We start from the raw sequence: 143,166 nt of genomic DNA on the forward strand, positions 1-143,166 counted from the left end.
TAAGAAGCCTAATGAACCTAAAAAAAGGATCAAGGCCCAGCAGAAATTGCTTATTTTTCAAGACCCCGTTATAAGTTCTATCCATATATCGTTTGATCGCCAAGTCATACTTTACTCGATTGCATTTTATTGGAATTGAGATAATACCCTAGAGAAATTTGACTTTACTTTTTTGTTTCCGAAGTAACTCTCATCAACTAGCACTAGTTTGATGTCAACCTTCAGGCGTAATTCATCAAATTGGTTAAATCTATATTTGTATGTCTCTGGAGTGGAGTGATTCACATGTATCTTGGGTACCAGATACATGGGAGAGTGATGAGTGAGATTTGTTATGTGTCCGAGATACATGCGAATTCACTTGGATACAATATATCTAGAACAAATTACACCTAAATTTGACCTCATGTATTCCAGATACATGTATCGGGATGTATCTGGACGCACCAAAATCTTGTAAGACATGTAATATTGCAAACTCGAGTGTATCTAAGTAATTAGCTCCTAAACTAGTGAGATTTATGTAAGTTCAACACTCTATATAATTGCTGATAAATATTTTAACGACTTTGGATGTAATGACATTAACTCAATTGCCGTTAATTTTTTTGTGTTACTGTCACTAAATTTTTCTTTTGTTATAGTGTTACATTCTATTATTACATTGTATATGGCCAAATTCATCGGTAGCCCCCTATTGGCACAAAATTTCACTTAGACACCTCAACTAGCTAATGTTCATTTTAGACACCTCAGGTAGGATTTCACTGTGTCATTTTGATACTTTTCGTTGGCATGGCATGGTAAGTGTAATGCACCCAAAATCAGCGTGTGAAGGGGCTCTTTTTCAGGTAAAAAAAATAATATTTAAAAGGTCAAAACTATTCTTCTTCCTCGTTCTTAACTCCACCACACACCATCCATTCACCACCGCTGCCACCATCGCTATTAATACAATCAAATTAATTTTTTCATTTTTTCAGTTCCGAAAATCACCACAACCATCGACATCTTCTCATTCTTATTCTTTAGATCTAACGATTACAACTTTTATTGCAATCTTTCTAGTTCAGTGCTACACACCATTGTACATCTATCACACCCATCAAGTTCATATATGCAGATATTCATTCTAAACGGGAGGGACTATCACGTACAAATAATACATAGCATTCGTATTTGTGCTCCTTGTATAATTTTATTCCTTTTGGAGGTATTGTAATATTAGATACACAATTAAAAAGCATGAAATTGATAACATACAAATTAAATCTACAACAAAAAAAAATGAAAATCTGAATTTAATAAAAACCCCAAAAAGAAAAAAAGTAAAAGAAGAAATTAGGGGTAAAGAGAAGGCGCTAGAAAAGTTTGGAAGAATGAGGAAGAAGGGGTGGGATAGTTTGGTGGGGTTTTAGAAACTAAATGCTTTTATTTATTATTTTTGGCTGAAAATTAATTTTTCCTTATAATGTATTTTTAAAGTATTATTTTGTACTTAAATATCACGTGTCTTATCTTAATTAGCCATTATATTACATTATTCGTGAGTGTGTTACACGCACAATGTAATTTTAGCGGATTGTCAAAAAAGTGTCAAAATGACACAACGGGATCCTACATGAGGTGTCTACAATGAACATCGTTCAGTTGAGATGTCTAAGTGAAATTTCGTGCCAACTTTAGGGGGCCACCAATGAATTTGACCATTGTACATTTATGTTGAAAAACAAAATATTCAAATACAAAAAATTATCTTATTTCTTATTTCAAAGATAATAGTAAGGTGTAAAAGTTTTTCTTCGGAATGCATCTATCGAAAATATGTGATTTTCGATAAAAATTTCGATGAGTCAAAGAATCGTGTTGAAGACATTCTCAAGTAATTTAAAGCATGTTTTATCGAACATTTTAAATTTTTAGATAAGATCGTCACAAAACACAATTTTAAAATAATAATAAAAAATTAAACTAAAAATAAAAAATAAAAAAATATGGTCAACAGTATTACTGATACTCATCATGTGGTAGTTGTTATAGCTTTTATTGTAAATGACACATACACACATGACACAACATATTAATTTATTACTAGTCTTTTACACTCCCTAGCTTGCCCTATAAATAGAAAAGATTATTTTATCTCCTATCCCGCAACTTCTCTTTTATTTTTTGTGCCAATTGCCAATATAATGCTTCTCTCAAAAAACACGTTTCCCCTATATACAAGGGAATCGCCACCTAAATTATTTTCTAAAAATATTTTTTCTTCTAGGTTTGATAAATATAAAATTGTTCCCTCCTTTAAAAATGAAAAAAGAAGTATGAAAAATATAACATGTTTGTCTTCATTTTTTTCTTCTCCAAATGATCAACATTTTTCACTTAAAGCATTTACTAATGCTCCATCCATAATTATGGATGATGAAAAAGAAATTATATCTCAAAAGGCCAATAATGGTATAGGTATTGTTGAGTTTTTTGAAGGGAAGAACATTCTTGTCACTGGTGGTACAGGGTTTCTTGCAAAAGGTACAATAATTTAATAAACAGTAAACTTGTTTTGTATGATCTACAAGTCACAAGTTCGAACTGTAGAATATTTAAGCATTGACACTTACATATACAATATGCAAGTAGAAAATATTACTTGTATAGGATATATAATACGTTCATAAGGACAATATCATACCAAACGTCCTGCTTTAACTTTCTTAACTAGCCTTTTCACAATATTTTTAAATTTTGAGTTTTTTTTTTATATATATATATATACACTAATACTGTAAGAAATATTTTTGGTATCATCAATGCAATTTTCTCTTGATGTAATATGTATCACTTTTATTTGTAATTATTTTTTAAGTGAATTGATAATATAAAATATTTTTGCAGCTCTTATTGAAAAGATGTTGAGAACAACACCAAAAATAAACAAGATCTACATCCTCATCAGAGCAAAGGATAAAGGAGCTGCATTTAACAGATTAAAAAGTGAAGTATGTATAAATTATATATGTTGTAATATAAAATAACAAAATCTGTCGTTAATCCTATTTAAACGGATAGTAAAGGACAACTTATGCCACAAAATTTTTAAAAAAATCCTATTTAACTATGGATTAGCGATATACTATGGCCTAACAACATAGTATACAATAATTATCTACTAGGCTACAAGTTATTTAGTGATAGATTAATGATGAGTTTCGTAGTTAATTTTTGTTTATATAGTGTTAAATATAAATATGAAACAATTATTAATATATAGTTTCTCTTATTATCATCAGATTATAGAGTCAAAATTATTCAAATGTCTAGAAGAAATGCATGGTGAATATTACAAGCCATTCATATTGAACAAATTGATTCCTATAGTTGGAAATATATATGAGCCAAATCTTGGTATGGATATTATTACTGCTCAACAAATTACTCAACAAATTGATTTGATTATTGACTCAGCAGCAAACACCACATTTGATGAGAGGTTCTTTTTTTTTTCCTAAAAATTATTATTCAACTAAGGTTATACAATTTAAATTAGATTTGATTATGTGAGTTTATTAATTTTATGTTATTAATTTATAATTACCATTTGATTATTTTTTTAAGGTATGATTTTGCTCTTGATGCTAATGTGAATGGTCCATATCAACTCGTGATGTTTGCCAAAAAATGCAAGAATCTTAAACTTCTTATGCATTATTCCACAGGTATGTATTTGAATATTCTTCAATAAAAAAACATATGTTTTTATATGAATATAAGTTATATACACTAATAATGTAACAAGATGTTACGCTATTACCATAACTTAATCGATTCTAGTAGGTTATGATTTTCTTTTCTAGGATCAGTCTTGATATGGAGATCTATAACTCTGAGTTATTGTAGGTCAACTTAATCTAATGTGTAAAAAATCTTTATATTACTCGGCAAATAATATACTCTTTCTAGAGAAAGTTAAGTTCCAAAAATCAACATGGGTTGTGGTGCACTGGTGGGAGTGCTTCATCCTTAACCAGAGGTCTCGAGTTCGAGCCCCTGGGTATGGAGAAAATCATGTTAGGAGTGTCACCCCCAAATGTACACTATTAGTGCATATAATATAAATCTTTGTAGATATGATATTTATTTAATTACAATATTGAAATATGATTTTTATTTTCTTGAAGCATATGTTAATGGAGAAAGAGAAGGATTAATATTGGAGAAGCCTTTTACTATGGGAGAAAGCATAACAAAGGAAAAAATCACTACAATTTCTTCTTTTACTAATTTTCCATCATTGCATGTTGACAATGAAATGGACTTAGTTTCAAAATTGAAGAACAATATTACAAATAATATTGGTTTGGAGCAAATAATGAAGAATTTAGGAGTTGAGAGGTATTTTCTCTTTTTATATAATTATATTGATTGATATAAGAAAATAATTCATTTTTTTTAAAAAAAAAATTATACTTAATTGTTTGTTGATTAAATAGGGCAAAGTTATATGGATGGCCAGATACATATACATTCACAAAGGCAATTGGTGAAATGATGATAAATAGTATGAGACATGAAATTCCAATACTTATTCTTCGACCCTCCATTATAACAAGTAGCTATAAAGAGCCTTTTCCAGGATGGATACAAGGATACAGGTGACAATATTGTATTAAAATTTCTCTTGTTTAGTTCATATAATACTTATGATCAGTCTCGGAGTAACAGAAAAGTTATATCCCTATGATATATTATATGTCACAGATTTGAGATGTGAAAGCAGTCACTAATGTTTTTATTATGGTAGATTGTCTGTATCACACCTAGTGGCGGAGCTACATATACTTGAGGGGTGTCAACCGATACCCCTTTGTCGGAAAATTACACTATATAGCTAGAGAAATTCAGACTCTGTCACTAATCAAATTAATATTGTTTCTTACTTTCTATGTTGTCTTTTTCTCTCTGTCTCTCTCTTAGGGTAATTGACCCTTCAATTTTTCTATATGGAAAAGGGGAACTTCCTGCAGTATATTGTGATCAAGATACTCTTATGGATGTGGTAAGTATAAGTTTCCATTACATTTTATTTGTTAATTTGTGGCGATTTGGACTCGTTGCCTCACGTTCTGTCTTGATTCTTTTTCATGTGTCAAGTACGTAAAAAAAAAATTAAATAATAATTATTGGCGAAACTCAAAACGCTTGATTTCTGTCGATTGTGATACAATGATATAAAATGTTTGACTATTTCACTTAAAATCTTAAGCAATAAAACAAGATACACTCTTATTCAATTAGTTATATATCTTCGATGAAATTCCCTCTCATTTCCCGAACTGTGAATTTTTTTTAAACTAATGATCGGCAGTGAGACTAAAACTCAAGACTTTTACCCAATTCATCAGCCGCTAGCATAGCACATAAGCCAACAGTAGTATGAATAAGGCATAAACTAGTACATAACATACTTTTATTTACTTAATATTTCCAAAAATAATAATAATAATAATTATTATTATTATTATTATTATTATTATTATTTTGTATAATCTGACCAATTTTTTACTTGATTTAGATTCCAGTTGATCTAGTTGTAAATGCAACAATGGCTGCTATTGCAAAGCATGGATATTTGCAAAGTCCACAATTAAATGTGTATCATTTAGCAACAACATTTGTGAATCCTCTTGCAATACATCAAATTTTTGACTATTGCTATGAATATTTCACTTTATTTCCTTTAGTTAACTCAAAAGGGGATAAAATTGAGGTTAAGGAAATGAAATATTTTGATAAAATATCAGATTTCTCAAATTATATTTGGGAGGTACTATCCAAGCAGCATAAGGTACAAGATTTAAGTGAAAAAGAGTTATTGAAGATTCATATGAGATTTAAAAGGAAAGTGGAATTTCTCAACAACTTTAGCATGCTCTATGAACCATATGGTTTCTATAGAGGAAGGTATGAACCTTTTTTTATTCATTATTAATTTATACGTCTTGACTGTGTAAATAATTTCTTACTATTAGATCACTCAAACAATATTTATAAGAAAAATTCTGTGAAATTTGAGTTTGTAATCTTGAAAATAAGGCGAATTTTCTACTACACAACATATAAATAGAGAAAGAGTATAATTATTATTTTGTCTGTTTTATTTTATATGACACGTTTTCTTATAGTTTATTTGAAAGAGTGGTAACATTTGTGTAGATGAAAATAATTAAACTATATGACAAGCTTTTATAATCATATAAATATCATAACACGTTACGAAATTACAAGCTCTTATTTTGTAGACAGTCAAATATCATCACATAAATAAGAGTAAATTTTGTTTGTGTTCATCAATTTTTCTTCTTTTATTTTTTGCAAGGTTTCACACAGGCAATATGAGGAATTTAATGGAAGAAATGTCTGAAGAAGAGAGAAAAAACTTTGAGATTGATGCATCAAACATAAATTGGAAAGATTATTTAACAGGAATTCATATTTCTGGTGTGAGAAAACATGTATTTGAAGGCAAAAAATTATGTATTTGAAGGCAAGAAATAGAATTATGTGAAATGATATCAATTGTGAAATGGTTGTATTGTGTGTTTTTTATTCTATAAAATGATTTGATATGATTGTGAAATGGTTAATAGTTGAGGTTAAATTTGTCTCTGAACTATGTGAAATGGTATTAATTTTTCATCTGTTAGTAATTGAGATTAGATATATCATTGCCGTTACTAAAATGAGCTAAATTCACCTTTATTTTAAATCATAGAATCAACTTAACATGATATCACATATCTCACAATTAAGTCATAACGAAAAAATATGAACTTTTTCCGTAGATTTCCGGCATATTTGACCGTTCTCCCTAAGATGTTTAAACAAAATTCGACGTCTTATTAAAAGTTGAAAAAGAAAAAACTTTTATTGTACTCAAAAACACTTATTTCTTCACCAAAAGTTTAATAAAAAAATTAATTTTAATGTTTGTGGACCTACTCCTACTTCCTTAAAAGCCTTAATGGGCAGCAAAAAAACAGATACAACAACCTTGAATTAATTAGATTTTGATAGCCCTACGTGGCTTTGACAAAAAAGCTCGAAATAGAAACTGTCACTTCATCAAAATATTTATGTGGTATTGGTATTGAATGTCCATCTACTTTGATAGAGGGATAAATTCATAATTTAAATTTTAGTGATTTCGTATACTTTAGCATTACAATAATAACAACAACAATGCTATATACCTAATATTACTCTACAAAATGAAGTCTGAGAGGGTAGTGTATACAAATTTTACATTTATCTCAGAGTAGAAAATTTGTTTCTGAATAAACTCTCGGCTCAAGAGAAAAAATAACAAGTTAGGTCATACCTTATAATTTAATTCTTACAGAACTTATGTCAAGCGATATAAAAATGTAATTTCAGAACCCACAAATTATATAATAAAAAACAAAACTTAATTTCTACAAACTTATGTCAAGTGAGGCAAACGTTATCTAAGCTTACGCTGTTCACACATTTTTATTAAATGAGTAGTAGGTGCAAATTAAAAAATCCTTATATTTAAGGGCAAGGATTATAGATCATGACAAAATAAAGATAATTTTCTTCTTCAATTCCTAGATATATGATTACAAAAATAAAACTAATATTTTTAAGGAGTTTTGGGAAATTCATAAGGAAATTATTTTTTTAAAAAAAAACATGATTAATTAGTGGCACGTAGGCCGTTAGCCAACACCATATAATTAGTACATTTAATCTAATAATTAATAAACTAACTTTAAGCAATTTTATATACTTTTTTTTGAAAGAATAGTCTAAATTAAGAATGAAGAGTTGGTCGTGTCAACTTCTTGCCCTTTTCCTTTAGTATAATTGTATGATGCTAATAATTGCTCTTAATAATTTTTAACCCATACTTTGTCTTAAACTAAATTATATTATTTTATTTTGATTGCCTTTTCAATATATGCTATTTTCAAATGGATTTCATTTAGTTCCGATGGTTTAACATATTTCATAAGAATTCCTAAGTTGGCCAAGTCATATTTATGCTTCTTATTTTTCAGTTTGGACACTCTGACCAGTTAAGTTTTAAATGAATACTCGTTATTTTCTCATCGCATTTAATATTAGACAAAATTAAGTACTTTCTAATAACAAAAAAATGAATATAATGTGACTTTCTTTAGTATAACATCTCTCATACAATGTATGTAGAACGAGTATTATCACATCTCAAAGTATCTGTATTTTATTCTAACAAATAAACATTTTTATGATTTTATTTTCGTGTAATATTGAAAGTCTCGTGTTATCATTTGTCAAAGTATTCATACCTTATTCTCAAAAGTAAACATTTTCATGGTTTTATTCGTTTAATACTAACCATTTATGTCCAATCAAACATGTTCATAAATAATTTTGCTTTCTTTTATGTGGTTACTATTAAACCAAAGTTAAATGTGAAAAGGTCCATCCCTCATAAAAGTGCAAGAACAATACATTGTTTCTTGTACATCTTTTCTTTATTTAGTCTTTGAGTAATTAATTTAGAGAGTTACAATATTGATCCAAAACTATCAATACACCTAAGCAAACATGTAAAGTAAGAACACACAAAAAAGATTATTAAAATCAAATTCATTCAAATAACTTAATCAACTTAACCTACCACCTAACCAACAAGGCAACACTCAACCAATTACCAACTTGTCACCTCTACTCTCACACCACACATCCTTATCCATGTGCCCCCCCCCCCCCCCCCTTCAAACCCCACTATAAGAAGTTAAGAACCTTCCAAATTAGCCCCCATCAAATTTTACAAATAATATTATTCCATTACAATATTATTTAAATATATGGTCATTTTCACGCATAAAAAAATAAATAAACTTATAAATAAAATATAAGAATTTTGTTTAACTGTGATGTTTATTACTATCTTTCAACAATGAAAACATCGGATAATTTCATCTTTTAAGACAAATATATGAGCGGAAAATTCAAAGTATGAGACCTCATAATTTTTTTATTAAGTCTTTACCTCAAAATTTTCCTACTCCCTAGCTCTATTAATTTTTATTTGTTCATTATTTTAAATATATATTTTTTATTTGTATTTGTCACTTTTAACAAGAAAAATAATTTTTTATTTTTTATTTATTATCCTCAACATTAATTACTTATTTTCCAAACTCAAAAAATGTGCAAAATCCAAAATGGACAAGTAAAAATGAAAGGAAGAAATAATAACAAACAAGTATTATTGATGGTGTGGAAATGACTCTTTCATCCTTAATTTGATTTTTCATGTTAGAATTCAGAGCAATATAAAATATCTTTGTTAGAAAGCGTTTTACTTTCAACGCAATAGGATTTAAAAAAAAAAAAAAAACTCCTAATAATTTCTTCCACACCTCTTTGTTGACCCTTCCAGCCTGTCCATTCTAATATTTATTTATTTTATTACTATATATTATATTATCATCAATCCTTCTCATCATTAAAATTCCCCCTTTTGTTTTTCTCTCTTTTCTAATTCATCCTTCTCCCTATTTTCAAGATTCTTCATTCACCTTTTTTTCCCATTTTTCTCTCCATTTTTTCTTCCATTTTCCAACACCCTTTTGCTTTAATTACAAAACCCATAATTTATTTTCATAAAAAAATCAATCGAAAAAAATATATTTCTATGGCGGAAGAACATGAATTTCAATCCCCAGAAGGTGGTTGTCACCAATTATGTGCTAATAATTGCGGTTTTTTCGGCAACTCTACCACCGAAAATTATTGCTCCAAATGTTATCGAGATATCGAAGAGCGAAAATCCGATGCAAAATCAATTGACTCTCTATTTTCTCCGACAAAAAGGGTGTCGGAGAAAATAATAGTCAAGCCGATTGTTTTGACGCCGGATTTAGTGGAGGCTGCGGCGCCACAAGTTGTGACACCGCAGCCGAATAGGTGTTTGGTTTGTAAGAAGAAAATGGGGTTAATGGGATTTAAATGTAGGTGTGGGACCATCTTTTGTGGGACCCATAGGTATCCAGAGGTTCATGCATGCACGTTTGATTTTAAGTCAATGGGGAGAGAAGCTATAGCTAAGGCAAATCCATTGATCAAAGCTGAGAAATTGAAGAAGATTTAATCTTAAGCCGTTGGATTAGATGACTTTTTCTTTGGTGCCAAAAATGAATGAGATCGTCGTGATGATGATGGTGATGGTGGTGGTTCTCGGTTAGGACCAAATTGGAAATAAAAGGAAAATATTGGGGTTGTTTGGTTCCACAAAAAAGTTATGTGAATGTAAAATGTATATTTATATTTCGATTTTCTTTTTTAGTATTAATCCTTTTAATCTGGGAAATAATTTATGTTACATGGCTTGCTTTGTTAAAAAGAAACTTGAATTTCTCTTTATATTATTATTATTATTATTTACTTTCATGGGTTATTGGTTGAAATAATTCATGAAAAGTAGTAGGGGAAGAAAAAGTTTAAATTGATCAACAAATTAATAATATTTGGTGTGAGACTTTTTAAATTTCACGTTAGCCTTTGATGAATTTTGGACCAAGAAGTTTGTCGTTGTTTTCTGCATGCCAATTTGATTAACAAAAGTTGTCATATAACCAATTATTTTGTCAAATTTAATTAGTTGATCTTATTTTACATTAATTTACATGTCGTTTACTATGTCTCATCTGTAGAGATATTAGTAATTATGTCTATCAAAATTTGAATATAATGAAAGATTTTATTAGAATTTGTACTAAAAATCTTATGTTTATTTTTTAATTCACTTCATTGACTATTGTAAAATTTAGAGGTGTAGTTTTTGTAGTTGTGTTTTTTTTTTTAAAAAAAATGTCCGGCGCAGTTTTTATGGTATAATTTTTACTAATTTGAACTATTTTTGGTATTTGGTAAAGTTTGTATTGGGGTTTTTAAAATTGGACCTTTTTAGTGTTCTTTTCATTAAAGATAATCATATAGTCCAATTGATTATTATTGTTATGTATGAGAAGATTCAAAATTGAAAATCTATAAATTTTAAATTTTAAATTTATCTCCATACATATCGCAAAAATATTATTTTAACTTGATTTCTTCATGCTGTGTGATACTCTAAACCTTAGGCAAAGAAATGACAATGACTCTTTGTTAGTTTGTTTTGTCATACCTTCATTGATAGTTGTTTCATTTATGGTCTTTCTTACACTTTCAAAGGAGGAAGTCCAAGTTTATTTAAACTTGGACGATTCTGAAAAAATAAAATGAAAATTTAGTAGAATCGTTACGTCCAAGTTTAAATAACACTATGAAAGTGAAATGAGATAGTTATGGACTTTTGTCTCTACCACTTCACCATTCAATTAGTAGTAGTTCTTTAAATTCATTGCCAACTAAATTTTTTTTTTTGGACCACAAAAAGATAGTCCTCTTTCTTTAAACTCATTTGACAATGAAACTTTAATGACACGTGTCAAAAGGACAAAATTTTAAAAATTATGATATTAGATCACATCAATGTTTGAGTTTGCATATATCCAAATTGTATTTGTTGTTCTTAACCATCAACTATGTGGGAGAAATATTGAACTTTAATAAATCTGTTTTTTGTAATTTCTTAATAATATGTTGGCTGAAAAAGAAAAGAGTAAAAGAAAGAATACACAAAATTTTAGTGAATCGTTTAACATATTTAAAGTTTGAGTTAAAGTTACAGAATTTAGACAAAAACAAGGGTTTAATCATAACTATTGAATTCTATCCAATTACATGTAATTATAAATCTTATCTTCGCCCCTGGATTAATTCAAATATAAACGGTTAACTTATGTTCTCCATCCACCTGTATATATATACCAATGTTTTATATTATAAAATATGGTTCTATTATTATGGTATACAAACATCAAATTGAGCTACCAAAAAAGGTAATTGAAAATTTCAAACAATTTTGATTCATTGCCCTTGCTAGAGTTCATCCTTTATATGAGTCTTCATTTCTTGAAATTTCTCATGAGGCAAACATGATTTAGAAGAACCAAAACTTTTAAGCCATAATTCATCAGCCATGAATGTGTTATTAGCTTCATTGTTCCTATGCCATGACCAATGTGCATGTGTCTCATTGTATACCTTCAATCTACCATGTCCAAAACTTGCCTCTCTAAACATTGAGATTGATGGGCTAGGGTTTTCAAAGCTTCAAAATGTCAAAAAAAAAAAAACATGTTAGCTAGTCGAAGAAGAAATTAAGTAAATAAAAATGTGAACTGTATTGAAAAATAGCCAGGCGTTTCAATATGGTATTTGAACAGGCAGAGGGTTTTGATTTAGAGTCTCATCGACGACATCCATAACAACAAAAAAAACATCATCAACACGCATGCCCCTCCAGGTATGATTCTATTTGGCAATCATGAGGAAGTGGTGGTGTTGAAGACAAAACTAATAAACGTATGTGTAAAGATATGGCACCTCGGCCTAACTTAACCCCAAAAGCTAGCTCATGGGGAGAGGTTTGTCCAAATCCATATAAGGAGACCAAATTTCTATCCCTCTAACAATGTGAGACTTCTTAACACTTTCCCGCACGCCCAGACCTCAATTGGAGCGTGAACACTTCTAAATGGGGGCCCACATCGATGAACAACAACTTGGGATGGGTCATGGCTTTGATACCATGTACAGATATGACACCTGGTCTCCATATAATTAAGGAGACCAAATTTTCATCCCTCTAACGATATGAGACTTCTTAACAGTATGTTCGCTCTAAATGTTAAACTTTTAAATGAGATTGATGGACACAAACTTCGAAATATATACCTTGCTTGAATTTTTTTGGTGAAACTATATTTTGGTAAAGTAAGCAATTATGAAAATAATAAATATTGTAAGAATCAAAGAACTTACATCATAGCAAGCCCTTCCCTGTTTCCTCCATCTCCAATTGTCATATAAATAGGACCACATGGATCTGCCTTGTTATCATAAACCCTAGTCTACAATATATACCAAAACAAAAAAATGATATACCAAATAAATAGAGTGAAATTGTTTAAATCTAACTGCATTTTGAGAAGAAGAGGCTTACATTAAATTTCTATAGATTGGCAATAAGCTTACATTATATATCTAAGTCATCTAAAAGATAATTAGTTGCAATTATTCATAAAAAAAATGGGATTAGTGACCCTTAAATTAGTATACTTTTTGGGTTGAAATTTTAAAAATAAGGTATTTGAAAGTGAAATTAAGAAAAGATATTTGCAAATGACACTTATGTTTAGACATCATTTCATCTGGGAAAAAAGATTGACCAAGTTATATAAGTGGGAAAACAAAATCAATTTATTTTATGTTCGAACACCTCCATAAGGCAGATAACCAACTACAACAAGTTTTTAAAAATTTGATAGTATAAAGATTTTTTACGCTATCTGTGTATATAAATATATATACACAAAGAAGGTAGCTTAGTATACTTACAAAACGTTCATAAGCATGAACATGCCCCGCAAAGACAACATCTACTTGAGCATTGTACAACAATTCTTCCATTGATTTCCTCATACTTTCACCTTCCACTTTATGAGCTAAATTAGAGTTGTACCACGGCACGTGGACGAGCACAAAAATCCACGGTGTCACCACCCTATCGACTTTTGCCAAGTCAGCTTGTAGCCACATGTATTGATCCGATTGGGCATCAAAGTCCACGTACGATCCCAACATGATGACGTGGCACCCTGCCACGTCAAAGGAGTAGTATAGGTTCGATGTGGATCCACTTTCTTGATATGGCATTAACCATCTCGAGTTATAAGCTTTGAAACCATGACGATATATTATTGGGAACGTTTCGATTTCGTGATTGCCATGTGTCACCATCCAAGGCCTTTTACTTGCATAAGGCTCAACCAATCTACCAAATGAGTCCCAAAGTGGTTGTTGTGTGTCAGCATAGGATAAATCCCCAGGCAACAAAAGTACATCATAGTCTTTTGCACCTATATGTTCTAAAGTTGAGGCTGTCCATTCTGTTTGACCCAAGTCCCCTGTTTATCAGTTACGAAGTTAGAAACTTCGTTAATAACGATCAAGATTTAATAATACGTACATTCACACTATAACAATTACAGGATTTTATGTCAATAATATAATTGTCTCTATATTATATTTAACGACAATAATAAATATGAATATTTATAATCATCACTCTATATGAATGTCACTAAAGTCTTTAGCGTCTCTAGACACAGTGACATTAACTCAATTATCGTTAAATGTTATTATTGCCACTAGATGTGTTTTTGTTTTAGTGCCATATTGTCACTTTTTTCCCTGATAATTAAAGATTAATCACTATCTTTGAGTTTCAACTTCTACGATGGAAACTCAGAAAATAATCAATGGAATTTTATGATTTATGTTTGTTTTTGTGGTAAATTATTTACTTTTGGAGTCAACTTTCATCTAATAAATCTGCTAATTACAACCTAGAAGCATGTAGTACATGATTTTTCTAAGCAAAAGATTAGTTTAATTATTTTAATGTAACTAATTAATTAAGCTAACTACATTTTTAATTTCGTGTCAGCGGAAATTCAGATCTTCCTTGTCAATTAATTGCAAGTTAAGCCTCAGTTTATATATATATATATATATATATATTCTCACTTGATATCTGATACGTCCAAATTACTCGTACTATGTAAAACACATTAAAAAAGAAAACGCTTCCTAATATGATTTTTGCCACAATTTTTTTATTGGTTATCTTAAGCCTTTGTTTATATAGGAAGGAATAAGGAAAGAAAACGTTGAAGTGAATCAAACAATTAACAAGACAGAAAATGGATCAAAATATTTGGTTGAAAAGAGATGCATGATAGTGACAATATTTAGGTAACAGGTTCAATCGAACTCAATATTATTAATACTATATATATAAGTAGAAAAAATTAACAAATATTATATTATAAAGTTTGAATCTTGAATTTTTTTAAAACATACACTAGTTGACTCAATGCTATAATAACTTAGTTTTTGAACCTTCATATTATTTATTTTCCTAGCTAAAAGTTCTAAATCTTTTTTATTTTGATTTCCCACCAAATATTTAATACCCATTCATCTAACCATTCTTGTTGAAATCATTACTCTTAATTAATTCTCCATACTCTAGTAATTTCACTTTCTATTCCATTATCGTGTTAAAGTAGGACAAACGGGACTTTATTTCTAGAAAAGTCACAATTTAAGGTAAAACACTCTCTATAATAAGATTTTTTTCATCAGAACTCGAAACTGAAATCACTAATTGAAAACGAATTTGTGTTTTATTGATATCTTCCTAAAGTTAACGAACTTTATTTTCTTTTCTTTTTTCCTTTAACAAACAAAAACTAAATTGCTAAAAGTGCATGAACTCAAAAGATCAAAACGTACAAGCAAAATATAAAGATTAGTACAACATATTATTTAACTCACCAACGATAGCAAACTCAATGGGAAAAGTTGAAGGTGGCGTTTTAAAACTGAACTCCGGCCCATTTCCACCACATCGATAATAATATGTCGTGTTTGGGCCTAACGGCCCAAATGTGATGTGGTGAATCTCGCCGGAGTTGTAGAAAAAGTAACGATAAGACATACGTTCTCCGGTCATCGATGATTTATCGTAGTTTCCCGGAGATGTGCCATACTCTACGATGGATTTTTCATGTTTATGAGATGTTATCCATGTTACTCTCATGTGATCTTTTCCTACTAAAGAAATATGTACCTACAAAAAAAATAAAAAATTCAATGTGGTATAATTTTCAAGAATCAATAAAGGTGTAGTGGGATGGATAGAATCTCGTCTCTTTTAATGAGAGATTTTCAATTCGAGCTCCTGAAATGCAAGACTTTAAATTTTTGGTAGGGGTGTTTTTCCTTCTTAACGGGCCGGGCCTATTAGTGGGGTGGCTTGGTACGAATCTAAATTAGTCAGATAAGAGTTTTGAAATTCCAAAAGGTAAACTTAAAAAAAAGTTATAACTATATGGATGTCGAAACTCTATAATAGTGGTTATTTTCCAAAGTGAGTTTCATTTGGAGATGTTGAAACTCAATAATAGGAGTACTATTTTTTAAAATTTAGTACTGAAAAGTAATTAGTAAGCGTTATTTCTAAAGAGAACTTTTTGGTAAGGAGCTCTTTACCCATTGTGGGCCTCTTAGTAGATCAACTCTACACTAATCTGAATTAATTAGACTAATGAATTTCACATATTCAAAAGAGGTAAAACAAAAAAATAATGCTACATGACTAAATTGTTGAGTACTATACCTGTTCGGGCTCGGATTCGGACCGTGTAGGACCGATGAAGATGGCGGGACGGGGAGGAGGACGGGAATATTCCGGCAATGCATCGGAATTTGGGAGAGAATTAAGGAGGAGGAAGAAGAGGAGAAGAGAGGAGTTTTTTTTTGCCATTTTGATATGTAAGTAATATAACTCAAGCTTTTAGAAAGAGAGAAAATGTGTATATTATGAAAAAATATGAAACAATAATTTAATTATTTATAAAGAGTTTGTAAATAAAAAAATAATTTATAAAATATAAATAAAATATGTATATTGAGATGGCATTGGCGTGAAGTAAGTCCTTCACATTTATTTTTGTTGGATATGCTTACGGCAATGACTACATTAACTAAATAAATGAATTTTATTTCATTATAATAGAGCATTTATCTTATTTTTTAAGTAACTAATTTTATTTAGTTATTATTACATGGAGTTATCTTTTAAATAATTTGATAATATAGCAGTTTGTTTACGCCATTAAAGGATTGTGGTAAGTTGTATATGGTTATTTTATTCTTAATCAGATATCTCGGATTCGAGCTTTACGTATGGAAAATATTCTTGTAGGGAGTGTTTTTCCCTTTTAAATGAGTCTTTTCTAGGGCGAATCTAGAGACTCGTCTTTCTGTTCATGTGAATTCAGTAACTTTTGCTCAATCTCTGTATTTACTTAAGAAATCTCTATTAAATATGTATAAATACTTGACTATAAATTTAGTTATTGTCCGTACTGCTTGTTTTGAAACATATTCAAATGGCAAACAAACCAAAGTGGGAGGCTTGAAAGGTCCTTCAAGGCTCGTCAATGACTTGGTTTCAGGTCGTGAATGGAAGCGCGGATTAGCGGGTGTCCGCTTGACTCTGTCCTATCATCTGTATAATGGAGTTTGTCATTTATTGACGAATTTTTCGGGATTTTTCTTTCTTAGAATTGAAACTCTTAACCATCATTTCTTAACTATAAAGGGCGTGAATGAGTAGATCAAGGAAGAAGGGTGGGATAGCGATGACAGTTCTGGCAAATTTCAAGGAAGCATGTCTTGCTTGTTAGGCTTTATGTATTTTCTTTTCTATGACGTACCCATTTTGAATAGTCGTGCCACCAAAGTCAAATTTCCATACCCTCTTCTCCTTACCGTCAATTGGTTTTCAGCTCCTCTTCTGTGACAGCTATTTTCCTCGTTTTGGGAATCAATTCTTTAACTCATGTTCCTCCTTGATAGGGTGCAAGGTGTTCTGCTATCACCCTTCTTTTTTGTTACATATGTGATCAGGGGGCGGAGCCACCTTAGTATAAGGGGGTTCATCGAATCCCCTTCGGCGAAAAATTATATTATTTATGCATGGTTAAAATAAATTTTTATGTATATATAGTAGATGTTGAACCCCCTTCAGCTGCTTTGTGTGTCTATTTCTACAGATTTTGAACGCCCTTACTGAAAATTCTGACTCCGCCTCTGTATGTAATGTCGAATTATATAAAAATTCATAAAGTTTAAATTCTAAATTTATTTTTACGTTTCAATACATATATTTTTTAGTAATATTAACGACTAATTTGAAATGGCTGGAGTATTTATTTACTGTTCTTGGAAGAAAATTGAGGAAATAAAGCAAAGATTAATAATTGATGTGGATGTCTCATCTAGACGAGTGTTCCTTGAAAACTTATTAACATATGTTATTTGACTTAATCTAATGTTTCAGTTTTAAGTCTTGAATATAGTAAAAGTCTTAATAGTTGAGAGTGTTTTTTTTTTCATAAATAAGTCTTATATTATATAAATTCTGATTAATCAAACTTTAATATGAACGTAACTCCCAAAAAAAAAATATTTGACTTTGTTTCTCTGTTTCATTTTCATCAAAACATGTTTCTCTGACACTGGTTTTTTTTTTTTTTTTTAATCATATGCATAATGCATCAATTCCCACCAGCCACTAATACCCCACCCACCCCTCACAACAACAACAAAAAAAGTCATACGAACATATTTATCGAGAAAAATTATTTAATATTTATTGAAATATTAACAAATACCTCTTCCATCCCATATTAGACCGTTTCTATTTTATACGATTACTAAGAAATTATTAATAGAGTGATCAATTTTACTATTTTATCCTTTATTTATATTCCCTTCGTCTCTTTTTATATGTCATCAATTTCTATAAATAGTTGATTCATAATACTTGTCATTTCATAAAATTAATGCATAAATTATCATATTGTTCCTTTTTTACCCTTGTGAGTTATTAGCCTTGAAAATATATATTTGACCAGCTTAGAAAAGCTAAGTAAATTATTTATGTTCATTGGTTAAATTAATTAATCAAAATAAATTAATTCATATTTATTGATTGAAAACTTGACTTCCAAAAAAATTATATAAGGGTAGAAGGGTAAAGTTACATCATTTCTTAATGCAAGTGCAAAGTAAAAAGGTGACATATAAAAAGGGACGGAGGGAGTATTAATTAGACGGAATTTTTTTTTTTGGATCTTCAAAATTTATTTTAACTTTCAAAGTCATTTTAATTGTAGGTGTAAAATGGGAAAAATAATTAATGTTATCTTAATTTAGTAAGTGATCAAAGAATATGAGATTAATATGTTTAATAAAATGTCTATCTAATATAGAATCAAAATAATATTTGTTAAAATTTTGTTATTAATACCCCACCTAAAATATATTTGACTTGGGTTCTCTGTTTCATTTTCATCAAAACATGTTTCTCTCACACTTTGGATTTTGGTTTTTTTTTCTTTTTCTAATCATATGCATCAATTCCCACCAGCCACTAATACCCCACCACCCCTCACAATAAAAAAAAAAGTCATACGAACATATTTATCGAGAAAAATTATTTAATATTTATTGAAATATTAACAAATACCCCTTCCATCCATATTGGACGGTTTCTATTTTATACTATTATTAAGAAATTATTAATATAGTGGTCAATTTTACTATTTTGTCCGTTATTCATATTAATTAGCCGAAAAAAGAATTTTTGGATCTTTAAAATTTATTTTAACTTTCAAAGTCATATTAATTATAGGTGTAAAATGAAAATAAATAAATTAATCTTATCCTGATTTAGTAAGTGATCAAAGAATATGAGATTAATATTTTTAATAAGATGTCTCTCTAATATAGAACCAAATAATATTTATTAAAATTTTATTATTATATCTAGAGAAAAGAATCTGATATACCCATCGATTTTGTTCAACTTTACCCTGGTCAACACTATATTTATATTGGTCTTCGAAGATGTAGCATGGTCAGTAAATTATGTCATGTTATACTATTCCATCCGCTTTAAATTAGGTGAAATCTAGACTTTTGAATTTTTTAATTTAAAATAAATTAAAAATATTTATATCAATAGAAATAAATGAATAATAATAAAATTAAATGATCAAAGTTCTGTTATTTCTAAATAAGAAAGTACAATATTTTAGGATTATACTGAAAAGAAAAGTATTATTATATCGAATAAATTGAAAGAATTAAAATCTTTTGATCATGATTTTTTTTTAAAAAAAGGTTATATTGTAAAACAAAATGAAATCTCTTATAAAAATAATATTTAAAAATAATTTAAAAAGTTAACATATAGAATAAAAAATTATATTTCACTTAAGATTTTTCTTCTACTTTTCTTTTCGAGCAAACAGCCAAAATTTAAAGGCCAAAGTATTTTTTTTTTTAAAAAAAGAAGCCAAGTTTATAGATAAGGCCGTGATAAGACTTTTTTCATATTCAAGTGTGTCCTACAAATGGTAAATGATCTGTATTTATAATGTTGAGATATCATCCCAAAGGTCATCTTGTTAAATGTCCAAACAAGTAGGTATACAATTATCCACAAAGGTTCATATTACCTTGGAGATATACATACATGAATAGTAATTCATGAATAAACTCAATGGACAATCCACTTAATTCAATGAATTATAACACATTTTCATAGTATGTACTTAACAAATTTGATTGGTGAAGTTGAACGGTTCAATAAAATAATCAAAATAAATATTTTATTATTTCTTTAAAAAATTGATTTTGAAATAAAATTTAATGAAAAAATATTTAAATTGATGGGCTAACTTTTTAAGTGAAAAATTAATGATTGAATGATTTTTTTGGTTATAATACAAAGTTGAGTGACTTTTTAAATGAATTACTCTAAATTTAATACTTTTAAATTATAAAACAAAGTTTGAGTAATCTTCTAAAATATTAACTCGATGATTAATGTAGATTTCTAATTTACTAAAGTGATGGAAATACAATTTCTAAGGAAATTTATCATAAATTAGGATCACTTTTTCTTGTTGACTTATATTATTTGAATAAAAGTTATTAAATTCTTATTTATTCTAAAATAATTCATCGAATTTATTTCAATGTTTGATGTGTCACTTTTTTAAGACTGCCAAACAAGTATGGATGACGACCATCCTAACTAATTAGACAGCTTGACATAACATTTTTTGAAACACAAGAACACCCCATGGGAACTCAATTTATTTTCATCCCCAAAAGTTGATTCATCATAAATATAGATTTTTAATGAACAGAATTATTTGATATTTATTTATTAAAGATATATAATTTAAGTGAAAATGATAGAAAATAATTAAAGTTATTTGATAGTTATACTATTGATATATATATATATAATAATAATAATAATAAATACTCAATAGAATAATTGAGTAATATATAAAATCATGATGATAAAAAAATATCTTTTAGTCTAAAATTGTCAAGAGTGAATGAAGGTGGTAAAAAAACAAACTAATATTCGATAACAGTAAATTTGACTAGTTCAAATTCGTAACGTTTATAGTTCATTAAAAAGAAAAAAAATTGTGTTTTTTAATAATATAATTTTATTTCAAGATTCAAACCCAAATTAAGAACATAATAGCTAGCTAGAATTCTGAATACGAATTTGACATAGCCAAATAGCATTAACTAGAACTTTATGTATATATTTCAAAATTAATTAATATATGAAAATAATTTATTCAAAATTTAATAAATTACCATAAAAAAAATTAAAAAATAAACTTGAAAATCTAGAAAATCACATACACCACCCCCATCCCCCAAAACCTATTGTCCTTTTCATATATTCACACTATATATTTTTCTATATATAGCTCTTCTTCTATTTCCCCTTTTTTCCTATCATCACCATGGCTTATATTAAGGTTCATGTTTTGCTATTTTTATTACCAATAATTTTAGCCATTGAATCTTCACTTTCCTATGAAAGGCCACCACCAAGAAAATCAACATTTTTATCTTTATCTCAAGATCTTGATTCCTCTTCTCCTCAACAGGTAACAATTTAATTTATACTGTTGGTGTATATAAGTTAAACTTTTATTTTGATTCATCTTTTTTTATTCCTTTATAAGAATGTTTGGATATAAATGATCTTTTTTTCGATCCTTTAAGGTTTTGATATACTCATTAGGTGAACCATTTGATAGCATTAAGACACATAACACACACCTGTCTCGATTCATTGTGTTTCGATAAATCGTGTAAGAGTGATGTATCTGATAATAGGAGAGTAGAGATTTTTCTAATTTTTTTAAATGATTGAAATTTTTTAGAGAAAATAATAAAATAACTTATGTATTTAGATAATTTAATTGTAAACAAAGGCGAAGTTAATTACAACAAGAGCGTTCATCTTAGCCTTTTAGTATATAAGATCTAATATATATTTTTTGTATATATAGAAGCGTTATATTTTCTTAATTTCTTTATATGTTTACTTTTTTATGATAATAAATAATTTATTCAGAAGTCAATTGATTACTTTTTCTAAATTCATCCTGGTCGTGAATAAAACAAGAAAATGGCCAAATTGTTGCAATAGTTGTCAGCCTTATACAACATAGAAATAATCGAAAATTACAAGAATTATTTGTCTCTTACATTTAATAAGTTATTGAGATCACACAAAACTATGGTCTTGAGGAAGTTGAGCTAATTAATTAATATCATATGCACCCACGTCTAGCCTAACATGTTGTAGAGGAATTTTTATGATTAAAAAATTATGAAGGGATTTCTTGGAGTAATTTTGATAAAATTGTTTTTTGTGTTATCTGTATGATATGGGTTTGAACAATAGATGTTTGTATTAGGATAGATTATTTGCATCACATCCCTTGAGTTGAGGTCTTTCTTCGAACCTGATGTGAACGTTGTATTCTTTGTGCATTAGATCGTCTTTTTTTACTTCTCTATTTTTTTTTATACATTTGAAAAAATAATAAATTACCGAAAAGCATTTGTAAGACTCAATATTAATAAATAAGAAACCTATTTATTTTTTTAGAAAACATTTTCTTTCGTAACGAACACATCCATAAGCCACAATTATTAACATGATTTTAACTAGAAGTTCTAGGTTCAAGTTTCATCGCCGTTTACTAACAAAAAAAAATCATTCATGTCTATAAACTTGTGAGGGAAAATCAATATATCCATACCCTAACGTACTATCATCTCCTCTCTCTAACAATTTAAGCTTTTATATCTGACGTCTCTTTCAGGTGCACATTTCGATGGTGGGTGAAGACAAGATGAGGATTTCGTGGATAACGGAAGATTCTGGTTCACCGGCGACGGTGAAGTACGGTACATCTCCGGGAAGTTACCCATTTTCAGCAAATGGGGAGACTACAAAATATAGATATATTTTGTACAAATCAGGTGAAATACATAATGTTGTTATTGGGCCATTAAAGCCCAATACAGTTTACTACTACATTTGTGGACCATTTACAAGCCCAGAATTCAATTTCAAAACCCCTCCAGCTGGATTTCCTATCAAATTTGCAGTTGTAGGTAAGATCCCTATCTAGATTAATAATTATTTGTTCAAATATTGTATTTGTTGAATTCTAAGTTATATACATCAACAGTGTAAATGTTAGTATAGTTTGATTAGTTGAAGGTGAGTGTTGGAACAACGGTAAAGTTATTTTGTTACAGGTGATCTAGGGCAAACAGATTGGACAACGTCAACCCTCGATCATATTTCAAAATCAAATTACGATGTCATGTTGTTACCCGGGGACTTGTCGTATGCAGACACTATGCAGTCACTATGGGACTCGTTTGGACGATTGGTGGAGCCGCTATCGAGCCACCGCCCTTGGATGGTGACTCAAGGCAACCATGAGGTTGAGAAAATACCAATTCTACATAGCCAATCTTTTACATCATATAATGCAAGATGGCTCATGCCATTTGAACAAAGTGGTTCAACTTCAAATTTGTACTATTCATTTGAAGTTAGTGGGCTTCATATCATTATGTTGGGCTCATACACTGATTTTGGGCCTGGATCAGCCCAATACAATTGGCTCAAAAATGATTTGAATAAAATTGATAGGAAAAAAACACCATGGCTTATTGTTATTGTACATGCACCATGGTACAATTCTAACACTGCTCATCAAGGTGAGTATGAATCTTATGGAATGAAATCATCTATGGAGGATTTACTCTTCAAGGCTCGTGTCGATATCGTCTTCGCGGGACATGTTCATGCTTACGAGAGATTTGTAAGCTTCTTTTGACCTGATAATCTGTCGTTTATTTGTCTTTTCTTGATTATCACACTATATAATTCGTTGCTGAATAACTCATAACTAACATGATTAACGATGATTTTTTATTGTGCGATGACTTTTTCAACAAATAATTATTTCTTGTGTTTTAATATATATAGACTCGAGTATACAAAGACAAAGCCAACAATTGTGGTCCAATATACATCACAATTGGAGATGGTGGCAACAGAGAAGGCCTAGCCAGCAAGTAAGTTTGGCTCACTTTTAAATAGTCCTTGTTTTTTAATTACATAGATATCTAATTTAATCAATTAATCAATATGCCTTAATTCCAAATAGTTGAACCAGCATAGGTCGACTATTATTATTATTATTAGGGATTTTTACCCTAATAACTAGTGAAATTTGATGTTTAGTTTTCCTAGCTGATATATATATGAATTGTACATTAATTATACAAGATTACAAACATATTATACATAATATTATATATTTGTTAACTATTTTATAATTTAAGTGATTAGTTGGATGCTTAATTAGGTTTACTTTTTATTGTTATATATATGCACTAGATTGATATTTTAGCCTATTTTTTGTCAATTGTTTGTCTTGGTATCAATATAATATTGACTTCAAAATTCTTGTTTTTGATGAGTTGGGGTACTTATTATTATATTTTGTTTTCACCTTAATTTGTCTTCTTTGGACCAAAGTCTTAAAATTAGTTTGAGTAAATTTTCATGTTTTTATGTCTATCATCATAGAAATTGTTTCTAAAAAAGATTATAGATCTGATCAGATATCCAATTAGTACCATCACCAATGTCACCATTCATCATTGGAGAATCACATTAGTTTCTCTTTGAATTTATTTATTTACTTCTTTTGCACTTTGAAAGATGTCTATCGACTTTCTTATTGATCAAATATTATAGGTATCAAGATCCAAAACCAGACATTTCAATTTTTCGAGAGGCAAGTTTTGGGCATGGAGAACTTGATGTGGTAAATGCAACTCATGCACAATGGTCATGGCATAGAAATGATGATGATGAAGCTGTTGTTGCTGATACTATTTGGATAACAAATCCTTCTTGTACACTATAAAGCCAAACAATTTAGATTAAAAAAAACTAAAGATTATATATATATAATATACCTCTTGTAAGAGTGTATTTTTTATATAAAAAAATTTAAGGCACTATAGACATCTTGCTCCCTTTTCATTGTTTGATTAATTTTTCACACTGTTTTCAAATTAATTACCTTTCATATGATTTTTGTGTATGTGTTAATGAGAGATATCAGATACATATTTATAAAACTAGCAAGGAAAAAACTTTAAATCTAACTTAATTTTAAAAGTTAATTTAAGTGGTAATTACAACAACCTAAAACCACATTGAGAATTTTTCCAATTCCACTCATCGATGTGGGACAATTCAACATTCTCTCTGCACATCAAGCCTATCAACTGAAGCATGAATACGCATAAATCTAACTCAATTTTAAAAGTTAATGCGTGTTTACTACTTGATACCATTAAAGTATATATATACTCTGATGGTATTATAGAGCAAGAAACAATACTTCAGTAAAAAAACTACTCAATTACTCTTTGATACCATTAGATTATGTATATACACACATATATATATATATATATCAATGATGAATAAGCAGTGGTTCAGTGAATAGCACCAGGAAGCAGTTGGGTAAATAATTTGGACCGTGAATCTAATCAAGGTAAATACATTAGATGGAGTCCAATTGAAATAAATATTTTATCGAATATGTCTAATTTGTATAGTTTTCCCAAAAAAAAAAAACAACTCAATAAATGGGCCTAATACTATATAAGGAGATAAATTTGGGACTCCTCAAACACTCGAATGAACCAACTATTTTACGTTCACGTAAGATTCAAAGAAAAATACTTGTACCTCAAAATATATAATATAAGTAGTCTATTCTAAAATAAATATCAGTGATTTTACTATTTAAATCATTTCCAATCCACCATTCACCATTGTGGATCAAAAGTTGGTATAAATATATTGTAGATACATCTTACCTCCAATAAAAATAAAAATAGTAAGTTGATTAATTTTATTTAAAAAATAAAATGATTTTGGTGGAACTAAAATGCATATCATTTCACTTGAGCTACTAGTGATGATATTAGTAATGTAATCTAGCAATGCTGTAAAAATAATTAAACATGATGAAAAGTGTTGGATAAAGGTCGACATAAGACAGACAAAAAGTTCATTTAAATAAATATTTAATTAGGGTTTGACACCAGTAGCATCTCTATCTAATTTCCCTTCTAATTAACCATTTCAATTTATAGATTAAGTGGACCAAAACATTATTATTTTTTTGTATTAAAAAAATGTAATTACCTCAATAGATTTGTGGCCCATCAATTGTTAATTTGTTTTTTTAATTAAAATGTAACTACCTATTAGTTTTGTGGTCCATCAATCTTCAAAAAAAAAAAAGAATTTTATTCTAATCCAAATATGGAAAATTAATTGGTATCATCACTAATCATGAATGCATGTTTAGTTAATATTCGTATTACATTAACTTTAAACAATAAGTTTGTTGGAATAGTCTTACACTTGCTCGAAAATGCATCACTAAGAGGATATATTACTACTAAAATTAGTGGTCCGACAAATAGAATTTCTTCGTATTCAATTAGGTCTCAGATTTGAATACTGAATTAAAAAATTCCTAAGGAAACAAACACTTTCCATTTTAATGTGTTTTATACTAAATGAGTCTGAATTAATCAAATCTTAGAACCCTTTCTAACTTTTAAAGGATTTAACAATATAACAAATCGGTTAACGATCAACCACATTAGCACGTGTAGTCCCTAAATAAACACATTGTGATTTTTTATTAAAAATATATAATCTTTAATTAATTGATATGTATACTTTTGATCCCTAATAAAAGATTAAATATACTATAATTAGGGACCAGAAGGGTAAACTATCCCTTAATTAATTGATTAGTTAATGTATTTTATTAGAATAATAACTTATTATAGGAAACTGTTCATGCTAACAAAGGTAGATAATTATTAATTATGTTTAGAAATAATAGTAATAAATTTAACATAATTACCAACATTTTATTCTGTCTTCCATACCAAAATTTTCAACTTTTGCAGTCTTCGAGATTCTCTTCTCATCATTATCACTCTCTTTACAAAGGACCAAATTTAATTCCAAATAAATATTTATTTTTAAATAATAAATGGAAAAATTAAATAGAAAAAAAACAAAAAAAGCAATTTTATGATCATTCTGTATTGAAATCTAAACCCCTAAATTGTTATTAATATATTTAACTTGATGTACTAAAAAATATGAATATTTATCAAATTTGTTTCTAGCTAACAGAATGCTATTGAATTAAATAATTAAATGGCAAAAAAAGTTGTTAAAAATGATCTTTTTCGATAGAATAAAAATTGGATTCACGTAAAAGGAAAAATATTTCGTATTCCTTAATTCAAAAAATATGTCGTCATAAAATATTTGATTGTATGACTTTATTGATATTTCATTTTATCGAGACTCTTTTGAAATGTATCTAGATTGTTACGCTTTAACCTTGATCGAAATTTACCCAATAACAAATTTTACCATTTTAAAATTATTATAATAATTACAATCTCTGATTTATTCTCGTTAAATTATCAATATTTTTTTAACCTTTCAACACTAAATAAGCATCAACCTTATACATAATCTTACGACTTTGTAATATCATTCGATCATACATAATTTTACAATGTTATAACATAATATAATTATTATCGATGTATAAAAATTAAATTCGTAGGTCCACAAAATGAGTAGCAAATATAAACACTCACGTGTAGGGTTCTATGCACCACAGGAAAAAATAAATAATAGCAAAAAAAAAAATCCATCATTAGAGTTGCAGGGTAATGGTATTATGTGAAATGATTAGAAATTACCTCAGAAGAAATAAAAAGTGAACTTAAAATTTATTAGCTGCAATGGTGATGAGGTCATTGCAATGAGGTTTTAAAAAAAAGTTTTTTTTATTTCATTCGATATTCAGTATCCGTATGAAAATTTAATTTAATTTGAATTTGCATTAAAATGTTTTAAGTACATTAAAGAGTAATATGTTTTCTAGTAAAAATGACATCATATTCAAAAGGACTCAAACATAATATCTCTGATTAATAATAAAAAAATACTTATCACTTCGTCACAATTCTCGTGGAGATAAAAAGAGAAGTTTCAATTGACATTAAAAGTCTTCACATGTATTTGTACCCCAAAATATGAGAACTCTTCACATGTATCAATAATGTCTCAATAGGATTACACACGAGTTACCCCTACCCCCAAACCCCACAACTCAATCTTCCAAAATTTCATCTTTAATAAGTTTAGGAATTATTAATCATGATCTTCAATTTCAAATCAATTGATTTGATCAATTTAAATTTATATTATATAAAACTTATTAAATAGATATAGTAAAGCAATGTGTTTTGTCAAACCATCAATATTAAGCTAAAATTTCAATATTATAATGAATCGCAAGTTAAAATCTAAATATTGAATTCATCAAATTAAAATTCAGTATTTGTCTCGAATGAGAGTTTAAGGATCAATGTGGTAATCACTTTTGGATTCGATTAATCTCAATTCTCAATCGTCGATAAAAAGACTTATTTTAAAGGATAAAACACTCCCTATCAATAATAATTATTCCTAAAGTGACTCAAATCGCATTATCACCGGGTAGTGAAGGAGGGTGCTTCCATTTTGATTCCTTATGTGTTTGATATTTTTTTGATTTTTCACTCGGTGTTTCAAAATGTGTATTGGAGCCTCGATTAAATTTGAATTGCGAACTACAGGGTCCATTTAGAGGATAACACTCCAATACGATTTTTCATACCCAGAACTTGAATTCGAAACTTCTTTTTAAGTATGAAACTGTCCATCACTGTACCACAACTCAGATTGATAGTGTCTGATACTTATTTTGAAACTCGACTAATTCAGATTTTAATCATAATACATTACATCTCCTACTTAAAACAGTTTCATATTTTCCACATTCAAACTCGAAATATCAGATAGAAAATGAAAGAACACTTACCATCAGACCATAATTGGTGGGGTGGGGGGTGGGGTGGGGTGGGGTTGGATTACCCCTTGTGTGTGTTGGTGTTGAATGGGTAAAAAGAAGGGCTAAGTGAATAATTGTAGTTAATAGGCAAATGTAGGAAAGTGATGATGAATATGGATGGGGGGTGTACTCAATTCAATTAAAATGAATGCTCTTTGACATCTATGGCCATGCAAATCTTTTTTATGAATGCTGCCATTACCATTCATTTATGAAACCAAAATCATTATTATTATAACAAAAATAAATAAAAATAGACTAAATTAATTTCAATTGCTGCAAAAAGCACAGGGTTTTTATTTATTAGTAGTATTTATTATTAATTAAGAAAGAATAAACTAGATGCCATTATTATTTTAGCTATATAGGTTTTGTCATCATTAGTATTTTCAGAACAAATACACTTTGCAATAAATAAGGCCAGAAGCCCAAAAACAAACAAACATAATAACCCTCTTTAGCTAACTAGTAATTACTCTTTTTAATAATTAATAAAAAAAATACTCTTTTTAATGAATATTTATTATTCGATTTTACAAAATATAAAAAGTGTAAATTAATATATATTAAATTAAAACCATAAAAAATTTACGATTCAAGTTTTTTTTTTTTAATATTATCATTAACATAGTTTGTATTAATCAAATGCAACACTAATGTTTTTTCTACATTTACTGATCATATTCCAATAATAAAAAATCAAATATGTATTCACATGCCATAAACTATTATTAAAATAATTAAATATTTATTTCACTAATAATATTCACTTGAACTGTCAAGATTTGATTCGTTTACAGAAAAATTCTAAAATTACGCATGATTGACGCATCGGTCAATAATAGTTGAGCTTTGAAACGTTACTACCACAATTATTATCAACCCGAGCCCATATTTGAACATATAAGCAAAAAGTAATTTTTTTTCTTTTACAAATGGAACGTCCATTGCTAAACTTAAATTGCATAGAAGATTAAAGTAAATAATGTCATAGATAATATCTAAATCGACGATTAATCAAATTAAAGCAAAAGAAAATTGGCCTTTATCAAAATTCACGAGAAAAAAACTTATGATTTTAAAAAGAATGTTAAACCAAAACATTATTAACATGAATGACAAAAGAAAATTAAAAAGAATATGATGCTTCTATCAAAAAAAAAAAACTTTTCATTTTTCACGTTAATGCACTCATAACCCATGAGGTTAGTCCATCTGTAAAATTAAAAATCTCATAATTATTTCAAATTAATCACACTTAATATGGCAAAAATAATGCTTACTTTATGATAACTTGGCAGAAATAATTATGATTATTATTAGCATTAATTTTACCTAACTAAAAAACAAAACACTATCATGCTTAATATTAATTCACTCACGCAATTTAGCTTAATTATCGGTATAATTCGAAATCTAAAAAACTTTCAAAAAATGTGAACACGTATGAATACATTTTTCTATTTTATTTTACTTTTTTAAACATCTTATTCAGACTAACACATAGTAAAATAGCTATAAAAGGATAAAATAGTAAAATTTTCTCTATAAAGAATTTCAACTATCTTATCGCATTGTTACGTATATGTATTATTCCATCTTTATTGAATATAATTAGTTTTAAAAATTACCTTATTTTGTCTAATCAATTTTCATTTTTGATTCCTAATATAAGAATCAAATTAATAGACAAACAACCTCTTTTTAGCTCCAATAGTAAGGTTTCAAATTCCAAATTTGCCCCTCAAAACCACCAACTTCGATCTCGATAATAACCGAGTTTTAACTAGATAAATACTTCATCATCTTAATTAATTAAATGTCTTAAGTTCGAATATCCGAAATGAAACTACCTTTGGATGAGAGCTTTACTTCTAATATAGTACTTTTCATTACGAATTCAATTTTAATCAGATCCTTTACGAGTATCAAACACCGATTAAAAAAAACTTCAAAATGGCAAATGAGTCAAGTTAATACAATAAATGTTCTAAAGAAATTTTTATAAAGAGGACAAAAGAAGAATTATGCAAAATAAAAAAAATAAAAAATAAAAATTAATCATAGTTAAGGATGGGGGGTAAAAGGGGGGTGGGGTGTGGATGTGATGATGGGCCTGTCTTGGTTCGAACCAATCCAAAACATCATTGCGAATCTTTGGAAGGCCAAACCCCTATCATCATTGGACACACTTTTGAATTGCCCAAAATGCCCATATTAAGGCCCAAATCTCTATATGAAATGACAGAAATACCCTTATTGTCTTTTATGAAAAGACTCAAATGCCCTTTAACTATAATCATTCACTTGACTCCATCACCTTAGTCTAAAAAAACACTATACTCATCATCATAGTAGAATGGAACAAGGTTAAATCCTTTCCTATATATGGATAATATCTAAATTTACGTTATATACACTGATAGTAGCAAAGTTTTGACGGTATAAATTATACGTATATTTGATTAAAATCTAAAATCAATAATTATTCATGCTAGATCTAGAGTTCAACCTACGAGTTATATATGAGAGCAAAAATAACACTTAACGATCACTTCCAATCTTATCACCATAAAATAGTCATTTTCACTGAGTTTCAAATTCCACAAACAAAATTTAAAGAATGTCATTGAGTTTTACATGTAAAATTCAAATTCATGATAATAATTTTCGATTACAAAAGCTGAAAAATGACTATTTGTAAATTTTAACCTTCAAGGAAACTCAATAACTCTCTCCTAAACCTTATGTTGTAATTTACAAATTTATTCGTTTCAATTTGTTTTTTCTGATTTTGATTTGATATAATATGTAAAAAAAAAAGTAAAATTAAATTTTATGATCATAAACTAAAAATACGTAAAATGTGACATATTAAACTTAAAGTTAATATAATAATTCATAAATTTCAAATTCTGAATCCGTGAATCCGTGAGCCAGTAATCATTACCATAGTGGAATCAAAGAAGAAGGTTTTAAGTCCTTGCCTATAGATACAACAACTATACAATTATACACAAGCCGCCTTCCATGCTTACACATGCATGATTGTTGTGCAGATGGAAAAAGAGATACAAAAAGCCTTGTCCCCCCTACCCCCCACTCCACCCACCCCACCCTAACCCCCTTACCCCAAAGATTTACTAACTTTTTCCACTATATATATCTCTTGTTTTTACTGCCCAAGAAGTATAAGTTGTTGTTTGTTGTAAGTGATAAACTCACCAAACAAAATCTTCTATCTTCTTCTAGCTACTATACTTCTTGTTCTATAACTAACCAAAAGGTAATCTTTTTTGAAAAAATCAAGAATCCACCCCACCCCCAACCCCCTTCCCACAACCCCAAAACTTTCAAGAATTGGTACATTTTTATCTTTTAAAGTTTTACAACTTTTGAAAACTTTCTTATTCGTTTTGTCTCCTCTCATAAACTAAAATTGTCAAAAGGTTATGTTTTTATGTCTTCTTAGTAATAAACATTGTATATTGTTTCTTGAAACTTTTTTTTTTCATTGCATGTTCAACTTGGGAATATAACAAATTCCCTTCTTTTTTTTGTGTGTGTGTAAATAAGAAGTTTGTCTCTTGTTATATACTTTATATATTCTTGTCTTCCAAGTGAGGTAAACAATAATAAATAAGAAGAAAAAAAGTACCAATTCTTGAAAGTGTGAAAATTTGAAGATTTTGTTTTTCCTTATTCTATTTGCTTTTTTGTTGTGTTTTTTTTTTCTAAATTTTTGATCATTTGTTTTCTTTGAATTGTAATGATTTCTCCTACTATACTTTCCTTTACACATTCACATAAATTCCCCCCCTATGCATATCATTATTTCCTTTCCTTTTTTCCCATTTTCCTCCAAACTCCTCTTTGTAGGTAAATCATAAATGCTAAGTGCATTCAATAGTTTTAACTTTGTTATAACATGTTCGTCAAGTAACATGTACCCTTTAAATATATTGTCGCACATGTATTGTGTATATTAGATGTATATTTCTTTTGAAGTATTCGATGTAGTGTCAGATTCTTCAGAAATGCACTATTTTTCTTTCGAAGGATTCATACATTTTTCAAGATTCCGAAAAATATACTGATTTTTTTTTATTTTTTTTTGTTAATTTTTGCAGGAAATGGACAGAATTAACTCAAAGCTCTACTTGCAAAATTGCTACATAATGGCTGAAAATGAAAGGCTAAGGAAAAAGGCAGAGTTATTGAATCAAGAAAATCAACAACTTTTAAGTGAACTCAAACATAGGTTATCACAAGCTGGTCCTAGCAACAACACCAACAATAATAACAACAACAATGGAGGAGGAAAAAACAATTCAATTCCTGATCTCAATCTCACAAATTGTTCTTCATCCAAGAATGCTTCATCAAAATCCAAGAAAAAGTGAAAAAAATAAAGTATTCAAGGGGTCCATCTAATCATTGAACTAATATTATGTTACTTTTTTTAATTTTATTTTGGGGGGTGTTAAATATTATTATTAGTAAGGGGGTCAAAAAGTAGGAAGTTATGGTTGTTGGTGTTTTTTTTAGTTATATAGGTAAGAGGAATTAAGGAATATATGGGTTTTTTTTGTCTATGTTTAAATATTTTGTTTTAGTATGTGGGGTTAGTTCTGTTTTGGAGCTAAGAAGTTGTAAGCAAATCTATTAGCTATATATATAAAAGAAATATAAAATATGGTTCCTTTATATATTTTCTCTCTTTAATTATCCTTTTTGTTTCATTTTATTGTACTTAAATTAGTCAAGTATCACAAAAATTTAAGCTTCAACGTTGAAGTTGAAACTTTAAAATTTGAAATTTTGTTTGGGCATATATTTGTTATGGCAAAAATTTAAATTTTGTGAGTGAAAGAAAAATTTCTCCAAAAATCGACCAACGTTAATTTTTGGTAATTTCAAATTATGTTGAAGACATATTTTCAAAATCTTATCAAATTTTATGGTAAAGCAGATATTCGAAGATTAATTTGATTTAAAAATCTATGATCAAAGGTTAGCAACTAATTTTTTTTCTTACTAAAAGAGTGATACTGGCCAATTGTAATTCATTAACTGCAATCCTTAGTGTTTGTCTTTAAATAATAAAAATATGAGAATAAATAATGTAGCATATTAATAATAATAAGTTGAAAGAAACAAAAATGTAATCTTTTGTTTCACAGCATAGTACTTTGCATAATTTACTTGAAATAGAAATATAATGAATGAATTTTAGAATTAGTTTAAAAAAACAGAGGCCTTTCTTGGCTAGCTGTCTGAAAATATTATGCTAACAATATTTATAAATTAATTACCATGAGAGTGATATTTGATATTAGTCTATTCGTTTGTAGTTAATAAAGAGTTATTTCCTTATTTATCAACTATTTTCTATAAATTAGAGGTGGTTTTCTAGTTGGTAGGAGACGAGGTAGAGTTATTTTTTTTTTGAATGGTGAGAAATGGTGATTTATTATATTAGGTCATGGTTCGCGTTACAATTGCTATAATGACTATAAATTAGAGGTGGTTTTCTAGTTGGTAGGAGACGAGGTAGAGTTATTTTTTTTTGAATGGTGAGAAATGGTGATTTATTATATTAGGTCATGGTTCGCGTTACAATTGCTATAATGACTATAAATTAGAGGTGCAAGGTTCTCAAGTTAAAAGGAGACGAGTTAGAGTTGGTGTGATATCCTAACTTAAGATAAGAAATCTTACATCGGTAAAAAACACATGTGAGATGTTGGATATATAAATAAGCCAACTTGACGTGTTTTAAAGCTGTGTAGATCTAGACCCAAAACAAATAATATCACTAGTAGATTGAACCATTACAGTTGAAAAGTTTTCGAACGATAAGGAATAGTGATTAATATAATATAATATAATTTTTTATTTAAAGTTATATAAAAAATAATTTTAAAAAAAGAATGTTGGCAAATCAAAGAGATTCTGTGAGTTGAAAAAGGATCTAATCAGAGGAAACGTCATACAAAAGATTTATTTTTGTATACCATATGTTATAAAGTCAATGAGGATTTTAGTACCTTCTTACTATTATTAATTAATACTATTAACTAAGATAGAGGGCCCCCCAGCGTATACCTTTTGGATATGACATGGCGTCTTGTCATTTGCTGATGCTCTCCACCTCACATTGACCATCCTTTAATAGTAGTCGAAAATAGTGTTACATAAATTGAAACTAATTCAACACAAAGAAAGTAGATACTAAATCGCGACCGGTTAGTGAAAATCTCATATTGGCCATTGTTGTGTTTGATCATTATTGTGATTTTACAATATTTATTTAACAATTACGTAGAAAGAAATATTTATGATATTTAGTAGGAAATGTCATAAATTTAAATTACTCAAATTTTAGTTATTTGAATTTTACACTCGTATCAAGTACCATTTTACCTTTAAAATATAGGGCTTTTTGGCATCAATTCAAATGATTTGAATCCCATTTTTTTAATTTTTCAATCCGTATTTGATATCCATTAATTTACTCTCGGAGTGAGACTTCTCAATACGAATATGAGTTATAGTTAAAAATAACATATTCAATGTAATCTGAGAAGAATGATGTGTACACATACCTTTTTTCTAAGGAACACGTGTACATAAAAATAGAAAATTTTAACCAAGTATTTGGATGCCATGACACCCCACCTTCTATATAAATCTTTCCATGTGTTTACGTACGTATATCTTATTCTTACTTTATGAAAATAAAAAAATTATTTAGATAAACTCTTGTCTCAAATAAAATACACATCAAAACATTATTTACAATACAACTATTGCAGAACCTTAGTTGAACATTGCAAATAAGAACTAAAGCAAAGATATGTTCATATGAGAATCTTAATTTATCTGAACTTATAGTAAGTATATATTCAGAGTTTCAGACTAATATTTAATTGACAGAAGGAGAATACATTTTTTTTAATTGACAGAATATCATGGTTATATCCTTTTACTCAGTACAATTATTAAACGTTAAAATACGTTTATTTTCCTTTTAACTTTTCAGTAAATTTCACTTTTATATTCTACCTATACGATTTATTCCAGTTGAACATCTATATGATAGAGTATTTTTATAAGACTTTCAATTCAAATAATGAAAAGATGTGTTGCGTGTTCTCAAATCTCGCTATTAAGTAATTAAATTAAACACATAAAATATATCATCGATCTCTTTTAATTATACACGCCAATCTCAGTTGGAACATACATGAGATTTTATGGGCTTATTAAGGTATTTGTGTATAATTAAAAGTAAAAATTAGGCAAATGACATAGTATAAGAAAGAAATTACTTCCTTTCCCTACTCTTTCATTAATTACCAAAAATCCCTTTTTTTAGTGTTTTTCAGATACATAATATAGCAATGTGGATACTTAATATAGCAGCGCGGGTACTTTAATTAATAATGGGCGGATACTTAAATTATTAAGTTGTTAGCAGCATGGATACTTAATTAACGGGCGAATGCATAATATAGCAGCGCAGATACTTTAATTAATAACGGGCGGATACTTAAATTATTAAGTTGTTAGCAGCACAGATACTTAATTAACGGGCGGATGCATAATATAGCAGCGCGAATACTTTAATTAATAACGGGCGGATACTTAAACTAATAAAGTATCCGGTTAAGTTGAATTGGGAGAAAATAAGGGATTTTTGTATTTTAGTAAAAGAGTAGGGAGATATTGAGAATAGATAAAGAAGTGTTGTGTATTTAAGTAATTTTTCCTAATTAAAAGAGGTGACATGTTTTAGTTGATTAGCATATCTATATGATGTTGTTCACTTTAGAGTTGAGGCACACATTTTTAATGTTATTTTAATTTGAACCCAAAAAATGTCTAATAGGAACATTTTATCATGTGTTTAAATATTTAATTAAAATATAAAGGAAAAACTACATAATTAGATATCCTTCACTATCATATATATTATTATTATATATACTTTCAAAATATTACGTATCTTACTACTAATTAAGAGTGTTCTACCATATATTGAAGAAAATACATGTAGATACATGATTCGTATGTATCCCAGATACATGAGAATCACACTAAGTACACACACTAGATTTTGTATGTATCTGGTGTGATTCACATGTATTTGGGATACCTAATACATGGAAGAGTGACGAGCAAGATGAGAGAGAGACAAGGGATCAGAGAGTTTTGTTATGTATCTCAGTTACATCGAATCCACTTGGATACAATGTATCTAGAACAAATTATACCTAATTTTGACCCCATATATTTGAGATACATATATCTAGATGTATCTAGAGACACCAAAACCTGATAAGATATGTAATATTAAAAACTAAAGTATATCTAAGTAAATCATAATTTGAGTGTCTAAGTATATACTCCCTCTGTCCATAATTACTTGTTCACTTTTGAATTGACACGGAAATTAATTATTCACATAGTGAATTTACCATTTAACCCCTATTAATTATAAAGTGGATGAATTAAAAATTTAAGATTTTCAAAAATTCTACCTTTTTCAAAATAATTAATTGAGGGTATAATAAATTAAAAGAAATTGTCCTTTCTTGATTTGTAAAAAAAGGAAAATTGGACAAGTAATTAAAGACATAAAGATTATAATTACTAACATAATTAATTAAGAGACATTTGATGTATTACGTGTATTACAAACCTAAATTCATTTATAACTATGTCATTAAGTGCAATAAAACAAGAACTCCACATTTCAACACCATTTCCCCATACAAATAATTAATTAAATATGAAACCAAAGGAAATGATTATTTTTTTTGGAAGTATACCTAAATATACATATTTTTGACCTTTTATCTCCCCTAGTCAATTTTCTTCATTTCTTATCCAAGAGATTTTCAAATTATGTTGATCTTATTCATCATCATCATCATTTTTCTGAATATATCTAGGATTTTGCAGGTCACTTCATTGAAATATTATCACAATTTTTTTTCCCCCAGAATAAGTCAAACTAGAAGCAGCACATAGGCTATGATGACTGTAAAACAAAAAATGTCCTTATTATACATAAAGACATACAATTGGCCAAAATCTTCCAATAAATAATTAATTATCCATTCCCATCACTCAGAAATGATGGCAAATTTCAATTTATATTATTACTTTTGTCTTATTTAATATATTTGAATTTTTCTAATTTTTTTATTTATTGTATAGTTGTGAAGACTAAGGTCATCTTTGGTTGAGAAGATCTTGGTCATCAGAAACTATATCTAAAAGGCATCATTTCTTTCTTCTAAAACCATCTTTTCAAACAATCAAGAATATGAAATAATAATAGTAATGTAGTAATATATGATATATTTTTATAACCAAGACTCCAAGAGGCTTACACGCATACGCTTTAGGGTCGTTTGAAAATAACCTTTTTATCTTCCCGAGATAGGAGTAACCTCTACGTACACTCTAGTCTCATTAGATTTCATTCGTGAAATTATACTGGATATATTGTTGATTTATTCCAAGTGATATCAATGTTCTTATTCATAATGAGAAGAATATTTATGTGTTACTTGAACTGAGATACTTTCGAAAGATTTACATACACTCTACTTTTTCCAAATGCCACTAATTACAACTGAATATGTTATTGTTATAGTCTCTTACACACATACATATACCTAATAATTAATGAAAGGAAGAACATATATTTTTCTTCTTTCAATTTATGAGTACTCATTGATTGTTTTGTTGAATGAATTTTCATTGGTATGGAACGGTCTTGTTAAAAAGTCAAGCTTGAAATTAAGTACGTATTTCTCCATCACTTCAACATGTCCCTCCTCCTCTTCCAAATTTTTCCAATATTAATAATTGTATTTTTATAATCATGATATCTGAATCAATTTACACGCATCTTGATTAATTTCATGAAATACTTACTACCTTCTACCAACACATGTGCACTAAAATAACTTCACACACCAATACTCAAACAAATGAGAAAACCCGCATTGAGATTCGACTAAATCCAAATTCACGTTGAAAAATCTCACAATAAAACCTAACAAAAGTGACTTGTAGTCAATTTTTACTCCCCATCTTGAAATACACCATTTTCTTTACAACAGTAGTGTCTACGCTAGCTTATATGCATCTCGACTATTACACTGGATTCATGTTACTCGTTACTAGCACAAATTCGGGATAACTCCACCCTTCTTTTAGCTAAATTAAAAACGAACTATATATCAAGCAAATGTCTCAAACTAAATTGATGATGAACTTCCATACAGATTTTCATAGGGCAAGACACTGCTTGCTAAACAAAGGTCAAAACGAAAAAATAAAATACGAATACAATTGAAAATGAAAATAAATTTCCATCTTACTCATGTTACATTGGATTTAGGAGTTCTTTTTTTAGCCTTGATAAATCTTCTAGGAGTTGAGAAACTTAGCTCCAACTACAATATCTATGCCAACACATGCAATTATCTGTTGTCGTATTGTACAAATTAGGACTTGTGAGTGGAAAAAGAAGCCAGATGAAACCTAGCAACCCAGCTACAGATGCCACTGTTACCATTCCTAACAACCATAAAAGAGGAAAAACAAAAATTATCATTAGTATGTATAAGGAAAGTAGGCCAAAATGTAAAAAATGTTATCTGATTGAGGGACATTGGGGTCCGAGTCAATATGCGTGCATCTTAACTATTCCATTGGGTAGCTGCTACCTCCCACCATCACAAGTATCGGGTAATTTTGTCTACCAAGGCTAAAGCAGATGGAAAATAATCAGCTAGGGCTAGGAATGATATGTAACTTAACATGCTTGGTTTGGTGATAAAGATGCTAGAGACCTCGAAGGACATCTGTCAGAAGCTCTTCCACCCGGGGGCACAACTACGGGTTTCCTAAGAGGGGGTGGGGTCAGTTGAACACTCTTCGTAAATTATATTGTATATATAGCTCAAATATTGTTTGTAAGTAAATACTAAATATTTAACGTTCTTGAACATACTTAGAGAAATTCCTGGCTTCGCCGTAGATAACAATTAACACCTATTGAAGGAATTTTAGGAATGAAGTGGCATACATGCATATTCATGCATTTAAGTTCTTGTAGAAGATTATTCTTCATAAAACTTCTTTTCTTAATGCAATCTATTATATATTATCTCAAAGCTTGCATAAAACTTCTTTTCTTAAAAGAGACAACTGTTGTATTTGTATGATTGATGCCACACGCCTAATTATATTATCTCATCTACTATGAGCAAAATCCTAATTTAAAGTCATACTGTAACCTTACCAAACACATTCGAATGAATCAAAGGAATAGGAACTTAGTGCAACTCCAAAACTGACTGCCATATACATCGACGCTTTTAATCCGACCTACTATACAGTCCACACGTTATATTTACACCAGCATCATGCATGAGCACCTTCTACCCTTCCCATTCCCAAACCCTTTATAGACAGTTGAATTCAGCTAGTGAAAAGAATGACATACCTGTCCTCCGTGAAATTATTACAGGTATGCCAAAATAGTTGCAAAAAATATGAGCAACTAGTGGAGCGGTAAGATGCCCTGCAGTAAATATATGTATAGTATGTTAAACAAAAGCATCGAATACTAGATAATTATATAAAAGATAGACCAACAATAAAAAGAGGAGAGAAAACTCATTGCCAAGGGCTGCTATTGTGACAAAATAGAGATTCATCACACATGCTAATGTGGTACTCAATGATGTCAAACTTGGTACATTGGAGATCAAATTAGACATGGAAATTTACATTCATAAGGAAACAAACCAGAAAATTTGTAAAACTAGAGTTTAAGGATTTCAATGACACAATTCTTCAGACATTAGCACCTGTTACTGGAAGGAAAGTGTGTTTTTTTTTTTTTTTTTTTTTTTTTTTTTTTTCTGTTAAGCAAATCTTAAGCACTAAAAAATTTGGATTGAGCACATAAACCTCCACTCATCCTCCATTAACCGACAGCAGTCCCGCTCTCCCAACTGCACGTGCAGGGTCTCAAGTAGTGAACTGGTATTTGTTGTACTTGTTACTTTTTCTTTGGGGGAGGAGGGGAGGAACTAACAATCTTAAAGGGATTTCCAAACATTTTCCAAAAGACAAACTATTGAGGTACAAAGTGACAAATGTTTGTGGAGGAAGGGGGGCGGGGGTCATTGCACCCTCTATTCTCCACCCTCTTCTGAATTCACCCCAGTAGTGGAGCATGGAGCCTACAGAGAAGAACTTTGGAACAATAATGGAGGGACCATAGTTCAAAAATTTCAAGTCTTAATTTCTTATTGCTTTTCTAATAATTCATAGGCAGGGTCGAGAGAATTCTAGAACGAAAAGTAATAGGATGTTAAGAAGTATTAAAAAAAACTACCCTTTCAAGCCAAAGATATGCTAAGCTACACCTCATTCTTAAAAGTTCTAAAGAAAGTCGTCTCCACCCCAAACCCCCTTGATAAAAAAGAGATTAAAAAAATCTTGAATAAAGGGTGAAAGAAGATTTTCCATATGAGCACAGTGTAAGCATCGCTAACCTGTCCGAACAAAGAGAAATGAAGCATAGGATCCAAAGATGACCGTGTAGCCGACCTGGAAGCCTGAAAACATAAAAGTCATGTCTGAATGCAAACTAAAATATCACTTTGCCCTATGGTGTGAAAATGCAAAGCTGCTTAATCCATCCAAATATATGGAGAAAGAAAGAAATTGTAGATGTTATGGTGGAATCTCAACTCCAACCTACACTCTTAAGGCCAGTTGCTAAGCTTGATTATTCAGTTGGCATTTTCATTCCCCTGTAAACAGTGTTGACAATTTTTTGGATTTTATTAGCTCCCTGACTCTATTTTTCTGGAGCTAACCTTTTGTTATCTTTTGTAGTTGTGCATCTCATGATACCTTTATCAATGACAACTACTTCTCTGATATCTCCCCTACGTGGTTAAAGGTTTGGAAAAATGATATGAGGCCAGCTTCTCTCTGGTGATCCGTCTGCTTGAGCTTTGCCCATACATTTCGAGGTGCATAGCATAATTCAACATATTCAAAACAGAGTGGATTTGTTGGTGAATATGCGACTGAAGAAGCCTGGTTTTGTAAGATACCATCAGTCACATTCAGTAGCCCTTTCTTTGACTTCAAATTTTGTGACCAACAATGAAGCACATATTTTGATCCATTGGCTAGGTGGCTTAGTTCTATGTTGATCACCAATAATAATTATTCACAGAAAACTAAAAAGAGAGACGGAAAGCGTATGAGTGGCGGGGAAGGCAGAAGAAAGATTAATCAAAGGAGGTAGAAGGACTCGGAGACAAGAAGGAGAACATGACTTGGAATTTCAAGGGAGTTAGAGAGTAAGCCGTAAGGGGAACATTTTCATATAATTCTTGCAAAATTTGGACCATCTTCCTTGTGACTGACAAGCTTTATTAACTCAAACTTTGATGCTACTTTAACATATTATAATTGGTTGGGAGTGCCATGTCATGTATGCAACTTTGATGCTATTTTAACATATTATAATTGTTTGGGAGTGCCATGTCATGTATGCATGCAAGCTGAATATCACTATGCCCCATGTGATAAAAATGCAAAATTGCTCAACCCGTCCAAATATATAGAGAAAGAAGAACGTAGAAAACTGATAGGCTTTATCCATGCTCAAGATTTGATGCAATTCCTCCCACTACAATATACTACTTTTCCAGGAGTTTCTCACTCTAATAGAAACTCAAACATAAATCACATGGCACTTGTCCCAATGAAAGCATCATATAATGGTCCATTCATATTAGACTTCCGATGTAGAAACATTACATGTGGAGACAAAGATCATACCTACAATCGTAAGAGCTTTGAGCCAGCTGCCGCTTCGTTGAGCATATTCTAACAAGTGATTTAAATGAGCTGCAAGCAGATAACACAATAGTTACTCTGGATGAGGTAATGAAAAACTATCCATAGTTTCAATTGAAGTAGCACGCTTCCTCTTTAAGTCTAAAAGTTAGCAAATATAAAACAAACAAGGAATTTCCGTACTGGTTTTTAGCACATTTCATCTTTAAGTCTAAAAGTTAACAAATATAAAACAAACAAGGAATTTCCGGACCATTTTTACTGCAATATTATTAGTTTCAGTTCACTGACAGCATGTTCTAAACAATTATAGTATTCTAATGTCAAACACAGTTGCGAAAGTACTTTTTTCAGGTTTTTGTGTATGAGTCCCTCAACTTACTAAAATTGATATTAGTCAAAAAGTTACTGAAGTCATTATGGGCATTGTAGATACTTTGATCTCAAGATCAATATTAGCTAATACAATACCTCTCTTTTACTCATTACTTGGAAACTATTCACATGTATTTCTGTTATTTTCATTGTTAGTTCTGAATACTCCATGTGCACTTGCTTCAGTTAAAATTCACCTGATTAATCGCCTAACTGAATTCTTTGAGTAAGATATTATTTAATTTCACTAAATACACGAATTTCACAGTTTTAACTAATGTCTTAGAGTCTCTCTGTTTCATAGGACCAATGTATCATAGTGATGTAATTTCCTAATTTTATGAAAATATTTGTCCATTGTCTATGTCGAATAGTGTATGCGTAGTCGCATTGTCTCCATGCAAAAATAGGAGAGTAGCTTAGCTTGTGTTCGTTCCAATTATATCTATGTCACACCTGAGTGAGCCAGTTAGTCACTATCGAGATCAGATCACAGGACCATAACAACTAGAATGCAAAAGCTTTTAGTTTCTTTCTTAGCAGGAAATATGATTGTAACTTATAAGCATAAAAACTGATTAGACATGTAGTATTACCAAGAAAATTCAATATCATACTTCCGGGAAGACATATATCTTGAACTCTTAAATCCTAAAAATATATTCAAGTCAAACTCATATTTCTTGAAAGTTTTATCTAAAAATGAAATTCTTGTAGCTTGTACTTACCTAAACTGAAAGATATAGGACAGAGAAACACCACTGTATAGGTGTTGAATCCTCCACAAAGAAGCAAAGGTATCATACAAGCTCTAAATACCAGCTCTTCTGTAAGTGGGGCCTGTTTAAAAGGACATTTTCCAAACAAGAATTAAGTACAAAACATATTTTCACGTTTATAAATCATAGCTTCTTGAGATTTTGCTTTGACATGAATAAGGAGAAAATGCACACCATGCGATTTCTTTTTTGAAAGAAACATAAGGTAAAATACTTCAACATGTTGCAGCAAATTGGTAATATCTTCATAGAGAACCTCAAGTATCTCCAACTCCAACATGATAACCCACTCAGGCTTTATCTTTGCCAAAGACGCTAGTGTAAATCAGATAAACCAAAAGAAAGTTGATGGAGTACATAATATTTGCTTCAAAGAGATTAATAACAAGAAGACTTTGATCTTTCCCTCCAAAGTCGCTTGCTTTAGATGGATGGCAGCACATGAAGCATGTCTTATGCAAAGAAGGGGATTTAGCTTGTGTTGATGGTGTTATTTGTGCAAAGAACAGTAAGTCATCTTCTATTACACTGCAAATTTGTATGTGAGTTTGGTGCATGTTTCTTAACTTGTATGGGATTCAAAGGGCCATGCCAGCAAAATGCAAATGTGGAACAACTGCTAAGCAGTTGATAAAGTCAGAGAGTGAAGAAAGTATTTAGAGGACTGTTCCATTAATCATATTCTGGAATGTTCGGCTCGAGAGGAACAAAAGATGTTTTGAAAGGAAGTGAACTCTTTGCTGTTGAAGTATAGATGCATTCATAGTATAAAAAAATAGCGCAATGCTGAATTTTCGAATGATCTTGATGTATTTATGGACTCCATACAGCATTAGCGGATTCCTATCTAGTTTTGTTGTACTCTCTCTCAGTAAGTTCCTGATACTGAGTTTATTATTAATCTTACTTATCAAAAAAAAGAAAGAAAGAATTGATCTTTCCACCTAACAAAAAGAAAGAAATAGGAGACTTGTTATATTTCTAGTTTGAAGTTGTCATATTACCTAACATACGAAAATGCATCTGTATATATACCAAATATGCAGGGAGATGGTGGCATGAAAGCTATTACAAAAGTGAGTTAGTAATAACAGAAGTTTGAGGGAACTATTGATCTCGTAACCACGAAATAGAAGGATTCAAGTAAATCTTGATCCTAATACAAAGATCAGATAGCCAAGAGCATTAACAAGGTGAGCAGAGAAGGTAACCAGCTTAATATTCTAGTAAGGTTACTGACCACAAAAAAATTACGCCATGCTGAAATATCGGACGCCATTGAAGAGACCGATTCAATAAATTCATGGACAACATTTTTAATACTGTCAAGTGAAAGGCTTCTTCCATTTCCCCCATCTTCTTGGCCCGAGTCTAGCAACAATAACAGCTTGAGGATGAAGGTGCCAGCGTACATTAAGGAAGTCAATGTCAGAGGAAAGACGACAGCTTGCCACTGTTTTAAACATAAAATTGCATTTCAGCAATCAGTCACCCTTTCTCAATCTGCGAGTCATAAGAGAGCAGAACTTGATAACAACCACATGCAAAGCATTGTCGCATGCAAAAAAAACTAATCCAGCACAGATATGATACTTACGATATGATCCAATCTGATGCCATAAACACCTGAAAGATGAGATTTACCCCATTGAATCTGAAAGATTGGAAAATTGTATTAGACTGAGAATACAAGAGGAACTTACTGGTAAAAGAAACTTTGCAGAAAAGCTCCAAAACCAATAATTCGCTCATGGATGAATGTAAAACTAATGTAAGCCTTCGCTTCCAGCAAATGGTTTAGCTCCCATTTGGCCATAGATTTTGAAGTTGAAACTTCGAACGTAAAAAGATGAGTATTCGAAGCTGTGATTTTTAGAATTTGGAGTTCTGTTTGGACATGCATTTTACTTGAAAAAAATTTGAAGTTTCCTTTGAGAAAGTCCCAAAAACAAAAAAAACTGGTGTGAGCCATTCTTTGGGACTTAAAAATATTTAAAGAACAGATTTTGATCATGGCCAAACAGATATCAGATAAATTTTCAAAAACAACTCTCAAAATCTATGGCCAAATGCTAGCTAAGTATTTTGTATAAGAGCTACATAAGAGATGATACATATCCTAACTGAGAATTAAAATGGAAATATACACATAATACAAAGAGAATCAGAATGCTCAGAGGAGACATCATGCTCCTACTTTAGAATCTTTTAACGCTTGGCTTTGGTAAACTAAATGAGTTAGATTTCTCATATGGTCACTCATTTAACAGTTCTAAAAAAATCGAAAATCGAAAAATCAAGCATAACTTTCTGACATAATAATTATTAGTTGTATAAACTAAATTACTCCGATCCTGTAACATAGCAACACAGAAAACGATATATTGAGCAACAATTTTTTTAAATTAAAGGTCAGAAAATGCCTTAAAATTAGTACATGATGAAGGAATCTTACAGGGAGGATAAGAGAGCAAGCAATAAGTGAGGCAACAGATGAAATTGCAGCGCATATGAACCGTCGGATCAAATGCGATTGAAACGAATCTGGCGGCGGTAATCGGAGAATCAACGTCGGAGCATATAAAATCGCAACATACAAAATCGCCATCGCAGTGCACGCAATCACTGCAAGCGATTTCGATACACCACCGCCGTCAATGACGGAGTCGCCGGTGAATGCTACTTCCATCGTCGCCGGATTTAGTAGCAAATAATAATAATACATAAATTACAACACAAATTCGTTAAACAAAAACACTGCTAAATAGTTTTTATATTTTGCTTTAACGGAAGAAATTGGTATTTTTATTTTTATTTTTTTACTGTTCTTCGGCAGCCTTAGCATGGGTAGTTTCGTCAATTGAAACGAACAGCTAGAGTACAACTTTATAAGTTCGATTTTCGATTTAATCTGTATGTAACTTACGTCATTATTATACTAAGTACGCTATATAACAACAATAACATATCCCTTGTAATTCATTATTCTATTTTACTTTTTTATAATTTATAAATCTTTTAAATTTTAGATATGGTTTAAATATTTTTTCTAACAAACTAAAAATCATATGAGAAAATATTAAAACATGGTCTAAAATCTTATAAGTCAGATAAACGTTAAATTGGTTTATGAAAATGAAAATTATATGAGGAAATTATTAAACTTGAGTGTAATATTAGCTAACAAAATAATTTTTCAAGAGCTATATTTACACAATTTTTAAAAATAGAAACAAAATCTAAATGTTAACCTAAAGAAAAGAAACAACAACAATACTACAACAACAACAACAACATACCCAGTGAAATCCCACTAGGTGGGGTCTGGGGAGGGTAGAGTGTACGCAGACCTTGCCACTACCTCATGGAGGTAGAGAGACTGTTTCTGAAAGACCCTCAGCTCAAGTACATCAAATCCAAGTAAAAGGCGAGGAAAACAGTGTATAAAACATACCATCCAATAAGAAAGATAGTATATAATCAACAAAGGAGACAGTAACATCAATAGAACAATGAGAGAAGTGAAACGCAGTAAACAACATAAGGCTATAGGTATCACAGACAAGAACTGCAAGTGCAAGGCTAGGACTACTACACACGCTAACAACCCATACCCTCGCAAGGAAAGACAACATGGTAGCCCTACTAACCTTCAACCTTAATACGCGACCTCCACTCCTTCCTATCTAGAGTCATGCCTTCGGTAATGTGAAGCTGAGCTAAGTCCTGTCTAATCACCTCTCCCCAATTCTTCTTAGGCCTACCTCTACCCCTTCGCATACCCTCTACAACCAGCCCCTCACACCTCCTCACTGGGGCGTCTTCGCACCGTCTCTTCACATGTCCAAACCATTTCAGTCTCGCTTCCCTCAACTTGTCCATCACAGAGGCCACTCCCACCTTCTCCCGAATAACTTCATTCCTAATCTTATCACTCCTAGTGTGCCCACACATCCATCTCAACATCCTCATCTCCGCAACCTGCATTTTCTAAACATGTGAGTTCTTGACTGGCCAATACTCCGCTCCGTACAATAAGGCCGATCTAACTACCACTCTGTAGAACTTACCTTTAAGTCTAGGTGGAATTTTCTTATCACACAAGACTCCAGAGGCAAGCCTCCATTTCATCCAAGCAACCCCAATGCGGTGTGTGACATCATCATCGATGTCGCCACTTCCTTGGATTACAGACCCAAGATACTTAAAACTTTCTTTCTTAGGAATGATCTGTGTGGCAAGTCTCACTTCCACATCTGCCTCATCCAACGCATCACTGAATTTGCACCCCAAATATTCTGTTTTGGTCCTGAAAGTAACCAGATTGTTTTCAATGACCATCGGCTCAACGACTTTTTTGGACATAGTGTAACCCGGCCCAAATTTTCAACCCCATAGCCCATAGATAATAGGGGACGCAATAGGCCCAAATATAAAATGCCTAACCCAATCAGTTTTACTGATCCCAGTAGAAATTAGGGTTTCTTCTCTCCGTCGCCGTTGATACGGTTGTTGCCGGTGGTCCTCCGACAGTTCAGTTATTCCCGTCGGAATTCTCGTCCTATCTAGGTAAGTTTTTTTTTTCATCTCTTTACTATTGCCTTAAGTTTTTCTTTAGTTTATAGAGATCAGAGATATGATTTGGAAAAATTCAATCTTTAGTTGTTCTAGTTTGCCTTTGAAGTTTTGATTTTTCTTCTGATTTCTGAACTTAATATGCTTTGTTTTCTTTTGTTATTGCATTGTTGTTGCTGAGTATTAACTACTTAATTGTTTGGTGTTGTTTTAATTTTGTGCTTGTTTCTGTTATTTTTGAACAATTTATTTTATGTCTCCTAGTCTAATATTCTGTTGTTTCTATCTCGTCTTGCTCGTTAGTCGTTTTTGTCTCCTTTGAATCATTTCTCGTTTAGTTGTGTGCTCGTTTATCGTTTTGGTCTCCTTGCTTGTTTAATTGTGTGCTCGTTAGTTGTTTTTGTCTCCTTGCTCGTTGAATTGTGTGCTCGTTAGTCGTTTCAACTGATGGAGCCCTTCTGCGCTATAACACTCCTTGCCTCCTGATCAGTCTTCGTACAATTTTGCTGATATTGTGGCCTTGACCTCTCTTCATTCCTTCCCTTCCTTTTTTCACCCAAGGGTGTGGCTTAATGATCAATGACGTGTGTTGAGCATGATGAGGGTCTCATGTTCAAATTCGGTAAATACAAAACACTAGTTGATTTCTTCTCATCTGGTTTAGCCTTGGTAGATAGAATTACCTTGCACTATAATGTGCGCTATAATACCCCTTGCTTCATGATTGCAGTCCTTGTTGGTCTGTTATCATGCTGGGATAGTGTCCTTGACCTCTCTTTCTTCCCTTTTATGTCAAGATCATCTTGGTTTGCATTTGCACGTAGGGTGTGGCTTAGTTGTCAATGAAGTGGGTTGTGCACTATGAGGTTTCGATTTCAAATCCCAATATAGACAAAACATTAGTTGATTTTTATCCATTTGTTCTATCCTTGGTTGATAGAGTTTCCTGGCACTAGGTGTGCAACTGGTAGACACCATGGCTATCAATAAACAATATTTTGCTTTCTTCCTGCAATCAATAGTGCTTGTGAGTTGTGAGATATTGATATGTGTTGTCATCATTAAATCACTTAGGATGCTAACAATTATTAGAAAGCATATATCTGTATCTACTCTATACAAGTAAGTTTGCTGGACTGTGTGCTCATTTTTTTCTACTACATGTTTTTCTACCGCAGGATATATCCACCTTGCTGTAGCAATTTTTCTCCATTAGTTGGATAAAGAAAGCTCTTTAGACAAACAGAAGAAATGGTAAGTTCTCACTTACACAATAGCCAGTGTTTTGACTAAATTATCCTTAATTACCCACCATCTAATTAACATAGTTTCTTGATTACATAAAAAACTCACTTATCTAAATAGGGGTAAATTTGGAAGAAAATAATTAATTCCTTCTTGATTATTTAATTGGACACTTATTTTGAACCAAGATTAAGGTTAAGCGGACATACATTTTGAACCGGAGGGAGTACTTTATTTTTGTAAAAAGTAGTTGAAAGCTTTCTAGATTTTCTTAGTTGGGATAGAAAGAGAAAAGAAGAAAAAGATTCTCAAGGTATTTGTTGATGAGAGGGAGGTCAAAGGGTTAACTGTTACCTGTTAGTAAAGGTGCAGTGTCATGTTTTTTATGCAACAGCAAGGAGGAAATGTGTAAATTCTTTTATTGAATGTCAGTTGTCATAGTTACCTCATACACTTTCTTGTTTCTCTGTTCAGTCTGGCCGAAAAGAAACAGTTTTAGATTTGGCAAAATTTGTTGACAAGGGTGTGCAAGTCAAGCTTACTGGTGGAAGACAAGGTGCGTCATGCAATGTCTTTATCATTACTCATTAGAATGTTCATCCACTCAAACACACCTTTCCTTGTCAAAACAACGTATTCCTCTCTATTTGTCAGTTTGTGACTTGTTTTACCTCTTTGTCATGCTCTCTTGCTGTTGCTTATGGGGTTATGTGGTTGATACTTGATACGTCATCATATAGTCAGTCAGGGTTGAGAGTTGCACAAATTACAATCTTTTTTTTCTGCTGATTAATTCTCTCTTCACAGTGGTAGGAACACTTAAAGGCTATGACCAACTGCTTAATCTTGTCTTGGATGAAGCCGTGGAGCACCTTAGAGGTAACACAATTATCATAGCAGTATTTCGGAGTTTAAATTGACTTCAAAATGCATTTGTTTTAGTTTTTTATGTAACTTTTTTTTGGAAATTTTAACTTAATCATCAAATGGTGGTCAGTCGAGGAAATGTATTGTTTCTTATCTCACATGTTCTGCGTTATGTTAGCGTCCACAAGTTTTACGTGTCTGCGCTGATTCTGTATATTTGTTTTATCATTTTGTTAAGTGGAATAACCTTTTCCTTGGAATCCCTTCATTATTTTTCAGTACAATGGAGCAGCAAATTGCTTAATTAGATACTAGCTACTCATCATTTTGTGGAATTTCATTTGTTGTACAGTTGATGATTTTAATTTTTTTTGCCATAGATGCCGATGATCCCCTGAAGACCACCGATCAGAAACGAAGTCTTGGCTTAATAGTATGTGTTCATTTATCATACATTTATAGCAATTTTCTATTTTGCAGTAAGCTTCTGAATGTTCCTTCTGTCCAACTACTGGAACCATCATTGAGCACAAATAAATTTCTCACCACATTTGCTTTTTACCCTTTTTATTGGGGACAGAAGTTCCTTAACATGAGTAGTTATGGCAGTGTTTTTTAAATTGCTTTGTCAACTGTTCAAACTTTCTTTCAAAAAGTACTGTTATGTATTTCATCGTATTGGCATCAAAACAATCCCAGATTGTTCCATCTCTAGTTACGAAAAAGTGTTTCAAACGTTTTGTAGGCATAAAAAAGCACATTGATAGTGTCAAGCATATCCTACAACGGAGTTTTATGTGTGAATAGTAGTATTTCATTTGAATTTTGAAGTATACACTTAGGTACTATATATTCTCTCAAAGAACATATACCTTTTAAAGAAGTGTCATAACTTTGGTTCAAGAATTTATTACGGCCTATGTTGCTCGCACTCTCCAAAAATTCTACAGCACCCATGTCAGATGTTCCAAAAGTACACTATTTTTGGAGGATCCGACATGCACGGTATTTTTGAAGTGTCCGAGCAACTTAGATTACTACTATGGTAAGGTAATGTGGTAGTTAACATAAATTTGACCTCTTTTCTCTGCTTCTTGCCTTCCTTTCATGCACAGGTCTGCAGGGGTACTGCAGTAATGCTCGTGGCTCCAACTGATGGTACAGACGAGATATCCAATCCTTTTGTCCAGCCAGACGGGGCATAGGGGAATCAACCTTGTTATTTCAAATTTAGCTCAACTGTAATGCTGTAAACAGTCTGCACCTTCGCCTTTTATTTGCAAAATGTTTACTGTTTCTATTAGAGAAAATGCTTCTTCTAGCGGAAATTGGAGATAAGTACTATATGGTAGCAAAGCTGCAACTGCTGCTGCTCCATTTTGTGTCGTCAATACATTTTCTTGTTGATGTAAAGTCATATTAGTTCCCATTTCACCTGTGACAATGTCAGATCTGTATCAAACGTCGACTTCTGGCTTCACTATTTCTCGATTTGTGTCTGTCATTCTTGATGGGTCATGTATGCTAATCTTCTCTTATTACCTGAACTGTGTCTTCATCGTTGTACAGGTGCTTGAGTACACACACCTCTCATGTTTGGTACACATTACTAATCGTTGCATAACTAACCTCACCTATACTAGAGTATAACTTGTCTGGTTACTCGAACCTCAATCGGTTTTTGATTCTGATACCATATTGAAGTTTGTAAACATTTCAGGCTTATAAACACTATTAAGTAAATGCATAGTTCTATGGCTCATTATAACAGATACGATAGTTCAAAAATTATTTTAGATTGCATATTTCTATGGCTCCGCCCATATTATCCCATATAAATCCAAATTAATCAAAAGTAAAATGTCAATGTCCTTCAAATTGTATTCAATTTATTTATACTCAATATATAAATAAAATATAATTCTGAATAATTAAATATTTATCATCACACCAATACAAATAGATAGATTTAGTTGTTTCGATATTAAAAATCAATTTTTAATTTATCTTTTTCCCTTCTAGTACATATTTTTGTACACCAGGAAAATGGGTCTTTTCAATATAATTTCTCCAATTAATTTTTGTCACATCAATTTCAAAGCCTCTTTTTTCTTCTTCAGACATGTCTCCCGTTAGCTTTCGTACGTTGCCATTGTCAAACCTAGCAAAAGAAAAAGAGTTATTTATCGAATAGTCAGACCTCAACGCGAATATCAGATATCGATCACATTGAGTGAGAGAACGAAAAAAGTATTATTTTTTAGACAGGACTTGGCTCTGCTTCACATTACCGAGGACATGACTCTAGATAGGAAGGAGTGGAGGTCGCGTATTAAGGTTGAAGGTTAGTAGGGTTAGTGTGTTGTCTTCCCTTGCGAGGGTATGAGTTGTTAGCGTTTGGAGTAGTCCTAGCCTTATGTTGTTTACTGCATTTCACTCCTCACATTGCTTTCTTGATGTTATTGTCTCATTTGTTAATTATACACTATTTTCTGTATTGGTTGTTATGTTTTATATATTTCTCTCCTTTCACTTAGATTTGATGTACTTGAGCTGAGGGTCTCCCGGAAACAGCCTCTCTACCTCCACGAGGTAGTGGTAAGGTCTGCGTACACTCTACCCTCCCCAGACCCCACCTAGTGGGATTTCACTGGGTATGTTGTTGTTGTACACATTTATTACTCATGATGTTTTAGTAACTACATATCCTCTCTAATCCAATTTTTATGACGTGTTTGACTGAATTTTAAGAATATTATTTACTCCAAACAAAGAATCAAAAGACAAATTGATCAATTACTTGTACTATGTACTAAAGATTTTAATAATGACATGCTCTTTCGTCTCAATTTATATTTGAAATTTATGGTCTGAAGTCATAAATGTGCATATAAAAACTTCTCATTAAAGATAACTGAAAAGTTTAAAGTTAACTTAATTATAAATATAGAAATATATTATTCTTTTCAGAACAGATCGTATCGAAAATATTATAAATTAAAAAATGAGAAATTAAATATCCTACGTACCAGCCTTTGTAGAACAAGTAGGGTTCGTAGAGTTTGCTGAAGTTCTTCAAATATTCAACTTTCTTTTTAATTAAACGTATTTGGATCTTTCTAAGCTCTTTTTCATCTTGTACTTCATGCTGCTTGGATCCCCCCTCAATGCCTTCTGAGTCGAGCCTGTCGCATAGGGCTTGCTTAGTGCGGTTTACATCCCATGTGTGATTTGCAGGCTATTACACAGTGGGGGGTTTACCCAGTGCGCACAAAGTGCTCACCCGAAGGGCAGAGGTTGTAGCGGCTGCGGGTTATCTGGGTTCCAAAAAAAAAAATTATCTCCTTTTGAATTAACAAAAGGAAATAATTTGAAAAAATCATAGGAATAGTCAAAAATTTGAGAAAATGAGAGAGGATTTATAGATGATGATGCCACATGATAAACATTTAGTTGTGGATTTTGCAAATTTCCATGTTTTGCCATAGCAGCAATTGTTGTATTTACAACCATGTCAACTGGAACCTATATCAAGTGAACAAGTTAGAAATTATGTTAACTAGACATAGAGTTTAAGAAATAAATAAAAATATATTATCTCTAATAACTTAAATTTTTAAAATGAGATGGATACACACTTCAATATGATATATATCAAAGTAAGCAATATTGGTCTAGGGTTCGAGTGTCACCATCACACCACCACCTATTACTAAACAAGAATATTCATGTGTTTGAACCATGAACAAAAATTAAGTCAGGACTTGAGTGAGCGTATGTGTACGTATATCAAAGATATAATAAAATGAGATGGTCATATACTTCAATATTGTATTATAGTAGGTAGTACTAGTCCAGATTTTATCAAGTCTTGCCTCTATCAATTATTTCCACGTGTTTGGCTCATAAGAAAGAATTTAGGTCGAGAGGTGAGGGTTTATTGAAAATATAATTCAGTTTTACTCTAATATATAAAATTTTAAATCATATGGTCATCCACTTCAATATTGTATCAAAATATATTGTACTAGTCTAGGGTTCGAGTCGAACTGTCGCTCTTTATTAAAAAAAAATATCATGTGTTTGGGCCATGATAAAAAGTGAGGTCAGAATGTAAGGAACCGTAAGTCATGTGTTTCTCTATGGCTTAAATTTTTTAAATGAGATGGTTACATACTTCAACATTTATCATCATAGGCAGTTCTAATCTTGATTTCAAGTCTCGCCCCCACCAATTATTTCCAAGTGTTTGACCCATATAATAGGAAATTAGGCCGAGATGAAAAGGCAAACATGTTGAAGATATAATTAAATAAATAAAAAAATGTATTTTCCCTAATATCTTAAGCATTAAAATAAGATAGTGCAATTTATAACTATGTTGATATCTTTCTATCTCCAAAACGAATCAGGCCACATGTGAGAAATGTGCGAGTTGAAAACATTAGTAAGTAATTAATTAAAAATATGTGCTATTTAATCAGTCAAACATAAAATAAATGACATTGTCACACACTTCAACATTTTCAAAGAAAACATAAAGTTTTAATTAGGAAGTAAGAATTTAAATTAAACAAATCTCAGAGAAAATAAATTAAAGATGTGGTCAACATATATACATAAAACTAGACATGGTCATTTCATAAAATCCCTTTGTGAACCGATACTATTGGTGGGAAGTGAAAAAATTCAAATGTTAAGTTTTTCTCTACCTTTCACACTATATATATAATCCTTCTCTAAATCTTTTATTTCACCAAATTCCCATTTCTCTCTTTCATTTGCTTTCTCTATTATTATTTTTTGTTCTCTCCCAATGGCCAACTCTCATGCTAAGAATGTCTCCCCTCCTCCTCCTCCCCCTCCCTAATCTCCATCTCCATATTCCCCTACCCCTTCCCCTCCTTGTGTTTGCAAGGAGGCTACACCAACTGCTGACACTGAGATCTTAGGGGTTTATGGAAGTAGCGCCCTCATCCACTCAATCAATTCTCCTTCTAGAAAGAGGGGTAGCATGCTGAATGCTGGGGAAGGAACATCTGTGGTTCGAGCAAAAAGGCCCAATGTTGAAGCTTTTAGAGCAGCAACAACAATAGAGGACACATCAATATTGAGATCGTTGGAGTTTTCATCAGTTGTAAATGGTTCAAATGATGGTGAACATGATGACCAGTCAGAATCCCTGTCCCAGTCAGGAACATACGAATTCACTTTTGGATGAGAATGTATGTGAATGATTAACGATGTCAGCGTATCAAACACAATTTCACATACATAGCATGTTCTCATGCTCTCTGATAGCTCTAGTGATTTTGGTGCTGGTACAAGTGTAGGTGGAGGCACAAACGCAGATGCAAGTGCACTTGGTGCAGATTATGAACCTGTTGCACCTGCATATGCGCTTGTGACTCCACTTGCACCTACACCAGCACCAGCACCAGAATCATTAGAGTTGTTAGAGAGCCTGAGAACCTTCTATGTATGCGAAATTGTGTTTGATACGCTGACATCGTTGATAATTCACATGCAATCTCATCCAGAAGTGAATTTGTATGTTCCTGACTGGGATGGGGATTCTGACTAGTCATCATATTCACCATCATTTGAACCACTTACACCTGATGAAATCTCTAACGATCTCAATGTTAATGCGTCAGCTGCTGCTGTTGCTGGTCCAAAAGCTTCAACATTGGGACTTTTTGCCCGAATCACATATGTTCCTTCCCTAGCATTCAACATGCTTCCCCTCTTTCTAGGAGGAGCATTGACTGAGTGGATGGGGACACTACTCCTATAAACCTCTAAGATATCAGTGTCAGCAGTTGGTGTAGCCTCCTTGCGGACACAATGAGGGAAAGGGGCAGGGGAAGATGGATGGGGAGATTGGGGAGGGGGAGGGGGAGGAGGAGGAAGGGGGGGGGGATTCTTAGCATGAAAGTTGGCTATTGGGAGAGAGCAAAAAATAATTATAGAGAAAGAAAGTGAAAGAGAAAAATGGGGATTTGGTGAAATAAAAGACTTAGAGAAGTAATATATATGTAGTGTAAAAGATAGAGAAAAAACTTAGCATTTGAATTTTTTCACATCCCACCAATAGTGTTGGTTCACAAATGGCATTTATAGAATGACCATGTCTAGTTTTATGTATATATGTTGACCACATCTTTAATTTATTTTCTCATGATATTTGTTTAATTTAAATTCTTACTTCCTAATTAAAACTTCATGTTTTTTTAAAAATGTTGAAGCGTGTGACAATGTCATTTAAAATTATGTTTGATTGATTAAATAACACATAGTTCTAATTAATTACTTAATAATGTTTTCAACTCACACATTTTTCACATGTGGCCTGATTCGTTTTGGAGATAGAAAGATTTCAACATAGTTATAATGTTCGCCATCTGTAATACCATGTTGAAAAGTTTGGGTGCTTCGAGTCTTCCCCCTTCTAGGAAAGCAAAGGGTTAGAAGTGAATTATTCATAACCTTAAGTTAAACTCATGATAAAAAGTACTGGAATTAGCACCAATATATTGGTGAGTAGTGGCATAGGCAGAAAATTCGTGAAGGGTGTCCAAAATAAATCCAACATAGAAAAAAAATATAGTCATGGGGAATTGAACCTCAATGGCAAACAAACTTCTTCACACTATTGCCACTAAGCTACCACTCTATATACAACAAAGTATTTCGTTTTTCATTCAATTAACCATTTTATAGCAGACCACACTAAACAAAATATATAAAACATAGATGCAATGATTCGAACTTGGGTATTGTGTACATATTGGAAACAGATTTTCCACTGAGCTACGACTCATTGTTGTTGTTTAGGGTGTTCAAAATGCTTAATATATCAATATAAAGTAATATTTAACGCGACAATAGTACTAAGAGGGCTAATTTAATGTATAAAAAACAAGCTCAAGAAGGTTATTCTAGAAACAGATCACTAGGAATCATGAAAATGATACCTAGGGAATGGAAAATACCATAGGAGATACTAAACATAGTGGAAGAATCAAGACAAATTGTGGAACAAAACAACTTCAAAGTTCAGCATGTATACATGGAAGGAAATCAACTAGCAGATGTCATTGCTAATAGTGCTTGCAGTAAGTCGGAGGTACAGGAATACAAGCAGTTTGAATAACTACCAACTAATTGCAGAAGAATTCTAAACATGGACAAATCACAAATCACAAGTTTGAGAATCAAGACAAGAAAGATAAAAGACATAAACAACCAGTATGGACCACAGTTACATTAATCAAGATGTGGTGAATCTCACAAGATTTTATATGTACACATCAAGTTTTTTCCAATACTAGTGCTTAAAATCAGCGAGAAATAAAGAGCTACCTGCTTATAAAAGAGGAAATCAGCAAAAGTCGAGGACTATACATCCAAAGCACATCGTCCATTGTCATAGAGAGGAACATCGAGAGCAATATATTTAGATCCACAACTAACAACGGTGTTAGCTCTAGAAATCAGAACATACTAAACTAAGATAAAGGGGAAATTAGGAACATAAATGAGGAGGAAAATAAGGAGGAGTAGTACCTATTGAAAATGTCTAGTGGTACACCACCATGGTTGAATGCTGATGATCTAAAGGAGACAAAAGGAAAATCATTAAGGCGGCGCTGAGAAGAATGAGAAAGAGGAGGATTTGGAAACAAATGTTAGGGAAAGTGTTAAAATTAGGGTTAGAAAGAAAAAGGGTATTGATATATTTGGGCTAACTTTCCTTTTTAAAGTTGGGCCAGGCAGACATGTATTTTTTATATTTATGATTGAATAAACGAGCTTCAGGCTCAAATTTGATTTTAAAAAATAATATTTGACCTACATATATCATGTAATTTTTCAGCGAAGGGTGTCCAATCAATAACTCCGGCCCTGTTGGTGAGATCAAGTTTAAGCAATTAATTAACAATGCAAACAAAAATCAGAGTACTATTAAAAATAGCTCAACACAATAATTATCGATTATTGGAGATTCCAATGTTAGTAATTTCTATTTTGTGCACTCACATATTAATATATTATATGTAGATATGCTATTAATAAAGTAGTCCATTGTATGATCTAATAAAGTATTAAAGTTTGGAGCCTTAAAAGTAATTTTCTATTCATATGAGTATATTTTTTTAACACCTTGGTATTTGAAAGAGCTAAAATTAGAAAGAACTAAATTGGAAATAACAAAATCTAAAATATTGCAAGTTATGCTTAAGTTGTGAGTTTTGAGTCAACTTCAAACGATCATAACTTTCAGTACAAGATGATCTAGGTGGCCCATAAGATATCAAATGAAAGGTCTTGAAATCCTCTTCAACTCCACTGAGTTTGCTACATTTGGAGCTTGTATGAGGAAAATATGCCCATTTGAAGTCAGTCTGTCCAGTAAGGAAAGATACCCGAAATTATGAGGGCTATTTTAGTATTTTCCTTACACAATAAGATTAAAACAAAATCAGTAATTTTTTGGGGTCTAATCTGATTTGGGTCAGTTTTCAGTATCCCAAAATACGCTTATGGTTTTAGAAGAAAGTTCAAGAAGAGAAAGAGGAGAAAAAAGGGAAAGGTTCAAGGCATTGATCAAGATTTCTTGCGGATCGTGGGTTGTTTCTCCAAGGGTTTGATCCCTAAGAGGTATGTAAGTTCTCATAGTGTTGGGTTTGTTAACCCACACGCCAATCATGCTATTTCAATGTAATTTCATTCTTGAGGTTGAAGGATTTGAGTTCTTGATGAGTTTTCTTGAAATTCCATTTGTAATCTTGATTGTTAGGGTTTTGATGAATTCTTGAGATGAGTATTAGTAATTTGAAGGTTGTTTTGAGTGGATTATCGTGTACATATGTTGGGTATTCGAATCTAAGTGAGTGGGGAAGAAACCATTCGATTTTAGGCGAGTTAGGAAGGCTAGAGTGTCGCCTCACCATTGGGCCAACAGAGATGTTCTGTAGTATAGGGGAAGGCACCCTGCACCAGGGTCGCCTGTCCCAACCCGTTCTCCGTCGCTTAGCCCATCTAAGTTCTTTCAAAGGGTACGTTTACTCCATTTTGATTCTACCTACTCTACACTACTTCTAAACATCTAGAAATCATTCATAGCATGAATCATCATCTTGAATTAATAATTTAAATTCAAGGTAGAGTTAAGAGTCAAGTCTTGAGAGTTCTTTCGAGTCCTTTGAGAAGTCTTTTGTAAATATTAAGGCAAGAAAGTTAGTTTTATTTCGTATAAGGAAAATTCAACAGTGCCTAAGAATCGTTTTATTTCGTACCTTAATGCAAGAAAGTTAGTTTCCAAGGGGTGCATCTATCACTTAGTCCGAGTTAATGACTCTAGTATTGAGACACCACATATTCAGTCAGTTTTAGTTGTGAGTGAGTTTCCAAATAATGTTCCCGGAGTCCCTCCTAAGAGAGAAATAGGTTTTGGTATTGATATTATTCCCGATACTCGTCCTATTTCTATTTTGCCATATAGAATGGCTCTAGTTGAGTTGAAAGAGTTAAAAAAACAGATGAAAAACCTTCCTGAGAAAGGTTTCATTCGACCAAGTGTCTTACCTTGGGGGGCTCCGGTCTTATTTATGAGGAAGAAAGATGGTTCTCTTATAATGTATATAGATTGTCGTCAGTTGAACAAGGTAACTATCAAGAAGAACTATCCTCTTCCGAGAATTGATAATCTTTTTGATCAACTTCATGGTGCCACTTATTATTATCAGATAGACCTCAAATCTGACTATCATCAGTTAAGAGAAAGTTACATTCCAAAGACAACTTTCAGGATCCGCTATGGTCATTATGAGTTTCTAGTCATGTCTTTTGTTTGACTAATGCTCCTGCAACGTTCATGGATCTTATGAACATAGTGTTTAAGCCTTATCTAGATATGTTTGTTATCGTACTCATTGATGACATTCTGATTTATTCGAGGAATGAGGAGGATCATGCTAGTCATCTCAGAGTAGTTCTTCAAACTCTCAAAGATAAAAAGTTGTAAGCTAAATTCGCTAAGTGTGAGTTTTGGCTTGAGGCAGTGGCGTTCTTAGGCCACATTACTTCAGGTAATGGGATTCGAGTTGACACTCAAAAGATTAAGGCAGTGCAGAACTAGCCTATACGTATCTTTAACTGATATTAGAAGTCTCATGGAATTGACTGGTTATTATAGAAGGTTCGTCGAGGGGTTTTTGTCTATTTCATCCCTGTTGACTAAGTTGACTTAGAATACAACGAAGTTTCAATGGTCTGATGCTTGTGAGAAAAGTTTTCAGGAATTGAAAACTAGGTTGACTATTGCCCAGTGATGACATTACTAGAAGTTACACAAGATTTTGTTCCTGAAAATCATTGTACCAAAACATCTAAAGTTCAACAAGTCTAAGAAAAAGGGTACAACCGCAACCAGACATAAGTAAAATACTAAAACATGTCTAAGTCTGACAATAATGGACTAAGCAAAATGAAGGACTTCATGGCAGCCTGAAAGAACTGGCTCACTCTTGAAATCCGGTCTCGATCACTGATCTCATAGCTGAGGTCTATCAATACCGCCTGCAGATGCCTTATACTTAACAAAGAATGAGCTGGTGCAATATCAGTATACAACCATAGTATACTGGTAGGATCACGCGGCTATTCCAGTAAGCACAATATATATAAGCAATCACAACATAGTAAACACGCATATACAGAATATATATACAATTTCCATTTCAGGAGCAATGTACAATTTCACATTCTCAATAACAATTAGATATGACATCACTGTGGTCCTCTCATGGAAATCATACCCAAACTGTTCGTGTGCCGGAACCTGACACCCTATCCCAATTAGTGTGCCGAACGTGGCACCCGATCCAATGTATGTGTCAGAACGTGACACCCAATCCAATGCATGTGTCAGAACGTGACACCCGATCCAATCAACATAAGCACAATCACAATCACAATCACACTCATAATGTACATTTTCATAATTATACAATCAAGTGTCGATTCATGTCATACAATGGTTCATCATACTCATTTACATTAGGTTTGATCAATAGTGCTTCATTCACATACATACATGCATTACAATGAAGCAATTACTAATATACATCACACAAACATAAAATTAAACCATCACCTATCTTGAAACCAAGCTTGAATCCCCCTAAGGCACTTGAATCTTTCCTTTCTATATTCGTTCCACTTGTTCTAAGTCTACAAACAATTAATATACGCAAGGATTAATAAATTAAGGCCTAATAATCCAGATTATAACAACCCAATAACCCAAGACCAAACCCATGATCCTAAGGTGCAACTAGGGCTTTTTCCCACCATCAACTTTAGGCCAAAACCCTCCCCCAGCGAAAATTACTGATGAATTTACATTCCACGGATCGAAAAACGGATTAGGGGAGTAAAATTCTTACCTCTAGCACCAAAAGTCGTGGAAAAATGTCAAGAATGTGTCCTGTGTCGTCTCCTAACTCTTAAGAATGAAGTTTGTAGAAAAATAACGAAATTAGGGTTTTTCCCGGACTTAAGTCGTGATTGGCCCGCCATAACGGACTCCATCCTGCCACAACGACCCCTCCATGGCAGGATAAATCCCGCCCCGACGGCTTATAATGTGACAGAACCTCGGAATTTGAGTTTCAAACCCCCATTTCACAACACACCCTCAACCATTGACGTTCAAAAACTACCCGTTCACGCTAAGATCAATTTTGGGAGTTCTACACGCCTGAATTCTATTCAGTAAAGTCGTACGGGCACCTGAATGTCTTAGTTATCCACTCATATAATCAAATTCATTATAGAACCTCTCATTCATTACCAGATTTCCCTAGACCTCACAAGACTCAGATTTCGTCCAAATCTGGACTAGACTAGGAATTTTCAAGTCACTACTCAAAAGTTTTCTGACCCAAATTCTTTCCACATTGACTTTTCCCTAATGACGGAAACAGGTCGTTACAATTCACCTCTCTGCCTGCACCCAACTTTTCTTATGGGTCTGCCACCTTACAGAGACCCATGAAGTTGCAGTTGACAAAAGAAAAGTGAAGTTCAGATACATTGATTAAAACAAAAGTTACTTCACATGTATTGATTAAAAAAAGAAAAAGTAAACAAAATATAAACTACATTATATATGAGTACAATAATATAACACAAATATTTGTAATAAATTAAATTAAAACTCATGCGAAATGAAATTAAAATATATTAAATTAGTCGAGTTTATAAACTAAAAAATGAAATAGAATATTTCTTTTAAAAGTTTGTCAATCTAAAAATCGATCAATCCTTCTTTTTAAACGTTTCCTCGTTGGCATGAGTGTCATGGATAGCATGAAGATGAATAAATTAATAGTTAGGGCTATTTAGAGAGGGTACAAAGATCACACTATCAATTGAAAGTCACATTACATATGATATGTCTTCATCATACAAATAAAATTGTGGCTTTCTGAATGATTTTGGCTGTAAAATCAGAAGATATATATTTGTTGCTGTTGGCTTTCAATAATTTTAGTATTTTGAAGTCAATTACAAAGATGTGACTTTAAGATTCCATAAACTACCATAGTTAGGAGTTGTAAAACTTTCCATATTAAGAGTTAAAAAGGTGAAAGACTCTTAATGTGAAACAAAAGGAGAAATTGTATAAAATTGCAAACTATTAATTCAAATTAAAGGTTATAACCACAATTTTATTTAATTGTAATATGTAACAAACACTTGTCATTCGTCTATGGAGCTCAATTATGAAAACTATAACTATAACATACAAATATTTTTTTTATGTTTGTTAAACCTAAAATTTACTCTTTATACTGTTAGAACTCCTACCTTATTATTATCTTTTAATTACTTTGTAACGGTTCAGCCCACTAGTAATATTGTCAGCTTTGGGCCTAGGCCTGCACGATTTTAAAACGCGTCACTAATTGGTATGGTATGCTTACTTATATACCTACATCTCTCTAATTGGTATGGTACGATTTTAAAACGCGTCACTTTATCCGTTTTCTTTTACTTGTCAATTATTCCTAAAATAAATATTCATTTTTACTTGTCACTTTTTATATATCAAGAAAAGACAATAATTTTTTTTACATGTTTTACCGTTAGTATTAAATATTTATTTTCTAAATCATTTTTCAAGACATCATTTAATAGGGAATAGTTTGGTAGAATACCTATATAATTAATTATTTTCTTAATTTGTGTGTCAAATCAAAATGTAATAAAGTAAAAATGAACTGAGGGAGTACTTTTTATCCACATTAAGGCTCCTACCTATTCAATGAGTATATTATGTTTATTAACATCAATATGTAATATATAATATTAAAATAAGGTATAATAATTTAAGAGAAACGATGAAAAGACGATTTTATCTAAAATAAAGTCTTTTAGTGAAGGATCAAAAGTTCGAACAATTGATGTCCGTATTAGGGAGGCTAAGTAACGGATGAAATTTTAAGTTTTTATGACTATAACTTAAATTTATTTTGGACATAAACATAAAATGTATTTAGAATCTTATAATCGCAAGTTGAGCCATTAAATTCATTATTATCAGCCATTCATATCTTTTTCTTTAGTTTATACTCAGAAATATATTCATGTATAAACAACAATAGTTTAAATATGCTCCTTATTATCGAAAAAAAATATCAAATATATTCATGATAATTCTAATTAATTAAAGCTTTATCTTCTTTTAGGGGTTGTTGAAGTCTTTGATTCATCTAAAATTAAATTTAAAGAATTAAAACACAACATACTTTTAATTACTTAATAATATATTTGCAACACATGTAAGCACCCCAAACGTGAATCCAGAATTTAAAGATTTTGGGTGCATCAAATATGATCTTTAAGTAAATTTTTAATATAAAAATAATGAAATAACACTTTAGCTAGATTCGAACCTTGGTCTTGCAAGTGGTTCCCCTACCTTGTACCAACAAAACAAGAACACTCATATACTTTTCATGGGTGCACTGTTAATTATATCCTAGTTTCTATCAGTTTCTCGAGATAGATATACATATCTACACATGATTTTTTTTCGAAGCTAACGGGTACTCGTGCACCCCCACTTAGAAAGGTAGGTATCCGCCTCTGAGCACCCCCACTTAGAAAGGTAGGTATCCGCCTCTGAGCACCCCTCACTTGTGGCTTGATTCTCTCTGAAGACGGAGAGACTTCAACCTATACTACGTTCGTCTTCTCTAATACCATGTTAAAGAGTGTAACTCTTTCGAAAAGATCTAAAGGTTAGGAGTGAACACTTGTTTTTTTTAGCCTACTTGGAGTATATAATTGTTAATTAGCACAAATTTATAGGTGTGATGAAATCAAGTTTATGCAATTAATTAATAATGTTAACAAAAATTAGAGTAGAAGATTCATAACAACCTGCAACAGCCCAATATTCTTCTGTTTAATAATAAGTGTTATCTTAGTTCATTTTACGTTCATTATTGTATATAAGATTAAAGATTGACCTTAAAATTTTAATTTCAAACCCTAGAATGAAATAGCATTATACTCTCAGAAAATTAAAATCTAAACTAATCCTACAAAATAAAATAGGAATCAGTGGCAAACAATCTCTTTTTATTAAACAACAAACAAGTACACCCAATAATATTACAATCATAAATGAAATATAATCTTGAATAATTAAATGTTTATCACACAACGCACAAAAAAATACTCTTAATTAATTGTTCCAATATTAAGAATTAATTTACCCTTTTCCCTTCTAGTACATATTTTTGTACACCAGGAATATGGGTATTTTCAATATAATTTTTCCAATTAATTTTTGTCACATCAATTTCAAAGCTTCTTTTTTCTTCTTCAGACATGTCTCCCATTAGCTTTCGTACATTGCCATTGTCAAACCTAGCAAAAGAATTTTTTTTTTTCTGGAATAATCAGGTCTTAATACGAATATTGAACATCGAGTATAAGTTAAAAAGATAATTTTTTTTAGTAATTACCATTTCTCATGATATTTTAGTAATGACATATTATTTCTGTCTTAATTCATTTATGTCACTATAAAACATTTCATTTAAGAAATATCAGAGTCATGTATTGATCGTGTCATAAATATTATAAATTCAAAAATGATAAACTAAATATCACACGTACCAGCCTTTGTAGAACAAGTAGGGTTCATAAAGTTTGCTGAAATTCTTCAAATATTCCACTTTCTTTTTAATTAAACGTATTTGAATCTTTGTTAGCTCTTTTCCATCTTGTACTTCATGCTGCTTGGATAATACCTCCCAAATATAATTTTCAAAATCTGATATTTTGTCAAAAAATCTCATTTTTTTAACCTCATATTTATCTCCTTTTGAATTAACAAAAGGAAATAATTGGAAAAAATCATAGGAATAGTCAAAAATTTGAGAAAATGAGACAGGATTTATAGATGATGATGCCACATGATAGACATTTAGTTGTGGATTTTGCAAATTTCCATGTTTTGCCATAGCAGCCATTGTTGTATTTACAACCATATCAACTGGAACCTATATCAAGTGAACAAGTCAGAAATATGACCTACGTTGATTAGACACAGAGTTTAAGAAATAAATAAAAATATAAATTTGTAATAACACAAAAAATTTAAATGAGATGATTACACATTTTAACATGATACATATCAAATTAAGTAGTATTGGGCTAGAGTTCGAGTTTACGTGTTTGGCCTATATGAACGAGAATCAAGTCGGGATGTTGGCGGGGTGGGGGGGTTGGCATACGTGTACGTATATCAAAGATTATTAACTGAGATAGTCACACATTTGAACATGTGTAACAGTAGGTAGTATTGGTCCCCCTGAGTGTGATCTCACGCACTCCCATTTATTTCCATGTGTTTGGCTCATAAGAAGGAATTAAGTCGGGACATGAGAGCATGTTGAAGATATAATCATTACATAAAAGGCATAATACATAAATGTGCCCTTTAACTTGGCCTTATTTTATGTTTATGTCCTCCAACTTTGGATATGCACAAGTAGACATTTTAACTTGTATAAAGTTGAACAAGTAAACACATGAGTCCTACATGGTACAATACACGTAAGACATAAAAATGACATGTAGGATGTCATGTAGGACATGTGTGTCTATTTGTTCAACTTTATACAAGTTTAAGTGTCTACTTGTGCACACCCAAAGTTGAAGGGCATAAATGTGATTTGAAGCCAAGTTAAAGGGCAATTTTATGTATTATGCCTAAATAAAATGGGTTCTCTAATATCTTAAATTTTTAAATGTAAGGGTCACTCATTTCAACATTGTATCAAAGCATGTAGTATTGATCTAAGGTTCGAGTTGAACAGGGGCCATAAAAAGGAATCAGGTAATTGAATTGTAGGGAGAGTACGTATCGAAGATATAATTAAATAAATAAAATATTATTTTCTTTAATATCTTAAATATTAAAATAAAATGGTCACATACTTTAACAATAACGGACACAATTATAAATATTAAATATATTGAAAAAGTATACTTACCAAATCAACAAGACAATTAGGATCAGCAAGAAGGCCAGGGAGGTCACCCTTTCGATAGAAAAAGACTAATGGGTCGATTATCCTAATTATGACAAAGAGACAATTCGAAAAATAAAAAACATAAATATTTTTGCTAATTTATAAATAAGCAGAATTCATCGATAAATTTTTTAATTTGTCAATAAATTTAATTTAGATATTCGAATTACTATATCTTTTGATGGAGCACATGATCGAGTGTTTCTATTTGACACTTTTGATTCAAACTTTTTGAAAAAGCGTTTGCATGCGTTTTGATCAAGTGCCCAATACGCAAATAAGTTAATTAGCCACATAAAATATGTCAACTCCAATTCATTTATCATACGCATCAGCCTCAATAACTTGTAAAATCTCAAGTATGTTCCAATTAAAGGAGGTGATACATTTTATGTAATTAACTTATCTACATACGTAATTAGCGCTTGTGAACACATACAAAAAAAATTCTTCAACAGTCAGAAGTGTCTAATATAAATATTTTATCATGTATTCAAATGTTCAATTAAAACATAATATAATTCAAATATCTAAATAAAACTTACTAACAAATTTAAGAGATTGTCGATATACCTGAATCCTTGTATCCATCCAGGAAAAGGTTCTTTATAGCTACTTGTTATTCCAGAGGGACGAATAATAAGTATTGGAATTTCATCTCTCATATTATTTATCATCATTTCACCAATTGCCTTTGTAAATGAATATGTATCTTGCCATCCATATAACTTTCCCCTATTTAATCAACAAACATTAATTAATTTTAATAATATTATATTTATATAAAGAGAGAAAAATTAAATACCTCTCAAGTCCAAAATCCTTCATTATTTGTTCCAAACCAATATTATTTGTAATATTGTTCTTCAACTTTGAAATCAAATTCATTTCATTGTGAGCATCCAATGATGGAAAATTAGTATAAGGAGAAATTGAAGTGATTTTTTCCTTTGTTATGCTTTCTCCCATAGTAAAAGGCTTCTCCAATATTAACCCTTCTCTTTCTCCATTGGCAAATGCTTTAAATAAAATAAATTAATTAATTCAATATTGTACTAAAAAAATTTATCTGTTATTGTAAGTCAACTTAACATGATAGTATAAAAATCTATACACAGACAATGCATATATAAAACTCTTTTAAAAAAATATAAGATTCATATTGTAAATATATATAACTTAAACTCGATCAGATCATACCAGTGGAATAATGCATAAGAAGTTTAAGTTTCTTGCATTTCTTTGCAAACATCATGAGTTGATATGGACCATTCACATTAGCATCAAGAGCTAAATCATACCTAGAAACATAATTAAAACCAAAATAAAAATTAAAAAAAAACTGCTAATTAAATTGTGTATATATACTATAGTTGATAATTATTTATTTTTATTAAAGAGAGAGAATTAACCTCTCATCAAATGTAGTGATGGCTGCAGAGTCAACAATCAAATCAATTTCTTGAGCAATTTTGTCACTAGTAATAATATCCATACCAAGATTTGGCTCATATATATTTCCAACTATAGGCATCAATTTGTCCAATATGAATGACTTGTAATATTCACCATGCATTTCTTCTAGGCATTTGAATAATTCTGACTCCATAATCTGAATTTTAAACAAAATCAAGGTGTAAATAGTTTACTAGGGTGTCAAAAATGAACCCAAACATAGGTAACCCACCTAGAATTTTAAGGGTTGGGCTTAAGATAATTTGAATTGGGTGCAATCTCAACCCATTCAAGCCTAACCCATTTTACCCATTTAGAGAATCCTCAATTAAGCCCAATTCAGTCTCTAATTTCAACCCGTTTTAAAACTCTTTACTAAGATATGTTCCTATATTAAAGGTATGAATTATTATCTATTTAACATCTTTAGAATTTATCTATCCATTTGTTACTTTTTTTAAAAACATTATTGAGCGGAAATTCGAATTGTGATTATAAAAGTTAAATATCACTATGTTAAAATTATTGAGATTAATCGGGTCAAGACCCAACCCGTTTTTTAGCCCATTTGAGCCCAAAAGTAAACTTGGGCAGGTCAAGACCCAACCCGATTTCTATCTCAACCCATTTTAATATCTCCAATTTCAACTCAATCCGCCCATTTGACACCCCTATAGTTTCCTTACATTATCAGCTAGTCAGTGACAAAGTTTGAATTTTCAATAAGAAAAGTCAAAATACTCCTTCTGTATGTCTCAATTACCATGTTTTGTTTTTCGAAGGATCACAACAATTAAGTGATTAACTATATATATGCATTGTAATTTTTTTTGGCAAAAGTATGTCAATTGACACTTATTGGATAAAGGAGGCTCCAGACTAGGTATATACCATCGTCAAAGGATGGTCAATTGAAAATCTTTCGTCAATAAATTTATAGAAGAAAGAATTGTTAAACATACTTCAATTTTTAATCTGTGAAATGCAGCTTCCTTATCCTTTGCCCTGATGAGCAAATAGATCTTGTTTACCTTTGGTGTTGTTCTCAACATTTTTTCAATCAAAGCTGCAAAAAAAAAGTAAAAAAAAAATATATCATGTTATTGGAAAATGTCTACAGAAAAGGGTTGAATTTGTCTTTGAACTATGTCAAATATATATATAATATAGTATAAGTATATATCTGACACCTCGCAAATATTTACACAATCAGATCACTTCTTAGGTAATTATGTATAAATTTCTTAACAATAATAGAAATTAATGATAACTGACATGCTACTCTTTTGTCCCATTTTATGTGATGCATACCCCAATTCCTTCGTAATATGTCCAAAAAAAGATACATTTTTAAAATGTCTTTTTCTCTATTAAATTTCTTGTCGACTCAAAATATATCACATAAAATGAGAACAAGGAAGTATAATATAGGTTAAAATTCATAAGTCGTACTAAAAAAATATAATGTTTATACTGTAAGTGTATATAATATATATACCTTTTGCTAGGAACCCTGTAGCACCAGTGACAAGAATATTTTTCCCTTCGAAAAAATCAACAATCCCTATGCCATTATCATTACCATGCATGATTTTAAGTTGATGGTGTCCTACATTTTCAGATTTCATGCAAAACAATTTTTTTCTAGCTATTTTATGATTCTCAAATGATGAAATATTGTTACTATATTCAAACCTGGAAGAAAAATGTTTTTTAGAAAATAATTTAGTTGGTGATAATTCCCTTGTGTTAAGGGAGAAAATATTTGTGGAGAGAAGCATATTGGCAATTAGCAAAAAAAAACTAAAGAGAGAAGTTGTGGGATAGAAGCTAAAATGTTCTTCTCTATTTATAGAGCCAAAAATCTGCTTTTTTAATGTGTCACTTCATGAATATAGTAATATTGTATTATATATATTGACCAAATCTTTTAATTATTTTCTCCTGAGATTTATTTCATTTAAATTCTTAAATTCTAATTCAAACATTAGTGTTTTCTCTGAAAATGTTGAAGCGTGTGACAATCTCATCTAAAATTATATTTAACTGATTAAATAGATCATATTTTTAATATCTTACAAATGTTTTCAACATGTGTGCCCCTCACGTGTAGCTTGATTCTTTCTAGAGACAGAGAGACTTTTTAACGTATTTAGGACGTACGATTCTCTAATATCATGTTGAAGAGTACAATCATGTCTTCCTAATCAGGAAGGCCAAGGGTTAATTAAGATTGAATTATTCGTAACCCTAAGCTAAAATCATGTTAAGGAGTACTGGACAATTATGATTTTAGCCTACTTGGAGTATATAATTGTTAATTAGCACAAATAAATATTGGTGAGATCAAGTTTAAGCAATTAATTAATAATGTACTCTCTGTTTCTAATTACTTGTCTTTATTTTGAGTATAAAGTGTATTTTGGTCATATAGTACCAAGTTGAGCCATTTAATTAATTGTAAATAAGGGATTAACAATAGACATAATTTCGGAATTGAACAACAAAATTTTCAAGTTAATTCTATTCAGTTATAAATTAGCAATATTATTAAAAAAAAAAATCAGCTCGAATGTTTAGCAATATATCAGGTGGGATTATCGATAAATTTCTTAGCTAATTTTCTATTTTCTTGTAAAAAAAAATTTGAAAAAGAATAGTTGACATGACAAAATAAAATATTTTTATTTTGTATCATATAGACATAAACTCACAAATAAACTAAAATTTTAAAATATTTATATCTTAGACTCAATCCACCCACCCACAAATCAAAATTAGTCTTTATCTAAAATTCCTATTTCCCCTCTTTATTTCCAAGATTTTTTTTGTTTTTTCATCCCAAAGACCTCTAACTAAATTACGCAAATACAATAACTTATATGGTTAAAGTATCTTCTTTTAGGTGAGATATAAAAAAAAATATACATCTCTCATTATTCTTTGCCACAAATTACCCTTAATTGTTTTCAAATCATTTGTTTTTTGTTTTTTCATGTTTAATTCTACACACATTTATACCTTTTTATTTTTTATATCAATTAATAATTTCAATATTTTTCTTCATTACTTAGTACTATGGTCTAATTATTTAATTTTTCCATAGGTACTATTGTGTTATCAAGTGATGGTGTGCATTTCCAAATGTTTGGTGTACACATCTTATCAAATGTCATCAAATATTTATTTGAGAACAATACTTGTTGCGGTGATGTCAGAAATAATAATTTTAATTTTTAGGATCATTTGGTTTGAATATAAGTTATGATAATATTAGTTATAATAAAATAAATTATGTTGGATTAATTGTATTGAGATTATTTTTTGTTGAGGGTTTAGTTTGTTATATTCAAAACAATATGCATTGCATAAATTTTAAGAACAAATTGTTTGCTTGCAAAAATACCCTTTACTTTATTTAACTTTTTTTTTTGCAAGCTTTAATTATTCTTCTTAAAAATAAAGCTTTCATCTTATTTTAGCTTAAATACTTTTGTGTGTGCATTCCCACCGTATGTATTTAATTATTTTTTTCTTATTTAACTTTAAAATAAAAATTTCATCTTAAGTTTGTTAAAGTAAAAAAATATTTATGAGAAATCAAAATATAAATACACATAAGAGTTAGTCAAATAAATTCATAAATAAAATTATATTTATATATTATAATTTTTTAATAAAAAAATATGAAGAATTGTCATAAAAATAAGGAGTACTGAAGGTTGTAAATATTATTATACATGATATTAAAAATAACATAAATATATATGAATATGAAAAGTGATGTCTAAAAAGAATTTAAAGAGATATCATTATCATTTTACCTATTTAGTTTTTGTAAATTACCTCAAAATTATTAATAAAATAATAAAATAATAAATTAAATAATACTATAATTTAATCTTTAAAATATTTTATATTATCCTTCACATCAAACCACCTATAAAAATACCTGTAAAGTCTGCACACCCTTTATTATTTTCAAAATCCACTTATGAAAATTCATTGAATTTATTATGTTATTGTATTAATTTAAAATTGTTAGCTATTGGAAAAGACAAGATAAGAAAAAAAATATTCCTATCATCACTTCACTTAAAATTGTCGGCTGCTTCGGTCAAAAGGATACTCTATAATATATCTTACTTTCCGATTTAGAGTAAATATATTTGTTTGCATAAAAATTGCTTACATATATAATTATTGTTATAGAAATAGTTTAATTATACTATTTTATTTAACGAAAAAAATAATTTTAATATTTTTTAAAAAAAGAATCAACATGATTCTTTTAAGCAAAATCAGATATATTTGATCATTTTCACATATAATTTAATTTTTTTTTATTCAATGACTAATTTAAGTTTTAAATAACTTCTTAACATATCTAGTTGCTTATCATTATTTGTGCTATTTATTACACAAAAGAAAAAAAAAACTATTTTTATCTATACTCAAAGCTCGGTAGACTCTGCATCTACCTTGTTACTCGCTATATTCTTTCATTGTCTTTTTATTCTTTATATTTAAGATTTATTGCACTTTGAATGGAGGATCTTTCGAAAACAGTCTCTTTCGAGCACACATGTACTATCTCATTTCAAGCATCTGAAATCAGTAGGCTACTATAACTTGTTGTGTTAAGGATGTCCAACATATGTTATTTAATTATTTTGTGTATCATTTTATTTGTATATATAATATTTTTTCTCGACGAACACCCTTAACACTATGTAGCTACGCCATTAGTCTCTCTAACTTCACCAGATAATGATAAAATCTACATATATTCTATTTTTACTAAACCTCATTGGTAGAATTTCATTAAATATATTATATTATTATTATCGTTATTATACTCAAAACTCGAACTCGAAAGGTAAGAGAAAGAATCATGAAAATATAGTTAACAATGTTTTGACAGTTAGGTAGCTAACTCCCGCCACTGTACTTGTACTACTAAGTACTAACTATTATTAATATATTTACTCACAAAGGGACACTTTTTTTTTTCTTCAAACAAAAAAAAAATAATCAGCTCAGATTTGGGATCTGTAAATTTGACCAAAAAAAAAAGAAAAGAAGCCATAAATACATAGCAGATCTCTCTTTTTTTGCTTTTTTGGGATAAAGATTTGATTTTTTTATTTTTTTTGCTTTTTCTATGGATAATATCAGCTGGTGGAGGAATTATGAAGGGATATTAAAGACTTTTTACCCTGTGTTTTTGGGTCAAGTTGTTTCTTTTGTTATGGCACTTATGAGCTTCACTTCTTCTCTAGTGGCAAATCTTGGTAAGTTTGATTTTCTTGATTTTTACTTTTGGGGATTGAAGCTGGTGGTGGGGTGGGGGGTGGGGGGTGGGGTACTTTTTTTTTTTGTTGTTGAATTATTATGATTTATTTAGTTAGGCTAAATGGGGTTTTGTTTATTAATGAATCTTGATGATCCATTGCTTTAATTTGTTTGATTAGTTTTGACTTGATATGGACTTTAAGAAATGAACAAAAGATTGTATCTTGTTAACTTAAACTAAACTAAAGTTACGTAGAATATACCTAAATGTTATTTAATTTTGTGGTTTTAAATATGATATGTGGAAAGTTGAGATTAAGAAGATGCAAAAATTGTGAAGATGTATTTTTTTTTTTTTAAAAAAAAGGACTAAAAAGAAAGTATGACGAACAAATTGAAACGGAGGGAGAAACTGAGAAGCATTTTGTTGATTATTTGTGTTTTATTTTGTTTTGCATTTGTAGGTGCAAACACTCCACTTTCCCTGTCATTCTTCTCCTACACAGCTTTAGCTTTGGTGTATGGAGGAATCATGATTTACAGGAGGCAGAAATTACAGGTGTTTTGTTACTTCCTTGGTATTAATTTGTTTGTCTGGTTTTAATTTGGTACTTAATTTAAGAAAGTAAGTACTATTACTTTTGAATTTTGTGGTCTTAAACTAAAGATACGTAGAATGTACCAAAATTTTCTTTGATCTTGTAGTCTTAAACATGTCCCGTGGAAATTTAGAATTAAAGAAATGCTAAAAAAAGTAGAAGATAAAGGCTTTTTTTTCAAAACTGACTAAAAAAGAAAGTTAGACAAACAAGTTGAAACTGAGGGAGTAATATTCAAGAGTCTATTTTGATATTGCTTAAGTAACAAACATAAGTACATAACTAACAATAACTATACTCCCTCAATCAAAGGCGGGGCTAAAATTTTTAGTTTATGAGTTTTGGACTATAGTCATTTTTGCTTAGTGCGTTTTCGTTACATTATTTGTACATTTAACACAAATACAAGGTTCGAACCAAAACTACTGGATTCTGCTGAACTCGTAGCCACCGTTGTGGCTCCGCTCCTTCCCTCAATCCCAAACTAACTGGTTTTGATATATATATTTGGATCAGTTCATTCCACTACACAATAATACTGACATTGATGAAACAAATTTGTAAACAACTCATTAAAATTTGTTCATTGTTATGCTATAGTAGTGAAAATAATTCATGAGTTTCACTTTATTTTAAGTGAAGTTTGTTTTTAGTTTTACGTAATGGTTACCGATTGAATATTGTCTTGAGTTTGCAGGTGCCTTGGTATTGGTATGCACTTCTAAGCTTAGCTGATGTCCAGGGAAATTTTCTTGGTAAGATGCTTCTCCGCTAAATGGACATTCTCGACTTGTTCCATATTAACTCTTGAACCATTACTGTGCTCACAACATTGACGTGAAGTGCCATCTATTCATGCAATAGATATCGTTTAATTTCCTTTTGTTTTGTGAAATTTGAGGTTTGGAACTTAGTTTTGGAGAAAGCTCAGTTTTTTTTAGTGCATGTTGGCTAACTGATACCGATACTCTAACTCTACTTAACTGCAAATTAGGTGTTAGTTCTGTAGTAAGAACTTTGGGAATTGGTAAGTTCCAACCTATTTTAGTATATGCTTCCTCCGTTTCAATTTGTCTGTTTGGTTTTGACTTGACACGGACACGGAGTTTAAGAAAGTAAAGAAGACTTTTGAATCTTATGGTCCTAAACTAAAGATACATAGAATGTACCAAAATTTCCTTTAATCTTGTGGTTAGTCCTCTGTATTGTGGTTGAAAATATGTGGTAGAAAGGTCTTCCATAGTAATTTCATGTCATTGTATGATTTTTAGAACTTTAATGTAGTCACAATTATCCACGATACGAAATTTAACTTCCGTTGAATGTATTGCAGTAAATAAAGCATATCAGTACTCATCAATCACCAGTGTGACCATACTGGATTGCTGGACTATAGCATGGGTGATAATTTTGACGTGGCTATTTTTGGGCACACGATATTCTCCGTGGCAATTCTTTGGTGCAGCAGTCTGTTTAGGTGGTCTTGGACTTGTGCTTCTATCCGATGCTAAGGCGAGTGACAAAAGTGGTACTTGTCTGTTTCCTAAAATGATTTATTTAGTTCGTAAATGAAAAATGTTTCTCATATTTGATTTCCTTGAGTTCTCGGAAGGACTTCAATTATGAGATGAGTGGAGAGGGTGGATGGCAGAGAGAAGCTGATTGCCACTCCTAAGCGGGAAGTGCCTAATTAAGGAAATTACTTATGCTTCGATCGTTTTCAATTGCAGGTGGTTCCAAACCTATTCTTGGTGATATATTTGTCATCATAGGGACATTTTTCTTCGCAATGAGTAATGTTGGTGAGGTTAGTGTAATTTGTCTCTTCATATTTTCAAGGCATACACGAACAAACATTCAAACTTGGTCTCAGATGATTAGTAAGCACTCAAACTTTGAGAGTGCACATCTAGAGACTTCAGCTCGTCTCCACTGTGTCAGTTGAACAGTTCGGAGTGCTTACTTGCCGGATGAGGCCAAGTTTGAGTGTATGTTTATATATTACGTTTATTTTCAAATGTCTCCTCTCTACCGGATTGTTACTCTAAATATAAGCATAAACATGTTCTTATAGAGAAATTTATGGTACGTTTAACTATAATTCACTTTGGTGCAGGAGTTCTGTGTGAAAAAGAAAGATCGTATTGAAGTGGTTTCCATGATTGGTCTTTTCGGCTTGCTTGTTACTATAATTGAGATGTATCCTTTCTATCTAAAAATTGTTTATTTCACATTGCATTATGTACAATCTCAACACAAAGAAATCGCGTCGAGCATAATTAATGACTTAACTTTGTCTCAGACCAATCTTAGAAAGGAAGAGTTTGGAATCAGTTAAGTGGTCTGCTGAGATTGTAAGTAACTTAAAGTCGTCGTCTTATATTTGCTCCACTAATATCGTTTTTGTTTTCTGAAATATGATTTTCTTGGGCTGATGGTCTATCGGAAACAATCTCCTTACCTCCACGAGGTAGGGGTATGATCACCGTACTGCCCTTTAGTTTTTGTGCTACTTGCTAAACATTAAGTATTGTAGTAAAAATCTTCATTCCAAGTGCTGGATAGTCTAGAAACTTGAATAATTTGAGAAGTTGGTCTATAAGTCTTCATCGCTAACCAGAGCTTGTAAATAGTTAAAAATATGAAATACTGGAAAAGATTTGGGTCATAACTTGTAATTCTTGATCTTCTTATCTCTTAAGTTAAGCAGTGAAAGAAATGCCTTAGTTCAATTTGAAAATCTTTTTCAGATATTAGCCTTCTGTGGCTATGCAGTGGCAAGCTTTATGTTCTACACCTTAGTTCCGTTTCTTCTCGAGGTAAAACACTCACTCTTCATCATTCCATCCACTGAATTTAGCATAGTGGATGTGTATTTGTTGTCGGATATTTGGTTCATCGTACTAAAGTAAGGCACGAGTAATTCAAATGCAGATGAGTGGCTCAACCTTGTTCAATCTATCTCTTCTCACATCCGATGTGTGGGCAGTTGTCATCAGAACCTTTTTCTACAAGCAAAAGGTACTTTTTATCCATTCTTTTCCCCATATTCAACGAATTTTGATGGTTTTCGCCACACTTGCAGCTCTCAGTGTGCTGATCACTCTTAATTGAAAATTGCAGGTTGAATGGCTGTACTTTGTAGCTTTTGCACTTGTGGTTACTGGACTGATCATATACTCGAAAACGTATGTTCATGCTCTTTAAATTCGTTATCTTATCATTGATTATGAACAGGGATGAGGTAAAGTAACACACTTGATTGCAAAATTCATACTAAAGTGAAAAAAAAGTAAACATTGTATAATTCATCAGCTGTAATAAGTTAGTAGTAGAACCTGAAAATGAAAAAATTCTTAGTTACCTAAACCATCTACATTCAATACCGTCACATGAATCGTAAGATGTATTATACTCCAAGTCCATGTTTTTTACCCATTCAGAACTAGAACATGAAGAAGAAATTAGAAAATCGCACCCAAGGGTGTCATCTAGCTGTCAATAAAATGAGTGATAACCTTGGGGACCAAATTCAAATCCCAACGGAGACAAAAAAACATTAGGTGACCTCTTCGTATCCCATCTGCCTAAGCCTTGGCGGACACAGTTACTTGTACTTATGCAGGTACTTGTGAAATAGTCGAGATGTGTGCAAGTTAGGACTTCATCACATCAGCAGTAACTGCTATAGCTAGTTGGAGGCTGAAAAATTCGCAGAAACGCGTAATCAGATATTCTTTTGGCCAATCAAAATTGTCTTTTGCAATCAAAAGAAATCATTGTTGTTGCTAATACAACTTGTTTGTTCATCAACAGTGAGAAGGATCATGTAAATGCACCAGCTAATATTGAAGAAGCTGATCAAAGATACCAACTTCTTAATGAAGATGAAGAGCAAGCTGATCATAGACGTCATGAAACTATTTCATAACTAGTTGTAGAAATCAAGATTCATTGGAATTACATGTAATTTACATATTATTATTCTTCTGAAATTGTTCAACATCTATATAATTGGAGTTAACTATTTTTCCCATCTCTCTGATTCTATTTGTTTGTCTAGTTTTGACTTAACACAGAATTTAAGAAAGTAGAGCAGACTAGTGAAAATGCTCTTTAATCTTGTGCTCATAAATCTCTCATGTGGGAAGTTAAAATTAATGAGTTGTCATAAAAGGAAAAATACATTTGATCTGAAACGGACTAAAAAGAGAGTAGAACAAAAAAATTGAAACAGAGGGAGTACTATTTATCGTTTGATCAATGTGTTTACTTGTTGCTTCATAACTCTACAATTAAGAAGCAAATTAAGTATCGTAATTGTTAAGAATAAAATTAAATAACAAAAGTATGTTCTCCCTAACTCTAACAGTTTAAATTTTAGATAAGATGATCAGAAACTTCTACATAGTATCAGAGCACTGAGGGCCCCAACTAAATTTCAACCTCATTTTGTACTATTTTTTCTATTAATATATTATTTTGTGCTCAGATTTGGGATCTGTGACAGTGACCATATTTTTTTTTTTCATCTGTTTACTGCATTATAGAAGCTCTTTTTAGTTGAAGTTTCTATTATTTGCTATTTTTTTGTTACTTTTTCTTATAAAGTTTTGATTTTTTTTTGCTTTGGGGTGGGGTGTTTTTCAGCCATGAGTAGGAGCAGCTGGTGGAGGAATCATGAAGGCATATTGACAACTTTTTACCCTTTGTTTTTAGGCCAAGTAGTGTCTTTTGTTAGGGCTCTCATTAGTTTTGCTTCTTCTCTAGTGGCAAATCTTGGTTAGTTTGAACTTTTTTTGGATTATGAGTATGATTAATTTGTTAAGCTAAATGGGATTTTGTTAAAAAAAAAGAAAAGAATCTTGATATATTAGAAGCATTTTGTTGATTATTTGTGTTTTTGCATTTGTAGGTGTAAATACTCCACTTTCTCTGTCATTCTTCACTTACACAGCATTAGCTTTGGTGTATGGAGGAATCATGATTTACAGAAGGCAGAAATTACAGGTACTTTGCTCCCGTTTGACCATAGATTTTGAAGTTAGAAACTTAAAAATTTGAATTTTCGAAGTTATGTTAGCAAACAATGACACTTTATTAAGTGAGTTGACATTAACAAGTTTGTGATCAAAAAATGTTTGTTCTTGTGCTATAATTGTGGATTTTGTTGAATGCTGTTTTTAGACTTTTCTCATTGTAACAATGTACCTTCAAGAAAATGATTTCGGAGTATCGGTCTATTAAGTGTATTTTTGTTTTTAGTTATACATGATGGTTATCATTTGAATGTTGTCTTGAGTTTGCAGATTCCTTGGTATTGGTATGCCCTTATAGGCTTTGCTGATGTCCAGGGAAGTTTTCTTGGTAAGATGCTTCTCCGTTAAAGAGATATTCTCTGCATTTCCCATATTAATCAAAGCTAGTTGTGCACTGAATGAACTCGTTTTCATTACTTCTGTTGGATTTATTGCAGTAAATAAAGCATTTCAGTACTCATCAATCACCAGTGTGACCATACTAGATTGCTGGACTATAGCTTGGGTGATGATTTTGACGTGGCTATTTTTAGGCACACGATATTCTCCGTGGCAATTCTTTGGTACAGCAGTCTGTTTAGGTGGTCTTGGACTTGTGCTACTATCAGATGCTAAGGCGAGTGATGGAAGTGGTACTCGTCTGTTTACTAAATGTTTATTTAACTCGTAAATAGGAAAATGTTTCTTATCATCTAATCTTTCCTTGAGTTCTCGAAAGGACAAGGAATGGAAAGGGTGGATGGCAGAGAGAACAAGCTAATTGCCACTCCTAGGCGGGAAACACCTTATTAAGGAGATTGTTTAGTTTGCTTATGCTTCTATCATTTTCAATAGCAGGCGGTTCCAAACCTATTCTTGGTGATATATTTGTCATCATAGCGACATTTTTCTTCTCCGTGAGTAATGTTGGTGAGGTTAGTATAATTTGTCTCTTGACAGTGCATACCTAGACACCTCAACTCGTCTCTACTGAATTGTTACTCTAAATATTAGCTTTGGTGCAGGAGTTCTGTGTGAAAAAGAAAGATCATGTTGAAGTGGTTTCCATGATTGGTCTTTTCGGCTTGCTTGTTACTATAACTGAGATGTATACTCTCTACCTAAAAGTTGTTTTTTTCACATTCATTTCTTATAGCCGTGGAACTTGAAATGTAAAGTTTCTCATTTTTAATTTTTTTCTCAGACCAATCTTGGAAAGGAAGAGTCTGGAGTCAGTCAAGTGGTCTGCAGAGCTTGTAAGTGACTTACATTCGTTGTCTTATTTTCGCTCATCTAATATCGTTGTTGTCTCTCATTTTTCAGATAGTAGCCTTCTGTGGCTATGCAGTGGCAAGCTTTATGTTCTACACCTTAGTTCCGTTTCTTCTCAAGGTAAAACGTTCACTCTTCATAGTTCCATCCGCTGAATTAGCATAGTGGGGATGTGTATTTGTTGTCGGATATTTGGTTAATCGTACTAAAGTAAGGCACGAGTGCAGATGAGTGGCTCAACCTTGTTCAATCTATCTCTTCTCACATCTGATGTGTGGGCAGTTGTCATTAGAACCTTTTTCTACAAGCAAAAGGTATTCTTTTCCCTGTATTCAACGAGTTTTGATGGTTTCCGCCACACTTGCAGCTCTCACTGTGCTGATCATTCCTAATTGAAAATTGCAGGTTGAATGGCTGTTTTTTGTAGCTTTTGCACTAGTAGTTACTGGGCTGATCATATACTCGAAAACGTACGTTGTGCTCTTTGAATTCCTTATCTTATTTAGAAAATCGCACCCAAAGGGTGTCAGTTAGCGATCAATGAAGTGGATGATAACCTTAGAGAAAAAAAAAAGCGCTTCAGCATTAACTGCTATAAGCTAGTTGGAGGTTGAAAAACTCGCGAAATGCCTAGTCAAATCGTTCTTTCGCCAACCAAAATTGTCTTTTGCAATAATAAGTAGTCATTGGATTGCTAATACAACTTGTTTGTTGATCAACAGTGAGAAGGATCCTGTAAATGCATCAGCTACTATTGAAGAAGCAAATGCAGATGATCAAAGGTACCAACTTCTCAATGAAGATGAAGAGACATGAAGCTAGTTGTATAATCAAGATTCAGTGTTTACTTGTTACATTTCGCTTCACGAGAATCAATTTGATTGAATACTAAAACTTGTAATTTGACTCTCGAGAAGTGCAACACGACAAGTAAAAGTGAACAGACGGAGTATAGAACTATTAAACCACAAAACAGTTATTATGTGTTGGTGTTCTGTCCTACACAAGACTCAACTTGTTAGATATTACCGACGTTTGGTGAGTAGCATGTTGAATCTATGATCTCTATCATTTTCGAATATGTACTCCCTCCGCCGCATTTTATGTGAAGTGATTGATTGAGCACATAGTTTAAGAAATTAACAAAGACTAATTTTAGCATACTTGTAAAATATATGCAAATTAAGTTCCAAAATTATCACTACCAAGACTATGATGTCTCCCTCCTTAATCAAAAGGTCTCGAGATCAAAATTTGTATATGAAAGACAATATTTGGTAGGGAGTGTTTTCACTCTAATGAGTCTTACACAAAGTTAATCTGAATTAGTGAAATCTCAACATGGGTATTAAGATGTGCTGAAATTATCCTTTTAAACGAACGGTGATGAAAGTTCTCCTTATCTTTTTCATTTTCATTTTTTGGATATTATGATTTATGACTGATTGTGTTATGGAGTTATTATTGTAGTCAAATTGCAATTACTTACAATTTTTATTATAAAAAACAACTTCCAATTAGTATCTTTTTTTTCTTTCATTATTTATTGTGAGTTGGTTATACTTTATCCACGTCTTCAATACTTGCTATTTAATAACTATGCTAACATGAAGTAGCAAGTAGCTGAATTAGCATCAGATAAAATAATCGAGATATTCGTAGATACTTGTATTAGTTCAAATTTCGATAAATAAAGTTATTTGTAACTTGTGTTGGTTTGACGTAGCAAGTGAAGTTAGTGAAAATTGGAAATAAGCACAAATTGACGCAGATATCATGTTAGATAGAAACAAATAAATAAAGCAAAATTATACTACCTCCGTCCACTTTTAGTTGTCACATTGCTTTTTTCAAAAGTTAATTTGAATATTTTTCAAAGTTAAATTAGATTACATTAATTCGATATGTAAAAACTATAGAAAAAGTACTATAAATTGCAATGTTTTACATAGCAATATAATGAAAAAATACATCATAAAATGTTGATCAATTTCTTTTAGTATGAATCTAAAAACAAAAAAAAACATGACAATCAAAAGTGGATCGAAATAATATATATATATATATAATCATCTCCCCGAAAAACCTCTCAATTAATCATTGAAAATCCAATGGAGCAGAGTCAACCACCGCCGACAACGCCGGCGCCGGCGACACCCATTTCACAGCCAACTGAACAAATTCCGACATCATCTCCGGCTCCACCACCTCCTTCCTCCACCGCAATCAGTCAACTTCCTTCTACAACAACCACTACATCAGTAGCATCACAGCCAGTAAACCTAAACCCTACCACCACCACTTCAGCTACTAAAACCATTGTCACCACCACCATCACTTCAGGTACTAAAACCGTCACCACCACCACCATCAGTCCCGGCGGTACCATCACTGCTGCCGCCGCAGCACAGCAGCAAAACCCTTCAGCAGCCACTTCACAAAATGCTCAAGCAAGACAACCCTTTGGCCGGCCATGGCAACAGCCTTCACCTTTTCAACACTTTTCGTTACCTCCTCCACCTCCCCCACCACCACCTCACTCGTCGTCATCATCTTCTTCGATTTCGTCTTCTTCGGTGTCTATGCAAAACCAAAACCCTAGAGGTGGTATGGCTATGGGAGTACCTGCTCATCACCCTAGTAGCTCTTTCTCTTCATTGACGACGCCTTCTTATGGACAGCAATTTGGTGGTTTAGGTCGCAATTTGCCTGATTCTACGCCGCCCACCTCAACTACCTCACAGGTACTAAATTTTTCGCCTTTTCGCCCATCCTTTTCGTATGTGTATGCAATTGCAATTGTATGTGCCTACTATATTGTTTTGGTTTCTGAACAGCGATTTTTTTTTTTTTTTGCAATTGCAGCCTAATTTATAAACTAATAATCTGCTAAAGGTAACCTCTGAAGGTCATTAATTATTAAAAAGGAGAAATTTAAAGCAGTAAAATTACTGAAACAAGTTTAGAGGAGCTCCTGGGGTAGTGCTAGATAAAGTGGATATAAAGATTACGGTGCTCGTTGAGTAGTTGAGGTGCATGTAAAATAGTTTTAGCAAAAAGTTAGATGAGTACCATGCTATGGCTAGAATGCAAACAATTCGATTTAATTACAATAATAGTTCCACATTATTGGGTAATAGAGAATCAAAATTGAAACTTTTAACATGTGTAGGGCGTAAGGATGGATGTAGCCAACTGGATCAAGGCAATGGATTGTGATTTTACCATGCAAGGTTCAATGCCATCGTTCATCTACTTTTATTTCGGAGACACAGTACAAAGTACCATAGTCAGTAGCGGGGTAAAGCTTAACATATTTGTGTTGGGGATAATTGACCATGCCATTATATTTGGTCAAATACCCATAATGATTGATGTCATCTAATGATTTTCTTGCTGGGCATACCAAAACTTTAAACGGCAGACAAAAAATGATCTGAGGGAGTACTTAATAGTAAGAAAGACATAAAATGATTCAGGTTGCTTGATTTAGTATTCTGAGTCTGATCTTATGTAGGAATTAGGAAAGAGGTTTGCATTTCATGAACTGTAAGGTATTTTGGATCTTGGTCACTCTGGTTTATGTGGTTAGGTCTGTTTTTGTTCAAATATGAATATGGTTCTTTGAGTTAGGAATTTGCATACTTTGAATTTTTGTGTGAATTCACACCTCTGGGTTCTTGATTTACATTGTATATTGGATATTAACTGATTCTTGTTATCTGTAGGTGAGGCAGCCTATACAAGGAATGCATGGGATGGGAATGATGGGATCACTTGGTTCAACTTCACCGATGCGTCCTGCAGGGGTTTCTCCTCAGCAACTGAGACCTGTCTCCTCTTCGATTAGACCTCAGACGAGCATCAGTAGTCAGTCTGCTGCTACACAGGTCAGTAATTCCTTATGAGAGATATCAGTTCTTTGTACTTCCTTTTAATATTTGGTTGTTTAGGTTCAGGTAGCTGTAAAACATTGAGGTTATTTGTTTCTTCTTCATTTACCCTTTCAGAATTTTCAAGGCCATAGCATGTTGAGAGTTCAGTCAGTCGGATTTCCGCCGTCCCAATCACATACTACCTCTCAAAGTCCAAGGACACAGACTCAGCCATGGTTATCTTCAGGAGCACCGGGGAAGCCCCCTTTGCCGACACCATCATTGAGACCTCAAATTAATCCTCAGTCTTTGCATCAAAGGTCCCATATTCTTGCACCGCATCAGCATACTGTTACTACTACATCTTCTGTCCAACAGTCACAGCCTTCAGCCTCAAGTCAGTCCCAAGATCATTTGGGGCAACAGATGCCTCCATCCAGGATTCAACAATCATTATCTAATCAACCACTTGGCCGAGGTCAGGGTTTAGGAATCCAGAGACCTTCATCACATGCATTGATGCAACCCACTGCAGTCCAGCCAGGACCACCTAGTAAGGCTGCTACCACTTTAGAGATGGGAGATCCTTGTACTAGGATTCTAAGCAAGAGAAGCATCCAAGAGATTGTGACCCAGGTTAGTGTAGACATGTTAAACTCGCCGTCTCCCAGTGTTGAGAATATTTCATGATCTACCTGATTTAGAGAGTCTCTTTCTTGAAATTATTACTATATATGCCAATTTTTTTAATAAGTATTCCTGTATAGATTGATGGAATTTAAAGGAGAACATATGTTCAGGCTTTACCTGTTTTCACTATGTCGGCATGTATATCATAGCTGGATCACTTCACTACGTTAATTTCCTGCATGCTATTTCTTGCCTGTCAAAGGAGGAGGACCTTCCACCATAAATTACGAATTTGCATTTTGCTTGTTTGATTCTCTTATCAGTGATTGGGACTTGGGATGAGGCGCAGTTGTTGGTTGTTTTCTTATGAGTACTAATCTTGAAGTTCCATGAGATAGGTGTTTTTGAAACTTGTGTTGAAGTAAGATTATTAAGCTCCATGTCAGTTGATAGGATGAGATACTTTTGCTTGCATTGTGTTGAGAATGCAGCTATACTAGATTCAGTAATTGAGAAGTTATTACTATTAACTAGATGATGTAGCTGATAAAATATTATACACAGATACAGTTGCTTTTTATTTATCGTATCCTTTAGTTTGAAATAAAGTCTTATTAAAGAATTTATCTAGTCTTATCTTTAGTCTAGTCTTACCATTTTAGTTAGATATATGATTTAGTCTACTCTAGTCTTGTCATTTTAGTTAGATATTAAATTCTGGTAGTTTCAAATGTTTTTATTTGCTTAGATGTCTTTATTTGATCAGTAGAACATTCGTGCATTTCGTGTGGGAAGACATGTGTAACAGATGTATTGATTTGATATTACAGTCCTCTTTCTATTTATCCCTTTCCTCCTCCCCCCTCCCTCCCTTCCTCTCTCTCTCTCTCTCTCTCTCTCTCTCTCTCTCTTATTCTTCTCTCTCTGTACTCTTTCTCCCCTTCTTGGTCTCAGTTTTTGGTGCTATATCACTAGGTAATGTTTATTGGCTCTTATATTGTCAGAATTTGGCTGCCCAATGGCAAGATTGTACATATGATGCCTTCCTAAGTAGTGATGTTGCTTGTAAAGCTTTATCCTGTTAGCTTGCAAACTGAGATTATTTAGATGAGGGAACCAGTAATAGGTAGCTTTCCAAGTCTTTCTACCTATAATTCTTGAAGAGGCAAGTTGGCAAACCGCTTAGGAAGATGTTTCAGCTTGATAGGGGATTACAAGGCAAGGAACCAGTAATAGGTAGCTTTCCAAGTCTTTCTACCTATAATTCTTGAAGAGGCAAGTTGGCAAACCTCTTAGGAAGATGTTTCAGCTTGATAGGGAATTACAAGGCAGGGAATTGAACCCCCACTACGAAGGTGAAAGTTTAGGTAGCCAAACCAACTGGGCTACCATGATTCGGCATGATAGCGACTTCAAGTTTAGCAGTATAAATTATGACTGCTTGTCTGCTACTCTGGAAGTTAATCTCAGTTATGCTGACTCGTCTGTAAATTGGTAGGGAATGAGTAGTCACCATTTACCCGAGTGTAAGGCAGCACTGCAGCTGTGGATTTTCTGGTGTGCAGTCCGTTGTAGCTTTCGACTGTAGTACAGGAAGATTTCACTAGAAACAGTGGTTTAACTTTATGAGGATGTGCTTTTGGTTTTGAATAAACCAAATGAGTGCAATGAATGATGTGTGGGTTAATCACACATCCTAAATAATGGTGTTTACTCTGTAATATACTGTCAGGCTATTGCGTTAACAGCAATTACTAGCTATGATTTATCTGCTTGCAAACTGTTACTAGCATATTCTATTTGCCAAATATGAACTAGCATATTCTGATTGCAAACTGTCAAGAATTAGATGTTCAATTTGCAATCAGATTATGCTAGGTCTGATTGGAAGGATTCAGCTCTAGCTAGTAAATGTATGCAAACAAGATACGGAAGGATAAATATTATTGAAAGCTTTTGCTGTTTATAAGCTTGCAGGATCCATTGATAATGTACATACTGAATCCATACATCCCATTGTGTAATAGTGATACTTCATCATAGTTGGAAGCTGGTGAAAATTTTTGTAGTTATAAATTATATGATGGTGTCTTTGCTAGCTTGAATCCAATGGGCAGACCACAAGTATAAGTGCTAGGTCAACATGCCTATCAAGGTTTGAGTATATGGAAACTGAGTGCTCGGATTGGGATTTTGAACCTTGTAGGGATTTAAACCTGGGATTTTGAGGTTACCCATATACGTCAACCACCACCCCATCCCCTGGCCGACTCCGTCAATGGTATTTCTGCCAAAAAAAAAGAGAAAACAATGTTTTTTTATCAGTCACTGGAAATGGAGTGCCTATCACTAGTTGATGTTTTGGTAAGAGTTCCTGTTTTGGACAAAGTGACTTCTTAAAGTGTAAAGGCAGGTAAGAAAAGGAGGGGCAATCATGTTGAAATCTGAGGTGTATAAATAAATATAATAGAAGAAGCCTTGTCATTCATAGTCAACTTGCAAAATGAACAAAATCTCTCGACATTTTATCCTGTCTCTCCTGCTATTTGATTTTGGTATCAGGTGTCTATTCTCTTTGCCTTTATGATTCAATTGCTTGACCTGCATCTCTCATTGACAGATTGATCCATCAGAGAAATTGGATGCTGAAGTTGAAGACATCCTCGTTGATATAGCAGAGGAATTTGTGGAATCTGTAAGTTCATATTCTAGTTGTTTCACACTGAAATATTCCTTTCAATCTGAAATCTCACCTGACAATCTGATAGGTATATTGTAAGATAATTCTTGGAAGTACTCTAGTGGGGCTGAAGTTCTGGCCATGCTTTAATAGGATAAAGATAGCTAGTTCATTTTCATAGATAATGCCATTACTTTTTAGTTGTGCAATTCCATTCAGCTTAATGTGGTAAGATCAGGGGTTTTTATCCTGAAAAAAACAAAAAAAGAGAATATGGTGAGCTCAGGGGTACGCGGTTTCATTTATTGCTTACTTCCTGTTAAGTACAAGAAAGGTTGAAATTGCCACCTGATCAAGGTCTCTGTTTGTACTGAACTATGAATTTCTTTGTAGATGAACACAACGAATTCTAGGAAGCAAGGATATAAGATTTTCCCTTAGATCCGACTATTCTGCATCAAGTTTTCTTTTTTGTGTTATATAGGCAATAAGCGTATGTTCTTAGTTTTAAGGAAAAATTCAGATTTGCTCCCTTTGTCATTCAAGTTCTTGTTTTATTTATGAGATAGACTCTTCCTATGCAGATCAATGTCTTTTTTTTCTTTCAATTGGATATTGCTTCTCTTGAAATGAAATTTTATGTAAATGCCAAGCGATTTGGGAGCTCATTTCTTGTAGCTATATTATGTGTGATTCTACAAATCTAAAGGGGGAGTACAGAGGAGGGGCTTGGAAAATTGTTGCAAATTTTCTCTTCAAATTAGCCGTTCCTTCTCAGTTTCTGTGTTACAATTAATGCGTGAATCTTTTCTGGAGGATTCATGTGACAGATAATTGATATCAACATCCAGTACTTTATGGTTACTCCAAAAATGTCGTGGCAGGAAATAAAAATTGGGAGATGGGTTGAGGGAAAGAAAATTAACAGGAGAGGCAGTATTAGTTACTTAACAGGGTGAATGCAGCTAATGGATGTAAAACAATCTTTGGGAAGGTAATATAAGCTCTAGTAGGATTTGTGAATTAAGACTCACATTTATTGAACTTGTAGTTCTGGTAACATGCGGAGGACCTGAATCTCCTTTAATTCGGGGTGGCTTAGGGTAGGAGGAAAGAGAAGGCTGATCATTCCTCACACTTCTAGAAAGTAAGAGCTCTATAATGAGTTGCTCATTCATTCTACACCACGGCATGTAAAATCAGAGTTCTGAATTATTATTATTTTCCATATCTGTTGGGTGGTTTAAGTTGATATCAGAGTCCCTTTGGACCTGTATATTCTCCAGCCAAATGACAATACTATGTTAACAGCGCGTTTCTCATTTTTGTACTGGTCCTTAACTACTTCCTGCTTGACCAGATTACCACATTTGGCTGTTCATTGGCCAAGCATCGAAAATCCAATACATTGGAAGCAAAGGACATCCTTCTGCATCTTGGTAAGTTACTTTCTACTCCTGACTGGTCCAACATTATGCAGTACCTAACATATTAAAGTGTATTTGATACAGAAAGGAATTGGAATATGACTCTCCCTGGTTTTGGCGGGGATGAAATCAGAGCCTACAAGAAGCCAGTGAGTTCAATACTACATAATTAGACTTCTTTGTGATGTAGTCTTTATTTTCCAATCTTTTCTTGTTATCTGATTGTTTCTTTTCTGGTTTCTCAGTTAACAAGTGACATCCACAAGGAGAGAATAGCAGTGGTAAGTTAAATTTTTTACTTTGTCTTATTGCTTGTGATTGGTTTCGTCTTTACGTATCTGTTTCAAAATGAGAAGATAATGTGACATTAATAGAGACAGATCCAAGATTTGAACTTTATGAGTTTATAACTGTGTTCTAAACTTAATCTGAAATTCTCAACCAATATACATGGTTTGAGTCAAAGTTACTGTTTTTGCCAAACCCTGAAGTCAACCTTTGGTCCCGGTGATATATATCGGTCATTATTAGCTGATCAGTCGTTGTTCGTTTGACAGATAAAGAAATCGGCTCTCGTGGCCGAGATGACAAATGCAAAGGGCCCAACACAAACTGGTGGGAATATGAAAAGCCATTTAGCAAAGAGTGCATCTAATATTTTGGGTTCCCCTAATGCCAAGACATGAAAGCTTGTGCATTGTGATGAAAACAAAAGGCAGGAAGAATTTTTTACTGACTTCACAGTAAAATTAGGACTAGATCTTTTTACTTCCATGTTAAATTAAATTTCTTAACTTATAATTAGTATTGAGAAAAGAAAAAAAATGAAATTGTATTATTTTGTTTTTGTTCAAATGGAGAAAATGTGGGAAGGGATGTATCACTTTTATGGTGATATTTCTCATATGTAAATATTTTGTTGACCCGTCCATTTGTTCGATTTTTGCTATATATCGGCGTATGTATTATGACTAAGTTATCGATAAATTTCTTGTATTTTAAAATCAAACACTTCATTATTCAATTTTGTTACGTGTTGAAAAGTCATTTGCATCAATCCATGTGCATGTGAAATTATTGAATGGATTATTATATGTAGCTCCGTGTAATTTCCAGGTCAAATACATGTGCTATAACGTGCAATAATTTATGTCCAACAACTTTTTAATAGCAAAATAACTAACAATATTCTCTTTACTTATGCTTATTGTTGACTAAACCTAATATTGTGAATGAAAAATCTTTACTTGTGAGTTTTCTCGCACGCTACTTAAGTGGTGATGACATTTTTTTGTACCTGGTAAAGTAAAGCTTGATTTCTTATCTTCAACTTCATTTCATTGAAACGTAATGCGAAAAGTTTTTTCTCTCTACCCTTTGTCTTTCTTGTTTCACTAACTAGGAGGTAATTTAAGAATATCCTTTTAGTTGTAGAAAAATCCTATAAATTACATTATTATTTTTTAATATTTATTCTTTGAGTTGGATAAACCTACAATTCCTTAAAGATCCTCATCATAGATGGTTATTCTTTGTTTCTTAGTTTAACAAGAAGTAATTATTGTCTTTTAGGGTTTGATTGATGTCACATGTTGTTTGAGCTATGGAAATATTTTTTAAAAAAAAATAGAAATATAGAGTAAGGGTATGACTTATGTATAATAGATTTTTGTGATTCAGTTCTTCCTTTAACTCTTGCTCATAGTGAAAGCTTAGTGCACCAGACTGTCTTATATTAATATAATAATAATACGACATAAATTACTATCAAATAATCACTTATTCACAAATTTTGTGTGGAGAAATGGTTTTCATGAAAAATTTATTTGGCTTTGCTTAACCATATTATCCTTTACAAGTATTTTCGTAATTAAGTTCTATAGAAATTAGACGATCTTATTGATCAAATTACCTAGCGTTGAACTCCTAAAATCACATAACATGCAAAGATCTTAATTGGGTCCAATATTGTGTTTTTGGATCAACAAATTGATCAAAGAAAAATCGAATAAAATCAAAATCAAATCCAATCTTGTATATTAAATTAAATCTACAGCTCTCTTAATCCATATTAAAAAAATCAATTTAGTCTATAATTGTCATAACATTAATAGTTATTTAGAGGAAAAGAAACCCATAAAAAGGAATGAAATTTCACACTATGTATTTTGGTATCATCTTCTAAGTGATTTAATCAAAGAAAATATGCTATGGTATAAAATTTTAAATTCTCTTGATGGAAATTTTGACTACCACGATAAGTACTCCTCCATCTAGGATGGATCTAGCATATATTGTGCATGTTCACGGGTTATTATTGTACATTAACTTGAAATTTATCGAAACATATAAACTTTTTTTTCCTGAATTCGCATCTGCCTATAAGATCAACATGAAATCTTAAATTTGAGCTCTAACAATAAAATCGTCTTTAATTTTTGGATTATGAAAGCCATGTGAAAAAACCAAAGAGAGTGTGAATCAAATTAGGGTGCCAATACCAATTTACTCAATTATTATTGTATATAATTGACTTGAGATTGCCGCAGTAATTTATAAACTTCAAATTATGAATCTATCGTTGCCTATAATGTCAACATGAAATATTGAGTTTGAACAATGAAAATAAAATGATCTTTAATTTTTCAAAATTAGATACCGAGTGAAAAAAAACAAAGAGAATACGATGAGGATCAAGTTAGTATACCAATTTATCAATTATTATTATAAAAATACATAATCTTTAAATTCTGAATACACCTATGCAACTATACCATCAATATGAGGTCTGCAATTTGAGCCTTAAAAATAAATGTTATCTTTAATTTTCAAATATCAGATGCGGAGTAGAAAAAGCCAAAGAGAACACAATGTGAATCAAATTAATTAAGATATCATTTTATTCAATTATAATTATATATTAACTCGAAGTCCTTCAGAAATCTATAAATTTCAAATTATAAATCGAATTTTGTCCATAACATCAATATGAGATCTTATGTGCAAGCCTCAAAAATAACAGATATCATACATCGAGTGAAAACCACAAGGGAATCAAATTAAGATCCACGTATTATCTACTTTTCTTTCCCAAACTCATATATATTCACACATAGCACAACTCGATAAAACAAGAAAAGGAAAAGAAAAAAGAAAGAAAAAAAAGGAGCTGAGTTTTTTAGAAAATTCAGCTCATCATCAGAGCTGACTCTTACAAATTCTTATCCTTTTTTTCACTTATTAATAAATCCCACAATTTTTTTTTCTTATTCTATGATTTGATTTTTGTTATCATATTGCATTTTCATTGTCTTTCTAGGTCCCAATATTCCCTTTTTTTTTTCTTCAAAAAAGTTTCCCTTTTGAATTTTTGAAAAGTTTTCAAGAATGTCGATTTATGATGGTGATTTGGTGGCTTCCAACAATTCTTTTGCTAAGAAACGTGAAAAGATTATTATTGATACTGATCCTGGTATTGGTAAGAATATTCTTCTTATCCTAAGAATAAATTTGTTTAAAGTTGGGAACTTTAGCAAATTCTGCATTTTTTTTGTGAATTTTAGCTAATCGTTTAGTTAATGGTAATGGGGTTTTGATTTTGTTGGAGAAATAGAGGGCCCCTTTTGTTTAAAGTTGGGAACTTTAGCAAATTTCTGCATTTTTTTTTGTGAATTTTAGCTAATTGTTTAGTTAATGGTAATGGGGTTTTGATTTTGTTGGAGAAATAGAGGGCCCTTTTGTTTAAAGTTGAGAACTTCAGCATTTTTTCAGTTTCTTGATTTTGGGTGTTGTTTGTTTTTTCATGAATGAGTTTAATGTTGAGAATTTTAGTAATTAGCTGAATTGTTATTTGATGGGGTCTGGAGAGGGTAGGAACCCCTAACTTGGGAAGTATAGAGTTGTTTCCGATAGACCCTACAAGTGGGGCGCGGAGAGGGTAAGGTGAATGCAAACTTTATCCCTACTTTGGGAGCTAGAGAGTTGTTTCCAATAGACCCCACATGTGGGGTCTGGAGAGGGTAGGGTGAACGCAGACCTTACCCCTACTTTGGGAGGTAGAGAGGTTGTTTCCTATAGACCCCACAAGTGGGGTCTGGAGAGGATAGGGTGAACGCAGACCTTACCCTACTTTGGGAGGTGGAGAGGTTGTTTCCAATAGACCCTACTTGAGGGTAGGGTTACCGCAGACCTTACCCCTACTTTGGGAGGTAGAGAGGTTGTTTTCGATAGACTTTTGGCGAATTGTTTATGGGATGGTAATTGGGTTTTGATTATGTTAGACAAATAGATGACCCTTGTGTTTAAAGTTGGGAACTTTAGCTAATTTCAGCATTTTTTTCCAGCTTCTTGAATTTGGGTGTTGTTTGTTTTTCATGAATGAGTTTAATGTTGAAACTTTTAGTAAAAAAATTGTTTGATGGTAATTGGATTTTGATTTTCTTAGATAAATTTTTGGTTAAATCTTCTACCTTTTTGGTAAAGTTGGAAACTTTAGCAAATTTCAGTATTTTTTTTTCAGTGTCTTGAATTTGGGTGTTCTTTTTTCATAGATGAATTTTAAGTTGATATGCTTAGTGATTTTTTCAGCTGTATTGTTTGTTTGATTAGAATCGGGTTTTGAGTTTCTTAGACAACTAGATGACATTTTGGGAAATTTTGTATTGTTTCGGGAGTTCTTATGGGAATGTGGTATCTTTTCGGGGATTTAGTTTTGTGTACTTGAAGATTCTTCTTTTTTGTTGCTAAAAGTGCAAAGGGAAGGGCAGATTCTATATAGAGAAGGGGTCCAAGTTACTTTATTGTGTCCATTTTGATAACAATAATCAGATATAATATATTCTCATTCTTTCTGGAATTTGTGAATTTTGGGATTGTTTCAGTTTGTTTTGAAGAGAATCTTGGAGATAAAGTAGCTTTTCGTCATCCTAAATTAGCTGTACTTTTAATACATGAAAGTATGCAATAAACTTTATATATGATCTTTTCTAATTTTGAGACTTCTTTTAGTCAAGGAATGTTTTGTTACTTTCGTAAAGAAATCGGGAGATAGTACTAACACATAGGCACCTAAGAAATCATATTATCTTTTCTGATAAATTTCTCAAGGTAGCTTCTATAATTCTCTTGATTCTTCGGTAACAACTATAGTAGGATTTTCGTTTGCTAACTTTGTTTATGTAGTACTCACTCTTAACTATTAACAATCTGTAACATCACTCTGGACTGGAAACTTCGAACTTCAATAATATTGAGGAAGCTAAAGTAGCAAAGATGGTTGGCTATTATAGAACAAAAGGACAAGACTAAATAGCAATAAGATTATGCCGTGAGTTCTATACTAGAGAGAGTAAGAAAAGAAGTATCAAATAAATGCAACCTGTGAAACCAAACCAAAATCCAACTCGAGGAGAGTCGTTCTTTGATCAGAGAAAGATGTCTTCGAGAAGGGAAAACACAATGCAATAGCAGGATGTTTTCCTTGAATGTCTGATTTCCTTCTGTTTTCTTCCTTATCCCAAAAGAGCTGAGTTGATGAGGTTTCCCAGATCAAGAAGTTTGAAGGAAGCTTAGCACTTATCATAGGTTGGAACAGCTTCCCCTTTCTGTTCTGAAATCTCTTTTCCGGCAAAGTTATTTTCTTCGTGAAAGAGGAAATTTTGCGAGAGCATATCTTGTGTTTCATTCAAGTAGAAACAAATGCACTCTTAGTAATATGATGCTTGGTGACTCATCAACCAGGAAAAAGATAGAAGTATAATACTTAGTGATGCTTGAAAAAATATCAAGAAATTCTTTCATTTCTATCGTCTCAAATATGGGGGATAAATTGTGCCGGTGAATGAAAATGAAAGACTCATATCTCTCTCATAATAGGCATTCAGTAGGCTGAGTTGTGTTTGTGTGTTTCCTGATAAGCTTCATGTTCGATGTGGTTCCCATTAGTCACATTGGAGCTAATTTTGTTTTCGTTGATAACAGATGACAGTATGACAATACTAATGGCATTTCAGACACCAGAAGTTGAGATCATAGGCTTGACTACAATCTTTGGCAACGTTACCATAAAAAATGCTACACGAAATGCATTACTTTTGGTATGTTTTTAATTTTATTTGTATTTATCTATATTTCTCTCCTTTCATCATATTTAAAATTTCCATCTTCTAGATGTTTGTGGATCAAGTTCTTGATCAATTACTTCTTTAACTTAATTTGCAAAATGATAGTGTGAAGCTGCAGGATATCCGGATGTTCCCGTGGCAGAGGGTAGCTCTGAACCTCTGAAGGTACCGTATATTCCTTCTAACAGCAACAATTTATTCTTTTGCAATCTCACATGCTATTCCAAAGATACAAATGATTGCAGCATCACTTGAAGATACCAAACATGAAGCTAATTTTTAAACATTTTTTCTACTGCATAGATATATATTAGAATAGATTAAAGAATAAAAACAATAATTGCTTTTACAGGATTTTTTCTGTTTAGTTTATGCTTTAGTTTCCTTTCTCCCTTGTAGCTTCTCAACACATTGTCACCTAACTCTTGTTTCTTGCTATAGGGAGGGGAACCACGTGTTGCAGATTTTGTTCATGGCTCAGATGGATTAGGCAACTTATTCTTACCTTCTCCAAACTCAAAGAAAATCGACAAATCTGCATCTGAATTCTTGGTGGAAAAAGTTTGTGAATATCCTGGTGAAGTGTCGATACTTGCACTGGGACCATTGACAAACTTGGCTTTGGTACGTTGTATCTCAAAACTTCCACAACTTTCAAGTTTCTGATTTCACCTTGCATTTACCAAAAATTCATCGTTATCTGTTGGTTAGGCTGTCAAGAGGGACTCAACCTTTGCAAGCAAGGTGAAGAGAGTGGTTGTACTCGGTGGTTCCTTCTTTGCTTTAGGAAATGTTAATCCTGCCGCAGAAGCAAATGTGAGTGATTTCTTCCCCAATGGGGTATATATAAAGAGTATAGTTTTTTCAATGTTTTACAATTCCTTTTTCAAACCTGCGTTGATATGCTTTTTTGAGCCAATGGTCTATCGGAAACAACTTTTCTCACAAAAGTAGAACACCCTTCCCAAACCCCATTTGTGAATGTACATTTGGCAGGCTGTTGTTGTTGTAATGTATTACAATGTGGAAGCATGTTTATGTAGTTGTTTGGTCCTGTAATGTCTTGCAAAAACGTCTCTTTAATATTTACCATGCACTACGTAGAAATGTTTAGTAGACAACAAGTTCTCCTTGAAATTTGAGTATAATATGGGTCCTTTTTGGCATTATGCCAGCAGAAATACTAGGAATTCTTGTGTACTATACATCATTTCATATTGTTGTCAACATCTATAAGCTCAACGTTTTTTTCATGTTCGCTTATTCGTTATGCAAAGCTGAAGAAACAGTCTTTATTGTATTCAATGATCCAATTTGGTACTGTTTACTCATTTGCTTAGTTTTCTGACGAAGCAGATACATGGGGACCCTGAGGCTGCTGATGTTGTGTTTACGTCGGGAGCAAATATTGATGTTGTAGGCATCAACATTACAACACAAGTCAAATTGAAAGGTGAATGTTCACTGCTTAAATATGTCGAATGCTTCTATTTTTTGCTCCTTTAATTGTAAAATTTTGTTCACCTCTTAAATAAGAGTATGATACCCTCCTTTTAGATGCTGATCTTGAAGAACTAAAGCAATCCAAAGGAAAACACGCTAAATTTGTGTGCGATATGTGCAAATTTTACCGTGATTGGCACGTGAAATCAGACGGTGTCTATGGTAATTTCTGCGTTCTTATATTGTTTTTGGATGACCGACAATGCTTCTTAAACCACTTTCTTGCATTTATCTCGTGATCATCTCTTATCAATTGGCGCTCAGACTCTTCAAAAATGCTGCCACACCTATGTCGGATCCTCCAAAAATGCACCGCTTTTAGAGGATCCAACATGCACCTGACGACATTTTTGAATTGTCCAAGCAACATAGGTTAGGCACCACTGCTAATAATACGCCGTCCTCTTTGCAGGAATTTTCCTACACGATCCTGTTAGCTTTGCTGCACTAGTTCGGCCTGACCTCTTCACCTTCAAGAAGGGCGTTGTGAGGGTTGAGACACAGGGCATCTGCATCGGGCACACCTTGATGGACCAAGGGCTAAAGAAGTAAGTACTTGCTATGTTACTTGGAACACTCCAAAAATGTTGCCACACCAGTGTTAGATCCTCCATAAATGCACACTCCTAGAGGATCTGACATCCATCTGTCAACATTTTTGAAGAGTCCGAGCAACACAGTGTATTTGAACTTATTTTTCTCTTGCCTATAGCGCCAAACTCTGTATTAGAACTAACAAATCGTTATACTTAGGTGGAATACGAGCAATCCTTGGACAGATTATTCCCCGGTTTCAGTTGCGTGGACAGTTGATGTGGACGAAGTTCTGGATTATATAAAGAAAACGTTAATGAAACCGTGATTACCATTGGATCTATCGGTCTCTCCCACGTGTGAATCCTGCTCGGGAGATCGAGGAACGTCGTGTTTTCTAACATCTATTACAGCAATTGTTCTTAATCTTCATTTTTCCCTCCATTCCTTGCAACTAAATAAACCTCAGTTAGTTCTGGGAAATATGTAAAGGACTTATAAAATGGAGGTCATTTTCATGTATGTATTCAAATTGAAATTGGGTGTCAATTGTCATATAGTTAATCTTCCTTCCATTTTTTCTTGATTTTTTAATTGGGTTCGATATTTCCATTCTGTTGCTATTGATGTCATGTTTAACCAGAGGTTTTGAGTTTGAGTTTTAGAAACAACGAAATTCTTGGTAGGGAACATTGATCCCTTAAATGAATTTTATACTATGTGAGTTTTACTTGATTTTCCTTTCCTCTTAGTGGGAAAGAAGGAAATGAAATTTAGGATAATCTTTTCATAATTAGAAAAATGTTTTAGGAGTATTCACAAATAAAATTTTGGTTCATTATCAAATGCCAATATAATTTGGAATCTCTATAACAATTTTTATATTATAGAAAAAGTTTGTTAGAATTGATTTTTCATATATTATTTATAATAATATTCTATTAACACGACAAAAAAATATCCAGATAAATGATATCGTTATAAAACTTTCATTTAATTGGAAATATATAATATTAAACAAAAAGAAAAACTCATTTGATATATTAAAGTTACCTTTTTATATTTTTTTCTTCTATGTTCGCGTTTACGTGCAAACTTTAATTTTCTTTTCCATTTAATAAGCAAAGTTTTTGGATAGAGTTGAATATTACTCAACCATTTTTTTTACAGAATAAAACTTCCAAGCAACTCTAAAATTATTTGTGTTTTTTTAAAAATAGAATAAAATCTCATTATATATATAGTGTGAGGTCATGACGTAGGGCGGGCCAATGAGGACGGGACACAAAGAAGGTCAATTCAAGCTTAGGAAGAAGAGGTATGTATATGATAATTTAGGCGAATCTTATATAGAAATTAATGTGAAAGATAGGTGAAGAGCTTAAGAAGACGAGACACAAGTTCATATGATATGCACAATTTTGGACTCGATAATATAATGACGTAGTTCAAAGGACAGATCCATGAGCATGTTGGGCCAAGCGGACCATGTGTGCTATATCATGGTGGAGCAAATCTCAATGAGGACGCTCGAATTTCTAAAGAGGGTGTATGTGATGCATGATGGAAGGTTGATCATAGAGAAGGACTGACAAATTTTTAGATTGTTAAGCTTCTAATGAAAGGTGTACTTAGCTTGACAACTTAGTCGAAATATCCCATTTTTGAACGGGAGAAGAAAGTGAATAATTTTATCACGCATAACACAAATTCATAACTTCACATTGTATGCGCCTTTTGGGCTCAATGATGGCATCGTCAAGAGACAAAATTGTGAGTCATGTTAGACCAAAGCAGACAATACGTGTTATGATTTGAATTGGTTTTAAGATCTCCAATATTTCAACTTCATTGGACAACTTTGATATGTCATTTGGGCCTGAAGCACTTGGGCCAATTAATTCCAGCCCATATTGGCCCAATCATTGGTGACAATGGTCTAATTTAAATTTAATATATCATTAATGTAATCTAATCTGTCATAACAAATTTATTTATCATTTATTATATGTTATCAATTCACGTTGCTCAATAGATTTACCTGTAATTACTTTATAAGTAATCTGATTGGGTAAAATATATTACGTTTAGACCCTTAGTTAGGACCGTCCATCCGTCTCTGATCAGGAGAAAAAGAAAATGCTACATAATTTCTTCACTTTGATTTAAATAACTAAATCCCTTTACCTATAGTCAAACTTCTTTATGATAATCATTCTCTACAAGAACATTTTACTTTAATAACCATATTTTCTATAAAACTGAACTTTCATGTTATGTTATATGTTCTCTATGATTAAAAAAAAAAATCGAAAACAAATAACATAGTTTTAAAAAGGTTTAACTATAGTTGACATATTTGCAATGCAAGATGCTCCAAGTACAATCATATTTTCTAAAAAAAATTAATTCTCTAAGTAATACTAACATTTTAAAAAAAATTGTAGAAAAGAATATATCCCATCTTTTGCATTATAGTTAATTTTCTATTTTAAAAAAAGAAAAGAAAAAGAAACCCACCAATGTGAATATGAAAATAAAAAACTTAATAAACCTTTTCCATGAACTTTGTGCCACTGACCAAATGGCTCTTTAGTTAAATTGGTAAAGATCCACTTATTATTATTATTTTATTCATTTATTGAAAAAAAAAAAAACAAATTATACTCCACCAATCAATGTCCCCCTCATATTCTTTATTATTTTATTTATTTATCACATCTATAAATAGGTTTATAATTCACAAACAGAATCTCACTATTTCTTCTTTTTCCCCATTTTCTTCAGTCTATTCAAACAAAATCTCCATGAAGATCTCCAACTTCTTCATTTTCTCCTTCTTCTTAATCACAGGTACACTTTTTAAATTTAAATTATATATTTCGTCAGTATAATTTATTTATTTTTACATTATTAGGAGTGACGAAATCAAAAATTTCATATCATGATAATATAAATATTTTAGCGAAATCAAGAATTTTATCAAAGGATACAAGATTTAAAGATATTTCCTGTTTAATTGATCACCCTTCTGTGTCTTTGTAGCTTTAATTATGAATGTAGTTTAACATATGATTCAAGTGTAATTACATTATTAGTGACCTATATATTTAAATTATTATATTTTTTATTGTCATTGTATAGAATCTTTCTCCATTATTATTGTATTTCTTTTTTCAAATACGCACATGGTATACACCAAACTTTCAGTAGTGGAACTAAAACTTTTACTTAAAAGATTTAAAATACAAAATAAATATACAAAAAAAAACGAAGATTGTTCAACATTTATTATAATTACATAAAAAATAATTTTAACTACGTACAAACAATGTAATTCTGACTCCATCTTGTCCTTTCGAAATATGTTATTATTATTATCGTGTCAGTGCATAGAATTTGAACAATAATACACTTTTTTTTATTGTTGTAATTTTTACAGGATTTTTATGGGGTATTCGAGTTGAAGGTTTACGTCGTCATCACCACCACCACCACCACCACCGTCACCAGAATAACCATAATAACCCAAAAAGTTACAAAAATGACCAAAAAGATCACCAATTTTATAATTTTAAACCAACAAAAATGTTTGTATTTGGAGATTCATATGTTGATACTGGTAATAATAGAAAATCAATGGCTAATTCTTGGAAACAACCTTATGGTCTCACTTTTCCCGGCAAGCCCTCCGGCAGGTTTTCCGATGGACGTGTTCTCACCGATTACCTAGGTAATTAAATATTATATTATTATTAGTATTACGCGTAATAATATTTGACTGAATATGAAGTTTAAGTAAATAGTTACTATTACAAGGGTGTGTTGTTTAAAAAATTACTTCATCGATTTTATTGACGTGGCATATATATTTAAAAAGATTGTTGATTTACAGTCGTACAAATATTTATGATTTTTTAAGTTAAAAAATAGTAAAAAAAAATTCTTAGTTTTGCATGTGGTTCACAAATGCATTATATTATTCTATTATATATATATAAAAAAAATAAAATTAAACATGTATAAATAGTTATATTTTCTGTCGAAGGGGATTCAGATGAACCCTGAATGTATGCTGGCTCTACCCCTGATTATATAAGTTGAGATAGAGAAATTATTTAGTTTTAGTATTTATTTATTTTAGATTTTAGTCATTATTCATTAGATATATTTTTGTATTTGGCATGTATGTTCAGTTAAATATTGTTACATAAATTACAAAAATAATATGTTTTATATAATCTCATAAGTGAGTTTTAAGATTGATGATGGTGTATATGCAATTTTATTTTTATATTGTGAAGTGAAAAAATTGTTTATAAAATATATTTATATAAGAAAATTAGAAAAAAAATGACTAAAGGATTTACTTTTTCTGATGTGGATTAATCCTAATCTCTTTTTTTTGCTTCTCCCTATGCTATTACTCTTTTCATCATTGTGTCCACTTTATCTTTATATCTGTATTTCAACTTTTTGTTTATATTAACAATTTATTTTTTCATCGATAAGGACTGTGGTGGAGGGTAAGTACTCCTTCATCTTTAATTAAAAAATTGGGTTCGTTTTTGTTAGAGAGTGTTTTATTCTTAATGTGAGATTTTCTAATATGAATTCGAATTTAGTCAGATTTCAATTGAATACTGAATAGCGAGTGAAAAACTAAAAAATATAAATTTTTTTCTATTTATTTCTTTTTTTTTCATAGTGGGTTGTTAATGAGTATATTTCCTTTTGCATTGTATGCTCTTTTGCTGGCGCTGGACATGTTGCATTATTCCTACTTTTGCTTCTTTTTCTGCATCCTCTTGTCAGACTACCATAATTACTTTCTCTATCAATAAATAAATAAAAATAACTTTTTTTTATTAAAAAAATACAATAAATTTGTTGCTTTATATGTGAAAGTATGACATTATGAAAAAAATTAATTAGTGCTAAACAGAGTTTTTTTTTTCCATTCATTGTCATTGTCATTATCTTGCCACTTGTTCATTGCACTTTTGTTTGCCCACTATTTATGATTTACGTATAATTTATTCTACCAAACTCAATCATGCCAAGTCTTGCGTTAGGTCTTTTAAAAAAAAGTTAGGTGATGTTTGAGTCAAATTATAGATATCTCAATTAATTTTATAAATATTTTTTATCAATACTTTTGTTGAATAATTCTATTCGTCAAGATTGTATTGGAGGCACCTTATGCTAAGTAGTGTTAACACATGTGACTAATTTTTTTTAATTGTGATACACTTGAGTAAATTTGTAACTCCGCATCAAGATTTAGACAAATAATGAGAAGAAATCATTAAGAACTTTTGCCTCCGATAGTATCGAAACTTGAAACCTCGTGATTTTCAGCCTATTTTGTGAACCACAAAGCCGTCACATTCTTAGGTGCGAGTTTAACTAATATTCATCGATTATGTAAATAAATTTTAAACCATGTCGATCATCTTTATCTATTGTCTATTGTGGAAATTAAATAAGATTTGTGTATATTCTATTTTTTTTAGACGTCATTTTGTAAAACTATATTGTACATGTTAATGCTATTATTGTTATCGTCGTCTTTATCTAATGTAGCAGATAATTTGTCTTATGCATAAGATTACTAATCTCACTCTTTATAAATAGTTACGTACCGATATTTTTTGAGCGACCTGACAATATAATAATTTTTTTTTTTTTTTAAATGGACAAAACAGCAAAATTCTTGGGATTGAAGTCACCAGTACCATATAGATGGATGAAATATGCAACAAATAGGCTAAGAAATGGAATTAATTTTGCCTATGGAGGAACTGGTGTTTTTAATACTACAGTCCCAGAGCCAAACATGACAACTCAAATAGATTTTTTCCAAAAATTAATGGCTGAATCAGTATACACAAGGGCAGATATTGAACAATATTCATTGTTCTTGCTTTCTCTTGCTGGAAATGATTATGGTGCTTACCTTGCTAATGGTGGTACAGTTCAGGTAATTTAATATACTAGCTTACAATACTTATATATGTGGTGGTCGAGTCAACTTACGTAAGTGGTTCAGCACTTTCAATACCATCAATCTATAAATTAAGGTTTCGAGTCATATCGGAGGATCAATGAAAATACTATTCATCTTAATGATGGGATGGGGTGGAAAAAAAAAGAGTCGCTCGCACGTAGTTTGATAAATTTCATAAAATACTTGTTACCTCCAATCGATATGGATATGAATATCAATTAACGTAAGACTCGGCCCACTAAAACTTTAATTAGACTTAAAATAAATAAAAATTGTTTAGTATTTAATTTTTTTATGCTTTCTTAAACATTTTTCATTATTTTTAATGTGCACGTGTCATGTAGAGTATACCATTTGCACTTATTTATAAGAGTGAGGCTTAGGCCTTAGGGGTGGTGTATATATTTTATCTGAAATCTTTGGTGGGAAAATTATCCTTTATATATATATATATATATATATATAGATTATTTGTTTAAAAAAGAGAAAAGACATAAAGACATAATTAAAGTTGTCCCGTATTTGCATAAAGACACTTTAACTTTCAAAGTGTCCTATCACCCCACAGAACTATTTAATATCGTTGTAAATGGGCTATTTTGACCCATTTCCTCGTCTGGGCTGTTACCACGCACATGAGGCACGTCATTAAGTGTTTTCACTGTCATGGATCAATTTAAAAGTGTCACGTGTCATTTTCTTTCTTTATTATTAATTATTTAATCAATTTATGTCATCTTCCCCAATTTTAAACCCAAAATAGCCATTGGTAGCCCTAATTTTTCGATTTCATGGTTTTTTCCATAGCAAGATCAAGTGATTTCAAACACATCTCTCCCGCGTCTCCCTTGCAACCACCTTTGCCTTTCTCTGTTATCTTCTTCACTCCAACAACACTAAACCCCAATAAAACAAGAGATTTCAATTCAGTACAGTTGCCCCTACCGACTAGTAGTTGGTGTATGGAATCTGAAAAACAACACATTGCATTCCGTTTCTCTTCTTGAATTTGTGCGACTTGGAGTTTGACTGGATGAGCTCCCCATGCCTTTATTAGGTGAATTCAACCACTTTTGAATTTTTGTTCTTGTCGGGTCGGATTGAATTCTATCATAGGGAGTGAGCAACACGCGCGACTACATAGACAAGGGAATGAGTCAAAATAGCCCATTTACAAAGATATTAAATAGTTCCGTGGGGTGATAAGACACTTTAAAAGTTAAAGTGTTTTTATGCAAATACGGGACAACTTTGATTGTGTCTTTATGTCTTTACTCTTTAAAAAAATTATTCTTGTGTTCACTTTTGTACACATTTTGAAACCATAAAATTCTTATTTTTAGATGGATAGGAGAAATTAAACTACTTATATATATATATTCACTAGGAGTAATAAATTTGACCGTGTGATATACGTTTTGTTCTGAGTTTCCAAATTTTGGGACTGACACGTTTTCACATTTTCGATTTCAAAAGTCAAATAATATTTTTGTCGTGATATTTTATATGATTTTTCAAATATTTTAAATTATACATTATAATAATTTATATAATTTTTAAAAAATATATTTTATTTCAAAATTTTTAATTTGTTTTAGATTTGACTTTTGAAATTTAAACAAAATAATATAAATTGAGATAGAAGAAATATGAATTTAAATTATATACACATTAATTTTAGAGAATTTTACACTACCAAGCCATTTTTATTAAGTAGGTAGTTTCTTTATTTCTTTTTAAAATTATAAATCTCACGATTCAAGAATATTTACTCGTAAATATCCTTCTAATAACCTAGTGGTACAAAACCATATTTACCTGTATGGTGTGATGAGAATTTCAAAATATGAAATGAATTCTCTCCGTTTTTAATTAGAGATTTTAGCCTTGAATTAAAAAAAAAACTAACATAAAGAGTGTTTCCCATTTTAATTGATCTTACATGGCATGAATAAAAAAATTGTGGAAATATATTTTTTGAACCTTGGAATAGAAGGGCATATTGTATACTTTTTCAATTTCAATTTATATAACACTTTATTTTTTTAGTCGGTCTTAGAATGAATATTATATGTTGATATATGATAACAATTTAATTTTAAAATATTATTTTATCTGTTATGATATAATTTATAACTACATAATCATCTTTAACTTGTTTTGCATCACAATTTTTAAAAATTATTTATTTTCTTTATTAAATTATGTGTTCAGACAAATAATATTACATAAATTTGGACGGAGAAAATATTAACGAGTGCTGGCACCAGCAGTAGAAGACATATTACATGTTGACAAATATACTTCTCTTGGATTTTTATGTGCAAAACCAATAATTTTCATAATGAAACAAATTATACTAGGCCCTGCAGCAGCTACTACACACTAAAAATGTACTGGATTTGGTGTATCATTGCTAACCATAAAAAATGTGTTTGATTTTTTTTTTAAAATAATTATTTTCTTGATGTGACATACACCATTTTCCTGATGTACCAAACCAAGAAACAATAAAATTGGTTAATTTGAGATTATTATGATTCAGGTCTATTGGTTAGTCTCAACAAGTTTTATGAATTTGTTCCTTGAATTTTATTATCATGAGTCTAAAAATGTGTATATTATGTGAATTTATGTTACTTTTTATTTTCCTTTTTCATTTTGATGTGGAAATTCACCTATGATATTATGTGCACCCTTTCTCTAGAAGTTGTCAACTATACGTAGACATCTATATGTTCTTTTATTTGACTCATCTTTTATTATGAGCGTCATATAAATAACATTTTGTGTATCTCTTTGATGACTCTTATTATTAGTATTAAATTGTATGACTATTTCATCTAAAACTTAAGCTATTAGAGATGGCGCACACTTTTAATTTCTTAATTATAAGTCTTTAAACATGACTTCTCAGTTCTCACAAGATAGCCCGATTCTTCTTAGTGGGGTAAATTCAAATTTGAAAATCTTCTATCATTTTTGTATTTTGCAATATAGTTTGAATTCGTAATATTAACATGCGTGTAACACATATAATGTGTTTGTATTTTTTCCATATCAATTTATGTGTCACAAAATTTTGAAATATGTATGATAGTAGTAACATATCATATTCATAAATTATGAGTTCGAGTTTGACCATATGATTATAAATTTGAACCTATAAAATCTTGAATGGAGATTAAAATAAATAAATTAGTCAAAGTAGTACTATAGTCTTTGAACTGAAACATTCAGTGAAGAATTGATATTTAATGTAGAATAGAAGGGCCCCTTTTTATACTCTATTAAATTGTTGCTGACACTAATTTAGATGTTGACCAACCTACTTCTTTTGATATTTATGTATAAAAATTTCATTATTTTGGTAACAATTAAACTTGGCCTATACCTACTAAACTATAAACTAGATGAGTTCATTAATGGATTTGATAAATTACACTGTGGAACTTGATAGTGTTTTTTTGGATAGAAAATGTCACGAGTTCAAATCCTGTCATCCTTACTTATTATTACTCCTTCATATTGTTAATTAAAAGGGTGAGTAAGTGGTGCACAAACTATCTCGGATAATACGGGAGCAGAGGAAGGATCACACCTCAAAATGGTGTGATGTGATAGTCTAACCTGACGGTTGACACAAGTAATATATACAAGTGGTTGATCATAGATAAATTTAGGTCTAGGCGGGAAAGTCATGAGTTCATGTCATAGCTAGTGGTTAATGAAGTGAATATAATTTTGAATATCGTGTTCAAATTTCAATAGATACAAAAATCGCTAATATATTTGAGTTTTGTTGGTTATATAGAAGTATTTTGTATATATATGGAGATGAAAAGTAATCGGTATATGATGAAATAATATAAGAAAACACAAGTTGGTCTAGATATTATCATTTTAAAAGAAAGAAAACACACATACATCTTTGAAATTTCACTGTCTAGGGAATTCAAGTAAGAATTCTATGCTATGTTGCTTAGACTCTTTAAAAATAGGCCTAATCCATCGGTGACCCCCTAAAGTTGGCACAATGTTTAACTTAGACATCTTAACTGGTCGATGTTCATTTTAGACACCTCATATACGGTCCCGTTGTGTCATCGTATATGTGTTGGATCCTTCAAAAATAATAAATCTTGGAAAGATCTAACACGAGTAGTACGACAACATTTTAAAACAGTCCGAACAACATATATTTCCTTTGCATGTTAATTTGCATTTATACTATGTTGCTCGAACTCTTCAAAATTGTCATCCTATGTATGTCAGATTCTCGAAAAATAATGCATTTTTCAGAAGATCTAACACGACGAGAACAACATATTTTGAAAAATCCGAGCAACACAATTTTTTTTTATACTTGTAATGTTGTTATATGCATTTATGTTATGTTACTTTGACTCTTCAAAATTACTATCCTATGCGTGCTGGATCCTCCAAAAATAGTGCATTTTTGAAAGATCTAACATGACTTGCAACAACATTATTCGATAAGTCCGAGCAAGATTTTACATACATGTTATTTAACTAGTTATTTTTTTTGTAGGATATTCCTGCTTTCATAACTAGTGTGGTAAATCAACTAGTTGTAAACATGAAAAGAGTCAACAAATTAGGTGCCAAAAAAATAGCAGTGACAGCATTGGAACCATTAGGATGTCTTCCACAAAGCACAATTTTGAATTCATTTCAACAATGCAATGCTACTGAAAATATTGCTGTGGATCTTCACAATTCACTATTGCAACAAGCTGTGGCAAAATTGAACAATGAGACAATGGGTTCAACTTTTGTGATTCTTGATCTTTTTAGCTCTTTCAACTCTGTGCTGGCAAGTAAAGGAGTGCAAGGTATGTTACTCGACACTGCTTCGTTTTGAAAAAATATATTGAAAAAAAGTCTAATTTATCCTTTTGAATGAAACACATCTTATGACATACCTATGTATAGGGTGGGTCTAGGGTCCAATAACCGGATTGATAAATGAGTCATTTCCTAGCCTGATTTTCCTTTTGTTTTGAGAGGTTCAAATCAAAGTAAGGTTGTGTGTTTTATACCCGCTTTTGGACCTCAACTATTTGAATTGCACAATGTAAGGCTTATTAAATGAGAAAACGTCTTCTCTACCCCCCTTCCCCCCACCACCACACAAATTGTAAGTCATTCAGAACCCCTGTAGATAAGGTCGTGGAATGGTTGAAATCCTTTCACTTCTAAGCAAAGATTTTGGGTCCAATTAGTTGGCCCTCCAAATGTAGAATTTTTTAGTTTGGAGCGTTTTGTCCTTTTAGTGAATCTATCTGACATGAATCTGAATTAGACAATATTAACGGGAGGATGCCTAAAAGGCGAATCTAGGGGTTGTTATAAATTCATAATTTCCTTCTATTACCACAAGAATTAAAAGGTCAAACTTATAGAATCAAGCAAATTTTAACATTATTCCAAATATTGGAGGATGTTTCACATTTCAATTATTTAAAAAATCTATTTCGAGTATACAAAATTCATAAACTTAAAATCTTGATTTCGTCTGACAGGAAGCACAAGGTTCGAGACACCATTGAAGCCATGTTGTTTGGGAATAAGCAACAAATATTCATGTGGAAGTATGAATGTTAAAGGTGAAAAGATGTATACAGTGTGCAATGATCCAAAATCTGCATTTTTTTGGGACACAGTTCATCCAACTGAAGCTGGATGGCATGCTGTTTATACTAACTTGAAATCTACTCTCACTCAAAAAATCCTGTAGTTTATTAATTAAATGTTTTTATTTATTTTATTTCTAGTTTTGTTAATTTAATCAGTGTGCTCTAGTGTTTTTTATTAAATGTAATTCCTAGTTTTGTAAGTCTGTTTAATATGTTTGTTGTTATGCTTTATTAGTTCTAAAGTTTTTGTACTCAAGGGGTACTAAATAAAAAATAAAAGATATTTGCGCGTTTTGTCTAGACGTTAAAAAAATATTTATTTTAAAATATTCATTTCAAAAGAATTGTCATAAAATTAGCCATGAACTTAATAAAATATCTGTAGAGATATGATATGTGGGACTAACTCAATCTCAAAAGCTATATCGAGGGGAGGTTTGATCAAGTCCATATAAGGAGACCAAATTTTAATCCCTCTACCGATGTGAGACATCTTAACATTCCCCCGCACGCCCAGACCTCAACTGGAACGTGAACACTTCTAAATGGGGGCCCATCATATCGGTGAACAACAAATTATGATGGGTCTGGCTCTGATACGTACCATGTAAAAACATGACACATGAGCTTAACTCAACCCCAAAAGGTAGCTCATGAGAAGAGATTTGTCCAAGTCCATATACGGAGACCAAATTACATCTTAACAATATCATCATAAAATTCGTCAAGTTATCAAGTCAAAAATTATATGTTGGTCATAGTACTGTTAAGACAATTAAAATCCTTAATGTTGTGTCAATTTTCATGGGGTTCCCTTCTTGAGATGTTTAATAAATGATTTTGGTTTAGAGATTTATTTCAAGAAAATTGAAAAAATTGTAAGAAAATGTTAGATCAAAGTCTAATACTATTTAATAAGTTGTTGTAAATGTTCGATTACAGACTAATATTTAGTCTGTAAGGTTGAGTAATAAATAAGTAAATATTAGACTCGACGATCTTTGCTTGGTCACGAAAATTTTTCACTTTTTTTAAGAGTTATACTTTGAAAAATATGTTTGATAATAAAATTTCGGAATTCCAGAATCTAATTTTCAAATGGGAATAAAATCTAAATGGGAGACATAGAAAGGGGCCATATGTGTAAATCCCATTAGCTTATATGGCAGACCAATTGTATTCAAGCATTTGGATATTATAAATTTTGTACTGAATCACATTATTATTTTTTCATCAAAAGAAAATTTATGCAATGACCACCATTGATAGTGGCCAACATGTTTGGTACTGACATGGACAACACTTGTACAATTTTTATTTTTCTAACTTTTTAAGACTATTGTCATGATTAAAATTCCATGTAACTAAAGGCACATTCAATAATATAATGATAATATATTCTTTAATTATAGCTTCTTTCTCATATTTCTGAATTTTGGAGAAATTATAGATAACTAAAGTTTTGAGTATACTAAGGTAGGCTATCAATGTCATATCTTTGAGGGACAACCTTTATAATTTGAACCTCGCGTGAACATAGAATATTTTGTGTATGAAATTATTTTTTCGTTAATTTTATATATTTATATAACAAGCAAGTAATAAGTTCCTTCTAAAGAGTGAATCACGTTCGATTATTATATCTCTTTTTGTATGTGTCAAATTTAATTAGAGAAATGCAGAAATAGTACTATATATTATACATATATAATATGATCACATTGATTTGTAGCATTCACATTCTAGGTCTGGTAATCATGAAAATACTTCAAAAATTGAAATTAACTATGAACTTTGTTGCTAATTTATTATTGTATCTGATATATTTTTTGATAATTAATTGCTAAATAAAATTAGTGATACATTTTATTGGTCAGCTTATTTAGTTTATTAAAAACAAAGGGGAAATTGCTCTATAAATTAAAGATATAATTCAATTACAAGCTAACATGTTCTATATTTTTTTTATTATCATTATTATAATGTATTCAGTATAATAATTTGATGAGGTAAGAACATTATTTTAACTTCAAATAATTAACTTTTCCTCATATTTAAACAAACAGTTTGCTTTATGTGGATTGAAATTATTACTCCCTCGTGTATTCTTGAGACGCTCTAATATTTTTAATTTTTCATTTAGCGTACGTTATCTGTTTTGAGATTCTACGTAATTTAAATTTGCATTGTTTGAAAATTATCAAAGAAAAACCCTTTGTATAAAAAATTACTCTTAGCACGTGATAATATATATATGCACAAATTATGTTCATCCCATCACAATTTTAATAATCATAAAATGCTAATTAGCTTATTTCATCGATCACAATGCTTGATGATTGCGAAGCTTTAATTAGCTTATTTCATCACAACTCTCGATGATCGTGAAACCCTAATTAGCTTTCACTAAATTATTTTATATCTATGCCTCATGGTCATTTTTTTAATGACATATGCCACGATTAGAAAATTCATTTGAATCCTTCCAATAAAGCATCTCTAATTATTTTTTAAAATAATTATAATTTTTTTTAATTTCACTAAATTTTGTAGGGGAACCACCACATTAGGTCACTGATTGTACGTACATAAATTCAGAAAACCAGAATCTAACATTTTTAATTTTGAGTTTTATAACTATAAAAATTAACAAACATAGCTTTGTCTTGCTTTTAATTTTTTATGTTGGACATTAGATTAATGGTCTGTTGTCCTATTGTTTTTTATTTAATAGGAGTAAGACTTTTTATGGCCTAAATTATTAAACTACCCTCCACATGTACACTACTCTGTTGTGTGTGTTTTATTTTTAAATTCATAAAACACATGCTGAAATAATGGTTTTTCATGTGATTTTGGATTTATTATAATGGTGATGTAATTTTTTTTAAATGTATTCAAATAAATACTGCATTAAAGAATAACATCGCTCCGGGAATAAAATAAAATAAAATCAAGAGTTAAGTTTCAATTATGTGAATAAATCGAAAGAAAAGAGTTAAGTACCTTAGGAAGGATAAAACGTACGCAGATTATCCACTATTCAAGAAAGTAGAGAAGCTACTTCCAGAAGATCAATCCAGGAGGGAGAACTCATAAATTGTAATTAATTACTAAAAGTGTGTTATAGTACTTTTATTTTAGTTTTTTAAATATGTAAAGTCTGTTTCAAATAACTTGTAATTTATGTGTTTGAATTCATACTGACTTGTCACATGAAATGGGACGGAGGAATTGGGGTACTAGAAAACTTCAGTGCTAACTGAGTCCATTAATTAAGGACTACACTACAAAGAGAAGCATCTACAAATTCTTCATAGCTAGAAACTATAGATGTATAAAAAAAGTTGCATAAATAAGTTGAATCACATTGAAAGAAATTGATACTACAAACATTTTTCAACAAGCAAAAACAAGTTTAATTTCAAGATTAAGTAGTATTCTTAATTTCTCTCACAAACACTGGCAAACCGCCACGTAATGAGGTGGTTAGACCAGGAGAGAATCGAGGAATATGGTGTGATGGATGAGCTAATTCAACGTTAAATCGTCGGAGGAATGAAAGAGCCATACTTTTAAGCTCAACAAGAGCCATTTCTTTACCCAAACAAACCCTTACCCCAGCTTGAAAAACTGGATACTTATAAGGGTTTTCTTGGGAAAAAACACCGTCTTTATTAATCCATCTCTCTGGCTTGAATTCTAAACAATCGACTCCCCATAATTCTTCCATTCTTCCCATAGCATAAGGATGATAAGTAACCCTAGTTCCCTTTTTAACAAAAGTCCCATCAGGTAAAAAATCATCTTCCAAACAAAACTTAGAATCAAATTGGATTGGAGGGTAAAGTCTCATACTCTCATAAACACATGCTTGTAAATAATGAAGATCTCTCAATTGTTCACAACTTCTGAGTTCTTGATTTAGTCCAAGAACTTCATTTGCTTCATCTCTAATTCTCTCAGCTACTCGTGGATTCTCCGCGAGTAGCCAAAACAAGCTTGTTGATGCAGATGCCACCGTGTCTCGTCCAGCTAGGAGGAAACTAATCACAATATCTCTTAAATACATCTCATTGACGATATCCCCTTGCATGAATCTTGATAGAAGATCCTTATGATTCGAAAACCCTAATTTTCGACGTTGCCTTATGACTTCTTGTGCTAGTATGTTAATCAATTTGATGGCTTTTTTCAACTTCCTTTCACTCCCTATGTTGAAAAATCTCTTGATTTTCCATACAATTGAAGACACATGCATAGCTCTTTTAGCTGATAATTGTGAAGCTAAGTCAAAGGAAATAGCAAATTGTGAAATTGGAAGTGATAATTCCAAACACTTTGGATCTAATCCAAAGGAAAATCTACAAATACAATCAAAAGAAAATCTCCTAAAAACATCTTGTAAATCCAAAATCTTATCTTTATTATTAGCAACACAAGCTAATAATGGGATAAGTCTATTTTGGATTTCAGTGTTCATTACTTCAAATGCAAATGATCTTATTGAACTTCGTCTGAGTTCAAGACTAGCCATTTTCCTTTGAAATTGCCATAAATCTCCGTCCACATTGAAAATACCTCTACCAAGAAAATCACCTAAGATAGTTGAGAAATTTTTCCCTTTTGGAAAATTATCAAATCTTGTTTTGAGCATGTATTCAACATTTTTAGGGTTTGCGGTGATGGTGTTACCAAGAACATGGATGTGAATAGTTCTAGTAGGGGATTTTTGAAGAAGATGAGTATACCAATCACATAAATTTGTGAATTGAGGGTACCAACTTGATGTCATGTAACATTGACAAATTTCACATTTGCATAAAAACTTTAGTCTAACAAAGTAGGAAAGGAGAAATAAGAAGAAGGAAAAAGAGATGATAAAGAGAAGAATAATAAAGAAATTAGTAGTAGAGGCCATGGATGATGAAAATACAAAATATTGGGGAAGAAAGGAGAGATATAATGAGTGATCAGTATTATAGTAATTACCAAGAATACTTCTTTTTTTTCAATTAATAAATCATACTTACATGACTAATATATACTAGATGCTGACTCAATAGATATTACTCTCTGTCTCATTATGTGTCAAATGAAACTTCGAGAGTCATCTAAGTTCTTAAATATTTTTTAAATATTTTAAATTATTAATTATTATGATTTATAATATTTTAAAGTAATTTTTAAATAATACTATATATTACTCTTTTTGTCCCAATTTATATGACACAAATAGAATTTAAAAAAAAATTCAAGTTTTTAATTATTGAGATTTATAGTACTCTTTACATCATTTTCAAATTTCAAGATAGAATTACTTTTTCCTAATTTATGTGGCACCAATGAAATTTCAAGAGTCCAATTTTTGCGTTTAAATATTTAAGTTGTTAATTATCATAATTTATAGTATTTTTTTAATGTATTTTTCAAATATATAAAATATCAAAAAATAAATATGATAAACAAATTTAAAAAAAAAAATTGCAAAAAAAAAAAAAAAAAAACTAAAATACCCTCAAGTGCTAAAGCAATCACGTCGACCTGCTACCTACTTTGGCACTGAAACTCCCTCTTACAAGAGAGTAATATGATGCAACATCATATATTATTATATGCTATATTCAAGTTTTTCACCTACTATTCTCTACATATATAATAGTGTAACAAGAAAAATAAAATTTAAAAAATGGCACCTCTCCCACCAAAAGAAGAAATAAATTGTCGATTGTGTATCTAGTCACCTAAAAGATAAGTATAAGTAATCGTTTATAGTAATGAGATCATCAGTAACATGAAAAATAAGGCACATTTATTAATATACAATAATAATAATATCGCAAAAGTTTGTTTACGGTTAGTATATATAAATTAAATCTAAAACATTTTTAATGCGTCTTTTTTATTTTGAATAAATTACTAAGGGAAGCACGTGGTATTATTCTTCATTATTTTTAGAAAAATATTAGGCAGTACACTCAGCAAATGCTATTTATTATTGATGGGGGCATATAATCATGTTCCTTTAAAGTCAATAATATAACCTAAAAAATGTACTACTATTATTTATATTTTCTAGCTAGGTATAGGTGCTTCATTTTTTCCTTGTCATTTTCTAAGCAAACAATATTCTCTGCATTTTAATTTATATGATAAATACACAAAATTTAGTAAAGAAAAATAAAATAAAACTCCTGACATATAAGATCATAATTCTTGATTTGCTAGAATGAGAAGTACAAAATTATTAATAAGCAATTTATGTTGTTTGAACTTTTTAATTATCTCACTCATGTGGACTGAAACTATTGTTGAGAAACTTTAATTTATTATCTTTTATTTCTTAGTTAATATTAATATTTTCTTTGGATTTCTGATCAATTTGAGTTTGCGTTATATAAGGTCCATTTTATTAAAGGAAGAAGTATTTTTTGTTCAAATCTTTATTACAGAAAATTATGTAATTACACGACTTAAGATAGTATAATCTTTTAAAAAAATCCCACCATTTGAATTAATTGCAAAAATCCTTTGTTTCTTTCTCGCTCTCTTAACATTTGGATACATCACTCCACCTTTATTAGATACACACTACAACCTTGTTTGTGTATAATGTATCTGATACAAATGTTATTGTTAATACATATATAACCTCAATTATTTCAAACCTAAATCGGTATAAACTTGGTTTATAGTTATGGATTTGATACATAACTTATTTATCGTATACATAACTTATGTATCATTTGCTATATATCGGGCGAAGAAGCAATGTATTTGCAGGTTCTGAATTATTCGAGATAATTATATTGTAATTTGAGATTTTTTTGAGATGGGATGTAATTAATACCGAAATTATTGAGATTTTTGTACTTAATACTTATTATATTCTCAAGGTACGAGTCAGAAACGTCTGATTAAATATGAACATATTCCTATATATTCATTCCATCATAATCTTCGACATAAAAAAAGCTTTAATTATCTTTAACTAAAGTATTTGTATCTGTGCCTTAAGATCATTCATGACATATGCCACGATAGTGTTTGCTAGAAAATTCATTTAAATCCTTCCTAAAGCATTTCTTATTATTATTATTATTATTATTATTATTATTATTATTATTATTATTATTATTATTATTATTATTATTTTAATATTTCTTTTTAAAGTTCCAACTTCACTAAATTCTGTGGGGAACCAACATTTGGTCATCATGATTGTACATTAATTTAGAATTTAGGAACTAATCATTCAAGATTCTTCACTATTAAAAAGATAATGATAATTAGTTTAAAGATAATGATAATTAGTTTAACGATAATTACTTCAATTATGAATTTTGTAATACATTTAACAAATCCTAACATTTATGAATGGTGTAGTGGTGCTCTCACGTTATTATCTTCTTATATTATATGTAAGGTACGATTTTAAGTCTTCTAGGTTCCACTTTAATTAATAATGGTTTTCAGAGGATCTGATCAGGGTAGAACTAAGATTTTTAATAAGTGGTTCAAAATCTGAAGAAGTAAACACATGAACTAATTGAAGGGAGTTCGACATCTACTATATATATCTAGAAAATAACTTTAATCATATATAAACAGTAATAGTTTCCACCGAAGGGGATTCAGATGAATCTAAGTTACCTATTACTCCTATATCTTTTTTTTCCTCTTGTGTTGTTCAAATTAATTCTAACTTTCACAAATATTAATTATATGATAGTGATATTAAATAGACAAACTGGATTAAATTTAAACGAAATAAAATAATCTAAATTAACAATGAAATGAATTAATGATCAACCCAAAAAAAAAAATATGTTAGGCACATCAATATATAATACGTTTTTTTCTAGGGATCATTGCACGTTCTTACCATTATATTATATAGTTTTAAATTAAATATATTGATAAACCAAACATTTGTTGACAACATCCCACCTGAAATCTAGTGAAACTACATAATTTAATCTGAAATTTCTAATAATATAATTCAACAATTATTTCTTCGAGAAAGTTAAAATTATGTTTTTATTTTATTATAGATAATGATATGCTATTAATATAGATTGAAAACAAGTTGTTTTCTTAATTGCATTTTTTATGCTTCCATTATTAATAAATTATAATTTTAATCTTTGTAATTTCTGACTAAGTGCATTTAACCTTCAAGTACTAATTGAAACATGCACTTTTAGTCCATTCACTTATAAATATTCACAAATTTTCAAAACTATATATTAATTGTTATATCATTTAATTACGCATGTGTCCACTTCTAAAGAATTGTTCAAATATTTCACATTTTTTATGTAAGGAATCAAAAAGATACATTTTAATTATTTGAAGGTATCGAATTATATATCACAAAAATTAAAATTAAAATGACAAAATACCTAAAAATCCGTTAAATTTAACATATTTTATTCAGATTCCTCCTAAACTATCAATAGTCATCAAATAGTTAACCCAAGTTCAAATGCAATACTTAGAAGTAAAGTCAACTTGATGAATCATTTAAATGCACACTAATATTTTTTGTTGTTTTTTTTGTTAGGAGAGAAATAGCTAAAAGATTCCCATATATTTTTTAGACCCCCACTAAAGGGAGAAGCGTTCTTATCTTTAATTTAAAATTCAAACTCAAAATCGTTCATTATCTGCTATTGAATTGATTTAAACTAATTTATTTTTTATTTTATTTTTGAGTGGGAGAAACTTTGTAATCAAGAATTTAAATTATTAGCTAGCTACTAATTAATTTAGCCAAACAACATAACAGACCATCTACCTGTTTCGTCCAATTACAACTAATTAAAGTAATTATAAACATGCTTTCAAATTTGTTCATCAATCCCTTTCCTAAAAATAATCATCATCAATATATAGCCACAAAGATATACATATCCATTAGGTCGGAAGCGTATTTAAGATTTAAAATTAATGAATATTTATAATAATCTCAAATTCGATTCAATTCAAATAGTAATAGATATTTAGCAGATTTTCTAAACATATTTATAGAATCAAATAAAAGTTACTACATTTACGTGATTTAGAAATTATATATTTTATTATTACATTGATGTAAATATTTAATACAAATAATTTTTACCCTTAAATAGTACCCTATAAAGTGTAATTTTCTTTTGTTATACGTCTAATTGTTCTCAAATAATTCCAACACGTGAAAGAATGAAAAAAGAATAATAGTTGTACCTTTTGGAGTAACTATTATTTTAATACAAATAATAAAAACTCTATTACTATAATTAATTATGTGCACCTCAAATGTAATAGCTTAGTCAGATCTCGTTGTTTCATAGCTTAGATCAGAGTAAGATATCAAATGGTGTAGGACTATTATCAGCTTGTATCATAAAGTATCGTATTAAATCTTCAAGAGTTTCTTATTTACATGCTACATTGACTATTCTTGATAACAATATTATTATTATCAAAGATCAATTAGAGCATCAACTTCTCATGTCGATTTTATTTTTGGAGTAATTGGACACGTCATTTTCGTTATCACAAAGTTGTTTGTGTGAAATGGTTATACATAGTTGTCATTGATAAATCAAGTACTTTATATAATTACTTCCGTGTACTTAAGAAATTACTAGCTAAAGGGTGATCCAAACTAAATTATTCTATTAATTTTAATTTATATGTCTTTTTCTTCTTTTTTAAGTTGGATTCTAGAAAAACGTTTACTTTCTATATTTTAATAACTTTTAAATTTCAATATTTTTCGTTTGTTTCGCCTTAATAACACTCCGTTGTAGGAATGATATGACATGTTTAATTTGAGACCACACACTGGCTACAAATTTTAAAAGAAGACAATTAGTAACAAATAACTTACGTCACTAAACAAAAAATCCATCACTAATTCTCTGAGTTAATATCTCAGATGGTCACTCAACTATCTACTTTTCTCTCAGAAAGTCACTCAACTTTGTATTTTAACTCAAAAGTCACTCAATTATCCACTTTTTTCTCAGAAAGTCACTCAACTTTGAATTTTAACTCAAAAGTCACTCAATTATCAATTATTCTCTCAGAAAGTCATTCTAATTGATATTTAAATTAAAATTTGCTGATATATTTTTTTTATTTAAAATAAAAAAAAATTAAAAAATACTAGTTAAGCCATTTAGTGACCCGCCTCACTTGACCCAACCTGTTAAAAAATAATATTGACCCATTTTATTTTACCCATTCTCCTACCTTATTCCCTCACTTCTTGGTCTCTTTCTCCTTTCCTCCTTTGCATTTTTTTTTTCTTCTGGTTCTCCATTGCTGCCTCTTCTTATTCTTTTATCTATAAAGTTTGATAAAAATCCTATAGATTTATATACAAAATTATAATGTAATAATTAGTTCCTATAGGTTTTAATTATGACCCATTTCTCCTTTAATTCTTCAATTTCAAGTTCTATATTATGTAGGAAATTAAAGAAATCTGATTTAAAAAAGTCAAATTAAAAGAATATGATAATCAGAATAAAAATATGTGCTTTGGCCATATTCAACTCTTTTAACTTGTAATAATTTGCTTTTTGGTTGGAAGAATCATATGAACCAGAAGCTCCATAGAGCCTTAAGTAATTAAACTTGCGTTTACATGTCTCTCTTCAGACCACATTCACCTCTTTTTAGTGTTGTGATATTTATTTGTTGAGGAAGATGTAATCAAAGGGATTCCTTAATTAGTTTCCGAATAAATATTTGTATATCGAAACAAAACTCTAAAATACAAATTGAAATAAATATGTGCCAGTCCAAACCCATGCATTAGATTCCTTTAATTTCATATACTAGAAATTGAGATACCCAATTAAAACTCAACTAAAAGAAGAAGAATAGGCAGCAATGGAAAACTAGCAAAAATATTTTTAAAAAATAAAGGAGAAAGAGTCTGAAAAGAGAGTGGAATAAGGTAGGAGAATGGCAAAATAAAATGGGTCAATATTATATTTTTAACGGATCGGGTCAAGTGAAGCGGGTCACTAAATATTTTAAATGGTATTTTTTTTAAAAAAAAATTGGATTTTAAATAAAAATAATTATATCAGCAAATTTTAATTAAAATATCAATTAAATAGGTTGAGTGACTTTCTAAGAAAACAATTGATAGTTGAGTGACTTTTGAGTTAAAATTCAAAGTTGAGTGATTTTCAAAGAAAATAATGGATAGTTAAGTGACTTTTGAATTAAAATACAAAGTTGAGTCACTTTCTGAGAGAAGAGTAGATAGTTGAGTGACCATCTGAGATATTAACTCCTAATTCTCTTAAACGATGTAATAATTACAGATATTTCTAATTAAAAAAATCGTAGCTAATTCTTTTTTATATATATAGTAACAAGATTCAAATGATATGTTTTTACTTATATAACAGAAATTACATTAGAATTTAACAAAAATCGTAACAAAATATAAGATATCGTTGAACCAGTAGTACCATGTGTTGTAGAGTCAAGACTCAAGAGTGTATATTACTCTTACCAACCAAAAAGTTTCTAAATAGAATAGATTCTGATTTGTTATATATCTTTAATTAAGATCATAAGATATTTTTTAATTTTTATTTTATAAAACTAAACCTCATATTTAATTAAATTAAGACATATAAATTGAAACAGACAAATAAATATTACTTTATGGAATATGCGACAAAGGATTAGTGGTTGAGTAGAGTACTAAAAATGCCTAGGAATAAAGTATAAACAATAGTACTTTGCTTAACTTTTTTAAGGTTAGATTATAGAATTTAAAGGAACATAATAATATGCCCCTTATTAATAAACAACACTTGCTGAGTCATGTACTGCCTAATATTTTTCTAAAAAAACTTTTAGGGTATAATCCTATTAATAAAGAATAATAGTAGGTGCTTCCATTATTAGTTATTATTAAAAAAAGAAAAAAGAAAAGGTGCACACCAACTAATTTGAATTTAACTTATATATACTCATATAAGAGCAAACAAAATGTTTGCACTCATTGTAATTTAATATCGTTTTTGACTCTTATATTTCGTCATTATTTATAAGATACATACATTGATCATACGCTCTAACTTATCTGAACTTAACTTATATACATTAACAAATATTCATATACAAACATGTGTACTCATTTTCATGTTAATACCTTATTATCTTTTAGACGATCAAACATTGATTTCTTCTTTTGGTGAGAGGGGTGCTATTTCTTCTTTTCTTGTTCTATCATTATATATGTATATAGTCTTGTCTAGAATATAGTAGGTGGAGAATCTTGAATAGACCTTTTAGTAAATAATAATATGATAATGCTGCATCATAACTTTATTAATTGAAAATGTATTCTTATTAATTAATTACAATAATAAAGAAGATCAACTTGATCATATATTATATATATCCCTTTCTTCTCCAATATTTTGTATTTTCATCATCCATGGCCTCAACTACTAATTTCCTTTTCTTTTTTCTCTTTATCATCACTTTTATCTTCTTCTTATTTCTCCTTTCCTATTTTGTTAGACTAAAGTTTTTATGCAAATGTGAAATTTGTCAATGTTACATGACATCAAGTTGGTACCCTCAATTCACAAATTTATGTGATTGGTATACTCATCTTCTTCAAAAATCCCCTACTAGAACTATTCACATCCATGTTCTTGGTAACACCATCACCGCAAACCCTAAAAATGTTGAATACATGCTCAAAACAAGATTTGATAATTTTCCAAAAGGGAAAAATTTCTCAACTATCTTAGGTGATTTTCTTGGTAGAGGTATTTTCAATGTGGACGGAGATTTATGGCAATTTCAAAGGAAAATGGCTAGTCTTGAACTCAGACGAAGTTCAATAAGATCATTTGCATTTGAAGTAATGAACACTGAAATCCAAAATAGACTTATCCCATTATTAGCTTGTGTTGCTAATAATAAAGATAAGATTTTGGATTTACAAGATGTTTTTAGGAGATTTTCTTTTGATTGTATTTGTAGATTTTCCTTTGGATTAGATCCAAAGTGTTTGGAATTATCACTTCCAATTTCACAATTTGCTATTTCCTTTGACTTAGCTTCACAATTATCAGCTAAAAGAGCTATACATGTGTCTCCAATTGTATGGAAAATCAAGAGATTTTTCAACATAGGGAGTGAAAGGAAGTTGAAAAAAGCCATCAGATTGATCAACATACTAGCACAAGAAGTCATAAGGCAACGTCGAAAATTAGGGTTTTCGAATCATAAGGATCTTTTATCAAGATTCATGCAAGGGGATATCGTCAATGAGACATACTTAAAAGATATTGTGATTAGTTTCCTCTTAGCTGGACGAGACACGGTGGCATCTGCATCAACAAGCTTGTTTTGGCTACTCGCGGAGAATCCACGAGTAGCTGAGAGAATTAGAGATGAAGCAAATGAAGTTCTTGGACAAAATCAAGAACTCACAAGTTGTGAGCAATTGAGAGATCTTCATTATTTGCAAGCATGTGTTTATGAGAGTATGAGACTTTACCCTCCAATCCAATTTGATTCTAAGTTTTGTTTGGAAGATGATTTTTTACCTGATGGGACTTTTGTTAAAAAGGGAACTAGGGTTACTTATCATCCTTATGCTATGGGAAGAATGGAAGAATTATGGGGTGTCGATTGTTTAGAATTCAAGCCAGAGAGATGGATTAATAAAGACGGTGTTTTTTCCCAAGAAAACCCTTATAAGTATCCAGTTTTTCAAGCTGGGGTAAGGGTTTGTTTGGGTAAAGAAATGGCTCTTGTTGAGCTTAAAAGTATGGCTCTTTCATTCCTCCGACGATTTAACGTTGAATTAGCTCATCCATCACACCACATCCCTCGATTCTCTCCTGGCCTGACCGCCTCATTACGTGGCGGTTTGCCAGTGTTTGTGAGAGAAATTAAGAATACTACTTAATCTTGAAATTAAACTTGTTTTTGCTTGTTGAAAAATGTATGTAGTATCAATTTCATTCAATGTGATTCAACTTATTTATGCAACTTTTTTTATACATATATAGTTTCTAGCTATGAAGAATTTGTAGATGCTTCTCTTTGTAGTGTAGTCCTTAATTAATGGACTCAGTTAGCACTGAAGTTTTCTAGTACCCCAATTCCTCCGTCCCACTTCATGTGACACATCATTATGAATTCAAACACATAAATTACAAGTTATTTGAAACAGACTTTACATATTTAAAAAACTAAAATAAAAGTACTATAACACACTTTTAGTAATTACATTACAATTTATGAGTTCTCCCTCCTGGATTGATCTTCTGGAAGTAGCTTCTCTACTTTCTTGAATAGTGGATAATCTGCGTACGTTTTATCCTTCCTAAGGTACTTAACTCTTTTCTTTCGATTTATTCACATAATTGAAACTTAACTCTTGATTTTTTTTATTTATTTATTCCCGGAGCGATGTTATTCTTTAATGCAGTATTTATTTTAATACATTTTAAAAAAATTACATCACCATTATAATAAATCCAAAATCACATGAAAAACCATTATTTCAGCATGTGTTTTATGAATTTAAAAATAAAACACACACAATAGAGTAGTGTACATGTGGAGGGTAGTTTAATAATTTAGGCCATAAAAAGTCTTACTCCTATTAAATAAAAAACAATAGGACAACAGACAATTAATCTAATGTCCAACATAAAAAAAATAAAAGCAAGACAAAGCTATGCTTGTTAATTTTTATAGTTATAAAACTCAAAATTAAAAATGTTAGATTCTGGTTTTCTAAATTTATGTACGTACAATCAGTGACCTAATGTGGTGGTTCCCCCACAAAATTTAGTAAAATTTAAAAAAGTTATAATTATTTTTTTTAAAAATAATTAGAGATGCTTTATTGGAAGGATTCAAATGAATTTTCTAATCGTGGCATATGTCATTAAAAAAATGACCATGAGGGATATATAGATATAAAATAATTTAGTGAAAGCTAATTAGAGTTTCACGATCATCGAGAGAGTTGTGATGAAATAAGCTAATTAAAGCTTCGCAATCATCAAGCATTGTGATCGATGAAATAAGCTAATTAGCATTTTATGATTATTAAAATTGTGATGGGATGAACATAATTTGACTTAGCTTCACTATTATCAGCTAAAAGAGCTATGCATGTATCTTCAATTGTATGGAAAATCAAGAGATTTTTCAACATAGGGAGTGAAAGGAAGTTGAAAAAAGCCATCAAATTGATCAACATACTAGCACAAGAAGTCATAAGGCAACGTCGAAAATTAGGGTTTTCGAATCATAAGGATCTTCTATCAAGATTCTTGCAAGGGGATATCGTCAATGAGACATACTTAAGAGATATTGTGATTAGTTTCCTCTTAGCTGGACGAGACACGGTGGCATCTGCATCAACAAGCTTGTTTTGGCTACTCACGGAGAATCCACGAGTAGCTGAGAGAATTAGAGATGAAGCAAATGAAGTTCTTGGACAAAATCAAGAACTTACAAGTTGTGAACAATTGAGAGATCTTCATTATTTACAAGCATGTGTTTATGAGAGTATGAGACTTTACCCTCCAATCCAATTTGATTCTAAGTTTTGTTTGGAGGATGATTTTTTACCTGATGGGACTTTTGTTAAAAAGGGAACTAGGGTTACTTATCATCCTTATGCTATGGGAAGAATGGAAGAATTATGGGGAGTCAATTGTTTAGAATTCAAGCCAGAGAGATGGATTAATAAAGACGGTGTTTTTTTCCAAGAAAACCCTTTTAAGTATCTAGTTTTTCAAGCTGGGGTAAGGGTTTGTTTGGGTAAAGAAATGGCTCTTGTTGAGCTTAAAAGTATGACTCTTTCATTCCTCCGACGATTTCACGTCGAATTAGCTCATCCATCACACCACATTCTCTCCTGGTCTGACCGCCTCGTTTCGTGGCGGTTTGCCAGTATTTGTAAGGGAAATTAAGAGTACTACTTAATCTTGAAATTAAACTTGCTTTTGCCTGTTGACAAATGTAAGTTTTTTTTTCTCCATATAATTAAGGGCATAATATTTTTACCCTTTTGGCCAGAATTGGCTTTTTATGGGATATCATTATGATCAATTTCATTCAATTTGGTCCGACTATTTTTATTCCTTTCACTATTCTATAAAATATCTACCTAATTAGTGCATAAACTCAGTTTGATTAGTACATTAAATAATTTTATAATTTCTCTGCAGAGATTCAATCTGCAAGGGAAAAAGAAAATCGGAAGATTTAATCTTGCTATTAATTAATTAATCATACCACTTGTTAGATTATATTTAGTTGATATGAAAGCACGCATCAACAAACTAAGTTAGCATTTGACCGTAGATTTGAAGAGTAAATTGTGGAAATTTATCTTCAAATATCTATTAAGCCATAAAATTTATCTTCAAATATTTTTGAGTTTCCAAAAATTAACGGCCTCAAACCAATTTTTGAGTCTTTCATTCACAAAACTTAATTTTTTTCAAATAAAATATATGTTTAAACAAAACTTCAAAAACTCAATTTTTCTAATTCATAATCTATGACCAAACGGGAGTGAGCAAAGTTTGTGATTTGATAGCCAATTACGTCCTGAAGGCCCAACTTAGATATTAGCCCATTTAATAATGTAAACCTTAGCTATCCATATTTTGAAACTCATTTGCATTATTCATATATGGTAAAATTACGCGAAATGGCATACATTTAAAGTATATTATATAATATAGTTATAGTTTCGACTATTTTTAATTTATGGCTATAGTTTTGCAAAAAATTGCTATTCGAATTTCTACTTGTATAAATCCATAATTTGTATAATTCGGTCCCTAATTGTATAAATTTTGAATTTGTATAATTCGGTTCCTGATTAAATAAATCCAAAATTTGTATATGCTTACACCAACTATTTGTATACTATTTATGAAAAAATCATAATAAATTACCATGATTGTATATTGGCAAACGAAATATACAAATGGGGTTTTGAAAAAATGTTAAATGTATAAATATAGAATTTGTATATGTACTTACCCTATTTGTATATTCGCAAGCGAAATACGCAAACCGCGGCCTCGATTTGTATATACTTACCTTGTTTGTATACTTGCAAGCGAAATATACAAATCACAACCTCCATAGCAAACAAAACTATAATTATGGAGCACAGTTACCAAAACTATAACTATATAGCCTTATTATGTCTATTATTTTGCTATTTCTTATATTGTATCTTTATTTAGTTATTTATTTTGACTGAATTTGTAAACTATTTTTTTGGTATTTCACCCGGTGTTAGATATTTGAATTGGAGACCGACTAGATGTCCATTTGAATGGACTTATTTTAAGTGTTTTAAAGTCAAAATAACTTTTAAATTATTTTGAAGTGTTTGTAAAATTAAAAAGGGTTTATAAACATTTATTTTAAAGTCAAATAATAAAAATAAGTCAAAAATTATAAGTTATAAGTTGTGACTTATAAGTCATAAGCCGAAAGTCAATCTAAACATGTTCTAAGTTTCCTTCCTTATATAAATTACTTTCCAACAAACAAAGATGATACCAAAGGGACTCGAACTCGAGACTACCACTCAACCGCAACTTTTGTTAATAAAATATACGAAAAAGGGTCAAAATTGCCCCCGAACTATATGAAATAGACCATTTATATCCTTCGTTACATTTTGGGATAAAAAATGCTCTTGCTGTTGTTCTAAGAGACCACAAATACCCTCAAGAGTTAACACCCCAAATTTTTGTTGATGTGGCAAACCATGTGGGACTAATCCTTCCACCTAAGCGTTGCCAACTAGGATTCACTACAAAAGAACTAGACCTTTAGCGGCAACAACAGTCGCCACAAAAGCCCAGAAAATCGTCACTAAAAGTTTTTAACATTAAATTCTAATTTTATGTTTTTTTCTTCATTGTTTTTAAAAAACCAAATATGATATCGATTAAGTAGGAGTTTGAAGACACTATATGTTTTATTTTTATGTCATATGTGAATGTATAAAATGTACAATGATGCATTATATATATATAGTAGGAGATTTGAATCGAGAAGTAATTTTGATTATTTTTCGTAATAATATTGGATGTTTTTAATATGGATATTGCAAGTTATTTATTTTAGAAAATTAGGTTGCAATCGAAAATTAATTATCATATTTTTTATTGAAAAAATAGGTTTTACTAGCGAATAGTTGTTGGTGCCTTAGTCGCCACTAAAAATCACTCATAACCTTTAGTGGCAATATTTTGGGATTTTGTGGCGATTTTGTCGCCACTAAAAGTCAAGTTCTTTTGTAGTGAATCTTAGTTGACAATGCTTAGGTGGAGTGATTAATCCCATGTGGCTTGCCACATCACTAAAAAATTGGGGTGTCAACTCTTGAGGGTATTTGTGGTCTCCTGGGATAACTGCGGGGGTAGTTTTGATCCCAAAATGTAATGGAGGGTATAAGTGGTCTATTTCGTATAGTTCAGGGGCAATTTTGACATATTTCCGTAAAAATATATAAACTCTATTGCTTTGTTACATATTCAACAAAACGAGGGTTCGATCCCCCAGCAGCAAAAAAACCCCAAAATTCCCACGCCGATTCTGGCGCGCGCTCTTTTGTTACAGTTTAACACAAAAATCAACAACAGTCATGGAAACCGGCGACGATTTTTCAGTCGCCGCCGAATTGAAGCGTTGTAAGCAGAAGAGAAAATCACAACCAAAATCCAACAACAATGTTCCTGAATCTCCCGCCACCTCGCCGGAAAAAGTCGCCGGCGGCGAGTCTTCCTCCGGAATTCCAGTCTCATTGTTCGATTATTCAGTAGAGAATCACTTTAAAGCAGTTGATACAATTTCTAAGCTCACCGGTGTACCAGAAATTGACGATACTGATCGAACTGAGCTTAATCGCTTAGCTTCCTCCATCACATTCTTAACGTAAGTTGAAAAATAAAATTTCTTTTGAATTACTCAAACTGCATGAATTTTAACCAGTTTTATAAGATATATTTTTTCATTATAATACGAGTATAGTATTTCTTAGCTAGATTTCGAATATCAAAATTTTAAATGTTACAATAATCTGATTAAGTTTAGTTTCAAAAATTAGTCAAATTGATTTGAAATATGACAAGTAAAAGTGTTTTTTAAAGCTGAGATTAATAGCTTAGCTTCCTCCACTATCTAATGTAAGTCGAAAAATTGCTTTTTTCCTGCTCATATACGCTGAATTTTGAATTTTTTTGATGTAAATTATGTCGAGACATGCAGAGAATGGAGATATCTCAAGTACAAAACAAGAGAAGTTAAATTTGCTTGTGAGAATGAGAGTTCAAAAGGGAAAGATGTGATTGGTGAAATAAGTTTGCCTCAATTCTCTTCTGCGGAAGTTCCAAAGGTACATTTATTTGATATTTAGCTGAATTTTGATGTTTATTGTTTTTTCTGGACTTGGAATTAGTTCTGATGAGATTCGTTGATTTGTTGCAGAGGCAGTTGATGAATGAGCAGCCAGTTCCCAAAGAATCGAGGTAGGCAGAGTTGTCATTTTATTTTGTAAATACTTACATGAGATGAGTTTAAATGGAGTAACATGGTGTGACCTTGTGGTCATTGGTCTCTATGAAGTGGGTTGAGCACCGTGAGGTCTCAGTTAAGTTTCCAGCAAACACAAAAACATCTTTCCATGTGTTCTAGCCTTGATGGACAGGGTCAAAGTTACATAATTCAGATATTATAAGTTGGTGGGCGAGCAAGTTATGTCAGTGAATTGACTCGGATGTTCATGTTTCACCGTTCAATGCGGAGCCTTTATTGTACATTGTTATTCCATCAGTCAATTAAAAGTTATGATTGTGTTCTCTGATGTACTCTTTTATGTACCTTCTTGGTACTTTCCAATAAAATCTTTACCTTTCCTATGAAAAAAAAGGTATGATCTTGGTAAAGAACTACGTAGCCTCCACTTAATGGAAAGTCGGCTTAATGCATCCCACTGCTCTAAAGCTTTCTTTCTTTTCTATGTTTTACAAACGGTGCCTTTTTCTAGCGACCATTTCGGCCACTACTTGTGGCACCATGCCTCTTCTGGTGACAATTTTGTTTGGCAAAACTTTCTTTCCAATAGTTGTTTCAGAAGCACCTCCTCTTTTATCTGCAATTCTATCCATTGTTTCAGTGCCTTTTTTTAATCAAAAAACCCCTTCTTTTAACCAACAAATTTCAGATTACTGTTACAGAAGTCTGAATATTATCTTGCAATATTGTTTCAGATCACATGATGCACTGCGGTATGGTCCTTCAAATTGGCTTCAAGCTCTTGTCTATCTTCTGATTTTCCAGCTACTTGATTCACATAAAAGCAATGTGTCATCAACATATAGTATGTGGGAGATTGACAACTTGTTAATCCAGAATCTTTTTATCCATCCATTATCTGTTTCAGAAGTCTTCTTCTCTCCTTGTTTCATAGTACTAGAGTTGGTTATTGAATCTCTTTTCTGAACATTGAATTTTTGAAACTGTTTTTTCCTTTCTTGCTTTTTTCTCATTATTGTTGTGTTACAGATAGTGCTTATGATCTCTTAAAATTTTTTGGACTAGACTTTGCTGGGCTGTTGGTTACACACTGTTCAATTTATTTATAGATTTGTTTGCAAAATGATTTAGACTAGTGTCTACATTGTATCTTTTGCAGCAAAGATTTTGTGATGTATGTTGGAGGTCTAGCATGGGGGATGGACTGGTGTCCCCAAACTTATGAAAATAGGGATGCTCCTATCAAAAGTGAGGTAATGCTCTTATAAATCTACTTCTTGATCCTTTGTTTATTCTCCTCAAAAGAAAAGAAAATCAATGATGTCAAATGGACGAGTCTGTCTCATCTCCAATTCCTTTCCTTGTACCTTCTCTTCTGTTCTAGAGAGAATATTAATTGATGAACTGTTTATTGAAATTTGTCATTAAAACTTGACTATTATGAGAAGATATTCGGCATTCATTATTGTTTATTTGAGATGCAGTTGGTTACCACAGAGAATAAGAGCTAATCTTGATTTGTCAAGAAACATATTAAGGTAACAATGTAAGAGAAAATCTGGCTAAAGAGTGGGACAATGTACTGATAGGTCTTATCGTCGAGTTACAGTAGCACAGGGAATTTTGCTTGATTTGTCCCTGAACTGTTTGATTCTTCCTCTCTTCAATTGCTTTAAAAAGCTAATGGAAATGCAGCTGTTTTCGGTGTGTCATTTAATACGATGGCTTACTCATCAAAAGTTATTATGTCTTGAGCAGTATTAACGGCCCAATGGAATATCACAGAGGGGGAGAAGGAAATGGAATCAACTTAATCAGTGAAATGTAACTATTTTGGTGTTTATAAGTTTTACTCATTCTGTACCGAGTGTCTCATGTTGATTTTACTTTATCAAGCGTCACGTCTTTATCTGTTTTTTTCTTTTAAAAAAATAAATCAAGCACACTTACTCAGATATGATCCATATTGATTTCTTGCATTTTCAATTGATTCTGTAGTTTGTCGCAATTGCTCCTCATCCTCCTGATTCATCATATCACAAGACTGATGCCTCACTTACAGGCAGAGGTGTAATTCAGATATGGTGTCTGCCAGATCTCATTCAAAAAGATATAATTGTGAAAGAAGATTATTTTGCTCAGGTTAACCAAAAATCGTATCGAAATTTGACAAGAAGTGAAGCAGGTACGGGAGAAGTATCTGGACCTCAAAAACCAAGAGGAAGACCAAAAAAGAACCCTGGTAAAGCAGTCCAGGCAAAAGCATCTGGACCTCAAAAACCAAGAGGAAGACCAAGAAAGAAGCCTGTTACTGAATCTTTAGGTGATAGAGATTGTGAAGACCACAGTTTACAACCTCTTGCTATAGAGTGCTCGCTGCAATCAACAGAACTTTCTGAAGATTTGTCCTGCGGAAATATGAATAAAGCCCAAGTAGATATTGCGCTAAGTCAAGAAAGATGTATTAATGCGGCATCTCTAGATTCTCCGTTTACTGCTGCAACAAGGAGAGGAGTGAGAAACAAGGCAACATTGAAAGGTCAAACTGAGAATTCTGGTGTGATTCCGCTAACACAAGATGTTGCTGAAGAGTCTCCAGCTGTGAGCTCCCAGGCATATACTAGCAATCGTCTTGTATCAGCAGGGTCCAGTGAGAGTGGTGCCTCCACAAAGAGAAGAAAAAAAGAAAAAGAAAGAATGGAAAACCAAACTCATAATCCTACCTTGCCCTTGCCAATGCTAACACAAGATGTGCATGAAGAATCTCCCAACACGTCCCAATCACCTGAGAGCCATGGCATTCATTCCTCACAGTTTGATGAGAATGGTTCTGATATAATGCAGGACATACCAACGGATGTTTCTCTACCTAGAATGGTGTTGTGCTTAGCTCACAATGGAAAAATAGCACGGGATATTAAATGGAGGCCTTTAAATCACTATGATGTCTCCAGACACAGAATGGGTTATCTTGCTGTGATACTGGGAAATGGAGCTTTAGAAGTGTAAGCTCTCCCTTTAAACTTTCTCTCTCTTATATATAACTTTCATGGAAAATCTATTTTGCTCTGGATTCCTGGTGGGATTTAGAACAGAATGAATCCACTTGATGCAATTAGTTTGTCAGTAACACCTTAGTTTTGAAATTGGAAATATCTAAGGCCACCGATTTTATAACCTATTAAGAGCTTCAAATGATGAGAGTGAAGCACAAGGCAATTAGTTTTTCAGTAACACCTTAGTTCTCCGTTTATTGCTGCAACGAGGAGAGGAGTGAGAAACAAGGCAACATTGAAAGGCCACAGATCTTCATATAAAATTTGAGTTAAAGTCCATATTTTATGCTGTGATCTTTTTATATGGCTGAAGACTTGGAAATTTCACTTTTGATGGATTTCCATAGTTTTGGAGGACAAAAGTAGAATAGGATTCCTCCTAAAGTCAATTACTTTGTAAGCTGCAGTAGTCTAGTCCATTTTGATTATTACTTAGATGCATGGATGTTGAATAGCACCAAGAAGGCTCAACTTGGAGTTATTTCTTAAATGTTTGAAGGCCTTAAAAGTATTGGCCTGAGGAAATGACTTTGATTCAGTTATTCCTCTATCTCCATGAAATGGACCAATTTATTAGTCATAAATGGAAGTATAGTCAGTCATGATTGTTTTCATACCTTGTTCTTCCTCATTGTTACTTCTTTTAGTTTTGTACAGCTTCTTGCATTCTGCCTTTCTCCCACCATAAATGCCTGGTCGTCTATGTTTATTGATTAGGCAATCTCATAACCCTTATCATCTAATGCAGGTGGGAGGTTCCTTTTCCTCATACAATTAAAGCTATTTATCCTTCCGTTCAAAAGAAGGGTACTGACCCCCGTTTCCTGAAATTACAACCGGTATTCAGATGTTCAATGCTTAAGGGCTGTGATGAGCAAAGGTAGTTTAGTGCTCAGAGTTCAATTGCTCTTTCTGTTCTGTTTGACGGTTCAAAATGTTTTTGCTGTGACATATGTACTATGATTTGTACATATGATTTTTAAAGAAGTTTTACTTTCTGCATTTGCGTTCCTTTCTTTATGACTTGTAGACTGTGAACAATCTTTGTCTTGTTGAAGCTGGGATTATGAGTCATGTGGTGAACTAAGATGAGGAAAATTCTTGGAACAGTACCATTCAAATAGATTTTCATGATTCAGCTTAGTGATGGATATGGGGTTGTAGACTTTAAAGTTCACACTTATACAAGTGTTAAACTTCACAGTAGACGAGCAGCATCTCTCTGTATTGGTTGAGCATTATGCACTCTTAACTTTGTCATCTTGTATGATATGTGCATAACCATATTTGCTAGTAGTTCCACTCCCCAAGAACTTTATTCTTACAAAACCCTTATTGGATATTGGGCATGACAGCTTCTTAACTTTTAAATTGTTTGTATTACAAGTTTAACATTTTCCTTAGGGTGCAACTTGTTTATTACTGTTAAGCTTATTCTCTTTCTACATGATCTTTCAATCTCTCTTAAATTAACCTCTCTTGTTGTTTCTATCTCTCTTGTAGCATTCCGTTAACAGTGGAGTGGTCTGCTTCACCTCCGCATGATATGATTCTCTGTGGATGTCATGATGGAGTGGTACTGGTTCTAATTTAATTTTCTTCTTGTTTCCCTTTGTTTTTTCAAAATAGTCCTACAGGCAATGGTTAATTCAGTTGCATCCCTGAACGAAGTACCTGTTTCAAATGTTAATTGTTAGAGTCTGTTTGTCCGACATGTCTTGAACTTATTTGATACACTTGAAGCCATGCTGCTGCAAAGCATAACAATCTCATTGTCTCTAACCAGTATCTTGTTCATGTGAAATGCATTTTGAGTACTTACAAAATGTTAAGAGTGAGTCTGCTAGACTTTTACTATTTAGCATTGTAAAACTGATAGGTGCTTTTGGATAGGTTGCCTTGTGGAAGTTTTCAGCCAATAATTCATCTAAAGGTATTAATTAACTTCTGTATTGTGCTTTTCTTTGGTTTCATGAGTTTCAACTTAGTGAGGTGGCAATTTTGTTTGGTTAATCCTCTTTTAACTTGTTCTAGTTATGCGACATAACTTGAATGCTGTTTTGTTTTTGAAGTTTGAGTCACATCCTTCTTCACAAAAGACTTTTCTCAAGTCATATAATAGTGCTTTTTTGTACAGTTGTGATTTCATGTTACAGTCCTTTTGCCTGCAGACACGAGGCCTTTGCTTTGCTTCAGGGCAGATACAGGTCGTATTCGGGCGCTTTCCTGGGCACCATTGGAAAGGTTTGTTGTGCTAAACTTATTAGAGGTCATTTCCAAAAGCAATCTATATGGTAACTTCTCTAAAATAAAGGCCATGTTGCTTTTAGGTTTTCATAAAGCAGCATTAATTGCATTATCCTGTAATTGGTACAGTTTGTGTCTACTTAGTTATTTTGTGGCTTGCAATTTGTTTCAACATAGGTCGGACTATGAAAATTCTTGGGTGAATCAGAACGAAGGGGTTTGTTTTGATGTATCTTTCAGTGCCAACTATTTTTTTAATGGTTCAAGAATTTTAGTGTTTTTCAACAGTATGATTAACATAGTGAGTATGTAGTGACTGTCTAAGCTTCTCTTGTATTTTGTCTGGTTCACTGATTGGCCTACTTGATACAATGTTGTATGCAGTGATTCCGGGAATACAAATATTATCATCGTAGCTGGTGACAAGGGGCTGAAATTTTGGGACTTACGGTAATCTTGTTTCTCTATGCTTTATGTCCTCTGATAGTCTCTATCATTATGATTTTTTCCCTTGCTAATTATACCTTTTTATTTTCATCCTGCTGAAAGAAAAGCAAGAGCAGAAGAGGTACATAATGATTTGAAGTAATCCATACGCATTCTTCTGCATTTATTCCCACTCACAGCCCTCTTAGTCTCTTGAGCGTCAATGCGTTTTCAATAAAAGAGTTGCAAGTTTTTTTTTTCTTTTCCATGATTCATTGTGTGTCCTTTTTCTCTTGAAGAGAAATTATGTTTGATTTTGATTAGTTTGTATCTAAGTTGCGTAGACTCTTCACTTTTGATGCCGCACCTGTGTCGACACGACATGGGTGTGGGTGTGGGATCCGTGTCCAATTTGGTCAACCGATTTTGGGTACTTTAACCAAAATCGATGAGGAAAGTCCGGAGAGTTTTAATGATTTTTGTAGTCAATACAAAACCTAAGGTGAAATTGAAGAAAATGGAGTACCTTTTATATAGAAACTTCTATGTCACTCCTTTTCCTTTAATCTCATTCCAAGATTCTCTTCAAGTTCTCCTCATAATATCTCATTATTTGGGTTTTATAACTCTATTTTTAGATATTTTAATTATTTTTAGGCGAATCCTCATACCCGTATCCATAAATGGATCCATATCCCCGAATCTTAAAAATTAGATCATAAAGGATCTGACCTCTGGATCCGCACCCGAGTCCGAGCAACTTAGGTTTTTGTATATGTATATATATATATATATATATATAAATATGTGTGTGTGTGTGTGTGTTTAAGCTTTATTCTGCATTATATGTTAAGTCCCAGGGCTCATCATACTTTTGTGAACTATACATAGTGCGGGATCAAGCAGTATTCAGCAATGGAATATGGCATGTTTTATATTGCTTTGCTGTAGTTTCTTATGAAAACCCATTATTTGGTTATATGCTCATGCACTGATAATTTTTATGGACTACCGACTGTTAGAAAATTGTTTATCCTCAGATTGTGAGGGTATGAAGGGTACTTTCATGTTCCTTTGCTACATTGTATCATAAGGCAGACATCGTTACAACTTAGTGGTCAACTCTGCTATACGAAATCTGCAGTTGGATTGATTTTGTAATGGGACTTTCAAGCAATATTTAGGTTGCAAAGCCCATGCCAGTTGCTTGTTGTATTTGCCTTTATAAATGTGTGTGTGTGTATATATATATTTACGTATCTTTTTTTCTTTTTCTTAATATCCTACCCTACCTTGTATTTCTAACAGGGATCCCTTCCGTCCGTTCCGGGAGTATCATGTAGGCTCGGGAGTTCATATATGCAGTGTGGACTGGTTGCCAGAGCCAAGGTATGAGCATATCCTGCTAATGAATTTGATTTAGATATCTACTTTTCACGTCTTTCTCTCAAATTGTATTTGTTAATGTTCATAGATTTATTGTAATATCATGTGACGATGGGACACTAAAGATCCTTGGCTTGCCGAAGGCTGCATATGATGCACCTGTCACAGGAAACTTTTTAGCTGGAACCAAACAACAGGGATTTCATAGTTTCACTCGGTCTCTACTTGGGATATGGAGTGTGCAAGCTTCTCGAGTAACAGGTTTCAACTTTTCAAATATCTATTATCTTTTCCATCTGCAAAGATCTTACTTCTTACATAGATTTAAGTAGTATCAAAATGAGATGTTCATGAGTGATCAAATAAGCGTTTGCATTATGACTCTGAATTTTTGTGGGAAAACAAGGGGCAGCATATACTGATTCATGACCTTTCTGTTTACAACTTGCACCTTTTGTTCTAGCTAAGGGGAACTTGGGGGGGTGGGGTAGAAGAGAAGGGTATGCAGTCTTAACTTTCTATGCATTATGGCACAACTTGGAAGACAATGAAGGATCAGCTTAATTATAAGGCATCAGGTGTTGTGGGTGGGGGCATTGTGCGACTGGAATACATATTTGATATCGATAGATAAAGTTACATTTTCCTTGAATTCTAACTTATATGCTTGTTTAAACTTTTTTGCGAGTTCTAGGCATGGTTGCATACTGTGGGGTAGATGGTACAGCTGCTCGGTTTCAGGTGTGTACTGGTTAAGATGATTTTTGTTAAGTCTGTTCTTTTTATGGTTTTTCCTGCTATATTTTTCGTTGTATTGAGATATTCAGAAGGGTCTGGTTGACATTGTTACCGTGATCATAGATATCTGGAAAAGGGATAGAAAAGTTATACTAAAGAAGTTTATGGTAAAACATAATGAAATCTATACAGTTCCCTTGAGGAGGACATTTCAAAAGATAAATTGTCCATTGACACTGACATCCATGCTTTCATTTAACTAGCCTGGAACTACAATATTTCTCCATGTAGTACCATAATCTGCCTTTTCTTTCTTCCTTTTAGTTAAAATTTAACCCCTACAATCCCGTCATGAATCCCTTCTTCTCATTGGTATGAGAGCACAGTAACTATATGATTTATGTTAACTGTAAAAAGGTCTGTTAAAGATTCCGTTTCAATCCCTTGCTGCCTTAGTTCTAACACAAAATGCAGACTTCGTATCAGTATAACCATGTTCAGAATTTCTTACTTATCAAAAAAAAAAAGTTCAGGATACTGTATATCAAGAATCCCATTATCGTCTAATGTTTTGATTTCCACTGTACCCATCAATACACATGAAAATGAAAGAAAGATATGGTAAAATCTGAGCTTACAACATGCATTTATGCATTCTCTCTTGAATAACGACTGGTCTCCTCTGCAACTTTTAACCACTCGTCCAATTCCCCTATGTATAAGCCACATTTAGTTACAAATCCTTTCAACATCACAAAGTCAACAAGCCTTTCTCTGTTTATTCTCTCTGTATATATATATCACTTCGATTATTTTCCTTAATGTGCTCATATGCTCTAATGGCACAGCTTTTTTGGCATATTTTAACTCTTCCAGTTTCGAACCCTTGATTTATCACCCTCCAAACGTCTTAGAAATTTTTGTTTCAAGTTTCTCTTGATATATACCTATAAAAAAAAGGTTTCTCCACTCTTATATTTAAAGAAGACAAGTCCAAAATGAGAGTCTGCACAATCAATAAAGCACTCGATGAGTATGAAAATGCATGATGGTACGCCCAACATTAACCTCACATTTTGTGTAAAATATTCAAATGCTTCACTCTCTCAATACAATCTGCTAGCTTTAACAGCTGCAGTGACCATGTTTCTCATTCGGCAGCCTGGTCTCTCGACTATTCAATGTAGCCTCGTACATTCAGTGGTACTTTTCTTGAATGATGATATGCTTGGCATGATTTCCTTCAAGTATGTATTATGTTAGATGTAAACGTTATGCTTGTCCAATCAGAGACCTTATTCATATTATCATTATACTCAGATTGCTAGCAAAATGTATAATGATCCCATGAGAACTCGTGCACCACATTTTCTCTGTGGATCATTTTCCGAGGATGAATCAGGTATTAGCGTCGTTACTCCAGTGCCAAATACTCCCTTCCGAATGATCTACTCAGGGAAACAATGGCGTGATGCTATCCCGAGATCTCCTCATGGTCAGGATAAACGAGTGATAGAGCAATCAGATGAACAACCCCTGGGTAACATATTGAACTGCTCTACTGATTTTCATTTTACCAATTTTGCTACCTCAATTATAACTCCGCGATACCCATTCTGAGTATGGTTGCGTCTTTTCACCTTGCAGCTCTATGTTACGGCAATGATCCAAACGTTGAAGGAGGATCCGATGACGAGTTAGCATCTCAAACATCCAAAACAAAAACAAAATCCACGAGCCAGAAACCGGAAGCTGCTGAAGAAGAAGCAACACGATCGAGAGAGAAATTTGAAAAGTTACCTCCCAAAATTTTGTCGATCCACCGGATAAGATGGAATATGAACAAAGGCAGTGAGAGATGGCTATGCTACGGAGGAGCTGCGGGGCTGGTACGCTGTCAACAGATTGATTTATAGACTGTTTGAGTAACTAACTACAAGGGGAGGATGTAGATTGTAAGCTTGAATTAGTATTAGTATTAGTATTAAGTTATCCCCTTGTGTTGTGTGTATATTAGCAATTTCAAAAGAATTATTTGGAGTTTATTGAGCATTCAATATTTATAAACTTTAAAGGTGTGGAATTATTTGGAGTTTATTGAGCATTCAATATTTATAAACTTTAAAGGTGTGGAGGACACGTATTAAGGATTAGTAGGTTAGTGGGTAGCACAAGATTGTCTTACTGGTGGTTAGTGTTTGCCATCGTACTAGTTGTTTTATTGTAGTTCTTGTTTTTAATATATAGTATTGTTCATTCTTGTTTTCAATAATATGTCCTAGTATGTTGTTTATTGATTATCACACTATTCTATTGTTATCTTTGTTTCTTTCTGGTAAACTTTGCACCGTTTTGTTGTTACTATTTATTATCTTTTCTTCACTGTCTCCTTTTACTTTACTTGAGTTGAGAGGGTCTTTAGGAAACAGTCTCTCTACCTCTACGAGGTAATGATAATATTTGCAAACATTTACCCTTTCAGATCCCACTTGTGGATTTTCACTGGATATATTGTTATTGTTATGTATATTAGCAATTTCAAGAAAAGTATGGTTATGACTTATCGATGTAGTTTGTTATAAACTCAACAACATACCCAATGTAATTTAAATTCTACGAGTGGGGTGTAAAAAAGGTAAAGATAGTAACAGATAACTTATTGATAAAAACGAGCAGTAGAAAAATATTCACTCTCAAGAATTGCTTCTAATCGCCCCTCTTTTGATACTTAAGTACACAATTCAAAGAAATATAATCACCATAAATGATGCATATATAATTATTATTCATTCAATGCATAATTATCCGATAAACTCTTGATTTACCCAAAAAAATCAGTTTAGAAAGTGTCATTATAATATACCATTATTATTGTAGAAGGACACTATTATAAAGAGGTATTTAAACTCATAACATAAATTATATTCACAATAATCGATCAAGCAATATTATCACACGATTCATATATGCGACACAACTTTTCTTTTATGTCCCTTTAAAAAAAACTTACCTTTTTGTAATTAAAAATAACTACATATTTTAGCCATAATAAAAAAATTTATAACCACAGTAAGACTTTTTTTTTTTTTTTTTTTGGAATATGCACTATCAAAACTTAAAATTAACCATCAACACAAATTTGGAAAATAAAAAAGGGGTTAGTAATTAATATAAACTAGGAAATATTTAAAACCCAATAATTATTCTTCCTTTTTTTCAACCTTCCGTCTCCCAGTTATTCACGAACTCCCACTCCTAAATTAATTAAAATAAAAAAAACTTACACAAAAAAAGGGAAAAAAAAATCCCTATATATACCCCCTATAGAAAACAAATCTCTCAAATAATAGAAAAACTCTTTTCTCTCTTTTTGTTAAAAATAAAAACAAATACACAAAAATAATAATAATGGCTTCTTCACAAGCCGCTCTTCTCCTCCAAAAACAGCTGAAAGACCTAAACCGTCATCCGGTCGACGGCTTCTCCGCCGGTTTAGTCGACGAGAACAACGTTTTTGAATGGAGTATCTCAATCATCGGTCCACCGGAAACTTTATTCGACGGAGGATTTTTCAACGCTACAATGAGTTTTCCGACGGATTATCCTAACAATCCACCGACGGTGAAATTCACAACGGAGATCTGGCATCCGAATGTTTATTCTGACGGTAGGGTTTGTATATCGATTCTTCATCCACCAGGTGATGATCCGAATCATTATGAGCTGGCGAGTGAGCGGTGGACGCCGGTGCATACGGTGGAGAGTATTATGCTGAGTATAATTTCGATGCTTACGAGTCCGAATGATGAATCGCCGGCGAATGTTGATGCGGCTAAGGAATGGAGGGATAATAGGGCGGAATTTGTGAAGAAGGTGAAGAGATGCGTGAGGAAATCACAAGAGATGTTGTGAGCAAAAGCTTTACTTTACTTTTAACTTGCAAGGAACTTTTTTTTAGAACTATTTTACTTTTTTGGTATCTAAATTAACAAAATTGGCTAAAAGCTTATTAGATTGTGTTTTGATATTGTTGAATTATAGTTTTGCTTTTCTGCAATTTTAATTGCTTATTTATTTGAAAGTCGAATTGAAATCCTGAATTGGCCTCTAAACAGGGGATATCAAAAACTTATTATTCTCATATATCTGTGCCTTAAGGACATTGAAAATCAAATTTTGAATTCGAGTTTTATGTTTGTTGATTCGACATTTAGTTACTTTGATGTTTGATCATGAATGATGCCAAGCATAAGATTATTATTGTGTTGCTAGATACATTGAGCTGTGTTGTTGAAATCTAGATCTTGGTGATTGTGTTCTTTAACATATTCAGCTTCCCAAATAGATGTATAGCCAAAATTATCATTTGAATTAGTTGTCCATATCGGAAAATCAGGCGAGTCATTAGGAAGGCATTGTTTAATCGATCCTCTACTGGATTATGTTATCAACCTCCTTTGGCTTCTCTAGATGTTGGCAACTTCTTTCTGCAAAGTGAAATCTTTTGGAATTCATGAACTTTGTCTGTATGTATGTAACCTTTTGTTCTGATCTGCTGCTATCATAACTTAGCACCAAAACTTTCTACAGTATATCATGTGTAGCTCCTTCTGCAGTAGGAAGGGTAGCACAGTTTGTGTTAGGCTATCCATTGATGTTAGCAAAAACTCACATTAGATAGTAGATGAACAGGAATAGCATTCAACGTTTGTTTTATGAGAATCATTTTTTCTTCGATAGTTGATTCGTTCTACTGTCATAAGCTGAGAAATTTTCATGTCTGTGAAATATTGATGTCTAAGTAACCTTACTGGTAGAAATCTGCTTCTATTTTGGTTCTCTTCTGATTGGATCCCATACTGAGTCCATTAAACTTGTTGTCCTATCAAACTTGTACCAATCTAAGATAATAAGTTCATGAGCTTGGTCTTACGGAAAGAAATCTTCTATCTCCAAGCTTAACTCAGACTCAGACGCGGCTTCCTTCTTTTTTTGGGGTCTTGATACATTTTCTATCTCCAAGCTTAACTCAGACATAGCTCCCTTCTTTTTGTTTTTGGGTGGTAAAGCAATCAAACCAAAAAAAATACCAAGCAATTTGTATTAGTTCTCCGTGAAAAGGGGGTGATCCAAGTTACATTGTTACGACTTCACCCCAATCACTAGCCCGGCTTGGGTATGTCCAACTACCATAGTGTGATGGCAAGGCCTGGGAATGAATTCACCGCACCCTATGACTGACCGGCGATTATAGAATTTCCCTGTTTAACACCTCTTTCTGATTTATAAAATTCATGTCATTTATCATTAATAAAATAACAATGTACCTGCATATTGTTGGACAATAAACTCCAAATAATATGTATCCATCTTGATCAAATTCCATTTTCATCATGACTGCACAAATAAGATGAACCCATCACAAGCTTAACTCAGATGAACCTAACATATTAATAATTAAAATAAAAACATGTGCAGACATATGACAACTAGATGTTTTTTCTTACTATAAAATCAATTAATCTACCATTATTTTTATCTAATAAGATTACAAATATTAGTTTATAATTTTTCTAAAACTAACTTTTCTTTGTGTGGTTTAAACTTTAATGGAGTACTTCTTATCTTCATTATCAAAATATTAAATTCTCCACTGTCACCTATTATTATTATATATATACACAAAAAAAAAATTAAAGATCAAATAATGGAAGTATTAAAGTGCATTTCTTTTCTTCTCTTCAATTTTTGTATGCTTATTTCTCTAAGCAATGGATCAAATTCACATGAAAGAAAGGTACATGTAAATCCCTTTGTTTAGCCAATTATTTATCGATATTAGAGTCGAGAGTATTAAAAACAACTTTTTATGTTCACAAAAATAGATATAAAATCTATAGTATTTCTCATCCTCTTCACACATCACAGAATATATTGTTATAATAGTAATATGATTCACATGTACTCATCTAATTCTTTTTCATTGTCGTTTTTTCCAAATAAATTGGTTAAAAATAATATCGTTTTGGAAAACTAAAAAGGTATTAATTGCATGTTTTTATAGTCAAATCTACCCG

General features: G+C 31.5%; 18 protein-coding genes across 18 annotated transcripts; 14 read left to right on the forward strand and 4 right to left on the reverse strand.

The window, feature by feature from the left end:
• Window positions 1–2,192: 2,192 nt before the first annotated feature.
• On the forward strand, window positions 2,193–6,542 carry LOC125824963 (fatty acyl-CoA reductase 2, chloroplastic-like). Its single transcript, XM_049504316.1, has 9 exons — window positions 2,193–2,532; window positions 2,896–2,999; window positions 3,291–3,490; window positions 3,616–3,716; window positions 4,179–4,392; window positions 4,491–4,652; window positions 4,975–5,056; window positions 5,573–5,961; window positions 6,377–6,542. The coding sequence occupies exons 1-9, from the start codon at window positions 2,193–2,195 to the stop codon at window positions 6,540–6,542; spliced, it is 1,758 nt and encodes a 585-aa protein (XP_049360273.1).
• Window positions 6,543–9,536: 2,994 nt separating this feature from the next.
• LOC125825325 (zinc finger A20 and AN1 domain-containing stress-associated protein 4-like) lies at window positions 9,537–10,456 on the forward strand. The gene has a single exon (XM_049504674.1). It carries the CDS (start codon window positions 9,710–9,712, stop codon window positions 10,163–10,165), a length of 456 nt encoding a protein of 151 aa, XP_049360631.1. The 5' UTR covers window positions 9,537–9,709; the 3' UTR covers window positions 10,166–10,456.
• A 1,467-nt stretch (window positions 10,457–11,923) lies between these two features.
• On the reverse strand, window positions 11,924–16,513 carry LOC125825067 (purple acid phosphatase 22-like). Its single transcript, XM_049504416.1, has 5 exons — window positions 16,367–16,513; window positions 15,523–15,817; window positions 13,519–14,087; window positions 12,943–13,031; window positions 11,924–12,229 (listed from the first exon to the last, which is right to left on the reverse strand). The coding sequence occupies exons 1-5, from the start codon at window positions 16,511–16,513 to the stop codon at window positions 11,998–12,000; spliced, it is 1,332 nt and encodes a 443-aa protein (XP_049360373.1). The 3' UTR covers window positions 11,924–11,997.
• A 5,074-nt stretch (window positions 16,514–21,587) lies between these two features.
• LOC125825095 (probable purple acid phosphatase 20) lies at window positions 21,588–25,187 on the forward strand. Its single transcript, XM_049504440.1, has 5 exons — window positions 21,588–21,746; window positions 22,977–23,271; window positions 23,419–23,993; window positions 24,161–24,249; window positions 24,938–25,187. Exons 1-5 carry the CDS (start codon window positions 21,600–21,602, stop codon window positions 25,107–25,109), a joined length of 1,278 nt encoding a protein of 425 aa, XP_049360397.1. The 5' UTR covers window positions 21,588–21,599; the 3' UTR covers window positions 25,110–25,187.
• A 7,226-nt stretch (window positions 25,188–32,413) lies between these two features.
• Window positions 32,414–33,676, forward strand: LOC125825369 (protein LITTLE ZIPPER 3). Its single transcript, XM_049504712.1, has 2 exons — window positions 32,414–32,487; window positions 33,332–33,676. The coding sequence occupies exon 2, from the start codon at window positions 33,335–33,337 to the stop codon at window positions 33,602–33,604; it is 270 nt and encodes an 89-aa protein (XP_049360669.1). The 5' UTR covers window positions 32,414–32,487; window positions 33,332–33,334; the 3' UTR covers window positions 33,605–33,676.
• Window positions 33,677–39,540: 5,864 nt separating this feature from the next.
• On the reverse strand, window positions 39,541–46,997 carry LOC125825227 (CAAX prenyl protease 2). The gene is made up of 8 exons (XM_049504570.1): window positions 46,728–46,997; window positions 45,870–45,926; window positions 45,513–45,725; window positions 44,222–44,333; window positions 43,101–43,169; window positions 41,795–41,857; window positions 40,735–40,812; window positions 39,541–39,803 (listed from the first exon to the last, which is right to left on the reverse strand). Exons 1-8 carry the CDS (start codon window positions 46,995–46,997, stop codon window positions 39,670–39,672), a joined length of 996 nt encoding a protein of 331 aa, XP_049360527.1. The 3' UTR covers window positions 39,541–39,669.
• Window positions 46,998–48,701: 1,704 nt separating this feature from the next.
• LOC125825351 (sm-like protein LSM7) lies at window positions 48,702–52,467 on the forward strand. The gene is made up of 6 exons (XM_049504697.1): window positions 48,702–48,841; window positions 50,026–50,101; window positions 50,567–50,648; window positions 50,900–50,971; window positions 51,340–51,392; window positions 52,075–52,467. Exons 2-6 carry the CDS (start codon window positions 50,099–50,101, stop codon window positions 52,162–52,164), a joined length of 300 nt encoding a protein of 99 aa, XP_049360654.1. The 5' UTR covers window positions 48,702–48,841; window positions 50,026–50,098; the 3' UTR covers window positions 52,165–52,467.
• Window positions 52,468–56,539: 4,072 nt separating this feature from the next.
• LOC125826878 (fatty acyl-CoA reductase 2, chloroplastic-like) lies at window positions 56,540–70,817 on the reverse strand. Its single transcript, XM_049506224.1, has 10 exons — window positions 70,535–70,817; window positions 69,999–70,102; window positions 68,994–69,193; window positions 68,782–68,882; window positions 68,387–68,600; window positions 68,155–68,316; window positions 67,543–67,624; window positions 66,161–66,546; window positions 65,755–65,908; window positions 56,540–56,794 (listed from the first exon to the last, which is right to left on the reverse strand). The coding sequence occupies exons 1-10, from the start codon at window positions 70,815–70,817 to the stop codon at window positions 56,540–56,542; spliced, it is 1,941 nt and encodes a 646-aa protein (XP_049362181.1).
• A 3,374-nt stretch (window positions 70,818–74,191) lies between these two features.
• Window positions 74,192–78,952, forward strand: LOC125825187 (uncharacterized). The gene is made up of 11 exons (XM_049504522.1): window positions 74,192–74,330; window positions 74,796–74,890; window positions 75,628–75,685; window positions 76,264–76,458; window positions 76,661–76,737; window positions 77,047–77,129; window positions 77,233–77,284; window positions 77,681–77,749; window positions 77,865–77,951; window positions 78,054–78,118; window positions 78,747–78,952. The coding sequence occupies exons 1-11, from the start codon at window positions 74,201–74,203 to the stop codon at window positions 78,859–78,861; spliced, it is 1,026 nt and encodes a 341-aa protein (XP_049360479.1). The 5' UTR covers window positions 74,192–74,200; the 3' UTR covers window positions 78,862–78,952.
• Window positions 78,953–79,582: 630 nt separating this feature from the next.
• On the forward strand, window positions 79,583–82,036 carry LOC125825194 (uncharacterized). The gene is made up of 11 exons (XM_049504530.1): window positions 79,583–79,712; window positions 79,846–79,940; window positions 80,240–80,297; window positions 80,407–80,601; window positions 80,804–80,883; window positions 80,974–81,056; window positions 81,153–81,204; window positions 81,272–81,340; window positions 81,448–81,534; window positions 81,626–81,690; window positions 81,943–82,036. The coding sequence occupies exons 1-11, from the start codon at window positions 79,583–79,585 to the stop codon at window positions 82,034–82,036; spliced, it is 1,008 nt and encodes a 335-aa protein (XP_049360487.1).
• A 1,271-nt stretch (window positions 82,037–83,307) lies between these two features.
• LOC125824980 (transcription initiation factor TFIID subunit 12) lies at window positions 83,308–90,700 on the forward strand. The gene is made up of 8 exons (XM_049504327.1): window positions 83,308–83,964; window positions 84,949–85,110; window positions 85,231–85,731; window positions 88,346–88,420; window positions 89,766–89,844; window positions 89,917–89,981; window positions 90,078–90,113; window positions 90,390–90,700. The coding sequence occupies exons 1-8, from the start codon at window positions 83,332–83,334 to the stop codon at window positions 90,516–90,518; spliced, it is 1,680 nt and encodes a 559-aa protein (XP_049360284.1). The 5' UTR covers window positions 83,308–83,331; the 3' UTR covers window positions 90,519–90,700.
• A 2,193-nt stretch (window positions 90,701–92,893) lies between these two features.
• On the forward strand, window positions 92,894–98,483 carry LOC125825218 (probable uridine nucleosidase 1). The gene is made up of 9 exons (XM_049504560.1): window positions 92,894–93,310; window positions 95,812–95,927; window positions 96,060–96,119; window positions 96,396–96,578; window positions 96,666–96,770; window positions 97,311–97,407; window positions 97,512–97,619; window positions 97,870–98,005; window positions 98,211–98,483. Exons 1-9 carry the CDS (start codon window positions 93,220–93,222, stop codon window positions 98,317–98,319), a joined length of 1,005 nt encoding a protein of 334 aa, XP_049360517.1. The 5' UTR covers window positions 92,894–93,219; the 3' UTR covers window positions 98,320–98,483.
• A 2,315-nt stretch (window positions 98,484–100,798) lies between these two features.
• Window positions 100,799–109,861, forward strand: LOC125826889 (GDSL esterase/lipase At5g03610-like). The gene is made up of 5 exons (XM_049506235.1): window positions 100,799–100,844; window positions 101,434–101,724; window positions 103,700–103,974; window positions 108,554–108,857; window positions 109,548–109,861. The coding sequence occupies exons 1-5, from the start codon at window positions 100,799–100,801 to the stop codon at window positions 109,760–109,762; spliced, it is 1,131 nt and encodes a 376-aa protein (XP_049362192.1). The 3' UTR covers window positions 109,763–109,861.
• A 3,230-nt stretch (window positions 109,862–113,091) lies between these two features.
• Window positions 113,092–114,582, reverse strand: LOC125826900 (cytochrome P450 94C1-like). Its single transcript, XM_049506246.1, has one exon. It carries the CDS (start codon window positions 114,580–114,582, stop codon window positions 113,092–113,094), a length of 1,491 nt encoding a protein of 496 aa, XP_049362203.1.
• Window positions 114,583–122,163: 7,581 nt separating this feature from the next.
• On the forward strand, window positions 122,164–123,612 carry LOC125826905 (cytochrome P450 94C1-like; the record flags this gene model as incomplete). Its single annotated transcript, XM_049506259.1, has 1 exon — window positions 122,164–123,612. A coding segment is annotated over one exon (1,449 nt), but the record flags the coding sequence as incomplete, so codon positions are not given.
• A 1,186-nt stretch (window positions 123,613–124,798) lies between these two features.
• Window positions 124,799–125,651, forward strand: LOC125826915 (cytochrome P450-like; the record flags this gene model as incomplete). The annotated part of the gene is given in 2 exon segments (XM_049506271.1): window positions 124,799–125,568; window positions 125,570–125,651. Coding segments are annotated over 2 exon segments (852 nt in total), but the record flags the coding sequence as incomplete, so codon positions are not given.
• A 2,589-nt stretch (window positions 125,652–128,240) lies between these two features.
• On the forward strand, window positions 128,241–139,152 carry LOC125824909 (uncharacterized). The gene is made up of 15 exons (XM_049504256.1): window positions 128,241–128,636; window positions 128,970–129,096; window positions 129,189–129,229; window positions 130,396–130,489; window positions 131,235–132,241; window positions 133,041–133,172; window positions 133,796–133,868; window positions 134,186–134,225; window positions 134,464–134,536; window positions 134,924–134,989; window positions 136,274–136,354; window positions 136,440–136,612; window positions 137,046–137,092; window positions 138,410–138,629; window positions 138,737–139,152. Exons 1-15 carry the CDS (start codon window positions 128,347–128,349, stop codon window positions 139,003–139,005), a joined length of 2,733 nt encoding a protein of 910 aa, XP_049360213.1. The 5' UTR covers window positions 128,241–128,346; the 3' UTR covers window positions 139,006–139,152.
• Window positions 139,153–140,473: 1,321 nt separating this feature from the next.
• LOC125825293 (ubiquitin-conjugating enzyme E2 7-like) lies at window positions 140,474–141,217 on the forward strand. Its single transcript, XM_049504641.1, has one exon. The coding sequence runs from the start codon at window positions 140,498–140,500 to the stop codon at window positions 140,999–141,001; it is 504 nt and encodes a 167-aa protein (XP_049360598.1). The 5' UTR covers window positions 140,474–140,497; the 3' UTR covers window positions 141,002–141,217.
• Window positions 141,218–143,166: the final 1,949 nt, after the last annotated feature.

Source organism: Solanum verrucosum, unplaced genomic scaffold (genome assembly GCF_900185275.1).
Source record: "Solanum verrucosum unplaced genomic scaffold, falcon-dt-bn FXZP01000125.1, whole genome shotgun sequence".
In the NCBI taxonomy this organism is placed as follows: domain Eukaryota; kingdom Viridiplantae; phylum Streptophyta; class Magnoliopsida; order Solanales; family Solanaceae; genus Solanum; species Solanum verrucosum.

Coding starts and splice junctions, on each gene's coding strand:
- LOC125824963 (XM_049504316.1), top strand. CDS start 2,193: ATGCTTCTCTCAAAAAACACGTTTCCCCTATATACAAGGGAATCGCCA. Junction 3,717..4,178: donor TCTTATGCATTATTCCACAG/GTATGTATTTGA, acceptor ATTTTCTTGAAG/CATATGTTAATGGAGAAAGA. Junction 4,393..4,490: donor AAGAATTTAGGAGTTGAGAG/GTATTTTCTCTT, acceptor TTGATTAAATAG/GGCAAAGTTATATGGATGGC.
- LOC125825325 (XM_049504674.1), top strand. CDS start 9,710: ATGGCGGAAGAACATGAATTTCAATCCCCAGAAGGTGGTTGTCACCAA.
- LOC125825067 (XM_049504416.1), bottom strand. CDS start 16,513: ATGGCAAAAAAAAACTCCTCTCTTCTCCTCTTCTTCCTCCTCCTTAAT. Junction 15,818..16,366: donor CCGAATCCGAGCCCGAACAG/GTATAGTACTCA, acceptor TTTTTTTTGTAG/GTACATATTTCTTTAGTAGG. Junction 12,230..12,942: donor AGGGAAGGGCTTGCTATGAT/GTAAGTTCTTTG, acceptor GACATTTTGAAG/CTTTGAAAACCCTAGCCCAT.
- LOC125825095 (XM_049504440.1), top strand. CDS start 21,600: ATGGCTTATATTAAGGTTCATGTTTTGCTATTTTTATTACCAATAATT. Junction 21,747..22,976: donor ATTCCTCTTCTCCTCAACAG/GTAACAATTTAA, acceptor CGTCTCTTTCAG/GTGCACATTTCGATGGTGGG. Junction 23,994..24,160: donor TTCATGCTTACGAGAGATTT/GTAAGCTTCTTT, acceptor TAATATATATAG/ACTCGAGTATACAAAGACAA.
- LOC125825369 (XM_049504712.1), top strand. CDS start 33,335: ATGGACAGAATTAACTCAAAGCTCTACTTGCAAAATTGCTACATAATG.
- LOC125825227 (XM_049504570.1), bottom strand. CDS start 46,997: ATGTATTATTATTATTTGCTACTAAATCCGGCGACGATGGAAGTAGCA. Junction 44,334..45,512: donor CATGGCGTAATTTTTTTGTG/GTCAGTAACCTT, acceptor CCTTTTAAACAG/GCCCCACTTACAGAAGAGCT. Junction 40,813..41,794: donor ATTTCTCTTTGTTCGGACAG/GTTAGCGATGCT, acceptor TATTTACTGCAG/GGCATCTTACCGCTCCACTA.
- LOC125825351 (XM_049504697.1), top strand. Junction 50,649..50,899: donor GCTTACTGGTGGAAGACAAG/GTGCGTCATGCA, acceptor CTCTCTTCACAG/TGGTAGGAACACTTAAAGGC. Junction 51,393..52,074: donor AACGAAGTCTTGGCTTAATA/GTATGTGTTCAT, acceptor TTTCATGCACAG/GTCTGCAGGGGTACTGCAGT.
- LOC125826878 (XM_049506224.1), bottom strand. CDS start 70,817: ATGCTTCTCTCCACAAATATTTTCTCCCTTAACACAAGGGAATTATCA. Junction 68,601..68,781: donor TCTTATGCATTATTCCACTG/GTATGATCTGAT, acceptor TTTTATTTAAAG/CATTTGCCAATGGAGAAAGA. Junction 66,547..67,542: donor CTAATTGTCTTGTTGATTTG/GTAAGTATACTT, acceptor CACTTGATATAG/GTTCCAGTTGATATGGTTGT.
- LOC125825187 (XM_049504522.1), top strand. CDS start 74,201: ATGGATAATATCAGCTGGTGGAGGAATTATGAAGGGATATTAAAGACT. Junction 74,891..75,627: donor ACAGGAGGCAGAAATTACAG/GTGTTTTGTTAC, acceptor TTGAGTTTGCAG/GTGCCTTGGTATTGGTATGC. Junction 77,750..77,864: donor TAGTTCCGTTTCTTCTCGAG/GTAAAACACTCA, acceptor ATTCAAATGCAG/ATGAGTGGCTCAACCTTGTT.
- LOC125825194 (XM_049504530.1), top strand. CDS start 79,583: ATGAGTAGGAGCAGCTGGTGGAGGAATCATGAAGGCATATTGACAACT. Junction 81,205..81,271: donor TCAAGTGGTCTGCAGAGCTT/GTAAGTGACTTA, acceptor CTCATTTTTCAG/ATAGTAGCCTTCTGTGGCTA. Junction 81,691..81,942: donor CTGATCATATACTCGAAAAC/GTACGTTGTGCT, acceptor GTTGATCAACAG/TGAGAAGGATCCTGTAAATG.
- LOC125824980 (XM_049504327.1), top strand. CDS start 83,332: ATGGAGCAGAGTCAACCACCGCCGACAACGCCGGCGCCGGCGACACCC. Junction 88,421..89,765: donor CAGAGGAATTTGTGGAATCT/GTAAGTTCATAT, acceptor CTGCTTGACCAG/ATTACCACATTTGGCTGTTC. Junction 90,114..90,389: donor ACAAGGAGAGAATAGCAGTG/GTAAGTTAAATT, acceptor TTCGTTTGACAG/ATAAAGAAATCGGCTCTCGT.
- LOC125825218 (XM_049504560.1), top strand. CDS start 93,220: ATGTCGATTTATGATGGTGATTTGGTGGCTTCCAACAATTCTTTTGCT. Junction 95,928..96,059: donor CACGAAATGCATTACTTTTG/GTATGTTTTTAA, acceptor GCAAAATGATAG/TGTGAAGCTGCAGGATATCC. Junction 96,120..96,395: donor GTAGCTCTGAACCTCTGAAG/GTACCGTATATT, acceptor TTCTTGCTATAG/GGAGGGGAACCACGTGTTGC.
- LOC125826889 (XM_049506235.1), top strand. CDS start 100,799: ATGAAGATCTCCAACTTCTTCATTTTCTCCTTCTTCTTAATCACAG. Junction 100,845..101,433: donor CTCCTTCTTCTTAATCACAG/GTACACTTTTTA, acceptor TAATTTTTACAG/GATTTTTATGGGGTATTCGA. Junction 101,725..103,699: donor TGTTCTCACCGATTACCTAG/GTAATTAAATAT, acceptor TGGACAAAACAG/CAAAATTCTTGGGATTGAAG.
- LOC125826900 (XM_049506246.1), bottom strand. CDS start 114,582: ATGGCCTCTACTACTAATTTCTTTATTATTCTTCTCTTTATCATCTCT.
- LOC125824909 (XM_049504256.1), top strand. CDS start 128,347: ATGGAAACCGGCGACGATTTTTCAGTCGCCGCCGAATTGAAGCGTTGT. Junction 129,097..129,188: donor CTTCTGCGGAAGTTCCAAAG/GTACATTTATTT, acceptor GATTTGTTGCAG/AGGCAGTTGATGAATGAGCA. Junction 134,990..136,273: donor CTGAAATTTTGGGACTTACG/GTAATCTTGTTT, acceptor TATTTCTAACAG/GGATCCCTTCCGTCCGTTCC.
- LOC125825293 (XM_049504641.1), top strand. CDS start 140,498: ATGGCTTCTTCACAAGCCGCTCTTCTCCTCCAAAAACAGCTGAAAGAC.